This window comes from Vipera berus (assembly GCF_964194415.1).
Source record: "Vipera berus genome assembly, chromosome: 2".
NCBI classification, from domain to species: domain Eukaryota; kingdom Metazoa; phylum Chordata; class Lepidosauria; order Squamata; family Viperidae; genus Vipera; species Vipera berus.
The window spans coordinates 33,249,048-33,393,226 of record NC_138203.1 but is presented as its reverse complement, the minus strand read 5'-3'; the positions used below and the strand labels follow the sequence as shown (position 1 = coordinate 33,393,226).

Here is a 144,179-nt window from a genome sequence, read left to right as displayed (position 1 = left end):
CCCCCAAACCCATCAAACCAGGCCGGATTGCTCAAATAAGTAAGTTTTTAGATCCCGCCGGAAGGAGCGAAGGTCGGGGGCCATCCGGAGCTCAACCGGAAAGTGGTTCCACAGGTCTGGTGCGCCCACAGAGAACGCCCTCCCCCTGGGGGCCACCAGTCGACATTCTTTGATCGGAGGCACCCTGAGGAGGCCCTCTCTGTGGGAGCGCACTGGACGGAGGGAAGTTGACGCCGGCCACAGGTGTTGCCGTAGGTAATCCGGACCCATGCCATGTAGGGCTTTGTAAGTCATTACCATTGGGGATGGCTGTACAAAAATATTTAGATGCTGGACTTCTGGGAAGAAATGGCAGATTGGCTGAGTGGAGTCAATGACTGTAGTGGATAAGAATGAGCAAGGAGACATAAGATGGTGATCTCTGGAGGGTATATAGCTTTTTAAAGCTTTGGGAGACAGGGGAATAACCATCTTGCTGTTAGTACTTTTGAAAAGACACTATGTTTGCATACTTACTTTTTTCTTATAAGAAACCTTTAGATCAATGTGTTTCACAACACTGGTGAGTTTCCTTCAATCCTTAGCAAAACCAGTTTTAAGTACAAATTTAAGAACTTTAAAAATGGAATTAAGAACTTCAAAAAATTGGAATTAATTAGGTGATTAAAATTTTGATTTTAGAAAGTACACATAAACTAAGGGTCCAGATAAATTTGAAGATTTTGGAATTGATATAAAGAATCCTTCCTATGGAAAAATAATTTGATGTATTATTTTAAAAATTGGACACTAAAAGGGAACTACAGGGAATTAAAAATTAAACTTAAAGGAAAAGAATACTTAAATTTGATTTACAGTTACAGAATGGAGCAAAATATTTTAACACTGTATATATTGAAAGATATTTTTGAACAATGGACTGAAAGTTTAAATTTAACAATTATATGTCCCTTATAGATAGACTAAGTTTAAAAGATGTTATGGAAGAGGAACAGATTCTATCTGACAAGACTGAAACTGAATTGAAAGTAGATTTAATAATGGTAGGCTATACGAAAAACATGGAAAAAGATGTTGCATAGATGTGCAAAATGCACCAGCTGATGCCTTCATATTTAAAAGAAATATACAAACAACAAGCTAACTGACAGGTGCAGGAAACCAAGATCAACACGAGTAATTGTTCCAAAATATTTTCTTTATTGCTGTTTGCCTAATAGATAAAATCTTGCTAGACTGAAGGACAGTCTGCATAACTATATGATGAATGCTGTGAAGAATTAGGGGGATGTTGCATAGCAACAATTGAAGTCTCTTATCCCTCCTTCCCATAACTCAGTGCCAGATTCCACCACACCAACAGAGTAACCATGATAATTTTCCTATATTGGATTTAGAAAAGAAGCTTGTTAACATTTTGAAAAGTTTTGTGGAAAGTGACAAATAAAAAAATAAAAAAATCAAGTTCTAGGTCTAGGACATTATTTGAAGGGACTAAAGACTAAGATTGACAGAAATAAAAGGCAGGAATATAAAGTTAGTTTATTTGATCAAAGTTAAAATAGATATGCTGCTATTTCTGGTAAAACTTAATGGACTTTTGCTGACATCAGGACTGAAATAATGATGCTTTATGGATTATGGAGAGATGGAACATGGGAAGAAGAGATCGTTTGCTGTATTTTTAAGAGGAGGTGATAAAGTATTGAAATTGTTTATTCTTGTTGTAAATGTGGGAAGTCACTTCTTTAAATGGGCATGTGGGTGATCCCAAGTCTTCTTTCCTTGTTCTGAAAGAAATTTGGAGAAGATGGTCCATATGCTCGCTCCTTGTTCCACCATGATAGTTGGTTCTGCTGTCTGTGGAGCCATCTTCATTACTCTATTGCTGCCACAGAAGTCCCATAGTGGCATAGTCTTATATATATCTTTGTATATTTTTTCCTTCAAACTGGTAAGAATCCAATATTCAGTGATGCAGCCAGAAAATTGTAAAATGGGCTTTCAGGGCCTCACTTTTTCTGTCTCTGATGTAAATACTGGTTTGAAGGTCAGATCTAAATCAATAATAAAGATAATAAAATAGGCAGGTTAAATCAATAAGAAAGCTTAATTTAAAAAACAAGTTGTCATGGTTCTGATTAATGAGACAGATAAACAACAGGGCCAAGTATTGAGGGCATTATAAATAAAATTTCAAACATTTTTCTAATTTGCATTCAGATGCTTGGAATGTATTTATTAGCTTTTTAAACTCTTATAGCTCTTGCTTCTGACATTTTTACTTTCTTGAAGCAAATATTTTTCTTAGTTGCTGACAAAAGAAGTGTAATAACAGTGATGGAGGCCTGGGACAAAAGGTTCTGAGGGGACAGAAAAAAATCAAAGAAGTCAGCAAAAGCATTCCTGCCTCAAATACAAGGAGAAATTATTCTCAGTTGAAATTATAATATTCAAAGTGTTAATGCCTTTAGTTCCCCATAAGATATTATTTGATTTTGAAATTGAGCTCATAATCTGATTTATTTGTACCATGCTAGCATGAAAAGAACTACATGCCTTTCTCAAGATGGCTGAGAATAACTGGATATAAAGCTGTCTTGAAAAATTAAGCTTTCCTTAAAACTTGGTATGCATTAATAAGTGTCAGATTCTGTGAATAAGTGTCACTTATTTCTCAGAAAAATAATCATTAATCCCTGGGTTGCAGTAGGTAGTTGAGTAGAAAGACCCAATAAAGAATTATTTATATTCTTTTCCACTCAAGTCTGAACAGCTGCTTTTAATTTCTTATACTGTAACAAACTAATAAGCCATAATAAGTCCCCATGCAATGTTTTTCTAAATAGCCACAATCTAGAAATATTCCAAATATTTTTTTGAATATTCATTTGATAAGGTGTTAAAGAAAAAATAGGCATAGCAGAATCCTGCTAGTGGCCTTCTATCTTGCATAGGTCTGGATATCTAAAGACTGCCTACCTCCAATTGCTTATATCAAGGGTAGGCAACCTCGGCTCTTTTATGACTCATGGACTTCAACTCCCAGAATTCCTGAGTCAGCTCAGGAATTCTGGGAGTTGAAGTCCATGAGTCATAAAAGAGCCGAGGTTGCCTACCCCTGGTTTGTATGCAGCAGAGTGGATTTAGTTCAGGTCAGGTGTATTAAACATTGTCATCTTACAGGACTGCAGAAGTATATCCTCCCTCTGGAAGACCATCCTTTTAGGGTTACAGACAGGGTCATTTCTCCCAGGATTCTGGAAAGCTTTTAAGACCTGCCTTACTTCCAGGTTTGGAATTAATGTATTATTAATGATTAATATATTTGTGTGGCCCTTGTCATGCTTGTATTGTTATTGGTGCTTTCAGTGTCTATTGGAATGGGCAACCACAACAAATTTAAAATTAATTATCACATCTACATGGTAAGTATAAAAGTGATGATCTTCAACCCACTGGAGTTGTTACCTTTAATTCATGCCTCTCCTTATAGTTGAAATGTTGTACTGGCTGGGGGTGTGTATTAGGCTTTAACTCAGGGGTCTTCAAACTTGGCAAAGCTGGCTGAGGAGTTCTGGGAGTTGAAGTCCACAAGTCATAAAAGGGCCAAGTTTGAAGACCCCTGCTTTAGCTTATAGCAAAACTGAAGGCCATCATTCTAGGATACATGGCAGCCATATCTTCAGTGTATGATTGTCCTGGTCCCCTCAATTTATATCTTTCCTTCCTGTCCTCTCTTTATGATATTTATTATTTTTTCATATTGAAAAATACAACAATTATTGTTCTCATATTCTGGTAACAAAAGTTGCTGGTTAATGTCAAATCTAACATCCTAAATATGCATTTTCACACTTTCCAGCTTTATAATTGGATTTCAGTGAGCTGCCATTTTGTAGTGTTCTGCATCATCCTTACCCATTTGTCATCCTGAATCATATCTGCTAAATTTAGAAGCCAAATTCAAGTTCAATCAGGTAGATAAGTATCATTGAATTCATTGCTTTTGTTTAAAGCCTTTGACTTGTTTTCCTGTATTTTAAGACTGTTTCACTTGATATGTTGGCAATATGTTTTTATTTTTTATCCAGAAAATGAAAGGTTATCGTCAGACATTATCCTATATGATTTATAATATTTTGAAGAGATGGACTTCAACATCTTGCCATTATTCACTGACAAATTGTCATAGTGTTTAAGAAAGAATAGAATAGAATAGAATAGAATAGAATAGAATAGAATAGAATAGAATAGAATAGAATAGAATAGAATAGAATAGAATAGAATAGAATAGAATAGAATAGAATAGAATAGAATAGAATAGAATAGAATTCTTTATTGGCCAAGAGTGATTGGACACACAAGGAATTTGTTGCTTGTATGTACACTGTACTGTACTCTGGTACATAAGCACTCAGTGTACATACAACCAACAAGTGATAAATCATGATCATAATTATAAAATACAATAATCATAAATCATAAGATATAAACTCAGCGATGGTCATAGGATACAAATAAACAACATAAATCATAATAGGATACTAAATAAAGGCAATCAACATAAATCATGAAATATAAACAACAAAGTTATAGTCATAAGAAAGGAAAGAAAATAGGTAATAGGAAAGATGAAAAAATGAGAAGGATAATAGGTAATACAGCCCTACTAGGTGGTTTCACATCCTAGGACAGGGGTAGGCAACCTCGGTTCTTTTATGACTCATGGACTTCAACTCCCAGAATTCCTGAGTCAGCTGACTCAGGAATTCTGGGAGTTGAAGTCCATGAGTCATAAAAGAGCCAAGGTTGCCTACCCCTGTCCTAGGGCATAGACAGTGTTGTGGGAATTAGTTGTTTAGCAAAGTGATAGCATAGGAGGAAAAACTGTCTTTGTGTCTGGTTGTTTTGGCCTGCAATGCCCTGTAGCGCCGTCTTGAAGGAAGAAGTTGAAACAATGTCCAGGATGTGAGGGGTCTGCAGATATTTTCACAGTGCTCTTTCTGGCTCTTGCAGTATGCAGGTCTTCAATAGAAGGGAGGCTGGTTGCAATTGTTTTTTTTCTGCAATTCCTAACTATCCATTGAAGTCTGTGTCTGTCTAGTTTGGTTTCTGGCCAACCAGACAGTTATAGAGGTGTAAATGACAGACTCAATAATTTCTTTGTAGAACTATATCAACAGCTGTCTGGGCAGTGTGAGCTTTCTGAGTTGGTGCAGGAAAAACATTCTTTGTTGTGCTTTTTGATGATATTTTTGATGTTAGGTGTCCATTTTAAGTCATGAGACTTGAAGGTCTCTACTGTTGATACTGTGTTATCCAGTATTGTAAGAGGTGGTAGAATAGGAGGGCTTCTCCTAAAATCTACTATCATCTCTATAGTTCTGAGTGTGTTCAGTTCAAGATTATTCTGGCTGCACCTACAAGGCCAGTTGTTCAACTTCCCATCTGTATGTAAATTCATTGTCATCACAGACGAGATCAATCACTGTTGTATCATCTGCAATGAAGACAATATTTGCAGTGTATGCCTCCCAGCATACACAAAGGACAGCACAGCAGGAGGCTGATGGTGCAGATCAGCAGAGGGGCTGGACAGCTCCGGGCGATGACTGCTCACTCAGGATAAGCCTAATGACTTAAGCTGTTGATAGCCCCAGGCATGGTCAGCCTGGTGGGAAGCCAGGATCTACACCCATTGTCACCTGCACTGGCAGGAAGCCCAGGTTTGAACTGATTGGATGCCATCCACCTGGGCAGGTACAAATAGACGCCAGGCTTCCCTGTTTCCCCAGTTCGTTCTGTTCAGAATAAACTCATCTTTACCCCAGCTCTGTGTCCGTCTCTATGTGAAGCACGCGACTTTACAATATTCATATAATTCCCCCTCATTGATTTGAATCTTCAACCTTGGAAATTCATCTGCTGTGAGTCAAGTTCAGCCAATGTTTTTACTCTTCTTTCTGTCGGTGTCTGTCAATATTGATGGAATAGTCTAGAATAGATTTCAACTCAACAATTATAGAGGGGAACAAATGGATCTGGGTATTAAAGACTCTTACTACACTGCCTAATTCTTTTAACTGTTATCAGTTTCTAACTTAATATTACAGTTTGTTGTTTTAATTAAGATATTTTAATCTATCTTTTGTTGTAGTTAGCTCACATAAAAAGTAATAAATAGGCATCAAAAGCAAATATTTTACAAGATACTTGGAATATGTTTACCATATCTGTCATGTGTATCTGCAGAAGCACTGAATAAGTTGGTATGAGAGAAAACATTCTTGAAGTACCTGGTCCAGTGCCATACCGAGCCATATAAGTAAGTAACAGTACTTTTATTTTGATTTGGAACATCAAAATGGTACTATCAGAATAGATTTCTGAAATAAAAGTCCAAGGTCTTAAGTAAGTTGGCTCATTGCTCATCCATTATCATATAATGTAATGTTAAATTGCAATATAAAGGAATGGACTTGTAAGACTAAACAGTGTGTCCATTATTTTTGGCAAATAATTACATTAGTTTCAGGCTAGTTAGATATATTTTTTCTAGACCAGCCTTTCTCAATTTTTTTAACCCTAGAGCAGGGATGTCAAACTCACAATGTCACATGACATGTCGTGATGTATCACAAGCTTTTTTCCATTGCCGGCAATAGGGTAGGCGCAGTTTCGCCATGACGCTTCTGGCCCATGGGCCAACAGTTTGACATCCCTGCCCTAGAGGAATCCATGAAATGAGAATGATAGCATAGTACTGCATGTGAAGTTCAAAAAAAACAATGTTTTTCTTTTCAGTCACAGTCTCTTGCATAACTCCTAATGACCTCTCACAGATATGTAGGGTTCTCTAGAACCCCAGCTGAAAAAGAGTGTCCTACACTCTTCCAACCATCATACTCTAGTATAACTAGTTTCTATACCATCTTTTTGTTTAGCATTCCCCAACCTGGGTGATTTCCAGATATGTGGACTACAATTCCCAGAATTCTTTGCAATAGATATACCCAGTTTATACATCCAAGTATCTATGATAGGGGAAATTATTAAGGTAGCCTCATATATGTAAAGTACTTGCAAAATTTCTATTACAGATTTCACAAATTACAACCAGTTCTGTTTTAATGAATTCTTTTAATTCTCTTAAAAAGAAATCTGTATTTTTTTCTCCTTTTCATATTGTCTGAGTTCTATTGTCTTGTTTAAAAGTACTCAATAAGAGCTTTGCAATAAGTTGACATGGCATTATTTTAGTTAATCAGGTTTGCCATCTTATTGCAAGATACAATTTTACTTTCCTTGTCAAGTGAATTGTTTCCTATGATCAGTGACTTCCTCAAGGACTAAAAAGGATGTTAATCCTCTCTTTTCTACATACGTTAAGTTGGCATTCTTTTCAAGAAGTGTATGTATCACGCAGCTTTAAACGTATCAAAGTAATTCTTTGTCTATTCAGCAAGACAAGATTGTACAAGGTGAAATACTTTAGGCAAGGCATAAAAGTAAGATCTATCAATTTGATGAAAAAGCACATCAAAAATTTATCATTATAAGATAATGTCTATGGAAAGGTTATAGTTAGTGGTTGGACTGATACATTGCAATAAGCCATATTTATGGTTTATTTAGATTAGTTTGTAAACTGATATTGTTTGTAAATTTAAGGCATAAAATATATGTGACTCATGTAATTATAGCCTTGTATAGAGATCATAATTTTAAAGCTCTTGTGTATTTATTGTTTAATATCATATGGCTACACATTTGACAAGTAACTGGGCAGCTAACCATTAGTTAAAAATAGTTAAAAACAATTTTAAAAATGCTACAATATGCTCCAAGTGACTTTAAAAAAACAGGGATTCATAACACAAGCTTGTCCGTAGTCTGGAGAAAGAACCTTACAAACAGCCACCCAGGTTGAGGTCATTTGAATCTCTGGTGTTCCAAAAAGCATGTGCTCTCACAGAGAAAGTTCATGTCCTGAATCCCATTTCGGTAGGTGACATAATTTAATGGAAGCAGTCCAAAGCATGCCACCCTTTCAGAATTCATGGAATGGGCAGAAATTATCACTGAGATATATAAACCCAGCTATTGTGGTTTATTTAAAAAATATGGTTAGAGCAACCAGTGATTAAAACAAACCACTGGGTATAATATGAAAGCCTTGCCAATGTGGATTCATTTGCAAAATATGCTATCAGTCGCACTCTTAAGAAAGTGGGAGCATATTATAGCCTTAGAGGCATCTAAACTGTGGAACATGTACTACTTTTCCTTCTATACATTAAATTAGAGCATTATGAATGGGGATGATGTCATGTGGAACTTTTCCAAAATGCAAATGAATCAAGAATGCTAAAAAATGATCCAGAATGGAAATAGCCTGAGAGAAACTGGAGAAAAAATAAAGGGAGACATGAAAATAGAGGAGAAGGTGATAACTGGAAAAAAGAAAGATGTGAGAAAAAGAACTGAGCCTTGGGTCAAAAAGGCAGAACTCAAGATTAGCCAGAGCTCAAGATTAAAGATGTTCCTGTCCAGAAGCTGAAATGTGATGGAAAAATCATGATATGCTGCAGGTATTCAGAGACAATGTTCACTGATACAGAATATACCCTAATTTATGCTCAAATATGATTAGCAGAAGACCTCTTACAAGAATAGTTGCCAGCACATTATTAACTTCTAGGGCTCCCCTCATTTGATGAGCACGGATGCTTAACTCAAGCATTCACGTGTCATTGTATCTGGCAATGTATGAGCATACGAACTTGATAAAAGAACACCATATAAACTGTTCACACATTTCATCCAGGACTTGCTGTTATCTGATGAGCCTTAAAGCAGGCAGCACTAAGGCATGTAACCAGTTAATATTTAGACAATGTGATCTGAAGTTGTCAAACCTTAAAACTATTTGGTACAAGTACTCTTTGACTTATTGTTCTATACCAGCCTACTACCGGCCCTGCAGAAAAGGCAGGGACAACCCCTTTACAAAACGGCAAGAGGCTGGAACTAAGCCTGCCAAATTTATTAACATAAAACAGAGCAAAGAGAGCAAACACGAACCATGAAACAGGAGCTATTCAAACGGTTGCCTTCAGCAAACCAGCCCTCCCACACATTCCCCTTTTAAACAGTTCAGGGCATGGCTTCTCTCTGCCTCCTTCCGAGGTGCCCCATTGCCTTCCTTTGTTTACTCCTGATTGACTGCCTCCTGCGTTGGGCGTCCTTGAACAGGGCCAGCTGTGGGTCATCTTCATCCACGCTGTCAGGCTCACACAGCTGGGTCTGCGTCGTAACCAGATGGGAGGGGCCTGGCTGAGGGCTCTGCGGAGCTCCAAGGCTATCCTCAGCAAGCTCTCCAACACCCCCCTCCTCCTCCTCTGAATCGTCCGACCCAACTGCCGAACCCACAGGCTGACCCTGAATCACAACACTTATGACCACAATTGAGTCTGGAATTTTGGTTGTAAGTCATTGTGGTTGTTAAGTGAGACACCCATGTGACTGCCTCACTCAAAGACCACAATCCTAGATTGTAAGTCCCTTCATTCAGGGCCTTCATAATTTTGAACAGTTGCTGAACAAATGGTTCTAAGTCAAGGCCTACCAGTAGTGAAGTATTTTGATTAAACTATTCTACAACTTTTCCTTACCACTAACTGATTAGGACATTGACATAATTCATTCTACTTTATTGTAATGCTACATTAATAGAATTTTGCAAGTTGGAAAGTAGAAATCTCTGCCATCTCCTTTACAACCCAAGAAACTAGGAGGGTCCCTTCTGAGCCCCTTGCTTTGCCCACTATCCAGCAGCAGACTAAGCCTTCTCTGATCTAACCATTCCCAGGCAGCATCTCTTCACCCCATCTTGCAAGGTATATCCCACATACCATTGCACCTTTAAACTGAACCAACAATCCCTTAAATTTATGAGACAAAAAGGGGGTAAAAAGTAAAAGTAAGGCTTACATGTTTGGCTACCAAAATCCGGATGATCACCAAATGAGAGCAAAGAAAAACAGAAAATGCTCACACTGGATTTTTGCAGCCAAAGTAAAGGGGCAAACTTTATTTGTTTTGAAGGATGTAAGAAACACTAAAATGCTTTGCTGCAGGCATGTCAAACTGCCGGCCCATGGGCCGGATGCGTCACACTGAAACTGCCCCCACCCCATTGCCGGCAATGGGGAAAAAGTCGCGATATGTCACGTGATGTCACGTGACATCGTGAGTTTGACATGCCTGCTATACTGGATGGCATTATTCTATAGAAGCTCTGCACTGTTTTCCAGATTTGCAGGCAGCATCAAGTCTACCCAGTGCAGCACTGCAATTAAGATATAATAAAAGCATGAATTCAGGTGTTTGTGGTCTGGAGTCAAAAACTGATTTTTTTCCGGTCTTCTTACATGTGGTACCATTATCCAGCAACTAGCCTTGCTTGTTCTGGTTTCCTGAATCCCTGAAGAAAAGGTTGACAAGGTTTAAGACATCTAAACACTATTTCGAATAGAAAGAAAAACTACACTAGGATCCATTCCATCCAGTGTCTTTTCTCATGGAGGACTTTACTCATGTAAGTCCTCAACTTACAACCATTCATTTAGGGACTGTTTGAAGTTATAAGAGCACTGAAACAAGTGACCTTTGACTGTTTTTTCCATACTTACGACCATTGTAGCATCCCCACAGTCACAGGCTCAAAATTCGGACACTTGACAAATGGCATGTATTTATGACACTTGCACTGTCATGTGATCACCATTTGTAATTTTCCCAGCTGGCTTCCAACAAGCAAAGTCAATGGGGGAAGCTAGATTCACTTAATGACTGCATAATTTACTTAACAATTGCACGGATTTGTTTATTAACCATGGGGAAAAAAGTTGTAAAATGGAGCAAAACTCACTTAAATTGCCTTGCTTAGCAATGGAAATTTTGTGCTCAGGTTGAAGATTACCTGTAGTGAAAACCTGGTAAATTCTCTCCTTCCATAGAAACTTAGCTGGTCCTTGCATTTTGCAGATGTTTTGTAACTACAAATGATTACTAAATGAAGCTGCAGAGGAAGACATTCTCCATGTGGAGTCTAATGATTCCCCTGTCGAAATTAGTTGGCTCCCAAGGTGGATGGTGTTACTATAAATTAAAGACTTGGCCCTTGCAGACAGGAAGTATTGCCAGATTTATGTCTGCAGAGATAGATGATAGCAAGTTTTTAGTCCTTCTCTAATTCTCATTTGTTCGTTTATAATTCTAGTTAGTTTCCTGTCCATTAAATTTATACTTTTAATCCATTTTATCTCACAATAGACATTTATCAAATATGTTAAGGTTTATACAATGTTAGTATAACATAAACACTGTAAAACATATTTTAATACAATTTTGAGCTGAACACTACATTGCAAAATGCACTGAAGTGCGAACTCCAAAGTTTGATAACCTCCTGATGTACAGTACATACTAATTTGAGAGCTACAAATTTTATTTTATTTTTATTTTTTTATTTTAATTCCATTTATATCCCGCCCTTCTCCGAAGACTCAGGGCGGCTTACAAGGTTAGCAGTAGCCTTCATTCTATGTATATGCCTGCTTATTAGGGCTTTCATACACCCCCCAAGCGGCATTATTACAAAGTCAGCTTAATTGCCCCCAACAATCTGGGTCCTCATTTTACCTACCTCGGAAGGATGGAAGGCTGAGTCAACCTTGAGCCTGGTGGGATGTGAACCTGCACTAATTGCAGGCAGCTGGTGTTACTTTCAGAGTTTAGAAAAATGGAACTCTTCATATGCTTCTGACATTTGTACCTCCCTTTTCCCATATACGGTATGTAGATAAAGGTCCAGGATAGCTTTTCATTTTGATGCTCAATATAACTTGCTAAGTTTAGTTACATTCAAACATGCAAATGTTTATCCTCATTTTTTTAGTGGTTGTTAATGGGAATTTAAACCACTGTGTCAAGGGACTGAAGGTAATATTTAGTTAAACTAATGTTCGTTGGAAGATCATACAAGGAAGAGGAAGGGTTGCTTTAATCAAACCTTCCCCAAAGTTGTTGATGCCAAGATTTTGGATAAAAATTCCCATTGGTATGCATTGTACATAAAACCCAGGCAGAGCTTTGATCATACCATCGTGGCTGCCATCTTGACTTTTTTTTTTAACCATACCCCATGGACACTCAATAAGTTCACACTTATTGAGAATTATTGTTGTTGTTCGTTATCAGATCTGAAGGCTGTAGGATATGGAAAGTGCTTTAACCCAATCCATTTTTCCCCCTGCAACTCCTGGTTTACATACCTGGCTCCCAAGCTACTGTGATACAGAACATCAATCCTGAAAAATGGATAGGCAACAAAATAGCTAGAGAAGGATACCATTTCCCCAAATCTCTTTTGCTCAGGGAGATAGCACACTGAGTAAGCCTTTTGTTTCCTCTGTGCTGATCTTTTCTTCTTAAAGGTTGCTGCAGATTTTCAATTACGGAGAAAGCATTTTCTCTGCATTATGTGCAAGTTAGTGGTGTGCATCAGTAACAGCTGTTACTGGGAGCATTTTAAAAATTTCTTATTACTGACTATCCACAGAATTATAGGCAGAAAAAAAAGAACACTTCCTGATACAGCTTCTATGCTTTGTCTCTCTCTTAAGCAGAATAAAAGTTGAATGTATATCGACAAGAAAAACAGAAGGTAACCTTATTCACGATAAGCTAACGGTGACACCAACACATTTGTTCCACAGCAACAATAAATCAAATAGCGTAGCGCCCATTTGTGGGGACAGAACATAGTGATTTTTAGTTCCCATAAGGCAAATTCATGGAGCTTTTGGAGCTTTTGGGACAAGAAGTCATCAATTAGAATATGGATGAATGCCTTATTCAGTGGTATGTATGCGGAAGGAAAATGGAATTGTTCAACCTCTGGATCTTTTTTCCAAAATATTGTAATGGCATCATTTTTGAGAAAGCACAATTAGTGATGGGCAATCCTTTTTGGATGTAATGCAAAAGAGGGGTATTAGGCAGGTGAAACTTGGAAATAGTTGCATTTTTTTAAAAATAAAATGTTACCATCAAGGGGGCAGTTTTTTGATTAAAAAAAGAAAACTAGATTTTGTGTAGCAGGATAATTCTCTGAGAATCAGACATGATTGAATAGAAAGGGAGAAAACAAACACGATAAGAAGGAAATAAGCAAAGTGATTTGCTTACTGCCTGTTTACTGAATAATAGTCCAGATGCCTAGAACATATTGTTTAATTTGCTGATGTGGTCAAATAGTTGCGCAGTTATTCTAAAAAATCAGGTCTTAGAAAGTTATATGAGGAGCAGATGTGATGTTTGCTCAGTCACTCCTGGGTAACATATACTATTAACCAGCCATTAAGAAATGCTAGCATTGGCTCTGTCTTAGCTGTCAAAATAACCAACACATTGTTCCAAAGTGGGACAATTGATCCTTTTCTCACATTATTGTGGAGTCTGTTTTGAGGGAAAACTGGGTCTGGAACATTATAATATCAGAGTTTTAATTATGTCACTTTTCTTTGCTCTTCATGCCTTTATCTGGGATACCCTAACATTTTATACTTACAACTATGTTTAGTTCAATCATTACATAGAAGATATAATTGATTCTTTTGCCTGTAGGAGCAAGAATGTAATAATTTAGTGGGCCTCTCTTCTGTAATGACAGCCTGTCATTTTCTGTTATTTTCTAGAGATTATGAAAAGACAATAGGTGCAGGCTGGATACAGTTGCTTGGTAACCAGCTTTTAAAACTTTCTTAATTGTAATTGCCTCTGTACCAGAAAAGCATTGATCAGTTAAATTTCCCTTAATGTTAAGGTAACAAATTTTCACTTAATGTTTCCGAGAATTTCAATAAATCAAATAGAGAATGCCTTGTTCAAAATTATTTAATTTTCAGAGTGGTTTCAACTAACCTAACTAGTAGTTTTTTCAGGATCCAACAAACACCAGGTGAATGTGGCAAGGGATCCAGGCCATTATGGATTACGAGGTGACTCCATCGAGATGCAAGGACGACACAGACTTCCTAAACAAACTGAATACATTTTTTTGGAAGATTTGAGGCATCAAATAGCACTCCTGCTAGGAAAGCTGTTCCCCATCCTGACGAGCAAGTGCTAAGCTTTGATGTCACCTCTGTCCAGAAGACACTGCAGAAAGTTAACATTTGGAAAGCAGCAGGCCCAGATAACATCCCTGGATGTGTCCTTAAGGAATGCGCAGATGAGCTGACTTGTGTTCTCACAGATATTTTCAATCTCTCATTGCAGCAGGCAGTGGTCCCATTGTGCTTTAAGATGGCCATCATCTTGCCAGTGCCAAAAAAGTCCACAAGTACAGGCCTCAGTGATTACCGTCCGGTTGCACTGACATCCACATTATTGTATGCAGCCTCCCACCAGCATTTGACCCGCTTCAGTTTGCCTACTGACCAAATCGCTCTATGGAGGATGCTATTTCTTCTGTTCTCCATCTGAGCTTGAAGCACTTAGAGGAAAGAAATACTCATGTGTGTTTGTTGTTTGTCGACTTCAGTTCGGCGTTTAACGCAATAATTCCGCAGCTAGTAGACAAACTGGGCCTTTTAGGGTTAAATAGTCCTTTATGCAACTGGATTCTTGATTTTCTTACCAACAGACCCCAATATGTGCGTGTTGGAATAAATACCTCTAATACCATTTTCTTGAGCACAGGTTCTCCTCAGGGTTGCGTCCTAAGTACACTGCTGTTCACTCTATTGACCCATGACTGTTGTGCTAGGTTTGCCACCAACCATATTGTGAAGTTCACAGATGATACAACAGTAGTGGGCCTTATTCATGATAACAAGGTGGAAGCTTACTGCAAGGAGGTTGAGGGATTGGTGAACTGGTGTAAGGAAAACAGTCTAGTTTTAAATACCAGAAAAACCAAAGAGATGATTGTCGATTTCAGAAAAGGCAGGCACAGCCACACTTCTCTGTGCATTAATGATTCACCTGTGGAGATGGTTACCAGCAGGGCTTTTTTTGTCATAGAATGCTCAGAATGGAGTTCCGGCATCTTTTTTGGATGGAACCTTGTAGGGTAGGCAAGGAGGGTTGTATGACGTGTGTGAGTTCCGGCACCTTTTTCTTTTACAAAAAAAGCACTGGTTACCAACATCAAATTCCTGGGTGCGCAGCTAACAAGTAGGCTGGCTTGGTCGCTCAACAGTGAGAAACTGGTGAAGCGAGCACAGCAGCGGCTGTATTTTCTGTGTCGCATGAGAAAAGCACATCTTCCTTCCCCTGTCCTGACCACTTTCTACAGGGGAACGATCAAGAGCATCCTGTCATACAGCATCACAGTCTGGTTTGGAAGCATCACTGCTTCAGACAGGAAGGCAGTGCAGAGAGTGGTGAGTATGACCAAAAAGATCATTGGCAGTTCCCTCCCCTCCATCCAGGACATAGCACAGAAGCGTTACTTGAGCAGGGTCCGCAAGATTGTCTGGGACACTACACATCCTCTTCACGACCTGTTTTCCTTGTTACCTTCTGGGAGGAGGCTTCGTGGTATCTGTAGCAGAACATTCAGATTCAGCCATAGTTTCATTCCATACAGCATTAACCTTGTGAACTCTCAAGCTTCCTCCTTCCATTATATATTCAAGATGGACAGTATTTAATATTTGTTATGTATATGTAAGGGTGTAGGTCTATACGTATGTTGTATATAGTATGGTTAGGTGTGTGTCATGTATGAGAGCGGGCAACTAAATTTCATTTTTGATATGTGCTGTTGTGCCCACAGTAAAAAATGACAATAAAGGTTATCTTATTTAGTTGGAGGTGTAGAAAGAAAGAATATAGGTTGCAGTTATACTTAGTCGTTTTGAAGAAAATCAGTCCCCTAAGTTCCGTGAAAGTGAAGGCCACAACCGTGTGACCAAAGCTCAGCTTGTTTTTTACATTCATCACTCTATGCCAGGGATCTTCAAACTTGGCCCTTTTATGACTTGTGGTCTTCAATTCCCAGAATTCCTCAGCCAGGCACACTGGAATTCTGGAAGTCATAAAAAGGCCAAGTTTGAAGACCCCTGCTCTATGCAAATGGAGGCAGCAAAAATGTCTGATGTTTTTCCATCTGAATACTTGGTCATGGTGACTCAGATGTTTTATAAAAAATATCACCTGAGGTTAGAGAATTTGCATAGCCCTGTCCATTTTGCACTAGTGGATGCTGTGTTAGAATTGTTAGTTAAATGGCTATTAAAGTAATACTTAGCATTTGTTCACCTGTTTGGTCCATATTCAAAACTCTATTTTCAGAATCATTTTGGATCAATCATTCTAACTGTGTATGTCATTACCTAGTATCTTCAGCAGGAAGTAGTGGTATAAGAAAATCTAATGCTGAAATTATGACAGGATGGATGATGATGATGGATGGATGAATGGATGGATGAAGAGAGATGGAGAGATAATAGAGATAGAGAGATAGGTATGAAAAACACAGAGCTATATTTACTGCTAGATAATTTGGGACACAATGTATTTGCTATCCATTTAATCCTGATAAAAAATGACAGTATGATGAATGCCTTTTCAACACTGCTCAGATTTTTAACTTCCCCTGTTAATGTGTTTTTGTCTGCTGCATTTTTATAAAAGTCACTATATAATACAAGTTTTTTTAGAAATAAGTCCCCCTGGGTTTAGAGAGTTTCTAGGTATTCCAGCTAATGTAGTTATTAGTATGGTGTTATATCAAAAGCCCAAGTCATATTTGGAATACCATGAACTAAACTGTTCTTAAATGAGATTTCGTAATCAGTCATCCCTTATCATCTGAATAATTCAGGATCTATGTATTTATGTCCATATTCCTACCTTCACTGAACTATTTTTTTTTCTTACTAGAACAAATGATGGGATTTAAAATTGTATCATTGGTCTTCTAGATAACTGTGGACAAGATGAATCAATAGTGCAAGACAAGGGAGATTTATGATCAATTAAAGTTGCAAACATATTGAAACACATGCTGGATACAAACCATAACTTTTTCTCATTCTGCTAACCCGCTATTCCTTTCCTCTGGATAGGCTATATGGTGAAGGCTTGGATGCAGCATGAGAGAAAATATGCTACCACTGTGATACAGCCTTTTTTTATACTTGCATATACCATAAGGAAAGCTAGTTTGGTCTAGAGGTTAAGGAAGCAGGCCAGAACTAGGAGAATATGAGTTATAGTTCCACTTTAGACACAAAGTCTACCTGACTCTGGGCAAGTATGGCTGACAGGCCATACTCAGCGTGTGGTCCTCAATGGAACTGCATCTACATGGAAGGAAGTGTGTAGTGGGGTGCCCCAGGGCTCTGTTCTGGGCCCAGTGCTCTTCAATATCTTCATTAACGATTTGGATGAGGGGATAGATGGGGAACTCATCAAATTTGCAGACGACACCAAGCTGGCAGGAATAACAAAATGAAATTCAATGGTGAAAAAAGTAAGGTTCTACATTTAGGCAGGAAAAATCAAATGCACAGGTATAGGGTACCTTGCTCAATAGTAGTAACTGTGAGAGGGATCTCGGAGCCCTAGTAGACAATCACTTCAATGTGAGCCAGCAGTGTGCTGCAGCTGCCAAAAAAGCCAACACAGTGCTAGGCTGCATTAAGAGAGGGATAGAATCAAGATCAAGTGAAGTACTAATACCACTTTACAATGCCTTGGTAAGGCCACACCTGGAATACTGCATCCAGTTTTGGTCACCACAATGTAAAAAAGATGTCGAGACTCTAGAAAGAGTACAGAGAAGAGCAACAAAGATGATTGGGGGACTGGAGGCTAAAACATACAGGGAACGGTTGCTGGAATTGGATATGTGTAGTTTAACGAAGAGAAGGGTGACGGGTGACATGATAGCAGTGTTCCAATATCTCAGGGGCTGCCACAAAGAAGAGGGAGTCAAGCTGTTCTCCAGGGCACCTGAGGGCAGGACAAGAAGCAATGAATGGAAACTAGTCAAGGAGACAGGCAACCTAGAACTAAGGAGAAACTTCCTGACAGTTAGAACAACTAACCAGTGGAACAACCTGCCTCCAGAAGTGGTGAATGCTATAACACTGGAGGTTTTTAAGAGGAGACTGGCCAGCCATTTGCCTGAAATGGTATAGGGTTTCCTGCCTGAGCAGGGGATTGGACTAGATGACCTCCAAGGTCCCTTCTAACTTCTTCTTCTTCTTCTTCTTCTTCTTCTTCTTCTTCTTCTTCTTCTTCTTCTTCTTCTTCTTCTTCTTCTTCTTCTTCTTCTTCTTCTTCTTCATTATTGTTATTATTGTTATTATTGTTGTTGTTGTTGTTGTTGTTGTTATTATTATTATTATTATTATTATTATTATTATTATTATTATTATTATTATTATTATTATTATTATTATTATTATTATTATTATTCACTCTCTTAGCCCTAGGAAGCAGACAATGGCAAGCCACTTCTGAAATCTTGTAAATCTTTATTGCTAAGAACCTGCAGTTTCAATATAGGGATATGGTGGACAAAACTGAAGAGAAATGGCAGTTGTCAGAAGCAGTACCATAAGTTTATTGAAAACCTCTATTTTGCTATAATTTAATGTGTCAATGTTTGTACTGCAAGTACAGTGTATGTTTCCCTATATGTGTTGCCATATATCCATTGACCAACAATGTAACAAATGGTGTAACTGCAATAGTGACTTTCAGATGAAAAGGATTCCAGCATCCAGTCAATCCACCTCAGAGTTGCTCTGTCTTTTTCTAAGATTTCCATCTGCTGTGTCTACAAAAACAAAAACAAACAAAACCCCAAGGAGCTTTATGTCGCACACAGCAATTATTCACATTATTTTTGAATTTCATTTGTTGTGATCAGCTTTTGCAGTCTGCCAGAACATTTCTCTTAGCCTCCGTCCTTTGCAAAATTCTTTTTAGAGCTTCCAACTTTTGTTTGGAAAGTGCTGCAGAGATTCTGCAGAAAGTGGGTGGATTCTTTCAGAAACAAGCCCCAGTTGGAAACTGATTGCATTTGGGATAACAACATAGAAAGATCCTCCCTAGAGGCTGCTTGTGGGTGGAATTAACAACCATTAAACTGAGTTTAATTATATGTACTATTATTTCACTCTGTACTCTGACAGACACTGCAGCATATCAGCATATATCTTCGGTTATTTGAAAGTTTGACTCTTCACAGAAAAACACACAGATAATGTGGGTGGTATAGGGTGGTGGGAGGGTTATGCAAGATTTTCTTTTGTTTGAATTGGGCTTTCATGCTTTCATATGCCAGGCTTTGCAATTCCGTGACAAGAATATTTAAAGCAGGATTACTTACCAATTGTCCCTATCTCTAATTGGATTTATAACCAACAGAACTTCTATGTAGTCCTCAAAAGCTTCTATATCATATAAAATACTGCAGTAATCCAATCTGGAAGTAAATTGGGCATGGCAAGGGGCGTTACAGTATATGTATTCCTGTGTGCAATAGTCTTCATACCATTTCTTATAACTTATTCACAGCCATTAAATATTTAGTAATATTAATATTTATGTAGGCAAGCAGGAAGTTCAGAAATATGCATTAAAAATTTAATTGGGATAATGAAAAGAGAGGAAGGAAGAGAATCATTTTAATTTTCACTAGATAAAACGTCAAAACTAATGACACAAGACTGACAGAAGAAAAATGTGATGGAGCCCTATTCCTTTGCAGTTTGATTAAACTGAAATTTGCCTTGGGTTGCAGTTGGCTGCCACCCAAAGCTGCCATTATTTGAAATCTCCTGTCATTCAGAGCTCCTTCAGGCAATGAACTCCATGGGTCCTCAAGCTGTCCCATTTTCTGAAGTAACATGGACTGTTCTGAAGTAACATGCACATTGTTTCTACTGCACTTTATAATAATTAGAAACAAAGCAAGCAGGAAGACTCCTTGTAATGCTCTTGAGTGGACTCCAAATGGGGCAATAGGGAAGATGCTTGCTGAATTAATGCAAAACTATTGGATGCTTTTAGGCATTTATCATTTCTATCATTTTTAAAAAACAATTTCTGCATTGTTCATTGTGGTGGTAACTTTGGGAAAGATACACATTTACAGTATCAGGTCTTAAAAACTTAATGAAATATTTTTTTCAGACTGTAACACACAACAGATCTTCTCCCAATAGGTATAAATGCTAAAGTGTTAAAATTATTACACCCATTGAGATTTTGATGGCCATTTTGACACTATTCATCTACTAGCAGCGAATTGCTTGTATTAGCAATACCACATAAACTTATCAATGGCTTTGATCAGTGTTGCTTCTCTACTTATGTCCTCTGAAGATTATCTTGAAGCCAACCAGGATCAGCAAGTTGTAATAATTAAGATGTTGGACTAGAGTGAAGAGTCCTAAATTCTAGTCTATCCTAGCCAGAGAAGCTCACTGAGTGACCCTGGTCAATCATCTCTCTCAGGTCTACCTCATGAAGGTGTTGTTATGAACAAAAATAGGAGAAGGGCTACCTTAACTTCCTTTATGAAAGGTGGTTTATATATCTAATAAATAAATGGTAACACCTGGTATATTTTATTAAGCTTTACTACAACTTACTCTCTCCTCCCCATATGTTTATTCTTTCACAGTGAACAATAAAAAAAGTCTCACTGGCTCTAGAATAGAATGGATATTGCAGCAGGATCTAAGCAACAAACTTGGAGAACATGGATAATCCTGCATAGCAACTTTCTTGCAATTCAGGAAAGGAGGCTGCTACAATCAATTTAGAGTCTTGGATCAAATAGAAGAGTTTATGTAGAGACTCTTCTATTAACCACTCCTCCTCTTTTATGCCTTTTTACAAGCCTCCTCCTGTGTAAAACTGCTTTGCCCTTCCTTTTTCCACAGTCCCTTGGACTACTCATTGAACCTGTTGTGGATTTACATTCTCCTCATTCCTGATCTGAGAATCTTCCTGAAAATCTTCTGCTTCTAACAGAATCTGACAGACATACTGTAGGTATGGAAAACCACAATTCACTACAGCTGATACTTGCTTCTGGTCTTTGTCCCAGTGGAATGAATAGTATGGTTAGAAGCTTAGTTCTGAAAACTTTTAAATATTTGGTTCAGAAATTATTGATCTTGGTCTACAAACTATGACGGCTGCATTTACATTTACAACATTATCATGTTTATGTGAGAATCCAATCCATTTCCAAGAAAGGAAAGATTCTTGCCCAGTTAGGACGCCCTTTTGAATTTATATGTGTCAAGGTTCCGATCGACAGAGACAAATAAAGCAGAACTTTATTTGTGCATCTAGCATTTATGATGCTCAAGAATATGAAGAACAATTAGCATGATCATTGGGCCCAATGGCAATGGAGAAAGGGCTTGTTTCAATGACTCTGGCCACATCCACACAGCTGCCTTGTCATGCTGTTGTCCAGTCATAAAGCAAACATAAAGCAAATTATACTGCCATAAATTTTGCTGTTCCCACAGGGTGTTCTTATTGCTTATTTAAAAAGGAAAAGTGTTACTGCAGAAGCCAGGGTTCCTATAAACCAAAGATAACACCAAAAGAGAAAGAAGAAAAAAAGCAAGGGAGAGATATTTATAAAAAGAGGCACCTGCATTCTCTATGGTGCATACTACAGAAGAAGGCAAGTAAGTGTGGGCAAAACATTGCTTTTTTGTTTACATCCTCTGTGTATTGGTATTTCTAAACATAGGAAGCTACTTCATACTGAATCGGGTCACACATGTTAAAATACATTATAGTTTGCTTAGTTTGGGCTTCAGGCAGATCCACACTTCCTGCTTGCCCAATTGCCATTATGGGGCACGCACAGCTTATTGAGTGCAGGAATGGATGTCATCATTTCCTACCTATGTCAGCCCAACATGAATATGCCCCTTACCCAGTGCTTTTTTTGTAAAAGAAGAAGGTGCTGGAACTCACACACGTCATACAACCCACCTTGCCTACCCTACAAGGTTCCATCCAAAAAAGGTGCCGGAACTCCGTTCTGAGCGTTCTATGACAAAAAAAGCCCTGCCCTTACCCATGTTACCCATCACCTTCAAAACTGCTGTTTTCCTTTATAAGCCATCTTATGCTTTCCAAGCAGACAGCCCACATCACTTCTCTGGTAATAGCCCTGGTTCCTATTGGCTATACCACTGACTTGCCGTCTCCTCTCCAGGGCCTGGTTGCTGCCCTATGCAGTCATTTCATCCTGGACTGCTGGGCTCCTATGCCTCCCACTGGCTGGCAGATGCCATTTCTTAATTACCTTGTGGCTGATTGAACACACCCCATTAAATCAATGACTTTTCTGTGTTCTGGGTTTTCCCCTACCCCACTGAAGGTCATTGCTCCATTCAGCTCTTACAATTCCCAGGAGACAATTTCTGGCCAGAGTCTGGGTGAAACATGTTTCCTTTGCTTTCCCATCCCCAGGCCTCAATACTGCAGATCTTCCCTTCCCTTTCCTCCCCACTTCCCTCCCTCTTACAATTGCAGCATAGGTAGGTTAGACTTAAAATTCACTGTATGCTGTTTTGCTTCTGTGGAGCTGAATCTTCTGATCTTCCTTGCTAGAAAGTTTCCACGAATCTCCAAAACATAAGAATAACTTTTTTCTTTTTCTTTAATTATTATAGCATCAGTGGAAGGATGGTGTATAACAATGGCTGAAAAAGAAATAAACAACTGATATTAGTGTCAAAGGACAAAATCTAGGAAAGGAGTAGTGACATGGATTGCTTTTCATCAATCCACTTAATAAACAGCTGCCATATTTCTCTGTGTTTTTGAGCCTGATCTGGTAGCCATTACTCTTGCCTTGCGGTCTGGAGTGTTGGGAGTTTAAAGTACAACCTGCAGTATCTAGGCATCTGAAGTTTTTTAGACTATTAAGAGCATGTGACTGGTAGACAATATTGTTATTTCAAGAAACTCGCTCTGCTTCTCATTTCAGTACATTTTTCATTCCCAAAATGAAAAAAATGAAATGATCATTGAACAATTACTGAGTGGTTAATCTGAAATGTCTTGTCTAAATATATTTAAGCATTTTTGTATGACAGATGATGTAATCCATAAGAGGCTATTTGATCACAAAACTAATTAGCAAAATCAGTGATATAGACAAAAATACATTAGAATCATCAGTACAGGTAATCCTGAATTTATAACCAAAACTGAGGCCAGAATTTTGGTCGTAATCATTGCGATTGTAAATCAAGTCACCATGTGGCCAGACTCAATTTTACAATTGTTTTTACAATGGTTGTGAAGCAAATCAGGTGGCTGTAAATATGTATTCAGCTTATCCAGTGGTCATTTTCTGCTGAGAAATAGCAAAGAAGTCACAAAATGCAATCACATGACCGCAGGATGCTGCAACCGGTCGCAAAATTGACCTGGTTGCCAAGTGCCTGAATTCCAATAATGTGACTATGGGGCAGTCATAACTTTGAGGACAACTTACAACTTCAAGGTTGTAAGTAACATTTTTTGAGTCTGTCAAATGTCAAACAGTCCTTAAGCAACCTTTTTTTAAGTGGAGGATTACCTGCACTCATTCCAGATCAGGGCCTTTGAAATCCCAATGGCACAGATCAAGAGGGAGAATGTAGAAATGTACATTCCCTACAGAAACCCTAGAACAGGAGTGGCCAACCTTGGCAACTTTAACACTTATGGAATTCTGGAAGTTGAAGTCCAGAGATCTTAAGCTTGCCAAGGTTGGACATCCCAGCCCTACAATATCAGCACAGAGGACACTTTCGCACTGCACTATCAAGCTGCTTCTACCATGTGCTTATCTAAACTGGTTTAAGAAAATTCTGTCCAGATTGGGATGCCTTAGCAGGATCTTGCAGCAGTTCAATCAGATTGCTGGCTACCACACACCCAAAATCCCTATCACCACTGTGCGATTCGTCTGCTGATGTAGTGTCCCAATTTTCAGTGCTGTTTCCTTTCCTTTCTATGGTGTTTTAATGAAGAAATATCTTTTTTGAAACATGTAATACTGTTTACAAAGTTAAGGCATCAAAATGCACTCACGTGGGTACAGCCACCAGCATCAGAACAAACATCCATTCTTACATTTTCTTGATTTTGACTTTGTTTGTCTGCTGTGCTTAATATAGTGCTGTTTTGTAGTGTGGCAGCTGTAATATTTGCTTGTCATGCAGAGAAACACTAGTTCAAACCCTAATGCATTTTTTCTTTAATTACAGTTTTTCTTTCCTGGAGCTACCCATTTAATGCTAATTTTTAAAATCAGTTTCCCATTGCACCATTTAATTGTTTCTCTCCTCACTTGAGTTGGAATGGTTGTACTGCAGTTTCCAGATAGCCAAATGAGTAAGTACTGGCAAGGGTCTTATCACTGCATTTACCTGGGGCTGAGTTTAACAAAAAACAAGCTTCAGCATTTCTAATGACTTATTGGCATACTATTAAAAAATCCCAACAATAAGCAGTGCTTTTTATGTAAAAGAAAAAGGTGCCGGAACTCACACATGTCCTACAACCCGCCTTGCCTACCCTACAAGGTTCCATCCAAAAAAGGTGCCGGAACTCCGTTCTGAGCGTTCTATGAGAAAAAAAGCCCTGACAATAAGTAAGTAACTCAGAGAAAGAGAGCCATTTATTGGTATAGACTTTCATAGTTGGTATCTGTTAGGCAGTGTTGGGCTTCAGGGTTTAGTGACTATGATTATTCTAGACAACAGATTTCCCAACGTTTTGCCAGCAACTGTGGCTGGCATCTTCAGAGGTAAAGTGATCTGCTAGACCAGGGGTGTCAAACTGCTGGCCCATGGGCCAGCTGCATCATACAGATGCTGTGCCCACCCCAGCTCTGGCAATATGAAAAAAGTCACGATATGTTGCGACATGTCACATGACGTGCCACCCCCCGCCGTGGGTGTGTGGAACCAATTAAATGGTACCGCCCCAGACGCTTAATGGATCCCCAGAGGTTCCAGGCGGCTCTGGGGTCCCCACCTGCCTCCCTTGCTCACAGCTCGGCAGACGCCTTAGTGGAAGCCTGGGAAAGGGCAGCCACTGAGGCTCTTGACCGAGTTGTACCCCTGCGGCCCCTGACCCGGTGCAGATCCCGTCAAGCTCCATGGTTCTCCGCGGAGCTCCGGGAGATGAAGCGTCGGAGACGGGGCCTAGAGAGCGGTTGGAGATCCAGCCGATCCGAATCCGACCGATTGCGACTAAGAACCTATACTAGGTCTTATCTCGCTGCGATAAGGGAAGCGAGGTCTAACCACTTCGCCACCCTTATCGCGTCCGCAGATAATCGCCCGGCCGCCCTGTTTAGGGTGACTCGCTCCCTCCTGAATCAGGAGGTGAGGGAGGAACCCTTGCAGGGTCGTGCCGAGGAGTTTAACCAGCATCTGTCGGACAAAATCGCTCGGATTCGGACCGGTCTGGACTCTGACTGGGCAGAGTCTGTCGAGCAGGACGCGGGCGGTCTTGTCGATATCACCTGGGAGGAGTTTGATTCTGTGACTCCGGAGGAAGTGGACAGGATCATGGGGAGGCTGAGCACCACCACATGTTTATTGGACCCGTGCCCTTCCTGGCTGGTCTATGCAGCCCGGGAGAGGACACGCAGCTGGTTCCAGGCAGTTATATCGGCTTCTTTGAGCGAGGGTAGCTTCCCCGCCGTCTTGAAAGAGGCGGTGGTGAGGCCTCTCCTCAAGAAGCCTGCCTTGGACCCAGCTGTATTGAACAACTTTCGTCCTATCTCCAACCTTCGCTTTCTTGCGAAGGTTGTTGAGAGTGTGGTGGCACATCAGCTCCCTCTGGTCCTGGATGAAGCGGATTATCTAGACCCATACCAATCGGGTTTCAAGCCCGGGCACAGCACGGAGACGGCATTGGTCGCGCTGGTGAATGATCTCTGGAGGGCTCGGGACAGGGGGCATTCCTCTGTTCTGGTCCTATTAGACCTCTCAGCGGCTTTCGATACCATCGACCATGGTATCTTGCTGCGGCGTCTCAGGGGATTGGGAGTGGGAGGCACGGTCTTACAGTGGTTCTCCTCCTATCTCCAGGGACGTTTGCAGTCGGTGTTGGCAGGAGGGCAGAGGTCGACCGCGAGGTCTCTCGTTTGTGGATTTCCTCAGGGGTCGGTCCTCTCACCTCTCCTGTTCAACATCTATATGAAACCGCTGGGTGAGATCATTCGTGGTTTTGGAGTTGGGTATCATCAGTATGATGATACCACCCCAGTGATGCCACCCCAGTGATGCCCTCAACGTGATGTCCCGTTGCCTGGAGGTGGTTCGGGTCTGGATGGGGAGGAACAGACTTCAACTCAACCCCGACAAGACTGAGTGGCTTTGCATACCTTCATCCCGGGTTTATTCGGATATTCCATCTCTTTCTATGGGGGGTGAATTATTACCCCCTGTAGATAGGGCTCGCAACTTGGGAGTCCTCCTAGATTCACGGCTCACCCTGGAAGATCACATAGGAGCTGTGACTAGGGGGGCTTTCGCCCAGGTTCGCCTGGTGCGCCAGTTGCGGCCCTATCTAAGCCGGGATGATCTATGCACGGTCACTCATGCACTCGTGACCTCTCGACTAGACTACTGCAATGCTCTCTACATGGGGCTGCCCTTGAGGACCACCCGGAAGCTCCAACTGGTACAAAATGCAGCCGCGAGAGTTGTGTTGGGAGTCTCCCGATACTCCCACGTTACACCTTTGCTCCGTGAGCTGCATTGGTTACCAGTTGCCTTCCGGGTGAGATTCAAGGTACTAGTAATGGTGTTCAAAGCCCTACATGGCAGGGGTCCGGAGTACCTGAGGGAACACCTGCTGCCGGCATCGACTTCCCTCCGCCCTGTGCGTTCCCACAGAGAGGGCCTCCTCAGGGTGCCACCGGTCAGAGAATGTCGACTGGTGGCCCCCAGGGGGAGATCCTTCTCTGTGGGCGCCCCGGAGCTATGGAATCAGCTACCGGTTGAGCTCCGGACGGCGCCCAACCTTCGCTCCTTTCGCCGCGAGCTAAAAACATACTTTTTTGAACAAGCTGGCCTGGCCTGATGAGGGGATTGGGGGGGGGTTGTTATTGTTATTTTATTGGGTTTTAAAGATGTATTTTAGTATATGGGCATTTATTTAATCTTGTTTTAACTTTTGTAATCTGTATTTTTATTCTTGCCCTGTTCACCGCCCTGAGTCCTTCGGGAGAAGGGCGGTATAGAAATATTATTAAATTAAATTATTAAATTTGACACCCATGTGCTAGACAGACCACAGGCAACTGAACAGGGACTGAACTCTTGTGTTTATAACCAGGTGTCCTGACTTCTGATTGGTCTTTAGTTAAGCAGATTGGTCTTCAGAGCAGCTCTCACCAACTTGCATCAATCAGAAACTATCTAAACTAAAGCCCAACTAGAAATCAGGATACTTGTCTATAAAGATAGCTCTATAGGAGTGCCTGCATGGAGTGGATAAATGATACCACATTTAATGCCAAATCAGATGCCAACTTATTGTTTCTGCTCTAATTAAAGATCATCCCTTTTTGCTATTTTTAATTTATACTCATAGGACTGTAGGACTGCCCAGTCTTAAAATAGGATCCACTTAAATTACAAATGGCAGACTGAATGCTGAATGCCCACACAACTGGAGCTTCCTTGGTTTTTAGAGTTCAGCTTCTAATTTATGGCAGATTTTCTAGAGAGGGTAGGATAGGAAAATACCAAGATTGTCAGTGAATGCAATAGAAATGTTAACTGATTACAAAATTAAGGAATTCATTACCATATCTAAAATGCAGAGCTTTAATGAAAACTGACCTTCCTTTACAGGGAGGAAGTTTGCTTCCCTTTCTAAAATAACATGGCAGTTCTTCTCACATTGTTTTTATTTCTGAATTTTAGCCATTTTTCATTGTCAATGTAGTTAGTTATATTTCACATGATTTACTGGCAATATAAAATCTGTTTGCCTAGAAATTGCCACAATGTAAGATTCACTTCAGTGCTTTAGGATATAATCATGGTTTTGCCACAGCAAAAGGTGAATTATGTCAATTGTTGACAACTAGACAACCTGTGACCCATTGGGCCATCTTTGAGAGAAAAGAAGCACAGTCTGATGTGAGCAGAATTAATATAAAATTTTCCTGCATTGTATTGTTATTGCTTTGGTTCCCTGCCCTGACTGCTTTCTACGCAGCATAATTAGACTGACCATATATTTTTTACCCCAATGCTAGATGGTCCTGTTATTGTTTCAGAAGAATATATGTATCACATCACATTGCTTGCAATGGCTGCAACGAAGATACAAAAGCATATGCTTATTGAACTGATGTGGATTGCTCTAACTTTATACGAATGTTACTAAAACCTATAGTTGCAAATACATGCTTCAATGGATATCACATAATTAAAAGGACACTGCAACAGCCAGAATATTGCAAAGAAAACTGGTCTGAACAGTGTGGAAATTTCAACTCCACAGGAATAATGGTAATTTTTAAAGATATTCTTATCTTAGCAGATTTGAGATAGTTTGACTGCAAAATTGTTGTCATATATAATGCACTGGGAACCAAAGCAAATTCTGACTTCCTGCTGGCTTCCCCATTGGCTTTGCATCAAGTCTTTCTAATAGTCAGTCTATAAAATAAATGGTTTTTTTAAAGAGAATATTTTTAAAAATGTGATGCTAAATCACAAATATATTCAAAAAAGGTCCATGCAAAGAAGCTCAGCGTCTGGGCAATATTAAGAGAAACTAGAACCTAAATCAGGAGGGAAGGCTGTCTTAAAAATATCTGGCTGTTGCCTGTACCTCTTTTTAACTTCATTGAGCATATCAACAAACTGTACTTGGTCCATACTATTTCAAGAAGAGATAGAAGATTGAAATAGTGCACATGGAGATTTAAAACCATTTGTACTCATTTATTTACTATCTCAGAAATGGATGCTTGATAATGCCTTTTTCCAGAGACTGGCCCAAGGTCCTTCAATGGGCAGTCCTAGAACTCACAGTCTCCTGGTTTCTAGCTTGGGATCTTATCAACAGCACAGATATTGGTTTTCATTTGCACAGCTAAGAGTTTCAAAATTAATAGATTTTTAATCTATCTGCCAAACAAACTTTATATGGACAATTTCTGATTTACATTTGGGCATCAGTATGGTCAGTGTTATGTGGGATGTGGTGGCTCAGTGGGTTAGGATGCTGAGCTTGTTGATCAGAAGGTCTGCAGTTTGGCGGGTCGAATCCCGAGTGCCGCGTAACAGAGTGAGCGCCTGTTACTCGTCCCAGCTTCTGCCAACCTAGCAGTTCAAAAGCATGTAAAAATGAATATGAATAAGGGTACCTCTATGGATATGGTTTGGGATGCTAGCAAGGCCTATATGAGAGGGGTGTTGATATATATGAATAATAGACATAGACGTGCAGTGGAAACTAGAAGGAAAGAACTGGAGAATGAAATAAAGGAAAAAGAAAAGGCTTTGATTTTGAACCCAGAGGAGGTGAAGATCAAGGAGGCTATTAGACTGTTACGAGGACAATTTGATAAATTAATGGCTGATCAAGTGGCGACCAATCTGCGGTTTGCTAGGCATAATACTTTTTGCAATGCTAATAAGCCAGGCAGATGGTTGGCTTATAGACTGAGGAAAAAACAAAGGGCATCTAATATAGATAAGATTGAGCATAAAGGAAGGGTTGTGTATCAACAGAATCTTATTAAGGATGCCTTTGTGGATTTTTATTCGAAATTATATACTAAAGAGGACATTAATGCAAAAGATATTGATACGTATTTGGAGAAGGCTAGCATCCCGGTTCTTACGCAAGTACAAAAAGAGGGGATTAACCAACTGATTACAGAAGAAGAAATTTTTACAGCTATTAAGGAACTGAAGGTGGATAAAGCACCAGGCACTGATGGCTTGACTGCGGCCTATTATAAAAACTTACAATTAGAGATGATAAAACCGTTAAAGGAACTGTTCCAGACAATCCAGAGGGGGGGAAAGGTGCCCCCGTCTTGGAGAACAGCTTTTATCTCTTTGATTCCGAAGGAAGACCAGGATGCTACTTTAGTTAAAAATTACAGACCGATATCGCTTTTAAATACAGATTATAAGATATTTGCTAAGGTTTTGGCTAATAGACTGATGAGGGTTCTGCAACAGGTGATTCATGGGGACCAAACGGGGTTTATTAGTGGAAGACAAATGAAAACCAATGTGAGACATATAGTTGATGTGTTAGAGTTTTTGGAAAGGCACAACCAGATCTCTGCTGCGCTAATCTTTTTAGATGCTGAAAAGGCTTTTGATCAATTGAACTGGCAATTTTTGTTGAAAGTTTTAGACAAAATGGATTTTGGGGAAAAATTTTTACAACCGATTAGGGCATTATACCAAAAACAAACTGCCCGAATTATAGTTAACAATAGTTTGACAACAGTATGTAATATTGAGAAGGGCACAAGGCAAGGCTGTCCGCTATCGCCCTTGTTATTTATATTAACATTAGAGATACTATTGGTTAAGATTCGGAATTCGGAAAAAATTAAGGGGATACAAGTTGGAGATCAGGATTATAGATTGAGAGCATTTGCAGATGATCTGGTTGTTACAGTGACCCAGCCAGAGAACTCTGTTGTGGACCTGATGGAGATAATAACACAATATGGGAAGGTTTCTGGATTTAAAGTAAATATACAGAAAACTAAAATTTTGGTTAGAAATATGACAGTTTCGCAGAAGGCTCTCTTAGAAGGATTAACTGGATTTGAGATTGTTAAAAGGGTTAAATATTTGGGGGTGATTTTGTCGCCCTCTAATACAAAGCTATATAAAAATAATTATGAAAAGTTATGGGGGAAAATTCAAAAAGAACTGGAGAGTTGGGAAAAATTGCAATTGTCTTTGTTGGGACGGATTGCAGCAGTGAAAATGAATGTCCTGCCCAAATTTTTATTCTTATTTCAAATGATACCGATTCTTAAGAAAGACTCTAACTTGGAGGAATGGCAGCGTGGTATCAATAAATTTGTGTGGGCAGGGAAAAAGCCACGAGTTAAACTTAAGATTATGCAGGATACTCGTGAGAGAGGTGGCCTTAAAATGCCTAATTTTAAATTATATTATGAAGCTGCTGCACTAGTAGGAATAAGTGATTGGATTAATTTGACACAATCGAGGTTATTAAATCTTGAGGGCCATGATCTGTTGTTTGGCTGGCATGCATATTTGTTGTATGATAAGAAGGTAGATACTGTGTTTAGGATGCATATTTTAAGACAGGCATTGCTGAGAGTTTGGAAGAAGTATAGACATAAGTTAAGCAGCAAGATACCATTGTGGGCAATCCCAAAACACGCAATAGAAAATATACATGCTGGTTTCAAACATGATGAGACTACTTACAAGGAAATTTTAAGTTTGGAAAGGAATATTTGGTGCTTGAAATCATATAGTTTCTTGCGAGAAGAGAAGGTTGTTCAGACTTGGTTTCAATATATTCAGTTACAGGCCAGGTGGAAAGAAGACCAAAAAAATGGATTTGCAACGACTGATGAAAATTTGATAAAGCAAATTAGAAATCAAGGACCAGCACATATTAAACGGATATATCTTGCATTGATAGAGATCGATTCAGAAACAGAGCTTGTTAAGGATTGTATGATAAAATGGGCCCAAAACATTCAGGAAGTTATTACAATGGACACGTGGGAAAAGATCTGGGTGAGGAATGTAAAATTCACTCAAGCTCAAAGTTTAAGAGAGAACTTTTACAAAATGTTTTATAGATGGCATCTAGATCCTAAAAAGCTTGCAAGTATGTATCCGAATTATCAGCCTAAATGTTGGAGGTGTGGTGATGAAGAGGCAACATATTTTCACATATGGTGGACATGTAAAAAGGTCAAGGCTTTTTGGATAAAAGTCTGGTGGAATATGCAGAAGATTTTTAAACGGAGGATAAAGTTTTGTCCGCAATTTTTTTTGTTGGGAATAATTGTTGACGCTACAGTTGTGGACTCTAAGTTGATGCTGAATTTAGTTACGGCAGCAAGACTTTTGATAGGTCAATATTGGAAGAAAGAGGAACTGCCGACTATACAAGAGTGGATTTTAAAGGTTTCCGACTTGGCAGAGATGGCGAAGATTTCGGCCTATTTGAAAGATTACTCGCAAGAACATTATATTATGGAATGGAGAAAATGGATTGAGTTTATCCAGAATAAGTATAGGGTCAAGAAGTTTTATCTAGCATTTGAATAAGTCTTCTTTCGTTTTCTTTTTTCTTTTTTTATTTTGTCTTCTATATATATTTAATAACGCTAAGTTTTGTTTGATCCTATATAAGTTAGAGAGTGATGGATTTTAGAATTTATAGTTGTTAGTATATGGTTGTTTATGATTGCCTTTTTATATATATATACCTTGTATTTAGCTCTGGGAAGTCCGGGGGGGGGAGGGGGGTTAGGGGGAGGTGGGGGGGAGGAGGGAGGGGGGGAGGGGGGGGAAGGGGGGAGGTAGGGAGGGGAGGTAGGGAGGGGGAAGGGGGTTTTTTAAAGGAAAACTGTATTTTTAAAACTTTTCAATAAAAAAAAAAAAAAAAAAGCATGTAAAAATGCAAGTAGAAAAATAGGGACCGCTACGGTGGGAAGGTAACAGCATTCCGTGCGCCTTTGGTGTCTAGTCATGCCAGCCACATGACCACGGAGATGTCCTCAGACAAGCGCTGGCTCTTTGGCTTTGAAACGGAGATGAGCACCGGCCCCTAGAGTTGGAAACAACTAGCACACATGTTCAGGGGAACCTTTACCTTTACCTATGGTCAGTGTTAAAATCCCGAGAATAAATAAAAAACACATTCACAATATTTTAATCTAAACCAAGGTATAGAAGATAAGCTTATTATTGTGACCCATGATGCATTAAGGTTCTAAGCTAGGTCGTTCATTGTATGTAGCACATGAGCTCCAATAATTCAACAACCGAGAGACTATCATACCAGAGAGATTTCAGCATTAGCTGATTAGAATTTCTAGATAGCACATCATCATTTTCCACTATCTGCAAAAGCAGTTTTCCAGCCAAATCTTAACTGCCAAAAATGAGTGATTTCCAAAGCTTATCTGTTTATAGTTGATTGTCAGTTGTAGGTTAATGAGAACAGCTAATTCACCAGCTGCTCTACCTCTGTCCATCTACCTAATAATAGGACACACTCTAGCTTGAAGCATTTAAATAGGATCTTAGGGATTTTAGATTCTTGGATCCAGGTTTGTTTGATATGTTAAATGAAGGATGAGGAAATACAATCCACATTTTAATGTGTGCTTACCTCATTAATCCTTCCTAAATGTAAATAGGCAAATTGACCCTTGTATGTTGACATATGCACTTGCCTAGGTGTTGTAACACCTCTGTGTATCAAAAAAGTATGCACTAAAAATGTATGTTTTAAGGGAAAGTTTATACATTTTACACAAAAACAGGTACAAAAGGTATGCTATGAAAAATGTGCAAGAAAATTCACAATGAGGCAAAACTAGAATGATTTAAACTAAAAAAAATTAGAAGCAGAAGGAAAATTAAAGTGATAGATTTTATCATCTGTACATAAAATGCATTGTTTTAACAGTAAAACAGAGATGCTGATACCCTTTTCAAGCATTGCTGTTTTCTACTAAAGTGTCAATATCTTTTTGGCCATAGAATTAGAATAAAATGTGACAAAGGTTAATGGCGTCTATTAGAGACTGCAGAATTTATGACAAAAGATTCCTTTTTTCTGATAGGATTGATCATAACTGTTAAAGCTAATTCTGGAATACCCAGATAGCATCTATTTTTCAATCAAGGCCTTTCAGACAGCAACACTGGAATCAAATTATACTTACTGATGTCCTTAGAACTGCTCCTTGCAGTCCTATATGCCATCCAAAATATCTGTCTTACTTCTTGCATTTGTCATTGGTTAATAAACAACATGGCCTCCCCAGAAAGAACATATTACTCAATTATATACTTTTTAAAAGTACAAACAGAAATGAAAATAACAAAAGATGGGATGAAAGCAATTTTTCAGCATGTAAATTAGCTCAGAAAAATAAAAATGACAAACTATTACAAGAGAAAGTTCAAGGAAGTTCTCTTAAAATACTTCACTGAAAACTACAGGTATGATATTTTTATTGTTTCACTTGACAGATTGATGAATATTGAAGAGCGTTATTGCTTTGGAACACCCAAATAAAATTGGGGTACAACAACATATTCCTTTGGGTTGATATTAAATGTTCATTGGCAATATGAATACAAAAATTGTTAAAGAATGAATCATGGATATACTTTAGATAATGTTTTCCTTTTTTGGTGCCTTTGAGTCAGTGCTGAATCCTGGCAACTGCCTGAAGAAATCCCTGCAGTTTTCTTGGCAAGATTTCAGAAGTGGCTTGTCATTGCCTGCTTCCTAGGGCTGAGAGAGAGGGACTGGCCCAAGGCCGCCCAACTGGTTTTGTGCCTACGGGGCGACTTAAACTTAACAATATTCTAGTTTTTAGTGCCTTAACCATTACACCACCTTAACCACTACACCAAAGTGGCTCTCCATTCAGATAGTAATCCTCATCAAATATGCAATTCACGGAGATGGAAATATAAAAATGAAAAGGGTCAGCTAAAGAGGGACAAGAAATGATTACCATATAGGCCAATATCATTACTGAATAATGACTATGTTTACAATGATTCTAGCTAGAGTGAAAATAAATTTGCAAGAAGAAATTATTCATGAGGATCAATATGGATTTTTACCTAAAATACAGTTAAAGGACAATATTAGAAATGTGTTGGACAGTTTGGAATATTTTGAGCAACATAAGGGAAAACAAACCATATTGTTTTCTTAGATACAGAGAGATCTTTGATACTAGGCTTTCTTGTTCAAAGTTTTGGAAGATACAAACTTTGGAGAAAACTATAAAATGGGTATGATCAATTTATACCTCACAGAAAGCATAAATAATGGAAATTGAGACACAAAACTGAACAAAGCAGGGAGGCCCACTGTCTCCTCTCTTATTTATTTTAGTTCCTGAAATGTTGTATAGAGATATAATACAAGATAAGAGAATTATGGAAGGAAAGATTTAAAAAGAAATGTATAGGTTAAAAGCTTTTTCAGAAGACTTGGTGTTGGTTTTGCAAGATCTTTTAAAGGGAAAAACATTAATGGAAAACTAAAAGAATTTGGTATATTAGCAGGCTATTAACAAAAACATGAAAATAGTGGCTCAAACTAAATAAAAACAGCCATGTTGTAACCTTAGAGTTAAGAGGTGAATTTATAATTATAACTGCTGAAAAGAAGATTGAAAGCCACTTCATTGTATCTTTTTTCTTTCTTTTCTATTTTTCTTTTTCTTTTTTCTTTCTTGCATTTTTAGCTTGCTTTGATTTCTTTTTCTTGTTTCTTCTTTACTTATATAGGTAGTCCTCAAGTTACAACCACAACTGAGCCCAAAATGTATATAGCTAAATGAAACATTTGTCAAGTGAGCTTTGCCCCGTTTTATGACCTTATTTGCCTCAGTTGTTAAGTGAATCACTGCAGTTGATAAGTTAGCAGCCTGGTTGTTAAGTGAACATGGCTTCCCCATTGATTTTGCTTGTCAGAAGGTTGCAGAAGGGGATCATATGATCTTGGGACACAGCAATAGTCATAAAAATATAATAAATAAATAAATAAATAAATAAATAAATAAATAAATAAATAAATAAATAAATAAATAAATAAATAAATAAATACTGGCATGAACCAGTTGCCAAACTTCTGAATTTTGATCACATGATCATGGAAAGGTTCTAACTGTGAGAAACGGTCATAAGTCACTTTTTTCAGTGCCGCTATAATTTTGAACCATCTCTAAATGAACTGTTGTAAGTTGAGGACTACCTGCATTAATTTATATTAATTTTTATCTTCTTTCTTATAACTTTACAATTATACTAAAAAAAATGAAAAGAGGCAATTTTGCTTTTTCACTAGGATCATCTCTAGATTAGATTAAGCTTGCCTGAGTATAGAATAGACCATTAGGTGCAGAGGCTTTCCTAAGAACTGATTCAATGAACGCTCAATGTCCCAGCTACTTTAGAAATGTGTTTTATAAATCTGTGCAGGTGGATTTTCACTTTTTAGATATGCCTCTGTACATACAGATTGTGAAAGATGGCATTCAAGAGGCAACATGGTCAGGTGTATTATTTTCTTTTCAACTCACATGGTTGTGCAACAATTTATGATTTTTGTGTGAATTATATAACTATAATCACTGCATTATATTAAAGCTATTCATGATTCTTTGAATCTTCAGGGTAAGAAGATTATAAGATTATATCAACAAGTGTTATGCCATTCCAATTTCTCATGATAGGAAATAATTTATATTCAATAAATATATTGTTACAACATGCTAATCCCTGGTTAAATCATGATCTACTAAGGCTTCTATACCTGGACTGTAAAAGTCTGAATAACTATTGAATGGCACCAAAGATATGGAAAACTCAACTTATTGCCACTTAATAGTCTTCTGAGTTTTTGTAACCTGGGGACATGATAACCCTAGTGTAAATTATTTATGTTGGTTGTGTTGCACAGTACATTGAAGCATAAACCAACCACACTCAGATTTCATGCCACATATTGGCTGAGTTCGCATATAATGTTACTAAAGAGTAGCCATATAGTTTATAACTGAGCATGCTGTAGGAACCTAACTATTGATGGCATCAAGCTACATCCCTTCTGATTCTAGGCGTTCATTTTATTCCTGCACTTCTAATCATCTGTTCAGTGGAGAAATTGCTCCTTAAGTGCTTCTAAAAAGCTCGATCTCTTATCTGGGTTATTGAAACAGGCAGAATTCTTACAACAGAAGTATGTGATAGTCTATTCTTAAAAATGTTTAGCTATTTTTTAAGGTTCCCAAAAGATTGTGATGGATATATTTTAAATGCTCCCTAATTTTACTTTGTTTTCAGATGAAAGTCTTTTTAAACAGTAGTACAAAGACAAAGCCTTGATATTTAATATTTGAGAAATTAAACTTTGAATTCTTGTGTTAATTGGGCCAAAGAAAACAAATTTTGTTCTTATTACATAGTTCTCATTTTAAAATCTCTTTTTCAAAGTCACCAAAATTATGGAACTGTAGCATTTGATTAGTTTTATGGCACCATTAATAAATGCTTGACTTTGAATAAAGTGGTAATTTAGAAAATGATAAGTGGAGGCTGCCCAACCTATTATTTTGTTTGATTGCATTACAGTTGCTTTCATGCCATTGAGATCCAGCTGTGCATGATTACATTAATTCTCATAACAAATAACGCACTGGTGCATTGCCAACACAACATGGTTGAAGCTAATATAGTTGTCTTAGTATTAAGTTACCATAATATTAGTTAACTGTAATTGGAGACCAGTGAACTATTCCCATTAACATAGTATAGTACCTATGTTATATAGGTACTATATAACATATAGTTATCCTATATGTCCTGCCTGTTTCTCTATATTGGGTCATTTACGTTGAATATGTTTGCTGTTTTGAGTTATTTGTAAAAATAATAATAATGGGATACAAATAAATAAATAAAACTTCATATTTTATTTCAGGAATAATTTTGTCATGATCTATTTATGGCATCACCAGCCCAAGAGGAACCATGAAGAAAACTACCTAAAAAAAAGGTAGGGAAAGAACTTGGAATTCAAGGATAAGAAAGAGAGAAAAGAAGGAAGAAAGGAAGTAACTCAGCTTATTTTGATAGACATTGCATCCTACTGGGAAGAGCCATTGTATTTCCACAGTGCTACAATTTGTATTCTCCAATCTTTGTAGAAGATTTTGAACTTGGTTTGCAATTTCCTTTACATCCATCAACCTCTCAGTGCTAAAGGAAAAAAACCTCCCACAATCACTGTACTCTCCAGTTGATGCAAAGGAGAGTGCAAAAACTGGAGTTCAATTGATGTTTTCCCAACCTATCACTGATCCTTCCAATCTCCTTACTCCTACCACACACAGAAGAGAAAGAGGATACTTCCCTTCCCCCTCTGCTTTTTTGTTCATGTCAGGATCATTTGTCTGACTGTAGGCAAAAACCCTAGAGTCATTACCACTGGAAATGAGCTGCTGAAGCCAGAGCCCCAGGGCTGTACAGTGGAGAGAGGCGAGAACTCTGCAAAAGCCGTCTGTCCATCAGCTTCATGGCTTCAGTGATTTCAGATGGAGCAAAGCAGCAACAGAAATTAATCAACTTGCTGCTCAGTATAGACAAGAGGAGGAATTCGCCCAGGTCCAAAGATTGTGAAGTGGTGCAAATAGACCAGAGAAACCCCTCCCCCTCTTCAGCAGATGAGAACAAATCAGGGTTTATTGTTTTAAGATTTTGAATTGGCAGAATGTTTACTTGAGACCCTTCTTTTTATCAGTATATCCTACAAACATGTAATGTCATCTCCATTATTCTTTGGTTTTTGAAGTAACTGGCCTAATCAGCAGTTACTTCTCACCAGCTCCCTAAATACAGATGAACATCTCAAAATTATATTTTGCCATAACATGAATGCTCAGCAGATATCTGCCAACAGGCTGTTGCATCAGTAATCCTCCTGCCTTTCCAATCATAAAACAAGAACATCCTTGAAGTGAAGCCCTGTGTGTGAAGTGCCAGTGTGCTCATGGGGGGGGGGGGAAGGAGTGTGTGTGGGGTGTGTGTGTGTGCCTTTGAGCTAGTCTTGATTCCTGGCAAGTGCCTGAATAAGTCCCTGCAGTTTTCTTGGCAAGATTTTGGAAATGGTTTGCCATTGCCTGCTTCCTAGGACACAGAGAGAGGGAGGGACTGGCCCAAGGTTACCCAGCTGACTTTGTGTCTATGCCAGGACTACAACTCACAATCTCTTGTGTCTGACCTGATGTTTTAGTCAGTACACCAAACTGGCTGTTAATTTATGTTTGTGTGTGTCCCTTTGGGTCAGTGTGGACTCTTGGTGCCTATCTGCAGAGGACCTTGCAGTTTTCTTGATAATGTGCACAAATCATATTCAAATAAAGTATAGCTACTTCATTGCATAGCTAAAGTTGGGAATTTTAGCTACATGCCACATAGAATTCCTCACCATCTGATGCTTTGAGCTTCATAAACTTCATAAAATTGCCTTTAGCCAGATCTGGTGCTTGTGAATCATTTTTGACAACAAGTCTGTCAGATGAAATGATCTGCAGTTTAGCTCTGTTGAAATGAAAATTAAATAGGCAGCTCCCAAAGGTTTTCAGTTTGCAAAACATACATTACTGTCTTCCAAAAAATCCTAAAGTCAGTCATCATTGGAATCCTGGACTGCTTCCACGTAAAGATTACATTCTGCTATCAGATTTGTGAGAGAAATGAATTAGTATCATAATCCTGATTTCCTTGGAAAAAAATTATGCTTTTTTCATAGTAATAACAGAATAACAGTATAACAGAATTGGAAGGGATCTTGGAGTTCTTCTATTTCAACAGGAAAATCAGGCAGGAAACCCTATACCATTTCAGATAAATGGTTGTCCAATCTCTTCTTAAAAACTTCCAGTGTTGGAGCACCCACAACTTCTGGAGGCAAGTTGTTCCACTGATTAAGCATTCTAACTTCTAAGTAGAAATTCTGTCCTGATTATATATACTGAGCAGTCACTGATTTCAGAATTTACTTGCAAATAGTGATGCAATCTAGACTCATTTACTAGGGCTTAACTGAATTTTTATCTCTTGACCTTCAAATCTCCAATCTTAAGACAAGTCTACCTGAAGAAACATCTTTCTCCTTGTATTCTTGGCCTGTTGCTCCAGGCCATAATGCTTGGGATCTTCAGTGAGGCGGCTATTTTTTGTACAACAATCTACTTTTTTTCACAGGACCAGTTGTCCCTGTGAAAAATACCCTCAACAGATCTCCAGTCCAATACTGTATACTTTCCATTGTTTATTAATTCATATTTCTAAGAAAGCTACTAAATTTTGTTGATAGTTGTCATAAGATATTTGCCATATTTTACTTGTTATTTTGTCTTATTAGTTCCTTTTAAAATTCAATTTACCAATATTTCATTCACTTTTTTTAAAAAAAGAAATGGACAATTTCATTTTAAGGTTATTTTAAAATTATTTTCTAGAACATTCATTCACTCAATGAATTTTTCTTTTTTTAAAAAGTAACACAAAATAAAATAACTTTATTCAGCCTGAAGCATTCAATATTTTTTGTTTATACACTATTGTTGTGAACATGCAGACTGAATATTAATACCTCAAATGTCAAAAATTTACTCCACTACTTACTGGCTTTAGGCAAAACTACTTATTTCTCCACAAGAAAACCAGCTTTACTGTTGTTTTCTTTCCCTATACATTAATCTATTTGAAATTATTGACTAAAAGTTAATTTCTTGATGGAATAAGCTTTCTGTCTAATCACAAAATTGTCCTATAATGAAATGTCAAATAAGAACACCAACTCTCCATGCTAGCACACAGGGTGCAACCGCAAGCTTGTCCAATCTTTCTGCCTTACTTAGTTTGCAGTGATTTGACAGCATATGGTGCTTTACCAAACTCCAAAACCAGAACTAAACCCTTCAGTATAAGGATAAAATATGTAATGATAATCAGATATTGTGATAACAAATGACACCATGTAGAATGTGACTTGCATTTCCTCAGAGTTCTTCCTACAGAAAACCTGGGAGTCTGGTGTCCAGAAATAAACCTACTGTTCATTGTGAGGCCAGGATGCTCACATGGCACATTCAAAGAACTGACTCCACATTCCTCCACTGGCTTCTTTCCTTAAAGTGATTTTCACCCTTTCAAAAATGTCTGTCTGGAAACAGTCCAAAAGTCCAGGTTTCTTGAAATAAGAAATATACTACTGAGGTACCCTTAGGGGCTTTCTTATTCTCATTTAACAGAGCTAAACTCCAGATCATTTCATCTGACAGACTTGTTGCCAAAAATGATTCACGAGTGCCAAATCTGGCTAAAGGCTCTTTTATGAAGTTTATGAAGCTCAAAGCATCAGATGGTGAGGAATTCTACGCAGCATGTTACATAGCTCAGTGTTGTTTCCCAATTTTAGCTACTCAGTGAAGTAGCTACAGTATACTTTATTTGAATGTGATGAATACCATGCCCATGAAAATGGAGGAAGGTCATATTCCTGACCTGCATAATACTTAGCATTCTGTTTCCAGTTTATAATAACCCATCAAACAAACTGATCCATTATCAGCAATTATCCATATTCCCTTCCCATTGAAAAAAGTGAGGAAAAAGTGGAAAATGAGTCAGAACTCCATGTGCAAACCCAAATTTCACCCACAGTGCCTCATTTCAAGGATCCCTCAAGAGAGTGAGGTCTTCTGACATGAACGGAAGGACAGGAGTAGCACTGGTGCAGCAGCCCACTGTTGAGTACCTAATGAGCACACAGGTTCCACCTGGAGAAAGCCCTATCCAAGGTCTGGTTCAGTATTGGAGGTGATCAGAATTTTCATTCCAAGTAGAAAATCAATCTGGTAAAATATAATTTTGAGGCTTTTATTTGTATTTAGGGAGATAGGATTCTCTCACACTCTTGTTAATTAGGCCAGCTACTTCCAAAACCAAAGAGAAAATATTAGAGGTTTGTAAGATTTAGTGAGAAAAGGGAGTATCTCAAGTAAACATTCAGCTGATTCTGAATCTTAAAAAATAAATCCTACTTTACTGTCATTTTCTGAGGAGGGGAGGGCTTCTGTTTAGGTATTTGCACTATTCCAGAATGGTCTTCCATCCCACTGATTTATCAACTATATTATTTTTGGAGAAAGTTTAATAGACTAGACAAATTGACCAGTCTTCCTTGTTAGCCTTCTCTCTTTTCAGTCTGGACTAAAAAATGGAACTCCACGGATCAAGAATTTAGGTGCAGCGAATGATAGTATTTATTGGAAGGAGGATTTAAGATACAGCTCCACATTTTCAGCAATTTACTTTCAGATGAGACACTTTTATGTAGGCAATTTATGGCACCAGAAATCTTCTCTATTACATCTTGCTTTTTTGATGTGAAAGGATGGAAGCTGGCTTCTTTTGTGAGGGAGGACATGCCTCTTTATTAATGTGAGAAACAACTCTCACATTCTTATTATTAAAACTATGAGACTAGTAGACTCATGTCAGTTTCTGACTCTCAAATATCTGAAATCCATAAATGGCTGCAGAAAAGCTTTAACACACTCATTTGGAGCAGAACCAGCAACATATGGTAGACAGGTCCATTAGTCTTGCAAAAAAACTTACTGCAATATATATAAAGAAGCCACACAATGGCATTTTCTGAAGTGCAGGTCAGGAATAACAAGGATGGATGATGGATGGATGGATGCTTCCATGGAAACCAAGTGTCCAATTTATCCTGTAGTCCATGTCAAAATGGTTGTGGAAGGCAGTATCTAAGAACTAGAGAGGAAGTGATTTGCCCATAGCAGCTTTGATCAGCTAAGAGGAACTCAGGAAATCCTAACCTGACCATAGAATTGTTACCAGTATGAATGAGGCATTTTAGATTCTTGGTGTGCCAAGACTAGTGCTGGGGAAAAGACATAATGCTGTTTTCAAACTGGAAAAACTAAGGCTTAATTTAGGCTGCCTTCACAGTGGAGTAGAAGTGAGAAAAAGTTGCATTATGAGGACATGCCCTTTGGAAACAATCTCCGAACTACAGTTATTGAGTCATGTGAAAGAACCTCAAGAGTTTATTTTGAAGCTCAATTTACTGTTGGAAATGGTGGAAGGTGCCACAACTGGTATTAACTTTTTTGGTTATGCTACTTTCCATGCTGATTGCCCATATTTTCCCAGGTTCAGTGGGGACAGTTTCCTCATGAACTGAAGCATGGTGAATTTAGAAGGTGACTCTACAATTAAAAAACAATTAAATGCCTTCTTAGGGGTAGGAGTGGGACAAAAAATAAAAAAATCAAGATGGCAGCTGCAACTGTATGACTGGCAGCTGCAACTGCTTCTTTTTACAACTTATATAACCTGATCTTGTTTCTCTTCAGTTCCTGTTATACATGTCTGAAAATTGAGAAGATTGTCAGTTCACAATGAGGTTTTAATCTGTGGTGAACAATGGCTGGAAAATGTAAGATGAACTCCCAAGTTGAGCAAACCCATGGCAGTATTTCTCAGAAGGGCCTTCTGTACTAATGAACTTTAATAGAATTATTTAGCAATGCTCTGAGCAATGCGGTTATAATTTTTCATAATGTCACTAATACAATTTTAGAGTATGCCTCTGGGTTTCCATTTAAATTTTATGTTTTTATTATTTCTTTATAAAACATACGTATCATACTTTTTAAAGAATTCTAAAGAATGGAAAAATGAATTACATTTTTAGAAATAACTAAAAGTAGTTGTAAATGAAAAATGAAGCACTCATTAATTCCACAATTGCTAATAAGTCATCAAGAATAGACTTCAAAGTAATTCATAAAAGTTACTGGTAACATTATCAGTGCATAAAACACAGGGTTACCTAGTTGGGTAACAAAACAACTGCAGGCAAACAACCAAGCTCAGAGAGCACCGAGGATTCCACTGTTCAACTCTGACATACAGATATTTTCTTTTCTATTGGAATAGTATTATTCCTAAAATAATACTGTAAATTAATAAAAACCTTTCTGGATTGTAATGAAGGGTTGTAATGTAGTTTATAGATAGTGCTGTCATGGTGGTAATTCCACTAAGTTACTCAGGGCTTTTTTCCTCATAGAACGCTCAGAACGGAGTTCCGGCACCGTTTTTGGATGGAACCTTGTAGGGTAGGCAAGGCAGGTTGTAGGACATGTATGAGTTCCGGCACCTTTTTCTTTTACAAAAAAAGCACTGAAGTTACTCATTTTGGCTGAAAGTGTGTAATTGGAAAAAGTTTGGTCTAGTCTAGAAAGCAGGAGTCTGTGAGTTTAAGTCATGCCTTAGCCATGAAAGCCAGCTGTATGACTTTGGCCCAGTCATTCTCTTTCAGCCCAACTCACCTCGCAGGGTTGTTGTAGTAGGGAAGGTAGGAGGAGGAAGCTGTGTTGGATATGTTTGCCACCTTAAGTAATTTGTAAAAAATAATAAAGGCAGGATACAAAGAAACAAATTATTCAAATAATTGTAATTTGTAATTAAATAGTATGGTTCATTGTGTATTTTCCCAAAATAAGGTAGTGTCATATAAGAAATCAATTTAATTTTTGTTATTGTGTGTCAGATTTTCTCAGAAAAAGATCAGAAAATAAAGTATGCTTATCAAATGTGGGAAATAGCACTTCATGAAAAGTTAACATATCTTCAAAATATTTTAGAAAAAAAATAGTTTTGGCATTCTATTCTTAATTATTAGTTTAATGAAAAGGACAATGGGTGATATGACAACAGTGTTCCAATATCTAAGGGGATGCCATGAAGTCAACCTATTCTCCAAAGCACCTGAAGGCAGGAGAAGAAGCAATGGGTGGAAACTAATAAAGGAGAGAAGCAACCTAGAACTAAGGAAAAATTTCCTGACAGTTAACAATTAAACATTGGAACAACTTGCCTCCAGAAGTTGTGGGGGCTCCAACACTGGAAGTTTTAAAGAAGATATTAAACAACCATTTGTCTGAAATGGTAGGGCTTCCTGCCTGAGCAGGGGGTTGGACTAGAAGAACTCCAAGGTCTCTTACAACTCTGTTATTCTGTTATATTAACAAACAAAGTAAATCACCTTTGCCTCTAGAGATAAGCATTTAAACAGAAATATTGGTTATGGATGAATGCATTTCCTTTATTAAAATTAAAATGTACCTTTACATATTAACCAAGGTTTTTTTGCTCAGGTTTAGTTTTCATTAATTATTTCCATAGCCCCTTGGAACAAGAGTATGATAATGGCACCGTGCAAAATATATAGCTGTCTAGCTGCTAAAAGAATCAAAAGGACCGAGAATAAGCATTAAGGCCCAAGGGACCAACATTTGCTTTGGGTGATGGTGACAACAGATCTATAAGACTTTGCTTTAACACATAATTTCTTTCAAGGTGTCTGCCTGGGAGACTGAAAAAAATAAAGATGGCAGCCACAATCATGTAATTGGAGCCTCCTCCCTTTTTACTTGTGGTACAAGTATGATGCAGTAAAAAGGGGCAGGGCTTTGACTGCACAATCCTGTTGCCATTTTAATTGTTTTTATTCCCCTTATGGACACCCCTAGCCACCTTTCACATTTTCAAGTTTGAAACAATTTTTAGCCATCAACATCTTCATGAGATCTGCAACAAGGTTTTGCAGGGGATCTTCACGGACTTCATGGGAATAACGCAAGTGTTATTTATCTTCTGAAATTGCATATTGTTTTGGAGAGGTGCTCAGTTCCTTAATCTCCTTCTTACGAAAGCAGTACTGAAGCTCCGAATTGTCAATCCTTTCTGTTTAGGAAAGATGTAATTCCCTTTGTTTTCTACCCTGCTCAGAAACTGGACTTGTGTTGCTAAGGATACAAAGAGCAGAACATTCAGTTGCTGCTGTGCTTGGAAGATTACCTTGGTGATTATACTAGGAAAACAAGAATAATTTATTTTGTTGCACAGTTTTTGAAAACATGCTGTCAGGTAATTCACTGCAAAGGAAGACAAACTACTGGTATGTTAGTGCTGCGTGTTCAGTGAATTGCATAAGGCTAAAATAAGGAACTAACTTATAGGAGAGAAAAACACAATTGAATTGAAGAGCACAGTAATTATTTCTAATGTTCTTAAATGAGTAGCTATTAACCTTCACAGAATCAATGAACTAAAATATATTTGTGGGAAGAAGAATTAGAATGCTGGACATACTCTTTTTTGGTCTTGTATAATTAATTGTACCCATAATCAAATTTGAGTAGTTTTTTATTAAATAGCCAAGACAAAACATTTTTTCTTGTATTCTTATTTAAGTGTCACCCAAATGTTTGAAGTTAAATAACTTATCTCTTTGGTGTTGTGATTCATATATCCACACAAATGTTAGTAGGTTGTGCCCACACAGACTTACCTACGAGTGTTGCACTGGCCAGATTTGACAGCAACTTGATCCTCCAGCCTACTAGTCAGTAATGCCAAAGCTGAAGGCATAGGGACTACTAATTCAGCAATTAATCTAATAACATACTCAGGTATAATAATAATTATAAAGTTGGAAGGGACCTTGGAGGTCATCTAGTCCAACCCGCTGCTCAGGCAGGAAACCGTATACCATTTCAGACAAATGGCTGTCCTGTCTCTACTTAAAAACTTCCAGTGTTGGAGCCCCCACAACTTCTGGAGACAGGTTGTTCTAGTGATTAATTGTTCTAACTGTCAGGAAATTTCTCCTTAGTTCTAGATTGCTTCTCTCTTTGATTAGATTCCATCCATTGCTTCTTCTCCTGCCTTCAGGGGCTTTGGAGAATAGCTTGACTCCCTCTTCTTTGTGGCAACCCTTGAGATATTGGAACACTGCTATCATGTCACCCCTGTCCTGCTCTTCATTAAACTAGACATACCCAATTCCAGCAACCATTCCTTATATGTTTTAGCCTCCAGTCCCCTATTGTCCAAACAGTACAGATAGTTCTCGACTTAGGACTACAATTGGGACCAGAATTTTGATGGCTAAGCAATATGATTGTTAAGCAAGTTTTCATGTGACTGGATTCAATTTTACAGCAATTTTTACTGTGTCCATTAAGCAATTCACATGCTCATTAAGTCACATGATCATTAAGTCAATCTAGCTTCCCCAATTGACATTGCCTATAGGAAGCCAGCTGAGAAGGTCAAAATCACAATCACATAACTGTAAGACAATACAACTGCCACAAATGCAAGCTGATTGTCAAGAGCCTGAATTGCAGCCATGTGACCATAGGAGTGGTGTCACCATTGTAACTTTGAGGATGGGTCATAAGCCATTTTCTAAGGCTGTTGTGACTTTGAATGTCATTAATCAAACTTTCATAGTCACTTAATCATTGACTACATAGAGGATCAAAACAGTCCCTCTCTGAGGAGGTTAGGTGGTTTAAAAATGTGAAAAAATAAATAAAACAAATAAAACCAATTGCAATTTATCAACTAACAACCATTTTTATTCATATCTTAATTTTCAGCTGTTGGACATAGCATTTTTAAGAGTAAACCATTTTTCATTCCACTCAGTGGAATGTTTAATTTTAAACTGCAGTCACTTGGATTTAACCAGCAAGGAAATATGCTTTTGTGAAACGGACACCCTGCAGATGTGTACAAATTACAAGTTCCAGAATTCCAGATGTGCCCTATCTCTGAGAAGGTAAGAGGTTAGGGAAGGCAGTATCAACCATTCTTGCTGGAACAAGGTACTTATGTTGTTGGGTTTTTTTATTTGCATTAGTCTAAATGTCAACCCAGGGACGCAGTGGCTCAGTGGGTTAGGATGCTGAGCTTGTCGATCAGAAGGTCAGTAGTTTGGCAGGTTGAATCCCGAGTGCCGCGTAACAGAGTGAGCGCCTATTACTCATCCCAGCTTCTGCCAACCTAGCAGTTCGAAAGCACGTAAAAAGGCAAGTAGAGAAATAGGGACCACTACGGTGGGAAGGTAACAGTGTTCCGTGCGCCTTTGGCGTCTAGTCATGCCAGCCACATGACCACGGAGACGTCCTCGGACAAGCGCTAGCTCTTTGGCTTTGAAATGGAGATTGTCGGGCCCGGCACGCCCGACATTCAGAGAGGCCGCGGAGCGACCCACCGGCCCCCGAGACCAGCCGCTGGTGCCTGCCGCCTCCCGGAGAGCCGGGAAAGCGCGCAGCTGCCGTGGCAACCCAGCAGCCGCCCGCCCGACGCCTGGGGAAGCCGCGGAATCCCTTACCGGCCCCCGGGACTAGCCGCCGATGCCCGTCGCCTCCTGAAGAGCCGGGAAAGCGCGCAGTCGCCGTAGCAACCCAGCAGCCGCCCGCCCGACGCCCGGGGAGGCCGCGGACTCCCTTACCGGCCCCCGGGACTAGCCGCCGATACCCGTCGCCTCCTGAAGAGCCGGGAAAGCGCGCAGCCGCCGTAGCAACCCAGCAGCCGCCCGCCCGACGCCCGGGGAGGCCGCGGACTCCCTTACCGGCCCCCGGGACTAGCCGCCGATACCCGTCACCTCCTGAAGAGCCGGGAAAGCGCGCGGCCGCCGTAACAGTCCAGCGGCCGCCCGCCCGACGCCTGGGGAAGCCGCGGAGGAGCGCAACCGCCGACGAGTCCTGCAACCACCCGCCCATCAGCTGGAGGGGCCACGGAGTGACTCGCAGGCCCTCGGGAACAGCCGCCGGCGCCCACAGCAAGCCGGGGAAGAGAGCAGCCGCCGACGCGGCCCAGCAGCCTCCGGGGCCGTCCGGAAGGCCGGGGTGCGGCCGTACGGTGGCGCAGCCGGCGGATGCCCAGCACCCGAGCAGCAGCCTGAGGAGGGGTGCCAGGGTGGACCTGGGGGCAGCAGGACCTACCGGCGGAACGGGCAGGGACTCAGCACAAGCACTGGTGTTGCATTCCCCTGGGAACCCGTTCCCGGTCTCCTCGCCTGCCAGGGGACTGCATGACAGGCACCAGCAGCGGATAGTCCGAGCGGCACAACTCACGGCGGTCTGGGGACCTGAGGGGGGAGGCGAGGGTGTGTCGGGCTCTGGGGAAAGGGAGGGTGGCTTGAGCTGGGGGGTGGCTTGCCGGCTGCAATGGTGGTGGGATGGGGACAGGGAGGATACGTACCTGGGACCGGGTGCCAAAGGGCGGGAGTCACGGGGGGCGGTAGCTAAGTAGGGTGAGGGCGTAGTTAGGCAATTAAGGGTGTGGTGGTGGGTGTCGGCTTTGCCGGCTATTTAGCAGCGTTGATTGTGCTGGGGAATCAACGCTGACTTCGTCTGTCTTCGAGTGACTGTTTGTGAGGATAATAAACGTGACTCAGGAGAACCAGCTCTCGTACCGGACTCATTCTTTTTGGTGATTCATCGGACGGGGCTGAAAGAGATGAGCACCGGTCCCTAGAGTTGGAAACGACTAGCACACATGTGCGGGGGAACCTTTACCTTTACCTTTACCCAAATGTCAACCCAGTCCTTTCTTGGATATAAGCTACAAATCAAGCTTTTCCTTGAATGGAAGCATGGAAGACTACAAAGCATAGTAACTGAGTCAGTCTTTTACTGAGTAAACATTTAGTCATTTCCCCATTAATGATATAGTATATTCACATGTCATCTAGCCTTTGCCAAAGCAGTATAAAGTATGACCTCATTACTATTGTATAATATAGGCCAATAATCGTTGGATGACTCTAGAACAGTGATGGCGAACCTTTTTGAGACCAAGTGCCCAAACTGCAACCTAAAACCCACTTATGCATCGCTGGGTGCCAGGGGCGTGGCCACCGAGTGGGCGATGCTCCAGCGACCCGATACGGGCGTCGGAGGCCTGTAAAATCACCTGGGGGGAAAGCAAAATCGCTCTGCAGCCCTAGATCTGGACAGCAGAAGCATTTTGCAGGCCTCCGATGCCCGGATCGGGCCTCTGGAGCATCGTAAAATGATTGGCCAGGTGGGGGGGGCGCAAAATCACTCTGGAGGTTTACCTGGACTCGTGCTGCAGCTGCCTCCACCATCCAGCCCAGATATGCCCAGCTCTTGCAGCTGCTCCCTGACTCTCAGTGCAGAGAGAAAGAGAGCAAGAGTGCAGGAGCATGTGGAGAGTGGACGGGGCAGCCTGGCCCCGCCTCCCTCCTGGTAATGGTGCGCGTGCCCACAGGGATGGCTCCGCATGCCTCCTGTGGCACGTGTGCCATAGGTTCGCCACCCGTGCTCTAGAAGATGCTATAAATCATTAGTGGAGATCCTGCTGTATTAGGAATCTCGCTGAGCGATTGATGCTTCATAAGTGACGGTTAATAATAAGCTTTATTAGCATATGGGTTGCTTTATGCAAGTCAAGATATCTTTACTGGAATGGCTCCAATACAGTGGAAAGAAAGCTGGGGAAACTGCACTGCTATTTTCTACTTTTCTGAGCAAAGAACATCTTTACCATTCAATTTTAAGTACATCTCCGAACTTTCATATCTTATTATTGTCTCTTGGAAAGCATGCCAGAGCTGAATGTTAAAAGCTTCCATTAGTAACTGATATTCTCACTGAAAAGTATTTTAGATCCATAATAGACAAAGAGGTGAGGGAGAACAGTTCTACTATATAAAAATTTAGCTTCACTTTTACAAGAGACCATATTAAAGGGAGTAAATGGGATGTATTTTTTTCTAGGATTTTTTTCCTTCACTGCTGTGTGATGACTTTTAGCATCCTACCAGAAGAGCACATATTATTGCATACTATATTTTAGAAAATGCTAGGAATCCATTTGAAAATGAATGTATTATGTTTATGCCTTGCTTTTTATTTAAAGACTGAAGCCATCTTCCCCTCTTAATAAACACACCAGCAACCTGTGAGAATTCATATCTCTCATTCATTCTCTATAGCTGAAGCTATAGAGCAGGGGTGTCAAACTCAATTTCATTGAGGGCCGCATCAGCATTGCAGTTGCCCTCAGGGGGCCGGGTGGGTATGGCCTGGGTGGGAGTGGCCTACTGGGTGGGCGTGGCTAGAGTGCGTATGGCCTGCTGGGTAGGCGTGGCCAGCTCTACATCGTTTGCATCAAGGGTGCCTATGGGGGCCCAGGCAGGAGTGGGACAGATCTGAGGGTCTCTGACAGAAGGAGGGTTTCTGGACCAGGGCCAAGGCAGTGGGGGCCGTTCCCTCACTGTTTCCAGGATGGCTTCGCGGGCCACATGAAACCACTTCGCGGGCCGGATCTGGCCCCCGGGCCTTTTGCTTGACATGTCTGCTATAGATTATCAAGTTATCTCTGTGACAGTTCAACGTCCCCTGATATTTTCTGGGGACATGTTTCTCCTCTTCAGTTCATTAGATACACCGTATTTTTAAATTGACAAATAAGCTGGAATAGTGGCTTTTAATCTGTTTTGAGGAACTGACTCCTCTTAAGTGCCCTGTTCAAACATTTGTCTGAAAATGGGGGTGAAAATGAAGTAACAAACGCTGGCTGCACCCTGTTCTTAACATGTGCTGTAATGGAAGAACTGTATCAGAAAGAGTACTTTTAGATGTTGAGATTTATCCTTTTGATTATATTCACTTCTAAGCACTATTTGGTTCTGATTGTGAAGATTCTCAGTCGTCCAGGTCATAGTTGTCTCAAAGCTGCCTCTTCAAAAGACAACTGAATTTTTTTTTTGTTTTTCCTTGAAGACATTTCGCTTCTCATCCAAAAAGTTTCATCAGTTCTGACAGGTTTGGGAGGGTGCTGGAGAAATGGAAGGATCATATTTCTTTGCAGTCACCTGGTCATTAGCACTCTCTCTGAGAGCTGTTGAGGCCACTTGGGGATTTATCTGTGCCCTCAGGCTCACCTGAATCAGAGTGCAAATGGGTGTGGAATCTGTTCTGAGTCACTGGCAAATGAGCTTTGGGAGTCAAGGTGAACCTCCTCACCTGTTATTGTATCACAAGTGAATACTGCACTATGAAAGAACTGAATTGCAAACTCATCTCTATTTCATAATTATCACTTCTGGGCATATAATATTTCTCATATGAAGTTGACAGGCAGTTTTTTTTATGTCTCTGCTGCTTTAATAACAGCAGAATTAGTCTCTTTGCTTTCTCACACATTCCAGATGCAACTCTCCTCAGTGCGATATAGTGGACCTCAACAGAGTGATTATTTACTCCTTATGGGCATCAACATGGACAGTCAAATTCGGAGTATCCAGATCCGTTGATGGCTAAACTTCAAAAGATTCAGTTGTTGCCTGTAAAATGTAGGACAATCTGTCCTGGAAAGATTTCCAAGTTGGCTTAGTTCTCTAGTTGTTCATTAAAGTACAAGAAAAATATTTTTTTCACAGATGAAGGCAGATATACATGTGTCAGGATAATGCTGCAGGATCCAATCTGAATCGGTCAGCGGGACCAGAGTTTTAGTCTTTCAAGCTTTCGGACTCAAGCTAGAGCCAATCAACAGGGACCCCCCGCCTCTCTCCAGAATGTCTGTCCTGGGCTGTTCTGTGTGTAGTATTTATGTGGTGCCTGTTGTATGTGGCTTTTAGTTGCTAATTGGGGTGTTGATGGCCAACTAGTAAATTGGAACTGATGACTTAATAGCCAGCCATCAATCCCCCCAACCCCCGAATTAACAACTAAAAGCCACACACACCCAGGAACCACATAACCATTACTGGGAAAAAACATTGCCAGGAAAACTGTAGGGACCAGTCAAGGAATTCACCAGGAATCAAGACTGGCTATAGGGCACAATTTTTAAAATAATCTTTGTTATGGAAGTTCCTTTTAAAGGGTTGATTTTGGGGGCAAACTTTCCATCTGAAGTACTCATATACAGATATTAGAGACTGATAATGCAAAACATATGTGTGTGAATTGTTGGGTAAATATACACTGACTGTTGTCAAAAAATGAAAACATAGAAAACCTGATCTGAAGCTAAGTTCTTTATTCAGTGCATTCAATTGGACACATATAGAACTATACTTGCAATCAAAGTCAATAAATAAACGGTTTAATTGCAGTCCCAAGGAAATCTTAGTCTATGCGATGATAAAATAAGGATGTTAAAGGGGTGGAATATGTAGAATGCAGGACAACTGTATGTTAGAATATGTTGTTGAAAAAAATGGTTTGTTTAACAGAGTATTATTAATACACAGTGGAAGTTGTACTGGGACTTTTAGGCAAACAGTAATGCACTAACACGAGTTTTATAACTTATTTTTACTCAGACAACAAAAAGAAACACAGTAAGAAATAGTCCAAATATCAATCCAGTATCATGCACATAAAAGTCAGTCCATAAAAACATAGTATCAAAATACAAAAGCTGCTTACCAATATCAAAAACAATATACACTGTAGCAAGCAGTTGATTCTTGAGAGAATAAATATCAAGTTAGCAAACAAGAGAACAAGAGGTATCCAAACACTAACATCAAACACATATACAAGAGCAACTACATGTAACATCTAACTCTCTTTTATGTGGAATAATTACAGCCACACCCTTAGGCCGTTTAACTCCTTAAAGGTGCTTTTACTCCATTATATAATATTGTCACCCAAATCAAGTTTAATCTCTAACAATCTCCCCTTTTGGGTGGCATATTATACATATATTTTTACAATCTCAAATTACACATATCACAAACAGATTTATGCTTTATAGCACCCTGAGCTTTAGTAAACTGGTCAGCAATATTATCTTCAGTTGCACAATATTCCAGTTTAATCAAATTATCTTTAACACATTGTCTGACATTTAGATACCGTAGATCTGTATGTTTTGATCTAGTTTTCACTGCAGCATTAGTTGCTAATTTTATAGCTGCTTGATTGTCTTCATACACTTTTATTGGTTCATTACAATTTAAACCCATATCAAACAATAATTGTTTCCATACCAATAGCTCAGTACATAATAAAGATAGACAAAAAAATTCGGATTCAGTTGTTGATAAGCTTATATGCTTCTGTCTGTTAGACCTCCATCCTACTAAAGCGTTTCCCAATAATACAACCAATCCTGAAGTGGATTTCCTGGTTACAGTATCAGATGCAAAACTAGCATCTGCAAATGCTTTTAGTTCCAATTCCTTTGTTGGCTCTAGATATAGAGAATAATGTATGGTGTGTTTCAAATATCTTAAAACTCTTTTCGCACCTTGCCAACATCTGGTTGTAGGATTCTCACAATATCTAGCTAAATGATTAACTGTAAATGCTATGTCAGGTCTTGACCAGTTACATAAATACATCAAGCTGCCTATTAATGATTGATATATCTTTTTATCAAAGACATTGCTGTTATCTGCTGAACTCTCAAAACCTTGAACCATAGGTGTTTTTACTGGTTTACAGTTTTCCATATTATAACGTTTCAGCAAACCATTAATTTTCTTAGCTTGAGACAGTTTAAATCCTTTACTAGTCCTGACAATATCCAGCCCTAGATAATGACTAATAGCTCCTAGATCTTTTACTCTAAATTTTCTTTTTAACCCTGAAATTATTCTTTCAGTTTCTGTTTCATCTTTTGCTATAATAGCAATATCATCAGTGAATAATAATAACAATGATAATTCACTATTTTGCTGTTTTATAAATAAACAAGGATCTGCAATACTAGCTTTAAATCCCAAACTATTTAACTCTTTTACTAAACATCTATTCCACTCATAACCTGACTGTTTTAAACCATACAAACTCTTATTCAGTTTCCAACAGTACCCTACCTTACTTTCTATTCCTGATGGAACTTTCATATATATATCATGGTTTAATGTTGCATGCAAATAAGCAGTTTCAATATCTACATGTTTTATACTATAATTCTTATTTGCTGCCCAAACTAAAGCAGCCCTAAGAGTGGAAGCTCTTAACGTTGGGGAAAATACTTCATCATAATCACTATTATTCTGTGCAAATCCTTGAGCAACTAATCTTGCTTTATGTATTACCTCTCCTGTAACACTTTCTTTCAGTTTAAAAACCCATTTACATCCAATTAACTTTTCTGTTTTAGGTATTTTAACCTCTTGATAAACATTAAGATCTTGCAAAGACTTTATTTCTTTATCCATAGCTACTTTCCAATTCTTTCTTTCATTCTCAGGATACATTTTTATTTCTTCAACATTAGAAGGTTCAATGTCTATTTGACAAATTAAACCTGCCTCGAAACGATCAGGCTGTCGTCTTTCCCTGTTAGACCTTCTGAGAATTATTGGACTTATAGGTACATTTACATTATTATCTTCTTCCTCTCCTGTCTCCACTATCAGTGGTTCTTGTTTGATCTCTCTAGCAGTTTCCTCCTCTTCTTTATCACTTTCATTTGAGGAGTTAGTTAAATCTTGTTGAGGAATATATACAATATCTTCTACCTTTCCCAGCCTGACTGTTCTTGAAAAACAGCGCTAGAACTACAATAAATGTTTTTAGTACCTTTCTCCCAGAACCGATAAGACTTATGGTTTAACTCATAGCCAACAAAAAATAATTGTTTAGCTCTATGTTCTCCTTTATTTCTTATTGAACTTGGAATATGTACCCAAGCAGGTGTCCCAAATGTGTGAATATAACTAAGATTTGGTTTTCTCTTATACCATAAGGTATAAGGAATTTTACCTGTAGCTGAACTAACCACATTGTTTAAAATATGATTAGCACATTTTGCTGCTTCTCCCCATAAGCTATCAGGTAAACCAGAATCTTCAATCATAGATCTAATCATAGCTTGCAATGTTTGGCCCCTCCGTTCAACAAATGCATTATGCTGAGGTCTATAAGGAGCTGTACGTCTATGCTCTATTCCCTCTGAAACTAACAGCTCATTGAACTGTTTATTAACAAACTCAGTTCCATTGTCTGTTATTATGGTTTTTACATTTAACTGAGTTTTCCTTTGTACAAACTTGAGCCAATTAGATATTGTTTGTATAGTTTCAGTTTTTGACGTAATGAGATAACAGAACCCATATCTGCTATAATGGTCTAGAATATTTAATATGTAGCAAGCACCCCCTAAACTGGGTTTCATAGGACCTATCAAATCCATAAATACCAGTTCTAATGGAGTTGTGGTTTTAAATCCATCTAACCTATTAGCTGGTGCTGCCCTGCTCTTTTCTCTACCACATACGTTACACTGCAGATATTTCTTACAAGCCTTTAACTTAAACCCATTAGACAAAGCTACAGTTCTTTTTAGTGTATTAAAATTCACATGACCCAATCTTCTATGTAATAAATGAATACATTCATCATGTGGTTTTTGATTTGTACAAGTAGTAGCCATTATTATAGGATCATTGCTAATTACAAACAAACCGTCTTTCATATTAGCTATTAAGTTCACTTCATTCTTTTGAATAAGACATTCCTCCCCTTGGAAAGTAACTTTAAAACCTGCTTCCAATAATGCCTTAACTGATAATAGATTATAATCACATCTGGGAACATATAGCATTTCCAAATTTTGTTTTAAAAATGAACAATAAACCTTACCCTCTCCAGAGACCTTGACTCTCCAGCCATTAGCCATAGAAATATATTTTTTACTAGACCTTATATTCTCAAAATCCCTTTTTATTTTTGAAATACAGTGTGTAGCTCCACTATCTACCACCCACCAATTGTGGTTATTAGTAGTTCTATTAGCTACAGCTACATTAATCAGCTTTTTATTCTTTCTATGGCTTTCCTTTCTCTGACAATTACTATTCTGACAAAACTTAGCAATATGTCCCTTTAACCCACAATTAAAGCATTTCCTTAAAATATAAGCAGATTCAGTCTTCTTTATTTCTTGTTGCAATGGCTCTCTCAACTGTTTTCTCTCCATACGACATCTTGATTCTTCCAACAACCTTCCAGTTATTGAAGAAACAGTTAGGTCTTCTTTGGACAAAACCTCCAAGGACGATACAAAGGCATCGTAGCTCTCATCCAATGATGATAAAATGATGTAAACCTGGTGAAGCTCTGAGAAAATAAGTTCTTTTTCTTGCAGTTCCAACAAAGTTGCTTTTATAAAGTTAAGGTGAGCTAACATATCGCCATTCTTTTCCAGTCTAGCTCTAAATAGCTTTCTGGTAAGATTTATATGAGCACCAACACTGTCCCGAACAAAAATCTTTTTCAACTTAGCCCAACATTTAGCAGCAGATTCTTCTCCACGCACATGGACTAGCTGTTGGTCTCCTAATGTTAGCCCAATGATAGATAAAGCCTTATCATTGTCTTTATTGAAGTCTACAATCTTCTTGTTATCTTCTTCATTAGTTGGATCCCAGGCAGTTACATCAGGAGGATTATGGACTATTTTCCAAAGACCTTGATTTTGTAATAGCAAAATACATTGTGTAGACCAGGATACGTAGTTTGACCCATTAAGCCGGGTAATGCAGAATGGATTGAATAGTCCTTGTGCCATTGTCTGAATTGGAAAACTCAGTTAGGAAATATAAATACAATACTGTGCCTTTCCTCAGCACTACACTGGATCTGGGCCCATAACCATTGTTAGAATATGTTGTTGAAAAAAATGGTTTGTTTAACAGAGTATTATTAATACACAGTGGAAGTTGTACTGGGACTTTTAGGCAAACAGTAATGCACTAACACGAGTTTTATAACTTATTTTTACTCAGACAACAAAAAGAAACACAGTAAGAAATAGTCCAAATATCAATCCAGTATCATGCACATAAAAGTCAGTCCATAAAAACATAGTATCAAAATACAAAAGCTGCTTACCAATATCAAAAACAATATACACTGTAGCAAGCAGTTGATTCTTGAGAGAATAAATATCAAGTTAGCAAACAAGAGAACAAGAGGTATCCAAACACTAACATCAAACACATATACAAGAGCAACTACATGTAACATCTAACTCTCTTTTATGTGGAATAATTACAGCCACACCCTTAGGCCGTTTAACTCCTTAAAGGTGCTTTTACTCCATTATATAATATTGTCACCCAAATCAAGTTTAATCTCTAACACTGTAGGTTTTGTTTAACTTTGATATACAGGTAATCCTCAACTTACAACAGTTCACTTAGTGATCATTCAAAGTTACAACAACACTGAAAAAAGGGAGTAATGACTTTTCACACTTCTAATTATTACAACATCCCCACGGTTATGTGACCAGAATTCGGATGCTTGGCAACTGACTCATATTTATGACAATTTCAGTGCCCCAGGGTCATGTCATCACCTTTCGCAACCTTCTGACAAGCAAAGTCAATGGGGAAGCTAGATTCACTTAACAACTGTGTTGTTAATTTAAGAATTGCAGTGATTCACTTAACAACTGTGGTGGGAAAGCTCGTAAAATAGAGCAAAATTTACTTAACAAATGTCTCACTTAGCAACAAAAAAATTGGGCTCATCTGTGGTCGTAAATCAAGGATTACCTGTATTCAAAAACTATCTGAACAAGGCTTCTATCACTTAGATGAGTTTCAGGGTCTAGGATTCTGAAGGGCTATTCTAGAATTCCCACTGTTTCTAATAGTACACTGGGAGTGATAGATGGTAGAATATTGATAGCAGTGAACAAACCATATATCTATATAGATTATTTCTTACATACAGAGGGAAATACCGCAGAATGGAGGATAATATTACAAATGAATGTGTCTGATAAGGTACGCTGCAAGTGACTTTCATCTAAAGCTTTCTAAATGTCAGGGTTGGGTTAAAAATTAAAATTCTATAAAATATTTGTGAATGTAAGTTGTTCTTCCCTAATGGTAACTCCTCCAAATGACAGCTCCCAGAATTCCCAGCTGGCATGGATGTTCCCTTTCAACCAATCCTAGGTGTTGTAATGCACAGGTCTGAAGATTGGAAAAGTTATGTCTCATCTTAAGAACACTGTATATATTGCAAGTGATTGAATGCAAAGGGGTATTAGAACTGAGTTTCAGAAATGCCCTAGCCCCAGATCAGAAGTCTTAGGGAGAAGATCAGGCAAGAAAGAGTATTTAAGGACAGTTGTATGAAATATGTATCAACTAGTAGCAAAACTAATGCTGGCACACTCTGGAGACTCATATTTAGCAATAGCAATAACATTTAGGCTTATATAGGTAGTCCTCAACTTACAACAGTTCATTTAGTGATTGTTCAAAGTTACAAATAGCACTGAAAAAAGTGACTTATGACCATTTTTCACACTTACGACCATTGCATCATCCCCATGGTCACATGTTCAAAATTCAGACATTTGGCAACTGACTTATATTTATGACGGTTGCAGTGTCCAGCGGTCATGTGATCACCTTTTGTAACCTGACACCAGAAGCCAGATTCACTTAAGAACCATGTTACCAACTTAACAACTGCAGTGATTCACTTAACAACTGTAGCAAGAAAGGTCGTAAAATGGGACAAAACTCACTGAACAAATGTCCCACTTAGCAGCAGAAATTTTGACTCAATTATAGTTGTAAGTTGAAGACTACCTATATACTGTCCCAGAGCACTTTATAGCACTTTCTGGATGGTTTACAATGAATAACCTGGATCTTCATTTTACCAGCCTTGGAAGAATGGAAGGCTGAATCAACATTGAGCCCCCTCAGGATCAAACTCCAGACTGTAGGCAGAGTTTGCCTGAAATACTGCATTCTAAGCACTGCGCCAGCACTTTTTGCTTTACTATCTTAGCAGCGGGTGTGACTTCAGCTCAAATTAGGCACTTTGAATTATGGACAACCTCATTGTGCTTTCCTGTTGGTTTTCTTGATTTCATTTCTCCCCTTTTTAATATACAATGTACATAAAAACATCTCCTCTTGCAAAGACGTTGAGGTCTATTTTAAATCGTCATACAGCATTACGTGTGTGTGTGTGTGTGTGTGTGTGTGTGATTTGTAATTCAAATAATCCTGAGTCTTCAAGCCTTGCAAAACAACACTTTAAAAAAATGCCTTATTACTTTTTCTCACCCCTTGTTTAAGATACAAGAGCAGCAATATCCTGAACTGACAGATCCTTTGTTTGGCCTGAGAGTGACTCTTTTTTGATATCAAATATGGTAGACATTGTAGGAGGAGAACCATATTAAAGCAATTCACAAAAGCTTTAATAACATTTGTTAATCAGAAAAGATGCCACCAGACTACTTCAAATAAATCACTGTCATTTTGTCCTTCAGAAGAAAAAAGCTGCTTTTTTTTGGTTCCCAGTTTGTTGAATCATTATCAAATCATAGCAGACATATTGCTTTAGTTTTGCTTTTGAATTACACCCTTAAAATTATCTCCATTCATTAAGGTACTTTGCCACACTAATTCTGCTTTTTCAGTTTGAAGCCAGACATGCTAACTTAATCATCTGCACAACAAGAACTTTTCTGCCTAATGCACAGGAGCATATCTCTCCCTGGCCGGGATCCAGGTCTTGATGGCTGGTTTCTTAGGTTTATATATCTGCCTTTTTCTAATAAGACTTTGTAAGAAGAGATACCATTGGGTCAGTAAAACAGAATAGATCTCTTTTGAGAAAACAGAAAAGCTACCCTGATAGGATGATTCATGTCCTGTGTGCCTCTTTTAGAAAGAAGGACAATCTATTTGGTAAATGACATTCTTGCCATGATGAATCAAATGGGGTCTTGAACTAGCAATCTTAAAATGCTGGTGTGGTATGGCCATGTTATTGCTCAGCTGTTTGAAGAAGGGAACTGCAGAGCGGTGTTCCTCAGCCTCGGCAACTTTAAGGCAGGGCTTTTCAACCTTTTCACCCATTGTACCACTTTTAGGATATGGCAACATCCAAGTACCACCAGTCGCCTAGCAAGGTGTCAAAAACTTGAAGACCAAAAAAAAAAAAAGGAAAAAAAGTGATGAAGTACAGGTAGTTCTCGACTTACAACAGTTCGCTTGGTGACTGTTTGAAGTTACAATGGCACTGAAAAAAGTGCCCCCCCAAGCCCCAGGTGAGCAAGACACCTGCCTGCCCGCCCGGCAGCACTTTTCCTGCTGTCCGAGGTTTTCATTGCTGTGAGCATTTCTGTTGAGGATTGACAGTGGGGATGGGGTGAAGGGGTGTTTGGTTTTTATTCCCCCCCCATCTGCTGGGTGGTTGTGGCAGGTTTTGGTTACTTCACATGACCCTGGGACAATGTGACCATCATAAATATGAATCAGTTGCCAAGCATCTGAATGTAAATCACAAGACCTGGGAGATGCTGCAACATTCCAGCTGATTGGCGCTTCTTCTAGGCTCAGCAGAAGCACCGGGATCAGCACTGAGCTCCAGCTGGAGACTGGCGCTGATCCTGGTGCTTCCGCTGAGCCCTGACAGCCCTGCAGCTCCAGCCATCTCTCACTCAGGCTTGTGTGGTGCTGCCATCGGTTCAGCTCATTCCCCTCCCCCGCTACCACTTTTCTAGGATGGTCACGTACCACCTGCCAGGTGCTAATGTACCACAGGTGGTACCCGTACCACTGGTTGAAAAGCCCTGCTTTAAGATATGTGGACTTCAACTCCTAGAATTCCTTAAGCAGCCCTGCTTTATGTGAAGAATACTCAGCCCCACCCTGCTGCCCTGGTAGAAGCGTCCTCTTCAGATTTGCTTGTTCATTTGACCTGTTAAGAAATTTGACTTACTGACTACAGGCGTTCTGTATTTGTAAGGAAATTGAATTTGTTGGAATCTGAAGTGTGTATATGTAAAGGCCTGGGAACATTTGCAACACAATAACTCATCCTGACTAGATAAACACATTCTGCTTAATTGAGTAAAGTAAAATTGACTGAGTTCACACAAAGCAAAAGAGATAAACATCTCAGTTCTACTATGTAATGTATTATAGCAAAATCTATCCTGAACCAATGACTGAATTAGAGTGCATGCTGCTGAAAAATTAAACTTAAAAATTAGATCAAGCACCTTCTAATCTCAATAATCAAAAAGAAAAAAAAGAAAAAAGAAAAAAAGAAACCCAAATGCTACCACATAAAAACAAATAACAGTTAAAAGCCCCAAACCCAATGTCACATGTTTATTTATTTGTGGTTTATTTATTCATTTTGTATAGCTGCTTATTTCAAACCAGTGACGCTGGGCAATCAACAAACATAAAAACAAAAGTGAAAACACAATGCAAAACAAAATTAAATACGAACAGCAAATCAGATATTATAATCCATCAGTATCACCATAGGTAAGAAATAGGGCTTTTTACACACTTGGGATCCTAGGCCTGTGCGCATAGCCTGGTCTTCAAGGTCTTCCGAAAGACCACAGGGCTGGGACCAGGGCTTTTTTTGTCATAGAACGCTCAGAACGGAGTTCCGGCACCTTTTTTGGATGGAACCTTGTAGGGTATGCAGGGAGGGTTGTATGACATGTGTGAGTTCCGGCACCTTTTTCTTTTACAAAAAAAGCACTGGCTGGGACCATCCTAATCTCAGGATGTTCCATAAGGAAGACACTAGGGGAGAAAAGGCACAGCCCCTGCCTCCCACCAGCCAACAATTCAGTCACAGCCAACATGGCAGTACCAAAACTAGGTTATATTATTAAAAAATCTACAGTAAATATTACATATCTAACATGCAACTGCAGCAGACAGGGTAGAGTCAGTATCTACAACAAGACAACCGCTGATGAATAGGTGTATTGATTGTGCTTAAATTGTAGAAGAAAGATGGAATAGGAATAAGGGGAGAAAAACCTGTATCATACTCCATTATCTTGTCATTTAATAAGAACTGAAGAATAAAGAAATTTGGAAGAGATGCTCCACATTCCACTGGTTGACTTTTCCAGGCCTGATTGTCTTTATTTAGCTGCTAATTCCGAAGGAAATATTATTTGTGCCTGTTGCACTAAGCCTTTAGGAGTATGTAGCAGCTTTCATGCTGCCTGAAAGGTGCTTCTCTTGTGTCAAAGCATCTGGGGAACCACCTTTGGATGCCCTGCACTGTCCTACTGGAAATATTTCTCCCCCAAATTTCAGACAGTTAACAACCGCAGCGATTCACTTAACAACTGTGGCAAGAAATGTCATAAAATGGGGTGAAATTCATTTAACAACTGTTTTGCTTAGCAAAATAAATTTTGGGCACAATTGTTGGTTGTAAGTCGAGGATTGCCTGTAGTTTCTTGGAGAAGACAGAGTCAAGAGACAGTCTGGAGACTGAAGTTCAGAGCATCTTGGGTCAATTAAGTGACATGTGATTTGATATGGAAAGTAACAGTGAGCTAATTGATATTTCTTCCTATGTGTCAGAATCAAGATCTGAGCTTTTGCCCTCTGGTGGGCTTTGTGACATGAATGAAATGTTTTGTGTCCAATAGAATAATTTTTGGATGGAAGATTTTCAACTGTATTTCCTTATGTTTTGTTAATTTCAAAGATAAAAAGGAAAAAAGTGAGAGTGGAAGTGACACAATGTAGTATCAACAACGAACATTCAAAGATATTCATTTAAAGTTATCAGCCTCAGTTTTAGATTAATGATATGCATTTATGATCTACTTATAAATTTGCTCTTTATCGTTGAAATTGATAGTTTGATCAATATTATTACTCCTGATTAAGATTCAATGTTGTCTTCAAAACTAAGATTTCCAATTTATATATATACAGTATATATATATATATATATATATATATATATATATATATATATATATATATATATATATATATATATATATATATATATATATATATATATATATATATATATATATATATATATATATATATATATATATATATATATATATATATATATATATATGGTGGCTCAGTGGGTTAGGACGCTGAGCTTGTTGATCAAATGGTCGGCAGTTTGCCGGGTCAAATCCTGAATGCCACGAAACAGAGTGAGCGCCTCTTACTCGTCCCAGCTTCTGCCAACCTAGCAGTTCGAAAGCAAATAAAAATTCAAGTAGAAAAATAGGGACCACTATGGTGGGAAGGTAACAGCGTTCCATGTGCCTTTGGCGTCTAGTCATGCCGGCCACATGACCACAGAGATGTCCTCGGACAAGCACTTCAGCTTTGAAACGGAGATGAGCACCGGCCCCTAGAGTAGGAAACGACTAGCACACATGTGCGGGGGAATCTTTACCATATACTGTATATATCTTTGTCCTGCTCTTTACATACTTTGTTTGGAGGAGGAAATGTACTGGATAGTTTATTTCAAATTTGTTTGAAACTTGAAAGCAAGCTACAAAATGCTATAGGAACTGTTATCTGCCTTTCACTCACTCACTCACTTATTAACTAATTAATTAATTAAACATATCCAAGCTTTACAGTGGATTGTGCCCTAGAGAAGTAATTGATGAGCAATAGATATACTTTAAGACATTAGTTGATCTTAGCATAATGGCTCACTTTCTGGTCTGGGCATTCTCCAAAGAGCCAATGGAGACTTGTGTCTCAAAGTTGGACTCTCCAGTTATTTATGCTGATTGCATGTTTGGGTGGAACTGTGCCCTTGCATATGAATTTACATATCTGTATTCTTATATATACTACAGAAATGCCATAGTTTAAACCACGAAAGTATAAAGAAGTTATTGAAGACAGAAAATCCTTGCTTGTCAACTGTCCCGTTGCCTTGCGAGTCAACCTTGACATTGCTCTTGGGCAGACATAAAGCTTCATCAATATGCTTTTGAAGTTAAATCAATTTTGCAAGAATGTAGCTGTAGATTTCCTATTCCTTTAGCTCCCTGGTTGTTTTTGTTTCCACATTCGGTACAAAAAACAGATATTTTGCAGTCATTTGGGAAAGCATACTTACAGGTGAAGATTTGGAATTTTAAGCATTGGAGTTCATTATATCTGATGAGCATTAGGCAAAGTTCATATATATTAGATTTACATTAGGAAGGTGCTGAGGAAAAAAAATGACCCAATGTATTTTCCCTCTTTTATCTGCAAGAGGAAAGAGATGGGAGGGAAGAAGAATTCTGGATTTACAAATTAAAGTTGGAGGTTATGAAGATTTTTTCTTAGATTGGCACTGGGTGCTAGTTTCAACTCACTGAGCAACTCTATTGCCCTGATTTGCTTCATATTTGGGTTTTGCCCCAAATCAAAGCATTGCCCCCCAAATGTACTAATGTCTTTTCCAAAGTGCTGCCATTCCAATATGTTGTGCTCAGATCAAATAATCCCTGAATTAGGGAATTATGGGAATTGAAGGCCAATATATACGGTAGACACCAGACTGGAGCAAGCTGCCAGAAAAATGTTGTTGTTAGTTGCGAAGTCGTGTCCGACCCATCGCGACCCCATGGACAACGTTCCTCCAGGCCTTCCTGTCCATTTCACTTCACATTCTAGGATGTCTGGCTCGAGGTCAGTGACCACCTCATCGTGGTTATCAGGGATGTTAAGCTCATTCTTGTATAGTTCTTCTGTGTAATTTTGCCACCTCTTCTTAATTTCTTCTGCCTCTGTTAGGTCCCTGCCATTTTGGTCCTTTATCATGCCCATTTTTGCATGAAACGTTCCCTTCATCTCTCCAATTTTCTTGAAGAGATCTCTGGTCCTCCCTATTCTATTGTTTTCTGCTATTTCTTTGCACTGTTCCTTTAAGAAGGCATTCTTATCTCTTCTAGCTATTCTCTGGAATTCTGCATTCAATTGGGTGTATCTTTCTTTTCTCCCTTGCCTTTCGCTTCCCTCCTTTCCTCAGCTATTTGCAAAGCTTCCTCAGACAGCCATTTTGCTTTCTTGCATTTCTTTTTCTTTGGGATGGTTTTAGTTGCTACCTCTTGTACAATGTTGCAAACCTCCATCCATAGTTCTTCAGGCACTCTGTCTATCAGATCTAATTCCTTAAATCTATTTGTCACCTCTACTGTATATTCGTCAGGGATATGATTTAGCTCATACCTGAGTGGCCTAGTGCTTTTCCCTATTTTCTTCAGTTTAAGTCTAAATTTTGCAACGAGAAGCTCATGGTCTGAGCCACAGTCAGCTCCTGGTCTTGTTTTTACTGACTGTATAGAGCTTCTCCATCTTTGGCTGCAGAGCACATAGTCAATCTGATTTCTGTATTGACCGTCTGGTGATGTCCATGTGTAAAGCCGTCTCTTGGGTTGTATTCTCTTGACAAAATTCTATCAGCTTGTGCCCTGCTTCATTTTGTACTCCAAGGACAAACTTGCCTGTTATTCCCGTTATCTTTTGGCTTCCTACTTTAGCATTCCAATCCCCCATGATGATAAGGACATCGTTTTTTGGTGTTAGTTCTATAAGGTGCTGTAGGGCTTCATAGAACCGGTCAATTTCATCCTCTTCAGCACTGGTGGTTGGGGCATAGACTTGGACTACTGTGATATTGAATGGTTTGCCTTGGATTCGAACTGAGATCATTCTGTCATTTTGAGGATTGTATCTCAGTATTGCTTTTCCTACTCTTTTATTGACTATGAAGGCTACTCCATTTCTTCTGAGGGATTTTTGCCCGCAGTAGTATACCTGATGGTCATCTGAATTAAATTCACCCATTCCTGTCCATTTTAGTTCGCTGATTCCTAAGATGTCGATGTTCAGTCTTGTAATCTCTTGTTTGACCACAGCCAGCTTGCCTTGATTCATGGATCTTACATTCCAGGTTCCTATGGAGAAAAAATCTTTACAGCATTGCTATTTTAACTCTGACATGTTTGTGATTTAAGGATATTTGGTTCTGCAGGGAATCTTATACATGGGGAACTTGATCTCATTGAAGTTAAGCATGCTTTAACTGTCATTGTTTTCGGTGGAAGTGTTAAGCACATCAAAGAGATGGTAATATAGTAAATTTTCATCTCACAGGGTTTTAGTATTAGCATATTTAGTACACATATATTTAAGCCAAATCCACCCAGAATCTAAGCTCTTTGAAAATGTTTAGCTCATGTCACTGAAAGGATTAATATATATTATGCTGGAATATATGAATGATTTCAAAAACTGAAAATGTTGCTATGTTGGTTAATGAGTGAGTAGTACAGAATATGATATAAGGAAACCAACTTAGTATTATAAAGTGAATTATAACATGGAGTTCCTAATTTAGTGGTTCCCATAAATCACAGGAAAAGATAATATGTAGTAACTATCTCTTTGAATTCTTTGGATGGAATGTAAGGGACCTAAAATGGCCAGGCACAAACGGTTCCTCTATGCTTATTTTGCTATTTGAAATGCATTCATGATACCTTTTGTTCATTTTCCCCCCAAATATCTGAACAGCTTTAAAAAGATCAAATATGCAATGAGAAAATACTATGATTTTTCTTTCTCTTTTGTAATTGAGCTAATACTTGATTTAATAGCAATGTCATCTCTAGTTTTACAGGGACTTATTAAGTTTAAAAGGTAGTTTTCTCATTGTGGGAGTGCACTGTTTCTTCACTACTCTATAGTTCTCTATCAGTAATGCCAACTGTTTTTTTATGCCTGAACTACTCCAAAAACCCATATTTTTCAAAATGTCAAGAGGGGAAATTAACCTTGGGATGCCCTTTCCTCATTTTAAGTATTCAACTACAGATTTTTCTTTGATATACACACACACACACTTTATATTCATTTGTTTTGTACCTTAAATTATCTTAAAATATCATAAAATGTGTTAAATAAGAAAGTGGGTTGAAGCACTTGTGTCAAATTATTAATATTTTAGGTGCCTCTATTGTTAAGCCAGATATTATCAAACTGTGTTCAGTTGGGTTTATTTAGATGTCTGGTTTAATGAAGAGAAGGATGAGGGGGTAACATGATAGCGGTGTTCCAATATCTCAAGGGTTGCCACAGAGCTGTTGAGTAATATCTATCTTTTTTTTACTCCATTCTATTTCTATTACCAGAATCATTCCCTGAGGACATCCACAATCAGAGTGTGGTCATATCCATCTTCCAGTGACAGAATTTAAATTAACTTCCCTAAGTATAATAATATATTGATTAAAAATGTGTAGACTACAAAGAAACAAAGCACATGCTCATAATGAAAAACAGTTAAATTTAGTACCAGAATTTTTTTTAAAAAAAGAAACCCAGGGTTAGTGATATTAAACAAAATGTTGTTGACTGACAACGTTCATATATAAGCTAAAAGTCTGCATAAAATGCTAAACAGATAATTCTGAAAATATCTAGTTTTAAGTATTTGTAGTTCAGGCAGCCATTATTTTTTATACTAAATGAATACTGTAATCCTGTTCAGGATTTTTTTATGATACATGAAGCAAAAGATGCTGTTTCCGAACTATAATTTGGGTGCGGGTTTTAGTCTTCATATTCATAGTCATCAATATTCTCTTTTCGGAGCAGTGTAAAACTATGTCTCTTTTAACTTCCTGTATTATAGTAATTTATAAAATGCATGTCATGTCATTTCAGGAAAGACAGCATGATTTTATATTAAAAAGTGAGATTAGAAAAAGGATGCTAATTTAAAAAGTATCTGGCTAGAGAACTGTACAAGAGACACATCCTCAAAGGATATTTGTCAGAACAACAAAATAATTTAAGAAATAAGGAAATTTGGTAGTTTAATAAATAATGAACTCAGATCCTGCAGTACACAGCAAATTATATTGGAAAGGGTCCAGTGAACATTTTAAAATGTGGTTTCAAAGTTATATTTGATTGACAGTAGCACAGGGCTTCAAAAAGGAAAGAAAATGGGAGGGGAAAATTTGTTTAAAGCAAGGTATATACTGTATACTTACCATGGTATTTCATTTCAGGGTAAGCAACTTTGTACAGAACACAGAAAAAGAATAAAAAATGCTAAATCAAAGGAATTAAAGATCTGGGATTAAAAAAATAAATAAAAGGAAACAGCTATCTAGTTTATTGTTACCTAACTAACAATGTATTCGTCCCTGCAAATCATTCTTGATTCCACTCTATTACCATTTTATATATTTCCTTTTGTTCTTTAAACTTCTCACCTCTGAAGATCTCATAAATTCAATGCAACCATAACTTCAACCCATTCACTTTCATATATTTGCTTTACAGTTTAAACTCATTCACCTAGACCAGGGGTAGGCAACCTTGGCTCTTTTATGACTCATGGACTTCAACTCCCAGAATTCCTGAGCCAGCCATGCTGAGGGGAAAGGGAGAGTTTCTAAGTTGAGCCATGCTGGCTCAGGAATTCTGGGAGTTGAAGTCCACGAGTCATAAAAGAGCCAAGGTTGCCTACACCTTATCTAGACTCACTCAGAACCCATTCATTTGTTATCTTTCCTTTTGTTGCTTTATCCACATACTTTAAGTAATCATTTCCAAAGCATTCATTTTACTTTAATGTTTGACATATCCAAATCTCAACTCCAGAAACAAAATATTAATTGCCACCTCTTATTTCCTTTCAATCATAAGGATCTTCTCCACTATGCTAAATTTATTAACCCCTAAAAAACTTTTATTCATTCTTACTATCTTTTCTTTTGTACAGGTGAATAATCATGGCCTGTTCCCAATTGTCAGGCAATCATCACACAAATATTAAACAAGTAGTACAGACATTCCACATGAAAATCACATCCATATTTTAACATATTTTTACAGCCCTACCATTTTTCAAAATTATCACAGCATTTACAACTGCCTTAGTTTTTGTGAAGACCTATGTGTGCCAACCAGAAACCCACAACTACACAGTAACAAGTCTTGGTTCACAGCTAAACTCAAGCAGCTAAGTCGTGCCAAAAAGGAAGCCTTCAGGAAAGGAGATAGAATGCTGTACAATCAGGCCAGAAATGTATTAACAAGGGAGATCACAGCAGCAAAAAAAGCTACTCTGAAAAGCTGAGGAATCAGCTCTCAACAAATGAACCAGCAAATGTGTGGAAAACTCTTAAAATATCACTGGTTACAGCAAACCCCCTTTCCATGCTGAAGGGAATCAACAACTGGCAGATGACCTGAATGTGTTTTACTGAGAAGAAACCACCATCAACTATTGCCACCATCTCCATCACAGATACACCAACAACAGCCAAGCCTCCTACAACCGACCCCATCCCTTTGGGCCCCCCAAAGACCTATTTCAGAAACAAAAGCCTGGAAAAGCACCAGGCCCAGATAAGGTCATTCCTTCTTCCTTGAAACCTTGTGCTGACCAAGTGGCCCCCATCTTCACCTGCATCTTTAATAAATCACTAGAGATGTGTTATGTTCCTTCTTGCTTCAAATGCTCTACTATCATCCCAGGGCCAAAGAAACCCTCCATCAAGGAGCTGAATGACTACAGACCAGTTGCTCTGACATCTGTAATTAGAATAACCTTTGAAAGGTTAGTGCTGGCCCATCACGGTCCCACTGTTAAACCCCTTGTAATTTACTTACTGTGTAAATAGATCAGCAGATTATGCTATTAATATGGCTCTGCACTACTTCTTACAACATCTTAAATCTCCAAGGACCTATGCAAAGGGTCCTTTTTGTAGACTTCAGCTCGGCATTTAATACCATCATTCCAGATATTCTTCTCACTAAATTGATTCAGCTAGCTGTGCCTGACCACACTTGTAAGTGGATCATAAGCTTTCTTTTCTTTTCTTTTCTTTTATAAATATTTTATTAAGTTTCTAGTTTTACAATCATAAGTATTTAATAAACAACATGTTGTCTGGGACCATTAGTAATTCAGTGGTACATATTAACTTTTTCAATCTAGGCCCAATATTACACCAGCCAATGCTTCCTCTCATTTTCCGGTAGTACACATTTTCCCACATTAGGCAAATACAATTCTTATTGTTGTTAATAAATATACAATTGAATATCAACATCTTTGTTACATTTTCATAATAATATCAATAATGTTGGTTTAAAATATATTTTCTAACCAAAATATATCTTAATTGCATTTGCACTTAATATTCATTTAATTAATATCCTGTTTCCCCTGCTTTTTAAAAATTTTAATTTCCCATCAGTGTTCAAAATGTCTCTATCGCTTATAATTTCTCATAATAAGTTATATTTGGGTAACCCAAAGCTTCCCTTATACAAACCCTCTTAGCATTTTCATATTTCCCTTCTCATACCAAAATGTTATAAATCCTATCTTTCTAGTTATAATAATACTTCTAACAATTATCTATTCTCAGCCATGTTCAAACATCTGATTAATAGTATAATATCCCATCTAATGGGTCAAAACCTCTATGTTCTTCAGTCTTATTCTAGCTTTCTTCTTTTGCCAACTAACTTTCCAAGTCAATGCATTTAAATCAAGTAATTCTTCCTCTATTTTGTGTATATTATTTGGAATAAAAAAGACAATTTGATTAAAGTATTTTTGGAAGGATACTCAGCCCATTGATATTCATTAAACAGACTCCATCCTTCTCCAATTTCCCACAATTCTCCTAACAGATCTATTTTCCATTCAATCAGCTCTTCTTTCTTATCCTCAAATGTGTTCTGAGATCTTGACAGGTAAGATATCTTTTCCATTTCCGATATTATTGCTATGTCTTCTAATTCTTTGTTTGTCTGAGTCTGTCTGTTAGTTCCTTTCTTTAGGTCTTCCATCTTTGGATCTGCTTCCTCTGATTTTCCTTCTATTTTCTAGATTGCTAGTTCCTTCTTTGTAGTCATTTTCTGAGTTTGTAGATTTAGATTAAAGAATTGTTCTTTTATCTCCTTTGTGTTATTTTTAATCTCATCATGAGCTAAGGCAATTGTCTCTTGTATTGATTTTAACATAGAAAGAATTTCTTTCTGAAATTCATCATTTTCTTGTTGGTATGTCAAGCTGAGGGCTTTGGGGACAGGTGTTAGGTGTAGATATCCCAGTCTCCCAAAAGACCTTTTTTGATTCCTATATTAAAAAATCACAGAATTCTCCCTTCCTGTCTCTAGTGATAATATTTCTGCCAGTGTAAAATCTGCTTTCCTCTGCCTGCAAAAGACCTTCTTTGAAAAAGTTCAACACTTCTGCCTTCCCCCCATTTGCAAAGTCACATTCCTGCATTCAGTTTAACACTTTTCTGTGGCCTTTTCTCCAAATCTGCAATTGTAAGGCCACATTCCTACATTCCATCCCTGCCTCTGGTGATAAACCTCTGCCTGCTCCATTTATCCTGTCTTTAGAGATAAGCCTTTGCCCCTTGCTTCATTTATAACAAAGACTTGTCTTTTATAATTGTCTATGTTTCAAGTTATGTTTCAAGTTATGTTTCAAGTTATGTTTTTCAAGTCATGTCTTTCAAGTTAAGATATGCCTTCTTGACTGATGACAACCCTTGTATTCTCTGTTAGCATTTGTAATATGATAAGCTATGCATTATTGTTTCCTGTAATGACCTTTGCCCTCTTCATTATCAGTTCTCTGTTAGCATAAACTATGAGTTATGTTTTCCTTTGACCTCACATATGTTCATTAGCAGATGTATGCAATGAGTTATGTTTTCCTTTATGTTAACTCCTCATGTGTACTTCCCCCCTCCCAAATGAAACAGCCTAATAAAAGGAGGGTTTGTGGAGCTGTTCAGGGGGCACAACATCCACCCCGGGCACTCCTGTGCTCCTCACCTTGAGCAAACTTGTATTGGTGTCTCAGTTTGTCCTAGGACTCTGCTCTAAACTATCGCAGTTCCCAAGTGTGACCGTTGAAAGTCCGGCATACTGGGTCGGTAGCAAAGGGCCAGATCCTTCCATATTCAAGGTGCTCACCCTTGCGAGGGTCCCTCTAAATTCTCACCCCTGTTACGGGGCTCTAAGAGTTGAGGCCAGAACCCTGACCGGTCGCTCATCGCAACAGTTAGGGATGGTTTTTTTACCATTTGAAGCTAAGTATGGAACATCTTTTTTTTATATGTAGTCTTTATAGTCCAACCTATTTAGGGATTTAGAAAGTTTCAGTCAATTATCAAAATAATCATTTTGAAATCCAGCCAGCCTATCAGTCCATCCTTAAGTCTCCCCTCAGCACATATAAGTAAAGTTCGTATTTTTCAAAATTTTCTGTCCAATACAAAACACCTCCTTTCTGTCCAGAGAGAGAAGAGCATTTAAAATTGTTCTTCAATCAAAGGTATATAGTTCAAAATATTCCATCATTTCAATCAATAATGCATGTTTCTTCTATAGGGAAATAGCTCCACAACACAGCTCTAAAAGTAAGTTAGTATTTATATTCATAGTCCATGCAGGCCAGTATCAAAATAGTTTATTGTCTCTGCCACACAGATAAGCAGCCCAAAAGGTCCCCCCCCTCTTTTCCCAGCTGCAGTCTTCAAAAGTGAAAGTTTCTGAAAACAACAAGAGTCTTACATGAGCCTGGGCTTCCAACCAAGTTTCCTTTGGGCATAATAAATTGTAGTTCACCACTAGATGTCGTTGATACTGTCTTCCAGCTTTTTACATCCAAACTTATATTACAAGCTTTTTAAGTCTCTTTAAAAAAATATCTCAAAAGCAGTTTTAGTCCCCAAATTTCAAAGTTATATATGTGTATTGCTTCCAAATTAATCTTGTAATTTTCTCTATTTCCCTCAAGCAATTAATTCACCACTTTTCTTTTCTTCCCCTTCCCTCTTTCATTGGGGAGGATTCTTTGCTTTGGATGGTTTTTCCCAAGGAAAAAGTCTTAAAGTCATAAAGAGAGGATAGGGTCTCACCCAGTTCCATCCATGTTGCTTGAAAGTTGCTGGTTAATGCTTATTTTCTTTGATTGTCAGCAGCTTCTGACTGGCCACACAAATGTAGCTAATCTTTCCCCTGCCAGTTTGAAGGGCTTCCTCAGATCAAACAGAAGGGCTGCCATGCTCCCATGATCAACAACGGTCCCCTCCTTCTCTGTTGCCTCTTCAGGGCGACCTTTGACCCTTTTTAGCATCCCCAGTAGGGTGAAATGGAACGTGTAAAATGGAGCCCCATCTTCCTGAGCCCATTACGCTGTGACATCAAACCAGATGATCATAAGCTTTCTAATAGACAGGAAGCAGCAGGTGAAGCTAGGCAAAATCTCATCATATACCTGTACAATTAGCACAGGGGGCCCCCAGGGCTGTGTCCTCTCTCCACTTCTCTCTCTCTCTCTCTCTCTCTCTCTCTCTCTATATATATATATATATATATATATATATATATATATATATATATATATATATATATATATATATATATATATATATATATATATATATACCAATGAGTGCATCTCAAAGGATCCCTCTGTTAAAGTACTGAGGTTTGCAGATGATACAATAGTGATTGGATTCATTCGAGACACCGATGAATCTGCATACAGATGGGAAGTTGAACAACTAGCCTTGTTCAGCTGAAACAATCTTGAACTGAACACATCAAATCTACACAGTAGTAGATTTTAGGAGAAGCCCTCCTATTCTATCATATCTTACAATACTAGACAACACAGTATCAACAGTAGAGACCTTCAAGTTTCTGGGTTCTATAATATCTCAAGACTTAAAATGGACACCTAAGATTAAAAATATCTTCAAAAAAGCACAACAAAGAATGTTCTTCCTGCGCCAACTCAGAAAGCTCAGACTGCACAAAAAGCTGCTGATATAGTTCTGCAAAGGAATTATTGAGTCTGACATTTGCATCTCTATAACTGTCTGGTTTGGATTTGCAACCATACAAGACAGCCACAGACTTCAAGGGATAGTTAGGACTCCAGAAAAAACAACTGGCACCAGCCTGCCTTCCATTGAGGACCTGTATACTGCACGAGCAAGTAAGAGGGCTGTGAAAATATTTACAGACCCCTCACATCATGGACATAAACTGTTTCAACTTTTTCCCTCAAGACGATGCTATAGGGCATTGAACACTAAAACAATCAGACACATAGACAGTTTCCCCCATCCCCCATGCCACCACTCTGCTAAACAACTAATTCCCACAACTATCAAACTGGTAGGGCTGTATTACTATTATCCTTCTCATCTTTCCTATTACCTATTTCTTTATCTTTTTATGACTATAACTTTACTGCTTGTATCTTACAATTTATATTAATTATTTTACTTAGTATCCTAGTCTGATTTATGTTGATTGCTTATTTAGTATCCTATAACTCTGAGTGTTGTATCTTATGATTTATGATGAATGTATTTTATGATGATTATGATCATGATTTATCATGTTGCTTGTATGTACACTGAGAGCTGTACACCGGAGACAAATTCCTTGTGTGTCCAATCACACTTGGCCAATAAAGAATTCTAATTCTAATTCTTTCCATAGCACTTTTTCTGTGACAGTATCATGATAGCATTGGACAATAAAACTGATAGCACTCAATGTATTGTTGTCATTTCTAAACAAATATTTAAGATATCCTTTCCAATATTCCTTCATGTCTGTTTCATCGAAAAAAATCATTTTTAATTTTGTTCTCACCATTGAAATTCATTGCTTAGGCCTCATGACCCACTTCCGAAAAACAATGTTTTTATTTTCATCAACATGGTTCATTTTTTATGCTTCTTTTAACATTAACTTCTTTAATCTTAAAACTTGTGACCCTCTTTGATTACATTCTTTGTGACCATATTTTTTCTATATACATTGCACTCCTTTTCCAGGAGTTTTCACATCTTATTTCTGCTTCTGTTGGGAGATAGAACTAACTAATAATACATTTTTGTGCCTTCACTTCCTGCAGTCATTCCATTTTCATCCTTGTCTATTTTTCCCAAGATCCTGAAACTTAAAACAAAATTTGTCCCATGTCATAGACTCTTCTCTCTTAGCTCTAATCCATATATCCTTCAATGGGTTTTTTCCAATATTTCATCATAAACAGCATTATCAATAATAGTTTTTTGTTTCAATTCTGATGTATACATCTATAGTCCTACTTAAGCAGATGCTTTTTAAACTGAATTTTCTTTATTTAATCCATGCTCTTTACCATTTAGTCTTACTATAGATATTGACTTCCATTGACTATCATAGTTTTGGTCAATCAAGGTGTTGATCAAACTGAAAAAAAAATAATCAAATTTTTAACCTTTGTGTCAGATTATCTCTAGTTAGCCGATCAAATCTGATAGCCTTCATGTTACGCTATCTTATCAGTTCTGTAAGTCTTTCCATAATGCAATGTGGTATTGCTAAAGCAAACAAGGAAAAAGGTTTAAGAAAGCAGATCAATGAAACATAATATGCAAATGAAGCTGCTAGATTTAGAAATATATTATGCGGTAACTCTACAGATGGAGAAGAGAAGTGCGCATTTATTGGTCCAACAAGTTAAAAAGGGCTGTTAGTCTAGAAGGTATATACCCAGTTTCTTTTAAAAAATGCAGGGAGGCAATAGAACCCCCCCCCCAGGAGGGAGGGGCTGTACTCCAGAGGAATAAGAGGTAATTCAGGCAGTTATTATGTGTGAGAGAAAGATGGTGAAGACAGCCTCTCCCTAATAGTTCACAGAGTATATTGTGGATACAGATAGTAGAGTCCTCAGTCTTTTAAGTCTTTATCTATAGGGGTAAACAATAAAGAACTCAGCTTGGAAGAATTGCCATGTATCTTTCTTGGTTTGATAGCTGATTCTACAGCCAATTTGAAAGGCAGAATCAACCTGAGTTACTGCCTTTTAACTGGTGAAGCATTTGCTGTTTTTTAGTACTTTGATGCCATGCTGTCCTTTTACTCTTAGTTATTGAGCGTGGCGTGATTTTGTCAGAAAGAAAATATCTGAGAGTTTGATGTATTTTTCATCTAAAGAAAGTTATAATTCATTCCTTTTCCATTCTCTTTACTTTTTTCTTTCTGCACTTTTATCTTTCTTTTTTTCCCTGACTTCCCCTTTTTTAATTGTTTATCTTCTTGCTTCTTTATCTTCTATTGTTTTTGTAATTGGCTAGAAAGGCCCAACAGAGGCTTCACTTTCTTAGGGTCTTGCGGAAGAACAGGGTAGAACAACAGCTAATGACCCTCTTTTACCGGTCTACTATAGAGAGTGTCCTCTCGTATGGTATTGTGGTTTGGTATGCTGGTCTGACAGCCGCGGACAGGAAAGTATTACAGAGGGTAGTGAGCACAGCACAAGACATTGTGGGCTGTTCCCTGACACCACTGGATGACATCGCCAGGGCTCGTTGCCTTGGAAGAGTGAGGAAGATTCTCAGGGATGACTCACACCCTGGACGGTATCTCTTTACTCTCCTACCATCTAGCCGTACCAACAGGCTGAAAAATAGCTTTTATCCATGGGCTGTTAGGCTTTTATTTTAAATGGGACATAATCTTATGCAGAATTGACTTGGGAGGCCGGTGTGTGGCGTAGTTGGTTCACATGGTGTGGTAGGATGGAGGGTTTGTTGTCACTGTGTGTTGGGGGGAGAGAGCACGGGGGGGGGAGGCTCAGCTAATCTCAATGTACACATGTTGTACTTTGACAATAAAAGTTTATTTTTTTAATTCAATAGTTATATAGAAAAGAAATAAAATTGAATGGCATTCTCAGAAGATTATAAATATTTCAATTTAATTTACCTTCCTACAAACAGAATATTGTTTTACATAAGAGAATGCAAATTCCATAAAAATAATAAAGATGAAAAACAGCTTTGTTCTCAGGGTGATTCTTTGGCCCGAGTGTCAAGAAAGTGACAGGCATACAATATCCTGTCACTATTTTTGTTGTGATTGCAGTGTCATAGTCAGGTAACATGTCATAGAGTTTAAGATGAATGACTGAGAAGGGTTTGAAACTCATGTTCTTAAAGAGAAGAACTGTCATCCGGTTCAGGTTGTGTAGAATAGTGTGCATACACAAGGCATTATTTGAAATGCAAATACCCAATTCAAAGTATTGTATTAGTATTGTCTTCTTACAGTCAAAGTGAATATGCTGGTAAGGGGCACTTAAATTTTGCTTTAAAAAACACAACCAAATCCCCAATAACTCTCAAGGAATCCAAATCCAGTGCATATTAAGAAAACAGCATGGGGTTTGGTAACTTGTTCACTCTGCAACTGCCCTAGCCTTCAGTTTTTGGCTTTCTTTTCATTGATAGTATTTGTTTTGTTAGGGATATTTCCATTTATATCAACAGAAACTTTCCTCCTTGGGCAGGGAACAACCTAGTCTAGTGTGGAGGACCATTTAGACTTCCAAAGACAAAGCCAATTTTCACACCTTCCAATTTAACAGAATAATAAAATTGGAAGGGAGTTTTTAGAGGTCATCTAGTCCAACCCCCTGCTCAAGCAGGAAACCCTATACCATTTCAGACACATGGCTGTCCAGTCTCTTCTTAAAAACTTCCAGCGTTGGAGCATTCACAGCTTCTGGAGGCAGGTTGTTCCACTGGTTAGTTGTTGTAACTGTCAGGAAGTTTCTCCTTAGTTCTAGGTTGCTTCTCTCCTTGACTAGTTTCCATTCGTTGCTTCTTGTCCTGCTTTCAGGCGCTTTGGAGAATAGCTTGACTCCCTCTTCTTTGTGGAAACCCCTGAGATATTGGAACACTGCTATCATGTTACCCCTCGTCCTTCTCTTCATTAGACTAGACCAGGGGTAGGCAACCTTGGCTCTTTTATGACTCATGGACTTCAACTCCCAGAATTCCTGAGCCAGCTGCTCAGGAATTCTGGGAATTGCAGTCCATGAGTCATAAAAGAGCCAAGGTTGCCTACCCCTGGACTAGACATACCCAGTTCCAGCAACCATTCTTCATATGTTTTAGCCTCCAGTCCGCTAATCATCTTTGTTGCTCTTCTCTGTACTCTTTCCAGAGTCCCAACATCTTTTTTGGTGATATTCCAAAAGTGTCATTGTGTCATCCAACCATAATCGTGGGAGCATAACAATAATGAGGACCAACTTTGTATTACTTCAGTGATTACTGGTCAGAGCAATTAAGATGCTATGTCACTCAAATGGAAAAGGTGTTTTTTGTTTTTGTTTTTTAAAAAACTTTTCCTTCCATGAAGAATTCTAATCTGGATCTTCCTAAAGTATCCAATAAATGATATGAAAGCCTGTAAAAGTCAATTGTATGATTAATCCTATGTTCAATTTGCCCTCCCTATATTGTCCGATTTTCATTCTAGAGTATGCAAACTATATTAGATTTATAATATGAATGAATCCCCTATTTTGTGTAATTCAATTAAATTCCTTCCAACTGCAATCGGTAAATCAAAGGTTTTTCTCATTCAGCATTTAGTTTCTGACAGTTTAAGTTTACAGATCTTAACATTTTCTATACATGTTTTTTGTACTATATCCTCTTTAGTGCTAAGAGAAACTAACAGGTGACACATTGTAAATCACTGCTTATCATAACAGATTACACAGCTATTGACTGTGGGCTAGGTTGCATACTGCTGATCATTCTGTAGCTATGTACCAGTAATACTACACAGTATCCACACACATGCTATACAGTAGGGATGTCCACCAGTACTAACATTCTTCCCACCACATCAGGAGATCTATCGTTTCTTATGAAAAAGGGAGGGGGGAAATGTGGGGAGAGATGCTCATATTCTGGTGAGCAAGCATGCCCTACAACTCGATAGACCAGAAAGCTCTTGGCCTGAGATAGCATACTGGCTGAGACTGTTGCTATACTCAACCAATTAATTGTTTTACTATAGCAACCTGATTAATTATATGAATCTTGCTGTGAGCTGCCCAGAGTTACTCTATGTAAGATGGGCAGCCTCCCATAATTTAAATAAATACATTGTTCTATTACTGGGGAAAAGAGACTATTCCATACAAAGATAAAACTACAGGGGATTGCATTAAATAATATTCAGAATAGGATCTTTTTATTTCTAAGCTAGTTTTATCATTGTGGGACTTATTTCTGTACAGATTGTAGACCTTTTTAGGCATGTACAGTATTTCTATGAACCCAGTTTGCCTGCCCCTTTATAGTGTCTTGCATAAATGCTCCATTTTAAATAGCTGGACAGCTAGGCAATCTGAAGCCAGGTTTATGAGTTCATCTTGGTATACTACACAGTGTGATCTCAGTAGGTCTTTCAGGACTGTCATCGTAATGTATCAAGTCAGCCACTTCACAGAATTAGGCTTAAGCAGGATTCATCCATCATGCTGAACCAAAACATACCAGTCCAGGCTCAGTAACTGGGCAGGTTCACTGTAGGAATAGTGGTCTTGAATGATGGTCTTCTGAGGCTGGTTGCTGAAAGTCCCCAATGGGAACGTGGCTTAAGAATAGAGCCACTGGCAATGTAAAGATGTAAGGACAATTCTATGACTGCACAAGCTTTGTTCCATGAAATGTTATTCTGTATTACTAATTGGTCTCCCAGGCTCACCAATTTCTCTTCATTAGCCTAAGACAGGTACACCTCTGTCACACTGCAGTAGGTAGCACCACTGAGGTGGGGAAGCTGATGTAATCCAGCTGTTTTGAAGTCCAACTTCCACAGTCCCTTGCTAAGGATAATGATGAGCACTGATGGCAGCCTGTTGAAGGACGTTACTTTGGCACAGAGCAACCCTAATCCACAGCCCTGACCAGCAGCGTGGGCACTTTCAAAATCCCTGCTTCACTACCATTTGATAACACACTTAACTCTGCACGTTTGGCAGCCCGCCCACTCACCCACCGTCAAGGAATATTTCTCTTTATATATACTTATTGTCCCGCTTCACCAAGCCCGGGCTTGCTTTCAGCGCGGTTGTATGGAAAGAACGATCTACGGCGTCCACTTGAATTATCTATTCCCACCCTTCCCTCAGCGCCGTTTCACCGCTTCCCATCTTCTTCTTCTTCCTCCTCCTCCTCTTCCTCCTCCGCTTTCCCGCTGTTTTTTTTCTCTCTCTCTCTCTCCAAGCAGCCAAGAGAGAGCGGGCTCACCCGGCCATCGCAGTCTCCCACGCCTGCGATGCCAGATCTCGCCTCCCGCCCCGCCGAGAGAGACTCTGCCTTCCTTGGCAAAGCGCTTCATCACTGCAGCGCAGGGGATCCGCGCAGCTACTTTCCCGCCCCTCCTCAGCCTCGGTCACGCCGCCAGGCTCCTCCTCAAGGAGGAGAAGACGGAAGGGGGTGGGGTGGGGAGGGGAGTCCAATCTGCTGCTACCTCGAGCAAGCCGCAGCGCTCTTACGCAGGGCTCCGAGTGGTTGGCGAAGAGGCAGAAACAGCAGCGGGGGCTGCGCTTCCAGCGGGTAAGTGGGGTTTCCACTCGGAACGCCGCCTCTGCCGCGAGAGACTTTGGAGAGTTAGTTCTCCTCTCCCCCGTCAGATTTGGAGACGGGGCTCTCTTCGCGCTTTTCCCGAAGGTCCTTTAAGCGGGGAGGGCTTCTGCTTGACCGGCGGCAGTCAGGCTCGTGCGATTTTCTTAAGGCGCAGAAGTTTGGGCGAGTTCCGCGGGACTTTGGGGAGAGCGAGGCGGCGTGGCGTTTGCGGTCCTCCTGCAGTCTTGTCCGAGGCGTCTCCGTTTCCTTGGCGAGCGCAGCGCTTGGGGGGGGGGATTTCTGTCCGGCACCTCTCAGGAGAAACCACAGCTTAGAGGGGTCGTCGAAGTCTTGATGGACAATGCCTTCTTTTCGGAAAATTAACCCCCCTCTCCAAACTTGGGGCGGGGGAGAGAACTTTTTAGGGAGGGCAAGCGGGTGGCAAGGGCGGGGGGGGGGAAGAGAAAGGCGAGGTAAAAAAAAACTGGATGAGAGTGGCGGCGGCGAAGAAGAAAGCGCAAAACGTGCCGGGTGGCTGCAGAAAATCCAGCCGGGTTTGCGTTGGATGGGGAAAGCCTCGAAGCTTTGCAAAGGGCTTGAACGCGCGCGCGCGCGCGCGCGCGCTCACACACTTTCTCACACACGCGACCTTAGATCGCTTCTCTCTCTCTCTCTCTCTCTCGGTAGGATGAATCTGCAAGATTTTTTTTCCCCCTCTCTCGAAAGCTTGCAAAGTTGTTGGCTTGCATTTCTTCTTCTATCAAACTGTGGACGCGGTTAATTTATGAGTTTAGTCGCCGATTGACGACTGAATTGACGCACCATTGAGAGGCAACTTAGTCGTGTGCGCTTGATTGCCTCCGGCGCCTTTCCCCAACCTTCCCTCCTTTTCCACAACTTGGCGTGTGGAGCTGCAGCTGCAATAAAGGCAGAGCTCGAGAAGGTTGCGTGGATTTGGGGTTGGGTGGGTGAGTGAGTGAATGGGTGGGTGGAAAAAGGGCTATCCAAGGCAGACCGGGCATTCTTGGGGAGAGCTCCGGGGAGCAGGCGGGTGGCATTTTGGAACTCGCAGGCACGTGCGGCGCCGCGTAGCCGCTACAGGGAATCCTGCCCCTTCCTCCGTGCGCCCGGGGAGCGTGAAATTAATCCCTGCAAGCTGACGGGGAGTGGGGATGGGTGGGCTCACTCGGGGTTGCCGCTTTGACGTGTAACCGAAAAGCGGGCGGGGAAGGGAGGATCGACGAGCAGGACGGGAGTTCCCACGCAGCTATACAGCTGAGATACTTGACTTTAAGTTTCGGTGATCAGTAGGACCCAGTGTCGTTCTTTTCCGCATAGCATTTTGTGGCGATGCTACATCGGAATTTCAAGCGTAAGAATCCCCCTCTTCTACGGAGATTCCACTTTCTTCTGCTCCCCCACCCAAGAAATTAATGGTGTTTCTAGAAAGGACAGAACATTAAGAGGAATCTCCATCAAGCCTGTGGTGCCTACCTTTTCTCGCCTGAACAGCACTGCAGTGCAGGGAGCTGACACGATCCAGTATGATGTCCTTATTTAGAGAGAGGCTGCCACAACATCACAATCCCATATGTTGGGTGTTTTTCACTGGAAATGAATCAACATGCTTTTCTTTTAAAAATAAGCTGATATTTTAACCTAACATGCACTATTTAATATTTAACATACACTACAACAAGTATGTTTCCTTCCCTAGAATCATTGAAGAAAAATGAATATTTGGTGATATATTCTAACATCTGTCTGCCTAAAAAACAGATCGGCATTTGTGTGTTTAATGAACAACAGTATTTAACTTGGAAAGGAATTGCTAAACATTAAAATATTATGAATGACTGTATGAATGTTACAATAAAAAGGAAACTAAACAGCAAATATATTGCAAGTTTATTTCATTGGTAAATGTCATGACTGCATACAAATGAAATTATGTGGCGAAGGGAAGCAAAAAGTTAAATGCTAGAGTGTTAAGTTTTTCTATCTTTATTCATTTAGGCTATACCTGAATTTGACCAGAAAACCGCATTTTTATATCTATCTATATCTATCTATATCTATCTATATCTATATCTATATCTATATCTATATCTATATCTATATCTATATCTATATCTATATCTATATCTATATCTATCTATCTATCTATCTATCTATCTATCTATCTATCTATCTATCTATCTAATATCAGCCTCCCTAATTCTTTATTAGCAATTTGAATAATTTACACACACACACACACACACACACACACACACACACACACACATATATCTCCTAGATTTTCATTGAACACTTTGGGGTTTTTTTTCTATTTCAAAATCTCTTTTTTATATGAATATGTGATTTCTCCATTAATTTGGACACATGAATAAAAACATCCAGAAAGACTTTTGCTGCAGTTTGGTGTATATTACATAACAGTATCAGTGATTGGTATATTGTTAAATGTATCTTATTTCTCCATATAAGTGCAGGGGTTATAATGGGATATTTTTAAAAAAACAGGTGAAGCTAATGTTCAAAAGACAGAATGGGAGGCTATTTTTGTAAGCAAAGTCTAGTGCGTATGAAAAGGTAGTCAAGCTAGCAGCACCAAGGAACATGATAAATTGACATAATGAAGGACAAAATAATGCTGCTGTGTAATTTTAAGGCTGGGTGAAAAATCAAAATTATATTAAAACTGCTGCAGTGTTACCTTTTTATCCTATACAAATCTTAATCAAAAACAACCTGACTGATTTTATTAAAACTGACTTCCAAGTAAATCCTGCAAGATTTTTATAACCTTGTATCTAGGTTGATCCTAACCTTGTGAATCTTAATGGAAAATCCCATTCAATATAATTAAGTTTGCTGTCATTGATTATATATAGCAGGAGATTTATATAAACCACTTTATCAAAATCTGAATGTTGGTGCTTATTTAATCAAACACATTTATTAGATTAAATGAATTTGCAAATAGGAAGGTGAGATTTCAGCTATGCAGCCTTTGTTATGTCACTGATAGCATTTAATATCCTAGAATAGATCAGGAATTGGTAACTACCGGTAGTTTAATTGAGCTTTACTAAGTAATAATGTGTAGCTTTAAAAGGCTAAGTAAAAATGTTAACACTATAAATGAAGTGCATTAGATATGTTAAATTCTTATGCTCAAGGGTATTAAGAACAATGAGATCTGTATGCCAGCTTGTAGTACTTCTTTTTAAGATAAAAATACATTTTTAAAAAATCTGTTTTAGGATGCAAGATTAAATATGGGAGCAAACTTTAATAATGTACTTTATAAAATGTATGGCTATCAGTAAAAAAATCATTTATTTTTTTGCAATTGCTGCATGTAACTTTTAATTTTATGCATTGCAACCCAGCAGTTATAAGCATTAGGCAATCAAATGTGTATATTGTGAAGGATATCAATTAGGCAACCTTACAGTATGCTTTTTGATGAACCATTAATAAAAAAAATTTACTAGGTATTTTCTTGATCAGTAAATCAGATAAGTAAATTAGTAAGACATTATTAAAAATCTCTTTTTTAAACTCCAGTATGACTATTCATTTTAACAAAAAAAGCATTTTCCAGAATATCTAAACTGTTGTGATATTTTTTAGAAAGAAAAATTGTAAATTATTTGTATGATATTCTATACTCAAGAGAAAGCTGATATTTGAAAGATACAAAAACTACTAGCTTGGATAACTTAAGGATGAAGTGGCTGTATTTCTGTATTGTCTGTGCTAGGTATTTTAAACTGGGAAGAATGTAAATCTAATATATATCTTAACTGCGCAAACAGTAAAGCTGATATTTAGGTCAGAATCAAGAATTCCGGTGCGAAATTTCACTGACCCATTCTAAGGTTGCACCAAAAAAAAGGACCAAAAGAAAGCAACACCAGATTGGTCTGTGAAGTTATTTTTTATTTCTGAAGTAGAAAAGCATATGAATAGAAGGCCTGTCTCGTGTCCTTGCAACCTCTACAGAAATATTTAGAATCTGGTTCTCTGAGTATTCAGAATGAATGAACCTTTATTGTCAAAGTACAACCATGTATACATTGAGATTAGCTGAGCCTCCCTTCGTGCTCCCACCCCCCAACTCACAGTGACAACAAACCTCCATCTTATTACACCATGTGAACTAATTGCACCACACACCGGCCTCGCAAGTCAATTCTGCATAAAGTTTATAAAAATTATTTCCCGTTCAAAAGCCTAACAGCCCACCGATAAAAGCTGTTTTTCAGCCTGTTGGTGTGGCTGGCTATACTCCTATATCTCCTACCCGATGGTAGGAGAGTAAAGAGATACCGTCCAGGGTGTGAGTCATCCCTGAGAATTTTCCTCACTCTTCCAAGGCAATGAGTAGATAAATAAAACAAATCCAAATGAAAATCAGCTGAGGTAACACCTACCAAATAGTAATTAAAGGGCCCTTTATCTTACATCTCTAAAGGTGGATCTTCCAAATAAAATTAATTTGTCTTCATGCTGAAACAACATGCACTAGTGGAATAGTCGCCAGTTTTCTAATCTTTGGGAGGATTATAAAAGGAGGGGGACATTAGGGTTTGGAGATTGATATAATATTGTCCTTCAGAGAAAAGTTTTTCCATTGCAGTATAAAATAGAAAACAATGAAGTATCTGAAGAAGTTGAATCTAATACATTTATTGTTAAAATGTACATTAATTTGAGAGTGTTGTCAATTGAAGAAACTCAGGTTTCAAATAATAATAATAATAAAAATCCTTGATTTATCAGACTTTGAATGCTGTGGATAAAATTTGCTCATGCACTGTATGTTACTATGTATACATTTTAATACGGACATTTTTCTTGTTTCATTAATCCACTCAATAGATCTTTTATGGTATTATTACTAACATTGAATTTGAATTTTAGGAATGAGAAAATACTTGTGCTCCCTTTTATTACCACCACTCCAAACACAGATTTAAGTGATATATTAACATTCATAATAGATGGCACAAACTAATAGAATTGCAATGTCTTCTGATCCTACAGAAAAGAAAAATAATCTTGCAGTTCCTAGTTTGATAGAATTTCCTGGGTATAATTGAACAGGCTAAACTAGAAAGGAGTAGTGAGGAGAAATCTATCATTTTGCATGCTGGTTGTGAAAATAATTTCAAGAAGGAAGAAAAATTACTCTTCAGAGAAAACCAGCAAAAATCACTATTGATTAAATAAAAATAAAATGTTTAGGAAATCAAGGCAAAATGTGTAAAATATGATTGCCTGAAGGTATAAAAACATCAGTTGATAATTAAAGTTACTACCTTACCAAAATAATTTGTCCCCTGCTTCAAGTACTAATTAACCTTAGCCCCATATCCTTGCAGCTTTGGGTAATTCATTGATTGGGTTTATATATCACACTAAACCATAGTTTGCTTAACCAGATTTATAGACTAAATTAGATGGCTGAATTTGAGAATGGTTGAAGTAATAAATAGTGATTTATAAACCATAGCATCTGAGTTCATACAACTTACTAAGGCAAAATCAATTAAGTCATAATGACATTAGAGTTTTGTGTGAACCAAAATATCAATTCAGAGTAGCTAGTCGTTTCCAACTCTAGGGGCCGGTGCTCATCTCCGTTTCAAAGCCGAAGAGCCAGCACTTGTCCGAGGATGACTCCGTGGTCATGAGGCCGGCATGACTAGACACCAAAGGCGCACAGAACGCTGTTACCTTACCACCGTAGTGGTCCCTATTTTCCTACTTGCATTTTTACATGCTTTTGAACTGCTAGGTTGGCAGAAGACGAGTAACAGGCGCTCACTCTGTTACGCGGCACTTGGGATTTGACCCGCCAAACTGCCGACCTTCTGATCGACAAGTTCAGCGTCCTAACCCACTGAGCCACCGCGTCCCTATATGTTCTACTATGTGAGCCAAAATGACTGCTGTGCAAAAAGGTCTATTACACCAGGTTTGTGCAAGACATGTTTGCCCACACATACACATATTGTATGAGTGTAATTCATTAGAAGCTTGCTAATAAAATTCTGATGAGAAGTTCCTCAGAATTTCTTCTTTAAGAGACTGGAGGAAGTCCAGCAGAGACCTGGCTCAGCATCTGGCAGCTTTGTTGGGAATCCAGGTTGACCTTTCTACAGTCAGATTAAATTTGGTCAAGAAGGTCTTTGTGGAAGGGTAAGAGCCAAGAAACCACTTTTGAAGGAGGGTTACAGCATGAAAAGGCTAAGATATGGACTGAGGATCAGTGGAAAAGATTATTATGAAGTGATGAATCCTAATTTAAAATTTTTGGGTCAAATTGTTGACAATATGTTAGAAGAAGGAATGGAGATAGATGGACGAATAAGCGCTTGTGGTCTTCAGTGAAGCATGGGGAAACGGGCTGCATTTCTGTCAGTGGTGTTGGTAATATTGTCCATATTGATGGGATGCTGAAAAGTAATTTTAATTCATCTTGCCATTCCTTCTGGAAGGCACCTGACTGAGATTGGGTTTATTTTTCAGCATGATAACAATCCCAAGCACACTGCTACTAAGTGAAATCATATTTAATGAGGAAAATGGCTGATAAAGCACTGGCCTCCACAGAGTCCAGACCTGGATATTATAGAGTCAGTATGTGATCACCTGGACAGAGAAAGAAAGAGGACAATTTAAATCTAAAGAACTCTAGGAAGTGTTGAAAGAAGCCTGGTAGAAGATTACTAGAAGATTACCTCAGAAAACCTCTTCCCAAAAGAATTCAAGATGTGCTTAGAGTGAAGGGAGGTCACACTAAATATTGACTTTTGCCTGAAAATTTTGTTATGAAAATTGTGTTTGTTTAAATTTTGTGTACATATTTCCTGTATTTTCTGTTTCAATCTTAATACAGAGATTGAATAATAATTATGGATGGTAATTCAAACTTTACTAAAGCAACAAAGACGGTGGTGGCCTATGACTTGTACAGTAGGGTACTATATGGCATTTTTGTTATTTTTCCAACAAATTGTGCTAAAAGCAATTCCTTTTTTTTATAAATAGCAATAAATAAATAAATGGCTTGGGTCCGGGTTATTTGAGGGAACACCTGCTGCCAGCATCAAGTTCCCTTCGTCCAGTGCGCTCACATAGGGAGGGTCTTCTCAGGGTGCCGCCGGTAAAAGATTGCCGGCGGATAACACCCAGGGAGAGGGCCTTCTCTGTGGGTGCGCCTGCCCTCTGGAACCAGCTGCCCGTGGAGCTTAGGACTGCCCCCGACCTTCGATCATTCCGCCGGGACCTGAAAACCTGGCTCTTTGAGCTCTCCGGCCCAGGCTGAGAATTTTTAACTGGGTTTTTTATTTTTAGGGATAATTTAATCTTTTTAAATTGTTTTTTAACTTTTGTACTTTGTATTGGTTTGATTTTAAAATACCCTGTAAACCGCCCTGAGTCCTTCGGGAAAGGGCGGTATATAAATTTAATAAAAAAAATACGAATGTGGCCAAAAATATTGGCATATCTCCACTTTTTCTCAAAGAATCCCAATTTGCCATGAAATAAGTTAAAACTGTCACACGTCTAAGAGCAGACACTTTGCTTTTGATATATGATTTAATGTGTTCTTATAAATAGCAAAACAAATGAAATTGGTATGGAGATAACTTGGTACTCTTAGAATAAAATATGCTATTGGATTTCAATGATCTCTCAAGCAGACTATTTAATTAGTATCACAAATGTATTCAATTTCATTGGCACTCAAACTATTTGAATGGAGAAAAGTACTCGGGGTTTTTGGGTCCTTGTATGCAGCAGAGTCAAAGGGAAAAGCAAAGAATTATAAGAGGATGAAAACAATGTTCCTGTGAGCACAGTTGTCATTATGAAAAAGTTTTAAGACCCCTGGACATGGCTGCAAAAGGAAAACTGACTCCAGGTTGAGCGGAAGGATAGTTTGAATGGTGGACAAGAAAACTAAGGGAAAAAGTCAAAACAGATCCCAATTGATTTTGAAGATCAAGGTACAACACTATCAAGTTGCACTATCCATTTCTGTCTGACTGAAAGTGGTATTTTCGGTAGAAGACCCAGGAAGACCCCTTCTCACGCACAAAAAAGTCAGACTCGAGTTTGCTAAAAATGCATGTTTGCAAGCCAGAGTCCTTTCTGAGGGAATGTTCTTTGGGTAGATTAAACAACATCTAGAGCTTTTTGGTAAATCACAGCAGCTTTATGATCAGAGAAGGAAAAATGTTGTTGTTGTTGTTTTAAAAAAACACTTTTTTTGCCTCTAAGTTTGGGCCCCTTGAATGTGTGAAGAGCATAATGAAATCAGATTGTCAAGGCTTTTAGAGTGAAGCCTAATGCCCTGTCTCAGTTGCAGGTCATAAGTCCTCCATCAGGATAATAATCCAGAACATACATCTAAGAGAAGCCAAGAATGGTTGAAAGCAAACATTAGACTGTTCTGGTCTGCTATGAGTTCAGATCTGAATCCAACAGAATATCTATTGAAAGAGCTGAAACTCACAATTGGAAGAAGAAACCCATCAAACCTTACACAGTTGGAGCAGTTTGTTCAAGAAGACTGGGACAAATTCCATTTGAGAAGTCTAGAAGTTGCATTCAGAGCTACAGAAAGTGCCTGATTAAATTATGGCCTTAGAAGAATGGGCTACAAAATACTAGGTTAGGGGACCGATAATTATTTCCATGTCATTTTTATTTGTTTTATTATGTACAAGAATACCCTAAGATACACTAAAAGCAACATATTTGCTGTATGGATTATAGAATAAAGAATGGTGGATGCCATTTTCTTGTGTCAGTTTCAATTTATTTCAGAGCAAATTGGGATTCTTTGGGCAAAAAAATGGAGGGGTACAAATATTTTAACTGCACTTATATAATAATTCAAATACATAAGAATTAGTCTCAGAATAAAATGAATAATAGAAATATAAATCTATAGAACTTTCTGTACAGCAACATGCTTTATTTACATTCTTTTTTACTGCTGATGTTTTGAACAGTTGATTTAAAAATATTCTTGTATTACCTGTTTTAAGTGACTGGACATTTTTAATGTGTCCCTTCTAAATTTATTATAATAAATAAAAAGCCAACATCGTTCAGTAAGTAATAATTTATAATTAAAAGAGAATAGGAGTGAATAGGAATACACTGGCGATAGGAACAAACAGATCTCCATTTTATAAATAAAGGTAAAGTTTCCCCCGCACATGCATGCTAGTCGTTTCTGACTCTAGGGGCCGGTGCTCATCTCCGTTTCAAAGCCGAAGAGCCAGCGCTTGTCTGAGGACGTCCCCGTGGTCATGTGGCCGGCATGACTAGACGCCAAAGGCGCATGGAACGCTGTTACCTTCCCACCGTAATGGTCCCTATTTTTCTACTTGCATTTTTACGTGCTTTCGAACTGCTAGGTTGGCAGAAGCTGGGACGAGTAACAGGCGCTCACTCTGTTACGTGGCACTCGGGATTCGACCTGCCAAACTGCCGACCTTCTGATCGACAGGCTCAGTGTCCTAACCCACTGAGCCACCACGTCCCTATTTTATAAATACTGTATGGGATTTTTTGTCATTAATCTTTATATACTGTTAAGAGACTTGAATCATTAATACAGGATAGACTTTGGCAACTTGAGATGTATGGACTTCAACTCCCAGTATTCTCCCACCAGCCATGGGGAATCTGCAAGGAGTCTTCTTTTCTGTGTATGTTGTGATGCTGTATGCATGTCCCAAAGGGGCTGCGACAATTCGACATGGCCATCTTGCCACCACCAATTTTCCATGGCCAACTTACCACAACCAACTTGTTGTGAACATCACATTTAACTCACTGCAGGACAACTTACCATGGCCAACTGACTGTAGGCCAACTCACTGCAGGACAAGAGTTACACTAAAATCAAAAAAATAGTGCAATAGAATCATTAAAGAAAGGATGCCAAAGGAGGGACAAAAACTGAATGAAAACAAAATATTTTAAAAATTATTTTAAATAAATGAAATTGAATTGTTCCACAGCAAGTCGTCCTGTGATGTTGAGTTGTGCTGCGGTGAGTTGCCCATGGCAGGTTGTCCCATTGCAGTCCCAAAGAGGTGCAGCATTCTCACTTTCATTTTTCAGAAACTGTGAATGTATTATACCACATAAAATGTATATGCCATGAATAAGTAAACAGAAACTCTTTAAGAATAAGTCTCAATAAAATTTAGGAAGAATTGTTTTTATCGTGCCTATTTTGCCAACTTAGATGTTCCATCTAAGATTGTATGTTGATTTTTTGCAAGAGAATTATAATAATGACTCCATAATATGTAAACCTATCTGGAAAGTAGATGCTTTTGATCAGTGTTTATTATCATAGCAATCAGTTTATCAAATTTGACCTGTTTCTGTGGGAACTTTATTCATTTCAGATTTTAATAGTTGTGTCCTTAGGATTTTGAATTAATTTGTTTGTTTGTTTCTAAACAAATTAATTATATGGAATAAATATTTTTATTACTCTTAATACTTTGTGATAATCAATAATTAGATTAAATAAAATAAGAAAAAGCTGTAACTTTGGTTTAGTACCTCTGTAATAAAAGATCTCTGTGTCTGCTTCACTGATTTTGATTACATTTTGTGTGGTGAATATAATTGATTGATTATAGCAATATCATTAAATACAAATCCCATTTCCAGTAACAGACTCTTAAGAAATTTGCATTCCAATCTATCAAATGCTTTGAAGACGTCTAAAGGTAGAAAAACGAGTAGAATTATGGTACACTTAAGATAATGTATTGTCTGAAGTACTCTCTAAACAGATAGTGATAAAATCATGTTAAGGACATTTTTACTCCCGTTTACCAGATGCAAAAATGGATGTCCATGAGGCAAAACATTTATAAGAATTCTTCATGGTGAGATTTTAAATTACAGTCATTTTTAATTCTCTAATGTTATATGGTAAATATAGAATGACTGATTGGAAGGTATCTTCTAAGGCTATTTTCCTTTGTTATAGGCAATATCTTGAGTAAAACAGCCTTCTTCAGCCTGACGAGCATTGGACAACCCCATTTCACTCAGTCTACCTTAGGAGAATGGTTGCTTTAGTTCAGAATATCAAGCTGGTGTCAGGGTAAAAAGTCTGGGGCTAAAAATAATGCTGCTTTGGTTTGTATTCCTGAGGTTGAAATCAATGTTCTTGTGTCTCATCTTGTAGTTAATACCTAAACACTGACTCTTGAAACAAGGATCCACAAACAAATGAGCTAATATTTTCATAAATTCATAATGCTATTATGAATCAAGTACACCTACTTAGGTTAAAAGAATGCAGTAGCAACAACAATGAATGATGAATTGTTCCGAGAGCTTCCTGAATTGTAGAGGCTTTGGTTTCTGTGAGCTTGTATAAATTAGGTGTTGATAACAATACAGTGCACCTTATCTGTGACATACAGGGAACAATATTGATGAGGAAATGCTTCTATGATTTACAGATAATCATGATATCTACAGTTGTACCAAAGAAGGCTTTTTTAAAATGGTGAATGTGAATTATATCCACACATCCTTTTTTTTTTCATCAAAGGGGCTGCTTAGAAGCAGAAGTGATTTAATTCAAGAACAGTACCTGTAACTAGTTATGAAAATGCCAAATTGTCAAAGGGTAGAAATTAAAACTTGTAAGAAATTGCTAATTTTTCTTGACAGGGAGACATATTCTTAAAAGAATGCACTGAGAAATGAGGCACTTTGCTTACAACAAAATCACCTAATAAAGTTGCAGCTATTCAGCAATATGTACTTCTTGTTCATGGGAACCCACATAGTTAGTGTCAAAAGGATTTAGTGGCTTATAAAATCCAAAAGATAAGTATAAATTTGAAGTTTGTAAATATATTTTTGAGACTTTTTTTTTACAAATGATGCCCATTGAATTGAATATCTTGGTTATCTACTATTGGTTCTGACCCCAACTTCAGGTTCTTTTCACTTGAATGTTTCTTTAAAAATTATTTCAGTGTGTGTGTGTGTGTGTGTGTGTGTGTGTGTGTGTGCGCGCACGCACACGCTCATTTTTAATTTTTTTTATACCCCATTGCTGAGAGAGTGAATTCATCTGATACTGTATTTAGAATATCAATTCTCAAATGGATATTATATTTTAATTACCCATTTTGTCAGTGTAGAGAATTGCTCCCAAGCATATGATAAACAGTCCTATGCAAGGCAAAAAGAGTAGGAGTAGGAATTCTTGGATGATAGTTTTAGTGAGCAAAGATTAAAATTAAAAACTGTTCCATCACACATAAAAAAAATGGCAACTGCATGCGTCCGCGCATGCGCAAGAAAAAACCGTTTTGCGCATGCGCAAAATGTTTTTTTGCGCATGCACGTGCATGGACGCACGCACGCGGCTCCCACTTTTTTTTATGTGTGATGGAACCGGTTCCCAGTGGCTCTTTTCCTTTTTCAGGTTGCCGACCCCTGCCCTACCCAAACAGTCTTAGGTCCAGGTCATTATATAAACTTTTTATTTTATTTTTATTTCTACAGTGTCCCATTCATTAGTATCTCTTTGATTTTGACTACATCTCATATTATCAGATAACTGAAACTTAATTTTTCCTGAAAACATAATCTGTTCTGTTCCTCTTTCTATCTTCCATCTCTGTTGCCTTATAAAAGTCACCTTGAAAAAACAACCTTAACTTTAAATTGAATTCTGTTGCAGAAGACCTTTGATTAAATTTTAAACTATCCATATATTTAACGGACTACACGTATATGTAGATTCTAACTCTCATTTTAATTGTAGCAGTATTTTGAAGGCTTTGTTAAGCAGACTAAGTGTATTGTACGGATGATTCAATATGTAGGCATATCAGAAAGAAAACTGCCAACAATCGTTAATTTTGATAAAATCAGAGTAAATCACATTAAATCATCAGTTGGTAAACAAGTATGTAAGTTATTGTAATGAGAAATTAGAAAATGTCTCATTCTGCAGTATATTGTGAAGGGTAAATCAGGCAAAGTTCAAAGACAAAGAAGCTGGTACTAAATTGATTTGCTACAATAACAATCAAAGGAATCAACTCTTCTTTCCACCCAGAAGTAAAAACCACACAACCTCTTATGGTACAAGGAAGAGATATAAATGGAATAAAAATAAATACCATTGTACCCTAATTATTTTGCTATATGTTTACCAGTCTCTTACATAACCTTTTTGTTTAGTAGTGAAGCCATTCTTTAGCCATTTTCTTTAGCTAAAGAAAAGGAGTTTGTCTTTTTCAAGTGCAACATTCACTTCTATATACAGAACTACTGATGCATTCCCTGATGTGCTTACTCTGTTCACATTATCATTCATTCTAAGGAACACATTTCCATGTCATTCAATTCCTTTGTATCTGTTATGTACTGGGTTCGTTGCTTAATGGCGAAGACGAGGCGAGTGAGTTCAGCAAGATTATTGTTTATTGCTTGCAGGATCTGAACTGAGAAACAGGGCTGCAAATGCAGCAATTTATACCCTGGCCTCTAGGTGGCGGCCAATAGGTTTAAAGCAACCTATTGCCGCCCTAGAGGCAACCAATAGCGGCGCTGGAGACGGGTTGTCTGAGGAGCCGAGGCCGTTAGCCAGCTTCCCTGCTCAAGCAACCTCCCAGCAATTACCCACGTGGTGTTCCCTTAACAAAACAAGCCCAATACATTACAGTATCCACTGAAATAATCACTAGAAATATGGGCAGACATATTTCCAGATCAGAGGAAGGAAACTATTTGGAAATCACTTTTTAAAATTTTAAGGAATTGTGGCATTATTCCAAAGGTCTTTAATAAAAGAATTGTTATCCCTTTTTCAATAAACTGAAAAGAGAGGTGTTGAGATGGATAACAAACGTATTTCCACATGCAATCAACCTATTCTACTTATAAACACTCCTTACCATTATCTAAGAGAAAAAAAGCCCCTTTCAAATTACCATGGGAATTTACAAGGGATGTTACTTGTAACGTCATATCAGGAGGGATGGTGGAGAATCAGAAGAGATTCTCATGCAATATTCTATTTTCACATGGGAAATTATTGTTAAGTATTATTGCCACCAGTGTGTACACCAAAAATCTATAGGTAAGTCTAAGTACTAAACATCCAAGTTTATTATAGATAGGATAAGATATGTCCTCCCATCCCTTAACTATCACCTTGCCTGTCTTGAATCATACCTCATTCTTTTCATCAAAGGAACAATTTTTGAGTAAAACAAGCCACCTCTCTGCTTTCTTCATTAATCACTCCCAAAGTTGCTCAAAAGCAAAATCAGTTCAAAGCAAATTTAAAAGTATTTTCCGTAGCCATGTTTCTGGAGCATGTTTCTACAAATTCGGATTTTCTAGAAGTTGCATTAATGTACTTGAAATAAAGTAGAATAAAAGTAATTCGGTTTTTCAAAAGTGAAAGAGCTTCACAGTTATGCGCCATATTTACCAAAGAGTTTTGTAACCGGTTATGCTGCCAGATTAAAGAAAATTGTATGAATATATGACTGCATATATATATTTATATATATATTTATATTTATTAAATTTTTATACCGCCCTTCTCCCGAAGGACTCAGGGCGGTGTACAGGGCAATAAATATTAAAAGACAAAGTACAAAAGTTAAAAAACAAATATTATGCCCGATATATACAATAATTAAAAACCATGTTAAAACCCCAACCCCCCAACCCATCAAACCAGGTTATATGATTATATAAATAGAAAACATTAAATATAACTGGAAAGTCTGTAAGGAATTTGAGACCCAGTTGTAGTGGCTAAAGCAGGGGTCCCCAACCCCCGGTCCATGGACCGGTACCGGGCCACGGCATGCCAGCAACCAGGTCACACAAACAAGCAAAGCACCATCCGCAGGATGCAGGCAGCACACAAAACCAAACCCTCTCAGGTCCACAGAAAAACCTCTCCCCACGTAACCAGTCCCTGGTGCCCAGAAGGTTGGGGACCTCTCGACTAAAGCATCAGCTAGAAATGAGACTATGAATTCTAGCTTCCCCTTAGGCACTAAGTCATTTGGATAATCTCAAGGGGCTGCCCTTGAGGACCACTCGGAGGCTTCAGCTGGTGCAAAATGCAGCCGCGCGAGTTGTGTTGGGGGTCTCCTGATACTCCCATGTTACACCTCTGCTCCGTGAGCTGCATTGGCTTCCAGTTGCCCTCCGGGTGAGATTCAAGGTGCTGGTGATGACCTATAAAGCCCTACATGGCATGGGTCTGGATTACCTACGGCAACACCTGCTGCCGGCGTCAACCTCCCTCTGTCCAGTGCGCTCCCACAGAGAGGGCCTCTTCAGGGTGCCCCCGGTCAGAGAATGTCGACTGGTGACCCCCAGGGGGAGGGCGTTCTCTGTGGGCACGCCAGACCTGTGGAACCGCTTACCAGTTGAGCTCCGGATGGCCCCCGACCTTCGCTCCTTCCGACGTGATCTAAAAACTTATTTATTTGAACAAGCCGGCCTGGTCTGATGGGTTTGGGGTCTGGGGTTTTAACATGGATTTTAACCAATGTATTACATCGGGCATAATTATTTAATGTTTTTTTAACTTTTGTATTTCATTTTTTGATATTTATTGCCCTGTACACCGCCCTGAGTCCTTCGGGAGAAGGGCGGTATAAAAATCTAATAATAATAAAATAAATAATCTTGAGCTATTCACTTCTCAGCCCTAGGAAACAGTCAATAGCAAATTACTTCTGAAATCTTGCCAAGAAAACTGCAGATTCTTGCCCAGATTCACTGACTCGAAGACACACACACATACACACATGCACACATGCACAGAGGTGTCAGATTCAGAGACCAGTCATCGCAGGGTGTCCAAAATGTCTGTCTGCCTACGCAGAGTTTATTGTCTTTTATACAGTTTTAACAAGCAGGAAATAACGCACAGCAAAAGCACTGTTTATTGGTGTACTCCCTAGTCAATCTTGGACAACATCCGAACATCCCAGCCAGGGCAGAGTCTCTCATATCTAGCTGGTTCCTGGCAGTCCTTGGCATTGCTAATTGGAATGAGCTCATAGACATGTGGATAACAGGATACTAAGGCAGGCAGTTTTCTGCACACGGTCCCTTCATATCCTTGACCTCCATCTCTACACAGAGGAAAAACTGAATTATAGATTTGATTATCCTTTCCATGTATGCTATTATGGTAGATAGCTGAATTACAGTATTTGTTTTCTTGGGTATTTAACCTTTAAGTTTGATACTCTTAGGCATCTACTCTGGAGCACAGAATATAAATTCTTGAATATTTAATCTAATATTGATAAGATTACTGATGCTTTTTAGAGCTCGGAGAATAGTTGGTGATCAATAAGGATCAGAGGATATTATTATCCTCCAGCCCTAATTAATCCCTTCTCAAAAGTCATTTAGTTGCAAAGTAATCAGAATCCTTAAAAGAGTATATCTACTGCACCTTGCAGGATACATTTCTGGGAAGCTGGGGTTGGGGGAGGGGGTCACTGCCCACTTCCCAGCCCCTAGTTTCTCACCCAGGATATTATAAGATGTTTGGGTCTATTGGGTTGGTTGGTTTATAAGTGGTTTGGTTCTATTAGGTCAATATATTCATAATTAATTAATTAAGAATTAATGAATGAGGCATGAAAGCTGTTTAGAAAAACTAAAAGAAGAAAGTAAAGGAAGATTACTTTCTTGCTTTAGTTTTTCTAAACAGTTTTCATGCCTCAATCAATTATATCACATTCATACGAAAATTAATAGAACATTAAAAGTAATTTACAGATAAGATTGAAAAGAGGAGGAAAAGGCTACAGCATTAGAAACAGAATGACTATGATGTGTACCTTATGCTTCTGGTAGAAAAACAGCCCTGGTTCAAATGTTGGTCACCTAAGTATCTAAGAAGCCTTTACTTATGTTAGCATTGTTTCAGTGTCTCTCTGCTAAAAACGGGTGCTCCAAATCAAATGTTCACAGGTGCCACTGTTTTGTATCTTAGCCTCTTCTCATATTAAGGGCCTGTATGATATGGAGGATGATTAAAACAAATTATGGAGATTTTTGTAATTGCATTCTAAACACTTGATGGCACCAGATAGAATTGAATAATCCTAATGAATAAAAAGAAATGGACTCCGACACAGCGAAGGAATAACCCTCCCCCAATAATAATTACACATTTTGCAAAGATACCATTCTCTTCTTTCTTTTACTGTCTTTGTGTTTTCTCGTTAACTTTCAGTTCTGAATGTAGGAAATCACGCTGCCTTTACAGAGGTGATAAAATATAACCCTTGAGGCTGCTGGGGCTGGCTTTTATAGTATCATTTTCATGAGATGTTTTGGAACAATGTCAGGCAGATTTTAAATCAAAGATGCTCCATTCATGAGGGTGCTGCAGTGAATATGAGCACTTTAATCATTGGAAAATGGCACTGTGTAGTGACAATTCCACCCCTTTTCCTTTTAGTAGAATTGCTAAATCATTTTGATAACAGCATTTAGGACTAAAGTGAGAGTCCTTGGAGAGAAGTTTGGCTTTTCGTCTAATTGGATTGCCTTCATTCTATTGGTCTTCAAGTGCCATTAATCTCTTCTAGACAAAATAACTAAGCCTGTAATGATTATTAAGGATAATGCAACCTGAAATCTCTGTGTGACTTGATTTTATGGTGCAAAAAATCAAATACATACTAGATTTCATTTTGGTATATTTGACATTTAATTTTAGGCTGATAGGCATATATTTTTAATGTAAGATGAATGGGAAAGTGCTCTGTTCCTGATGTGCTCTGCAGTAAACCTAAAGTCTGAACAGATGTTAAATTTATGGGTTCTGTGTGCAAGATGGCAGAGAATTACATATAGCTTTGCATTTGCATGATTGGATGATTAGTGTTCAACAAAGGAACTATGCTGGAGGAAAGCAAGTTACAGGGTTGGAACAGAAACAACCTCCCTTAGAAACTCCCTCTAAACTATGCTGAAATTTGATTTTCTGAACTGATCTTTTTCTTGTAGTGCAGAAAGTTATTCAGTGATTTTGAGAGAAAAATATGTATGATACTTGATCTTTTTATCTATGTCATCTGTTGTCTGTTTTGTGTGCACAGGAGCATTTCTATATAGCACCAGCCATCTGTAAATTAGTATGTTTTAACCTGTGGAAAATGGGTAGATAGATACTTATGTTTCTTAAACAATAATCATTTTAAATCTTTTGTGTGATTTTCGTAAGCATAAACAACTTTTAATTTACTTTGTTCTTCTTTTTAGGTTTTGTTTTGAAACTAAATGTGGTTTGGAGTTTCCGGCAGCTGTTCTCCAGCACAAGTATCTTTTTTGGACAGAACTATAGTGAATACATCTTGATAAATAGACAATGGATAGAGCTTATGAGATGGATGATAGGGTTTTATTAGCAAAAGGAGCTCAGGACATTGCCAAGGAGGCCAAAAAACAGGCAGTAAGGAAAGCAACCAGAGCAGTTGATAGAGCTCAAGATGGCTACACTGAAAGATCTTGCAACAGATTCCAGGCTGAAGAAGAAAATGATTATTATAGCCAAGATGGAAATTATGAAGGAGAAGGAAATGAAGATGAAGGATCAAGTGAAGCAACTGAAGGACATGATGAAGATGATGAGATTTATGAGGGAGAGTATCAAGGAATCCCAAGTACAGCACAGAACAAAGATAGAACTGTAGCTTTAGGACAGCAAATCACAGATGTTTACAAGGATCGATGTGAATTAGAGACAGAGAGAAAAGCTGATGAAGAAGAGCTAGCACAGCAATATGAATTAATCATTCAAGAATGTGGACATGGACGTTTTCAGTGGGCCCTCTTTTTTGTCCTTGGAATGGCACTAATGGCTGACGGAGTAGAGGTCTTCGTGGTTGGATTTGTGTTGCCCAGTGCTGAGACAGATTTGTGCATCCCCAACTCTGGATCGGGATGGCTTGGTGAGTGTTACTTCTAGTCTGTCACACTGAATCATAATAAATTAGACAAAGGTTATATAGATACATATTTGAATATATATAAGATGCTGCCATGGTTTCTATTTTGATAAGACAAAAAAAGTTGTATTTTTCTTTTCATCTGCATTAAGACAAGCAAAAAAAGCAAATTGTTCCTGACTGTCCATTTGGTTAAAATTGAAATATATAAAGGTCTTGAATAAATATACTGGTAGGCTATGAAGGACAAAAACAAGTATGTAAGTTATTGTAATGAGAAATTAGAAAATGTCTCATTCTGCAGTATATTGTGAAGGGTAAATCAGGCAAAGTTCAAAGACAAAGAAGCTGGTACTAAATTGATCTGCTACAACAACAATCAAAGGAATCAACTCTTCTTTCCACCCAGAAGTTAAAACCACACAACCTCTTATGGTACAAGGAAGAGATTTAACAGGTATCCTTTTATTCTGTCATATATAGGATTAGCCTGTTAACAAACTGAAATAGTTGGATTTCTTCATTAGCATCTTTTCTAATTCTTGCAATAGTAAATAAACATGGGGGGTATCTGCAGTCAGGCATTTTGTTTGGAAAAATACCCACCTGTACCTTCTTCAGGACTCAGTGATAAACTGGAGTACAAGCATCATCATACAGGCGCAACCTCCCTTATTTGCCCTATGAAAAAATGCATGCCTTGTGTCTGCTATCTTGTGAACAGGCAAGCTTCTTGTGAAAATATCCTTATCTGAATGTGGCCACTGCCCCTAAACTCTACTTATTTTTCCTATTGTTCTTTCTGGATATTATAACAATCTATCCAGAATTTATCAGCATTTTCTACATGTGACAAAGCAAAGAAATATTGGAGTATGATTCACATGTTAATACAGAAGGTTCTTAGAGTGAATATAAAGGTAAAATCAGAGACTTTCCTTTTAGGTTTAAAGTATAAATAATTTGAAAAAAATGGAACTTTGATGTTATATATGCTCATGGCAGCAAGAATACTCTGCACAAAAATGGGAAGACACTTTGATTCCCACAATGGACAAATGGCTGAAGAAGTTGACCGAGTTAGCAGAAATGGCTAAATTGAGTGCTTTGATCAAAGAAAAGAACACAATTTTGTTTCTATTTGGAAATCACTTTTGGACTTTGTGCTCGAAGCGGATAAAAATGATACTTTGATCTTGGGTTTTGCCGATTAGCTAGATTCGTTTTTATAGAAATGGCTAGTGTATACAATTATATAAAAATAAAAAGTTGAGGTTTTATGTTACTACTTTATTCTACTGCACCAAAAGGAGTAGGAAGTCAATTCTTTTCTCCCCCAACCCCATCCTATACTTTTCTTCTCTTCACCTTCCCCTTCCTTATTTTCCTGTTATTTTCACTTTTTCTTGTACTTCTGTATTTTATATTTTGATAAACTAATAAAAGAGAAAAAGAATTTATCAGCATTTTCTAAATGGTGGATTTCCAGAAGAGTGTTTCTTCTGCTCTTCAAAAATCTGACTGCTCCAGCTGTTCTGACAGTGCCTGTGTTTGATCAGATGTTGAGACTCTGGAAAGAGTACAGAGAAGAGCAACAAAATGATTAGGGGTCTGGAAGCTAAAACATATAAAGAACGGTTGCTGGAATTGGGTATGTCTAGTTTAATGAAAAGAAGAACTGTGGTAACATGGTAGCAGTGTTCCAATATCTCAGGGGCTGCCACAAAGAAGAGGGAGTCAAGCTATTCTCCAAAGCACCTGAAGGCAGGACAAGAAGCAACAGATGGAAACTAACCAAGAAGGAAAGCAACCTAGAACTAAGGAGAAATTTCCTGACAGAACAATTAATCAGTAGAACAACTTGCCTCCAGAAATTGTGAATGCTCCAATACTGGAAGTTTTTAAGAAGAGATTGGACAGCCATTTGTCTGAAATGGTATAGTTTTTCCTGCCTGAGCAGGGGATTGGACTACAAGACCTCCAAGGTCTGTTTTTCATGTTCAGCAGTCTCAGATGATTCCTGGGTGGAATCTTCTGAGCCTGACATTCCACAGATTCATCTGGAGCAGCTTTTTTAGGGTTAGAGTTTGAGGCCTGTTACTTCATAGTAGTTAAGGAATACCAGTTTGTTATGCAGCCAGCATATACAGTATAGCATGGGGCTGGGATCATCATTTGAGGGATCATCTCTCCTCTGTTACATCTATCCATCCTATCAGGCCTAGGAGAAATGGCATGTTACAAGCCTCATCAATTAAGAAGGTAATCTTAACAGGTCCCAAGAGTGCCTGTCCTTTGGAACATCACCCTCTCCTTCCAGGTTAGATTTATCCCAGCCCTGCTTGCTTTTCAAAAATCTCTAATGACATGGTTGCATCAATGAACCTGGGGGTGTAGTTATGGTTTGAAAACTGTTAGATAGTTATAATGATTAATTTGCACTTGCCTGCTTTTATGTTTTTAGGTTTTAATTTTGATTTTAATTTGCTTTACAAGGTTATTGTGCTTTTGTTCTCCTGTGTTTTGGTTATAGATTATTATGTGAGTTACCCAGTTACAAAAAATGAGATGGGTGATTTTGCAAATTGAATGAATAAATAAATAAACAGCCAACCTGTGTTTTTAATCATTTAAAAGAACCCAATAGGATTGCCTCTTCTTTGTCCAACTTCTCAGGTTAAGAACAGAGTTTCTGACTTTTGCATTTTTGCTGTATTTGATTTTGTGTTCAGATGTTCATTTTGTAAAAAGTAATCATTACTTTTTGCATGTTGGCTAGCTGATAGCAAATCAGCATAGACTATTAACACACATACTCTTTTGGTGCTCGGGTGAAAAAAAGTGCAGATTGTCCTTGACCTATGAGCATTTGTTCAGCAGCTGTTGTTCAAATATATGATAGTGCTGTCTTCTCTCATGTACTATGAAATATCAAATTGCCTTTGCTGTTGTCACTAAGGTGAGCATCTATCTTCACAATTTTTACCTATAGATGTTGCCTGGTGTTCTTTACTATGGGGCTGGGATGATCTTCATATCTTGGATGAACCTGTTGGGAGTAAATGTTCTTGATGTAGTGTTCTTTATTGATACCTTTGGGGATCATAATGAGGCAGCATAGTAGAACTTGAAGGGATTAGAAGGAATAGCAACAATTTAAAAAAAATCCATATTTTACCAAAGCTCAATGTTCAAATGATCTCTATAAGACTTTATGATAAAATTAAGAAAAAGATTAAGACCCTGCCTAATGGATCCTGTGGAAGTGACCAAAGCACGTCTAGTTTAAGCTGATCAGTCCTGAGAAAGTAGACGGGGTTCTTGTTACTCTGAGCTCTGCCACCTGTAGTGTGGACCCACACCTCTCTTGTCTGGTCACGGCCGGTTGGGAGATGGCATGCAGTTGTAGTCCAAGCAGTGGTTAATGCCTCTTTGTGAGAGGGGGTGATCCCACCTAACTTAAAAGAGGGGGTGGTATTCCCCCTCTTTAGGAAGCCACAGTTGGACCTAGTAGTTTTGGGTAACTTCTGCCCCGTCTCCAACTTTCCCGTAATCTAAAGTTTTGTTAATAGTTCATTCAACTCTGTTTAGCTAGCTTTTAGATTCCCCCTCCCATTGGCGTCATCATTTACTGTATCTGCTTACAGGTAGTCCTTGCTAAATGTTTAAAGATTGTTCAAAATTATGATGGCATCGATTAGGTGTTAGTTATGGCCGTCCTTGATGTTATAGCCATTGCAACACCCTTATGGTCACATGATCAAGAGTTGGAACCTGAACAGTCTGTCCACATTTATAACCAGATTCATTTAAATGCCCCCCCCCCCAAAAAATAATCTCCTCTCCATCTCTTGTCTTTTAGTCTGTCTTGTACTCTGTTGCCCTGGAAAACCTTTGTACAACCAACAGCTACCTCATGAAGGGCCAAGCTGGGCATGCCTCATCAGCAGAGGGAGGAAGAAGATGATGGAATATGCTTTCTGCAGATTTCATTATATTTTACAAGAATAGAGACCTTTTTAATTTGAAATTTTCATATTTTGTTAATACGTGTAGTCCCCGACAACCACAACTGAGCCCAAAGTTTCTGTTGCTAAGCAAGATAGTGGTTAAGTGAATTTTGCCCCATTTTACAACCTTTCTTGTTTCAGTTCTTAAGTGAATCACTGCAGTTGTTAAGTTAGTAACACGATTTTTAATTGAATCTGCCTTCCCCATTGACTTTGCTTGTCAGAAAGTCACAAAGAGTGATCTCATGACCCCGGAACACTGCAAAGGTCATAAATATGAGTTAGTTGACAAGTACCCTAATTTAGTTCACATGACCACGGGGATGGTGCAACGGTCATAAGTGTGAAAAATGGTCACATGTCACTTTTTCCAGTGCCATTGTAACTTCAAATGGTCACTGAATGAACTGTAAGTCAAGGACTAACTGTACTTGATGGATAGGTTATATGCCCAGATTAATCCGTTTTCCTTCCTTTTGGTTTGCTTGTTACTGTTTATTTTTGATGTTCTTCCATTGCTTATTTTTGTTGTTTTTGTATTTTTTGGAGTTATTTAAAAATGTGTATTTTTTTTAAAAAAAGCTTGCAATAAAATAAAATTTAAAAATGCAAGAAACTGTGCTGGTTATCCCGGTAAGCTTAGAGGTGTGTATGCATTCTGTTGCTTAATTTTGTGAACAGTTGATGCCGTCCTTAGTATATCTTAGTGCAATGACATCTTTGAAATTGCTGGTTTATCATGTTTGCTGCAGTATTTCTGTGACTTTGCATTTTTTAAAAAAGTTGTGGTGCTGAGGAAGAGTTTATGGACAATATGATTACTCTTTTCTTCTGAGTATTGATGATGTAAATAAAATTTATATTTAGGATGTAAAATGGGAGCCAGGCGGAATTGCAGAATAGAGCTTCTGCTCTTGCCTTTCCCGTCCTGCTCTTTCTCCCTTCCTCATTGTGCCAGGGAAACTGTAGTTATTTTTTATTTTTGGCAGTCAGTCAGGAAAAAGGTTAAATTTGCAAGTGAACCTTTATGTACTGGGATGGAGAGAAATTCACCATTTCCTGACTCCTGTAAGGTTCAGCGTACTATAGACAATATAGAAGAGGTTTATTTTAAAACTGGATTAAAATTTATTTAATACTTTCTGCTAGAATGTTGTCCTGCCCTGAATGAAGGAAATTGATTTAAAGATTTGTGTTCTGTGTCAGAGTTCAATAACACAGAGCCAGTTTATAATTCCTCTCAGTGGGAATTATACTTCCAGGACAAACTGTTGTTCCAATTTTGGGGAACGCCAGGACTAAGGCTGCCAGATTTCAGCTGCAAAAATTGGGACGACCACAGGTATCAAAAAACAAGAGTTTTCTATTTTCATTATGTTTTTGCTGCTGTCAAAAGGGCCAGATTTTTGAAGGCCAGGAGGCTTGTTCTGAATTCAACCATTTCCCATGTCCAAAAGAGACCTCCAAATTATATTTGGCACCAAAAGTTAACAATATAGTGTCTCACTTTGTGCACACCTCTTATGCTACTACTAGACACACCCTTCCAAACTAAAAAGCCAAAATAGAAGAATGTGGGATATTCCTGTTACAACAATAACAATAATAATAGAGTTGGAGGGTACCTTGGAGGTCTTCTAGTCCAACCCACTGCTGAGGTAGGAAACCTATAACATTTCAGACAAATGGTTGTCCAATATCTTCTTAAAAACTTCCAGTGTTGGATCATTCACAACCTCTGGAGGCAGGTTGTTCACTTCTGAGGCAGGTTATTCTGCCTCCAGACATAAACAACCTGTTCATTTCTGTTTGTAGCCACTTTCTGTTATTCTTTTTCCTATGCAGCATATTTTTGGTTATTACTTTATATTTGCCATATACTGTATTGTATATTCCCCTTACAAAATAAATATGTCATCTAAAGTTTGATTGAAACTCCTATCCCATTGAGTTAACATGTGCAAGCGGACCAGGGCAATATCTCTTGACTGCAAAATCATTTGATCCTCTGATGGTCATGTGTTGTCCACAACTATTGTGGAATTAGGAACTCTTGTTACATAGAACATATATGAGAAACTGTTCATGTATAGGTTTCACCTGGCAGACTATTCATATTTGCTGAAGGGATGGTATCACATGTGATTTTTCAAAATAAAGTCTGGAGAAAGAGTTTTTGTCCGATTCTTATTCTTATGAAAGTCCATGGAGGAATATAAGGTATGGGCTATAATTTGAAATAAGTGCCCAGAAAATTTAAAAAAAAAACTTAAGCAAAATTTTATTTACAGTAACTATTTTTTACAGCACCATTTGTGTTGGGCTGTTTTATATAAAAACCTCTAAATACAGTGAGATGCTAGTCCCCAGCTCAGCTTTTCAGAGGCATTCCATCCTTCAAAAGGCCAGAAAAGCAGTTGTGAATATGTGAATTTATATATTTTCACAACAGATAGTGAATTGCTTGTGGCTGGTTTCAACCTGGTTTTGGAACAAAGTTATTAAGAACTTGTGCTGATGAAGCAACTGCAGCATTTCCCTATCCATGTTTTTAGGAAACATTGAACTTGAGGATATGTAATTCTTTTAGACTATACTGGACCCTGTAACCCATTAAGTCATCCTTTGAAAGAAAGGTAGTATAGTCTGAGTGAACAGAATTAAGTTTAATTTTAGACTGATCATAGTTTTCTTTGCACATATATAGTCTAAGAAGACTATATATGTGATAAAATGTAATTTTATATACATAAATAATATATATAATATGCAATTTTAATGCAAATAAACATTAATAAATCTATATTTATTCACCTAAATAGCTAAACAGAATGACCATGGGCTGGCAAAAAAGAAATGAGAGTGGGAGTGATTTCTGACTTCCTGCTAGCTTCCCCATTGACTTTGGGAGTGTTGGGAATCACAATCATGTGACCGTGGGCATTCTGCACAGAGACAATTTTGTGAATAAAACTGGTCTCATTATCATGTAATTTCAGTTCTACAGGAGTATTGGGTCCGAGATTTTTTTAATGCATTCTGTAGTTTGGCAGATTGTAGGTATCTTGATTTAAAAATTGATGTGGTATGATGCACCATTTGGGCTAACTTGAAGTACAAACAGAAAGATAAACACAACGAAAGTTTTAGTAGTATATAGATTTATAGTGGAATACATTATATTGGGATTTTCTTATTCCATTATTGCTGTGCTGTTCTTGTATTTGCTTGCTTTGTGCTTTATTTTATTATGGCTAGTTGCATCTGACTGAATAAATGTACAAATATAAATATTTAAATAGTAGACATTTTTGCAATTAAACATATATTAAATGTGAGAAATAAAGGGATAGGGGACTGTTCCCATAAATGTATATGCAAATTATTCATTTGCAATAGTTACAAATAAATGATACCATTGCTTAATATTAAGAACAAGAATGTATCGTGATAGTCCTGTTTAATCCTACACATTATTTTTTTATGTGTGTGTTTCAGGTAGCATAGTATACCTTGGGATGATGGTAGGAGCGTTCTTCTGGGGAGGCTTGGCAGACAAGGTGGGAAGGAGGCAGTCTCTTCTGATATGTATGTCTGTCAATGGATTCTTTGCTTTCCTTTCATCATTTGTCCAGGGCTATGGCTTCTTTCTCTTCTGTCGACTACTCTCTGGATTTGGGTAAGGTCTTCGGCTTTCTTCTATTTCTTTAAATGACGTTTGTATGCTGATCTGCTTTAAGGTGAAGTGATACTAGTGGTTATTCCCAGGTCCCTTTCAAAAGATCAAATTTGAAAGTAGGGTGCTTCAGATATTTCTACGTTCTCTTAGTCTGCACTTTTGGCTATGGTCAGCCGTATTATTCAGGTACGGCAACGTTATTTAGCTAAGGAAGAATAAAGGAGATAACTCCAACAGCGATGGCTGAAAATCCTGAGATAGATTAACCAGTTTTATTTGGTTGAAAGGTTGCTATTTATTCCTGGAGAACCTGGAGTAAGTCTCTCAGAAGTGGTCATCAGTGAGGGCCTGGAGAGAAAATGAAGGGGGAAGAGGAGCACCATGGGACAAAAATCTACCCAAAGCAGATGGCTTTGAAAAACTGAAGAAGAGTATGAGAAATCAACTGCCAGTTATTAGTAGTCTGAGCAAGAGTGTCAGTCAGTGTAATTACTCTTGACATATCTCTAAATAGGAAGTAGGAATTAAGTTTAGACACAAATGTAAATACTCTACCCATGCAATTCATTGATACATTATAGTACAAGATAGCTTTTTAACAGTAGCAAGAAACAACTTTTTACCAGTACCAAGGTAACAACTTATTATATCAAACTTTTATGATATCAAAGGATTGTATCAAAAATTTATCAATTTAGATGTATTTAGTTCATTCCTATCAATTGACTTAAATGATAAAGCTCAGTTGCTAATATTCATGTAAGACCATATCCCCCACTTCTTCAAACAGCCTTGCCCTTTTAAATATTCTAAAATTTATATAACTTTACAATATAGGACACTGGGTTATCCTCCCAGAGATATGCAAGGCTTCCATTTTTGTTGGTTTCAGAAGTTTTGTAAGGTGCAATTTTTCTTGATACTTGTTCATACATCCACACCATTTGAAGGTGTTCATCCCAAAATGTATAGCTAAATGTTTTTGGGGAAATCCTTTCATACTCCTACATCATTCGAAGGGTGTTCATCCCAAAGTGCATAGTTAAATGTCTATGGAGATTCTCAGTCATCTAGGTCTTGGTTGTCCCAAAGATGCCTTTTCAAGAGGCAACTGGACTTCCTTGTTTTTCTTTGAAAATGTTTTGTTTCTTATCCAAGAAGCTTCCATGACCTGGATGACTGAGAATTTCCATAGACATTTAACTATGCACTTTGGGATGAACACCCTTCGAATGATGTAGGAGTATGAAAGGATTTCCCCAAAAATTGCAGACTACAGGAACCATTTGTGGTTCAGTTTGAGATGCAGACAATATAGATTCATCCCAAACAGCCTGTGCCTGTGTTCAACAGTGAAGGGACACAGGGCAGAAAACATCCTGCAGAAAGCACAGCTCCACAACACAGTCATTTCAGCAGTTCCAAGAAGGCTCCACCCCCATTTGCACTACTCAGGTGACCCTGAGGACACAGACAAATCTCCAAGTGGCCTCAACAACTCTCTAAAAGAATGCAAATGACCAGCTATCCTCAAGAAATATAAATCTTTCCATTCCCCACCATCCAGTCAAAGCTGAAGAAGCTTCTTGGATGAGAAGTGAAATGTCTTCAAAGAAAAACAAGAAAGACCAGTTGCCTTTGAAAAAGCACCTTTGGGACCACCATGACCTGGATGATTGAGAACCTACATAGACAACCATCTTTGTGCCATCTTTGGATTGTGCAAGTGTAAACTCTGATCCAGAGAGACTGAGCCCTTAAAAAATCCCAATTCTTTATGTGATATTGTAGAATACTGTGTCAAAGATTTATCCATTTGAATATACATATTTAATTTATTCCAACTAGCTGGCCTTAATGATAATGCTGATTTACTAGGATTTTAAGTTACATTCTAAAAAAAGGTACAGAATTCTATAGATTCACTTCTAAGGAAATGTTCTATGAAATAAATCTTGAAACTTGGGAGTTTATAAAGATATCATGTTTTTTTATCACATGTAATTTATTTTTTTTATTTTTATTTTAATTCCATTTATATCCCGCCCTTCTCCAAAGACTCAGGGCGGCTTACAAGCTTAGCAGTAGCCTTCATTCTATGTATATGCCTGCTTATTAGGGCTTTCACACACACCCCCAAGCAGCATTATTACAAAGTCAGCTTAATTGCCCCCAACAATCTGGGAAAGTTTATATGGGAATGGAAAGTTTATATGGGCATGCTTACATATTATCTGTTTTACTGTATTCCTTTGAATGACTTCAAGGTATGCAAAATATTATGAATTTGAAACAATCTGACCTATCTTTGAATTGCTGTTTCAAGCCTGGGCAAGGGATGTTTTTAAGATGGCCCAATCTAAAACAGTTTGTTTTGATTTTGGATCAATCCCGATATATTCTTTTAGGTTAGAACATTTTATACCCCAGTAATTTTCACTGTTATGCATGTTTGCTATACTTCAGTTCTTCAAGATATTATACCTATATCTTGGTACATATCATTAAATGCTTATGTCAAGTCTGTGCTTTATTGTCTATTGTCCATGTGTTTGATTGCTTGAGGTGCACGACCTGAATCATTGCCAGCTCTCAATAATAATTGTTCATTTAGTTATAATTTAATTTTAAATGGTTGATTTTTGTTATGTTACTGTATTTTTTGTTATAAATTGATTCGGAATTTTAAATGAAATTAAAAGTAGCATAAAATTAATAAATAATAAAATATAAATATTTTTAGTATATTTTGTAATTGACTCAATAAATTCATTAGTGTATTTGTTAAATTTTAAGCTCTTTCAGGAGCGTAATGTAATATGCATAGCATTCTTTCCTCCAATTATTTCTCCATGGCATCTCAGTAGCATTGCAGGAGATCTCTTTTCCAGCTGCAGTGGGACCTAATATTAGTTTAAGCTGAAGAGAGCCAAATTTACAGTTATGAAATGTCCTCCATAAGGAGACCTCAGAGACAAAAATTGTGCCATTAAATATTTGTCTCTTTGTCCTTTGCACCATTTCCTAGATGGATATTGCCTTTCTGAATTAAATAGTTGCCTTTGAATCTCCAGTTTGTTGCAAATAGGAAATGATGGGAGAAGATTTCAGCAAAAAAGACACTGGAAAATCCCATTTCCAAAGCATGATGCTGCTTACATTTCTCTGAATCTGAACAGTGACTCATGTGTGATAATCTTTTATGTGAAAATTGTTAAAGTTTCTAAACATTAAATAGCAAGACTTTTCAGTATTTAACAGTTACATAAAGTATTTCAGTATGTGGTGATGTTGCCTCAGATGTCTCCTTAAGCACCAACATCAGCATTAAGAGCTTATGATAATCAAAGCTAAATTTCAAACATATTGAACAGCTTATGTAAAATGGGAGCTTATCATTGTTTAGGGTTGATAATGATATTTGAAATACCATATGTACCATATAACAATTCCCAAATATCCACTATCTAAGCCAGGGGTGTCAAACTGCCGGCCCGTGGGCCGGACGCGTCGCAACAAAACCGCGCCCACCCCATTGCTGGCAATGGGGAAAAAGCTCCGATACGCAATGTCGTGAGTTTGACATGTCTGATCTAAGCCATCAAAAATATCATTAAAATGTGTATTACTCATAAAAATGAATATTTGTAGCTCATGGTTGAACTGTGAGGTCCTCTCTGAGCTTCATTGTTTTCTTGAACTACCAAGAATAACCAAGCTGAGAAAACACTGAGGACCTCCATATGTATGGCTCGCTTTGATTATTCAATACAGTTGATTTTAAAAAATCTTTACTACTGCATTATTTATTTCACCCTATATTTAAGGTCTGTTTACAAAGACTGAAATAGCAGTTATTAGCTAATATTGTTTGAAATACAAAAGACTGTACCTCATATACTACAAATAAAAGACATTTTAAGAGAATTTTAAACCAATTTTGGGTGACCTTTTCACATTCCTCCATTGCATCATTAGTATCCCTGATCAACATGGACATGTTTCTTCCACGTCCTCAGCTCTGTCCACGTGCATTTATATACTTTCTTCTTCCTGTTACTTCAGGGAAATCAAGGAATGTTTCTATCTCTCCCTTTGATATCTGACCCTTTGGCTCTGTGTCAGGTGCCATCCAAGGATGTGTGCAGGCTTTCAAAATAGTCAAGATAATAGCCCAAAAGGCCCACTTGAAGCATTGTTTGCTTTCTTTGTGCAATATTTTTTGACCACACCCTACTGATGCTCTGCATCCTTCCATATCAGTAATGCCTGGAAAACATGCAGTCCCATCACCCTTGAAAATTGGCCCATAGCAGTTTGTTATGCCTTTTGGTGATGAGCAAATCCATCAGAGTCTTTGCTTTGTTGGAGAAAAAAAAGCACTAAATAAATAAAAGCAGGCTGGGAGAATTTACATTCTTTTCCATCTCAGATTACAATAAAGCCAAGGAAAAGCTTGGGGAGCCAGCTTGCTTGTATTTCTTCAGAGCTGTGCCTGGATAATGTTCAGCAATACAGTGACTTATAGCACACAGGCTTTCCTTAATCAACATTTCTTTGATGTAAATAAGTAATTGATTTATTTGTCAAGATTCCCAGAACTCTATTGCTTTCAGCATTCTTTTCCTCAAAATAATGCAGAGCTTCTACAGACTTTTTGTTCCTGTTATTCCTCTTTTTTTTAGGATTGGAGGAGCTGTTCCAGTTGTATTTTCATATTTTGCTGAAGTACTTGCTCGAGAGAAACGTGGTGAACATTTAAGTTGGCTTTGTATGTTTTGGATGATTGGAGGTATCTACGCATCTGCCATGGCCTGGGCAATCATTCCTCATTATGGTGAGAAATGCAGGATTATTTTCTATAACTTCTATTGCCATTGTACATAAGCACTAAATGAGTTTAAATTGCAATTGTTCTTCCATTGACATTTTCATGATTTTCGCGATGGAATTTATTTATTTATTTATTTAGATTTATATACCGCCCTTTCCCGAAGGACTCAGGGCGGTTTACAGGGTATTTAAAAGAAAATCAATACAAAAGTTAAAACAAAAGTTAAAATTTGTTTAATCAGCAAATATATGTACATAGAGTTCTTGACAATATGCATGTGTATGTTTTTAATTTCAGTTTAATATAATTCTGTTAACAGAAGCCATTGTCTGCAGTTACAGATCTATGTGAAGTAAATACATAAGCATGGGACTTTATTTGGCCCTTATCCCAAGATGTCCAAACAAAGACATTGTTCTTTGGGTGGCAATTTCATGTGGGAAAATCTGCATGATCTAAAATCCCAGTAGTATATGCAGGAATGCACAACCCTAGAATAATAGAGGGGGGAAAGTTTTGTTTTATAATTATAATAGCACTTTTTAAAATTCCATATACAAATTTCACCATTATGTTTTGGGAGCTGACAGACCTGTTCTCCCTTGTGCTGCAGAAAACTACTGAAATTTATTAATAGAATGATACACAATGAAGGCAAAATCATGAGGTCATGGCTAGAGCAGAGGTTATTGGGGCACGCAGGTGTCACAGTTAGACCCAAATATGAAAAGGCTCTTAAGCCAGCTGGGTGCCTTAGGCCACTTACTCTCACTCAGTCCAACTCACCTCACAGGGTTGTTGTTGTTGTGGGGAAAAAATAAGAGCGGGACAGATATGTCTGCTGTCTTGAGTTGTGCATAAAAATAATAAAGGCACGATATAAATTAAATAAGTAAACCTTTATTAAAATTTGGGAAAACATGAAACTAAGCTTACTCAGCTCAGAATTTGACATTTCTTCTTCTTTTGCTGGGAACAACTGCAAGCTTGACAGATTCCCCGAATTGATTGGCATAAACACAAATGTTGATTTGGCACGCTGCTATTCAAATTTTATTTAATATCAGTTCAACAGCTTATTCACAAACATGCCCAATATTGTTCATGCATGTTAAAAATAAGCCAATACACAAAACAGTTGCCCCTAATTATTTCATTATTAGTTTAAACAGCATTTCCTCTTCTCTTTGTCTTTCCAACTCTGCCTACCAAAGAATTGTTTTGTCAACAACTTGTCGCTAAGATGAAAAACAAGTGCAGTCTCGGAGTTATAAGTTTTTTCCCCCAAGCAAAGCAAAATCTGATGTTGGTTAGTCATCAGTTGCACTAAGACTTATCCAACCATTTCCACCTTTTGTATCTGCGAAAATAGGACAAATACTTATTTTTTTCTCCAGAGGATTTTAGAGGATATGCTTACAATTCTCCCATAACATATATGTTCCTAACTGAAAATATACATGATTGCATCAAATCCAAATCTAGTTTTTAAAAAGGAAGTTATTACAGTATTTTTTTTAAAAAATATTTGTTTTGCTGATAATCTATAGATAGTCCTACACTTATATCAACTATTGGGACTGGAGCTTCCATAGGTAAGCAGTGCGATCATTAAATGAATCATCTTGTGCACACGCCCAATTTTACAACTTTTGCAGAGGTTATTATGGATTAAGTAACAATCATGTAATTGTTTAGTGAATCAGGCTTCTCCTACCATAGTTCTCCAAAAACAACACCGAGTCTTATATTAATTTTTGCTCCAAAAGACACATAGGGCTTATTTTCAGGTGATGTCTTATTTTTTTACATCTATTGGTACAACAGACATGTCAAGCACAAGGCCTGCACCCAGGGCTGCAAACCCCATGAAGTGCAGATGAGTCCAAGCGCTGATAGGTTGGCCCTCCAAGCAGCAGGCACAGGTAGAGGCATGGGGGTGAGGAATGTGATCTGACCCTCTGGATGCATTGGGCAGCCGCTTGCCCACTCCGTCCCCTCATCTGTCTTTGCTTGCCCACGGCCACGATGGGGTGGTGCTGCCACCGTGAGGTAAGGCAAGTGGTGGGGTGGAGGTGGCCTGGCTGCAGAGCTCTGAGATACATGAGTGTGGGGTGCATAGGGCAGCTCTGGGGCTGGACTTGGGCAGGAATGGGGAGGGGAGTCCAAGATGCCTGTTGGGGATGGGGGTTCCCCGCCCTTCCTGTTTGCCAGGGCTGTCAGGTAGGGTGGTGGGCAGGTGGCTTATCTCATGTGTGTGGTGGATCTGGAGGAAAAGGTTGGATGGCGGGGGCCGAGCGCTCAGGGACCGTAGCATGGTGCCACCCCTGCCTCACCTCCTGTCTCATCTTGTGGAGGCAGCAGCGGATCTGCCGGACATGTTGTGTAGCCACCTGCCCCATCGTGACCAAATTGTAGGATGGAGTGGGTGGGTGGCCACCCAGCGCATCCGGTGGGTCGGATCGCATGGCTCCCCCACACCTCTACCTCCGCCTACTGCTTGGAGAGCCTGTCTGGCAGTCACAGTGCTTGGACTCCCCTGCACTGCATGGGCTTCACACCCCAGAGCACACCAATAATATTATTTATATATATATACGGAAATGAGCACCGGCCCATAGAGTTGGAAATGACTAGCACGCATGTGTGGGGGAACCTTTACCTTTATAATTATATATTATTATTGTTATTTTATAATTCAATACGTCCCTCATGTGTTGCAATGGATGTCTGGCTGACGATCTTAACTGGGGCTTATTTTGGGGGTAAGGTTTATATTACGAGCATCTTGAAAAATCATGCTAGCGCTTATTTTCTGGTTGGGTCTTGTTGGAAGCTGGCTGGGAAATTTACAAATGGTGATCATGTGACCATGGGGATGCTGCAAAGGTTGTAAATGTGAGGACCAGTCACTTTTTTCAGTATTGTTATAATTTAAATGGTTGCTAAATAAATGGTCGTAAATTGAGAATTACCTGTAACTATTTAAATATGATTTACAGTGCTGGATACCAAGCTATTTCAGAATACTTCTGTTGGCCAATATTGTAAGATAAATATATCAAACGGGAGAGAGAAAGAAAGAATCTAAAAACAAGATTATATTGCAGCGTATTCACCAAATGACAGCTGTCATAGGCCACTCCACGTGGCCGCACTGACAGCTGTCAAAAGAATCGCGCACGCGCAGTCACATTCCACGGACTGTCAAAATCTCCCCACGCGGCCGTTTGACAGCTGTCAAACGGCCGCGCATGCGCTCCAGCCCGTAAGCTGTCAAAACAACAGAAGCTGCGAACTGTCAAAACGGCGGCAGCCAAAATGACGCATGTGTTCTGAACCAGCCTGCTACCGGCCTTGCAATAAGGCAAACCCCTGTTCAAACAGTAGAGACTGGAGAGCGTCTAAGGCTGGAAAGCGTCTGCCAAGATTTATTACTCAAATAACAGAACAAGAAACAAAAACACTGGAACTTGAATCCTCAAACGGAAGGGTTGCTTTCAGCAACCAGCCCTTCCCCAAACACTCCTTTTATTTAGAGTTCAGGGCGTGGCCTCCCTGTGCCTCCTCCCGAGGAGTCCCACAGCCTTTCTCTGTTTGGTCCTGCTCGACTGCCTCCTGCGTCGGGCGTCCTTGAACAGGGCCAGCTGTGGGTCATCATCCTCCGCACTATCGGGCTCACGCAGCTGAGAAGAGGGCCCCGGCTGGGGGCTCTGCGAAGCCTCCAAGCCATCATCAGCCGGTTCGTCTTCCACACACTCCTCCTCCCCCTCATCTGAGTCATCCGAGACATCTGAGCCGGCTGCCGGACCCACAGGCTGGCCCTGAGTCACAACAGCATGCGCCTAGACCGCACATTCTGACAGGCGCTAGCTGTCAAAGTACCGACTGCTCGGGCAGCCAGCTGACAGGATTTCCCCAGCCAACGCGCACGCGCTGTCACTGGGGAAATGTCAAAAGCTGCCAGCTGACTATTGGCACAGGGTCCCTCGGCGGGAAAACACCCACCCCTGATTCATCAAGTTGTTTTTCTGTCGCCTATATAAGGCCGTTGTAATCCCCCCCGATTTTGTCCGGGCTATGTTAAATAAACTGTTGAACTGAAGACGTCGTCTCCCTCGTCCTTGCCTACGCTAAACCAATTTAAATATGATTTACAGTGCTGGATACCAAGCTATTTCAGAATACTTCTGTTGGCCAATATTGTAAGATAAATATATCAAACGGGAGAGAGAAAGAAAGAATCTAAAAACAAGATTATATTCAGCATAGAAATAATTTTCATTCTGGCCGAGATAGATGACACATTTACATCACAACCTAGGTTCCTAATGTATTGTTTTCCTGTACTTTTCCTGTACTTTTATGTTTTTATTATTCAGAATTACTTGTTTATGATTTTAGACATTTTAACTTTTACATTATCAAATATCTGAGTTCAAAAGTTTATTTTATTTGAAAAGCCAGTTCTAATGGTCTGTGCAGCTAAGCCTACTATATTTTTGGAAGATACATTATTGGTAGCAGAAAGCCAATTGCAGTGGTCATGGCTGACTTCATTATGGAAGACAGTGAATTGTTTTAGGCAGAATACATCTCTTTGCAGGCAGTATAATAAGCTGTTTACTAAGCCAAGTACATTTTGCTTTTGAATCTTTTTAACTCTCTTTTGAATTCTATTACTACAATGTGGTAGAAGATGCAGCTTCATTTAAATAAATAGGGGTTGTTTTCAGCTTGAAAGCACACAAGGTATCTTTTAAAAGTGGATAATAATGATGGGAAACAGGATTATTGTAAAAATATTTGCATGTTAAAAATTGCTAAAAAATGTTGAAATCCAGTCATTTCCATTTACCAAAGAAGGAACGTTGCTGGTGGACCATATTTCCCCTTCTTTTTACATCCTCCTGATGCCCATTAGATTTGCGTTAGGGGTCGATGAAAGCTTCACTCTTCCCCTAAATATTCTATCTTGAATACAATGAAGACAAGATTGGTACTAAGAGTTTTGCATCTAAATGTTATAAGAGTACCATCTAGTGGCTAGTTCAGCTAACTTTTACACCTAATTGAAACCAGTATTCCTTTTCCTAGTGCAGGGGTCGGCAACCTAAAAAAGGAAAAGAGCAACCGGGAACCGGTTCCATCACAAATTAAAAAAACTGGGAGCCGCGTGCGTGTGTCCATGCACGCGCATGCGCAAAAAACGTTTTGCGCATGCGCACGCGGTTGCCATTTTTTAAAAAAGTGAGATGGAACCGGTTCCCGGTTGCCCGACGGCGACGGCCCATCTGCAAAGCTGCCGCTTTCGGCAGCTTTGCAGACGGGCCGCGGCAGCTTCCTCAAAGAGCGGCACCGCTGCCCGTTCGCCCGGAGGTACGCGCGCACCTCTCCAAAGGTTTGGGGAGGTGCGCGCGCACCTCCGGTCGTTCGGAGAGGTGCGCGCGCACCTCTCGGAACGGGCCGCGGCGTTGCTCTTTGAGGAAGCTGCCGTGGCCCATCTGCAAAGCTGCCGCTTTCGGCAGCTTTGCAGACGGGCCGCGGCAGCTTCCTCAAAGAGCGACACCGCGGCCCGTTCGTGCGGAGGTACGCACGCACCTCTCCAAAGGTTTGGGGAGGTGCGCGCGCACCTCCGCCCATTCGGGGAGGTGCGCGCACACCTCTCCAAACGGGCGGTGCCACTCTCCATTTGGAGAGGTGCGCGCGCACCGGGCGGCTGGGAGCCGCAGAAGACGGCTCAAAGAGCCGCATGCGGCTCCAGAGCCGCGGGTTGCCGACCCGTGTCCTAGTGTATATCCCCATACCCATAGTAAGAATTTATTTTTGATTTAATTTCTATAGCTGCCCATCTCAATGAGTGACTGTAGGCAGTGTATATCATAAATACAATGATATCACTAACACTACATACCTTGACTTTTCTCTGGAGTTCAAAATGGCTTATATGATGGTTTTTAATGTTACTTCTACAATGACAATCCTGCACAGATTGAGACAGTGTAATCTATTGAACTCCATGGTTGAATGGGAGTTTGAGCCAGAAACTTCTCAGTCCAACCAGGTATCATTATATCTATTAAAAAAAGTCTGGTTTAAAAAACAACAGCAAAGAATTCAAGAACAGTAGCTTTAAATGAAATCTGGGGGATAAATAATTGTGTTCTTTGATAGGTCATTCTGATGGCTGACCTACTGTAAGCTCCCTTAATTATTTGTGGCCATGGAAGAAGTTTGAAAGCTAATAATGCTTTGGACCTGGAGCTTTTCATACCTTTGGAATTCCTCACCTGAGAACCAGCTGTGGAGATTTGCAGAATGAGAAACCAACACTGGCATGGATTCTCAAGTCATGTTCCTCCTTCTGAGGTTCAGGGTTCTGGATTTGGAATGAGAAGGGAATCTGAGAAACATTATCTCAGGGACCATAACATTTTTCCCAAGGAGAAAGCCAGCTAATAAATTCCTTTAATATCCAATCAATACATCCCTTTGTATTCCCTGACTTTCTGTTATACAGGTAGTCCTTGACTTACAACCATTCATTTAGTGACCATTCAAAGTTACAGCAGCACTGAAAAAAGTGGCATGACTTTTTTTCACACTTAACAAACATTGCAGCATTTCCATATGATCGGAGTTTGATTGCTTGGCAACTGATGTATGTTTATGGTGGTTGCAATGTCTCAGGTCTTAATCCAAACTCAAATGAGTGGCTTTTTCATTGTTTTTTTTTATGTGGTTGGTGATTTTTCAGGAAAAAATACTGAGGGAAAGGGGCATAAAAAAACCATTAAAATGGCAGTTGTGACTGCATGATCAAAGTCTGCCCTCTTTATATGCATCATGAAATAATAAAAAGGGAACGAACGTGTGTGGTCATGCCTTCCATCTTGACATCTTTTACCGTCTCCCAAAACCTCTCTTTGAGGCTTTCACAAAGACCTTCTTTACTTTAAAAGTGTTGAATTCAGCCTAACTGCATGATATATTCTGATATAGCTCTCAAAAATATACATTTATGGAAAATATTCTAGAAGCCATCTTTCTGCTGCAAAACAGAAAATAAAAAACACTTCCCTTGCCCTCCCAACACACAAAAACTATTTTAGAGTTGGTTTATTCTGAAAAGAGGTTAGAAATTAAAAATGCACATTTTATTGTTTTTGGTAAAAGCAAGGCAGCCTTTCTTGGCTATAATGGGTTCTGTTTGAATAGGATGCTTCTGTGTTTTATCATTGATCTCTCTTATGCTAATATCATCCTGTAGTCTGTCATTGCAACTTGAATGATTTATTTGGTCTTTCTTGTAATCAGTAGAGTGAGAAGGTGATATTTAATGTGAAGCTGCTGCAGAGATTGAAAAAAAGCTGAAGGTTTTATTTTATGCCACAGCCCCAGAAAACTGTTCCCAACATGCACTTGGGCCTATTGTTTTAACAACCCGCCTCACCCCTTGGAACTTGCTGCTGCTTTCAAGATTAATGACTTTTGAATGCAGCATTTGCAGAGAGCAAGGGTGAAGTTTAACTTTGCAGAACTGCATTGCTGTCTGAATGAATCAGAAAAAGAACACTATATATCTTCCTGTAAGGTTACAAAGAAGGAATGGCAGATGGAAACCAAGACCACACCTCCATTTGGCAGCAGTGCAGATAAATCTATTCCAAATGACTTTTTAAATTTAGTTCTGGAAAGGAATATCTGAAATCTCATTCTTCATTTGCAACAAATCTTGGCCTCTTCAAAAAACAAAATGACATATAATAGTATAATCACTTGTATAAAGCTATAGACAATTGTATGTTTCTACATTAAAATAAATAAAATTATATTTATTTTAAAAATAGATTAGTTTGTTACTCTGTTGAACTATTAAAAAGTAAAGGATCCAAATGTTCAAGAAGGCAAAATTTTATTCCTTGCTGGTTAGTTGGGTTTTGGTAATTATATTTTAGATCTTTTTTGTAGAAAGGTAATAGTATAGGTACAGTATTAATATATATTATAAGAGAAGATGTAATTTCTTATTTTGTGTAGTTAAATGTGTTGGATCCTAGATGTAGATATGCAAAGGGTAAAATAAACCTAATGTATTAGCTGGTTCTGAATCTTATTGAAGATATTTAATACATGTAATGCAAAGGAAAAAGCTATTGCAGATCTGTACAAAATAAATACTTGGTCTATATACAAATAATAAAAAGGCAGTTCCTTTTTACAATGATCTCTTCATAATTAATATGATCACTGAAAATTGAGTGATAATTTTATAATCTTTTTAGTGCAGACTTAACTTAGAAATTTATAGCTAAATTAGATAACTGCCAGAGATAAGAAATAACTTTCTTTTCTAAGTAACTAAAGAGCAGGTACACATTAATATATCCTGCATAGTTTAGATTTTTTAAAAAGAACCATGGGGGAAAGAATAAAATGTTTTTAGTCTCAACTGACAGAAGTAATTAATAGATTTCCCAAAACGTATTGATCACAATAAACTCTGGGTCATATGAATGCTATTGCTTTTACTTAAGTGATAATAAATTACTACAAGGAAGGAAGGAAGGAAGGAAGAAGGAAGGAAGGAAGGAAGGAAGGAAGGAAGGAAGGAAGGAAGGAAGGAAGGAAGGAAGGAGAGGTAATGCTAAGAAATTATCAGAACAAAATCTTGTTAAAGTAATAGATACTACCTTTGGACATGGTGGCAGTAACGGCCTGTAGTACAGCCACAGGAGTGGAATTTTGTGGCTTTCTTCTTGAAGTACTGGCAAAGAGATAGCTAATGCCAGAAGTAATGGGGGATTACCAAGGAGAAATAGTCATTTCATTGAATTCTCAGCAGCTGTCACCAATTATAGCCAATACACTAAGTTGTATCAATAAGACTTTTCATACTCACAGCTCTGGATAAAGTAGTGACATTTTAATCACAGAATGTGACATTGGTTTTACTGTGGCATTTGACTTTTGAAAGAAGAAACAAGAATTTTCAAAGTGCATATTCTCTGGAATAGGCAGAACTTTTGTCCTGCTCTCAGAAATTATCTGGGTTTATAAGCCATGATGCCATTCTTTCAAAATATGTTGCATTTATAATACAGTGTCTTTTTCTCTTTTTTCAGGATGGAGTTTCAGCATGGGATCCGCCTATCAGTTCCACAGTTGGCGAGTGTTTGTTATAATGTGTGCCCTACCTTGTGTTTCTGCTGTGGTGGCACTAACTTTCATGCCAGAAAGTCCAAGGTTCTTGCTTGAGGTAAAATATTTACATTTCTTCAAAATGTTGAGCTTACCTGGGTCTTAATATCAACCTCAGATCCATTATTTAAATAACAAAAAAAAATCAGGCCAAGCATTTTCAGTAGGGACTTGACTTCTTTGAAGTTCTCTCTCTGGAAAATGTTATTTGTCTCTTTCTCTTTGACAGATTTAATAAAAGAAATTTATGGCTGCTTTTGTTATCATGAAATTTTATTCTAATCTTATTTGGTGAACTGTCCTGAAAAAAAAATGAATGTATTGCTGAAGATCTAAACATATTATGAAGCAATGTTCACTATAAATATTACTTTATAATATTACAATAACTGAGGTGATTTAAGACTATTACTGTAGATGCCAAATATATTCCACAATATGCCACTGAGTGAGATAGAAAAATATGCCAAAATATTTCTTTAAATGCAGATGTATTTTGAGTGTGGAAAGAGTAAATACAGATTGCTTTATCAACAACTTGCATTTTCATAATTGTTCCTGAAATTTTTAAATGTTTTCATGTCCTTAGACTGGAAAACATGATGAAGCTTGGATGATTCTCAAACAAATTCATGATACAAATATGCGAGCTCGTGGCCAACCTGAAAAAGTTTTCACAGTGCGTATTTTTTATACAAGTATACCTCACTAGTGGAAAATTAGTTGTAATTTAGGTTGGAAACTTTATCAATAGAAACCATATATTCTTCTTGAAGAAAATAATACCTTGAAGAGTATCTACAATGATTATTCACATAGATCTTGAAGATATATTTTTGTTTAAGGACATTTCTTGATCCAGTTGTTACTGGGGTCCAGATAGCCTTGATAAAATTATCTGGCCATAATTCTTAATTCTTGCAGCCCTGGGGCTGCAGCGTATTCTTTTCCCATTTTATCTATGCTCACACACAAATACGCATGTACCCTGCACCTTTTTATCCCAGCCTCCCTGAATTCGTACCACACTGCAACACCTCCCTTCCTCAACTCACACATAACCTGCACTGGGCCTCCCCCACCACTCTGCAGCAGCCCTGCACTCCTTATCTGGATCTCCCTCTGCTTTTGGCATAACAACTCATGCATCGCAACCTGGACTGCCAGGATTGCTGTCACTAAGTCATGTGGTCATGTGAATTGCACTTTATGACCTCATCGCTTAGTAGTGGAAATTCTGGTCCCAGTTGTGATCATAAGTTAACGACTTTCAGGCACAAGTAGCCAGATCCACATATGAAAGGTTCGAGTTGATTATTTTATTTTGTTCTACCTAATGTACAGGAAACTTCCAGACTGCTTGCCTTCCCTTGGGAACAACAGATAAGATTCCATGAAACTTAAAGGGGGTCAGCTTTATGTCTCTTCTGGCTGTGGAAAGACTCAAGGCTAGTTCCCCACCTGACCTCTTCTCCCTGCCTGGCTGGAATTTTCCCAATAATGAATGCCTAAAAATGTTCTTTTTTAGTGTATTGTTATATTTAATAGGGACTGTGTAGTTGCTTATTTTTCATATTGGCTATAACTCATTTTTGAAGGATATTATACAGAAATCATAACAAAATTAAAAACTGATATTCTCATATGAATTTATTTCCTTCATTCATTAAAAATATGTATTTAAAGAGCTGCAACCAACCATTTTTATAGTTTTTAAAAGCTCTACAGATAAGCCGATTGCTCTAATAATACCGCAAAATATCCGTTTCTGAAGAACCTGCACTTTCATATTCTCCTGTTCAGTTGACCTTCCATGCAAATCGTACTTCTCTTTCTTTCTCAAGAGATGGGAACTAGCCAAGGTTAGATGTTTTAATTTATAAACATACAACTTGAAGCTGTTTATCCCCTTTTAAATAAGGCTGTTAACTTTCTTCAACTGTCAAATGTTTTTGTTTCTCAAGTAGAGAATAAAACTCTCTTCTTGTGTTCTCCATAGGTTAATAGGATCAAAACACCAAAACAGATAGATGAGCTTATAGAAATAGCAAGTGACACAGGCACCTGGTATAAGAGATGCTATGTCAGAGTGCGCACAGAACTGGATAGTGTAAGTAACACAGTCTCTATAATATTATTTATATTTAAATGCAAACCGGCCTAGAGAATGTAGAGAAATTAAACATTTACCATTATTATCATGCTTAAATGAGTCAGCGTTAAAGTTAGTAAAATAGATTAAAACAACTTCTTATGCTTTTATTTTTCCCCCAAATTAAATATTCTGTGATTCCACATTTCTGTAGAGATTTTCCAGATAGTGGCACCTTATTTATTGTATTGCTTTATCCTTCCCCTTCTCCCAAAAGTTGGTGATATGTTCTCAGTTAATTTTTGTGAAATAGATTAGGCTGAGAGATAATGGCTTGTCAGAATCATTCAATAATCCATAAAGAAAAAGGTTGAAGTGGGTTCACCCATGTCCGTTTCATTACTGTCATACAGTAATGGGGCATGCTAACTAAATTTGGCAAGAATGGCTTCCATATATACTATATACATCATGCAACAAGGCAAATACAAACGCAGGCTATGGTTTCTAAAGTTTATAAATGCTATCAATCATCTGGTGTACAAAAAAAGGGGGGGGAGTGAGAGCTTAAACACTTATCTTTACTCTTTAGTAATTCTTTTCCCTTTTCCTTTTTGTTTCTTTCCTTTTAATATTTATAAATAATAATGCTGTGGAAATTTTGGGACTAAATTCGAGGAGATATACTTTTTTGATAAAGATAACTCAATATATTGGTGGAGCCTTGGTGGAGCAGTGGGCTAATGCCTCCTTAAGTAACACCAGCTGCCTGCAATTAGTGCAGGTTCTCATCCCACCAGGCTCAAGGTTGACTCAGCCTTCCATCCTTCCGAAGTAGGTAAAATGAGGACCCAGATTGTTGGGGGCAATTAAGCTGACTTTGTAATAATGCCGCTTGGGTGTGTGTGTGTGCGAAAGCCCTAATAAGCAGGCATATACATAGAATGAAGGCTACTGCTAAGCTTGTAAGCCGCCCTGAGTCTTCAGAGAAGGGCGGGATGTAAATGGAATTAAAATAAAAAATAAAAAATATTTGGTCTGGTCATTTTTTTATTAATGCTAAAGCATTAATACAGAATAAAGCCACCAAAATGGAGTATACTGAACTTTCCAGGGAAAAGTTGGTTTCTTTTGTCCAAGGCATTCTTAAATTTGCCAAAGTTTACATAATATATATAGCCCTTGTACATTACATTGGTGGACCATAATTGGTGTGGTACAGTTGCATTCCTGGGGCTTGACTTCTAAAGCTTAATTCAGAAAACTAAACTAAAAGTAAAATAATGTCTGCATTGATAATTAAAAGCATCATCTAGAGCCCTCTATCAAAATAACAATAACGCGGATGCTTTGAGTAGGTAAAGATGATAAAGGTCCCTAGTGAAAAAACGACACCCATATGTGATGGCCTGCTTCTACTTTTATGCAGGCTGGGAAATCTGTAATCTCCAGTACTCAAGTTTCAGGTGAAAGATGTTAGACCCCTATGCCTATTGATGGCATAGTAGCATTTTCTTGAGGATCCTGAAGCAATGCGACCTGTTTAACTTTCTGTGATGCTTATTCTAAAGTTTGCTTGCATTTTTCCATTTAGGTTTAAATGAAATTTTAGAAACAAATCCAGTTTTTCTTATTTCCTCACAGATTTGGTTAACGTTTAAGAGGTGTTTTACATATCCAGTCAAGGACAATACAATTAAGCTTGCAGTAGTATGGTTTACTCTTTCTTTTGGGTAAGGTTGATAAGAAATATATAAATTTTGTAATTGTAATTTGTAATTTTGTAATTGTATTACATTAACTTTGTTGCAAATTCATATTCATCCACGCGTGGTGCAATAGACTGGATGGATGTACTGCATTCACTCTGTGAAGAAAGATTCAAACAAGTTAAACATGCTGAATTGCCATATGCCAGTTAGTAGGATTTTTCTTTATTATTTTCTAACCTAGAGACCTCTCCCATTATATATTTCCTGTGAAGTAGCCATGCTAGTTTCATTCAATTTCCACAATACTAGTGTATTATATTATCAAATTATTGTCATCTTGGATTACTCCAAATCTTTTTTGAAATTGAAGAAAATAAGTCTTTGAAAAGCATAAAATTACATTTAAACACGGCATACAATAGAAATACTCTTCTTTTTTTTAAGAGGTACAATTTAATATATGCAGTAATACTGCTAGTGATTGGGCTATTTCCAAAGGATCTGTATCTTTGCATTCCTTTACTGTTACCTTTCCAGTCAGTGACATGGATACGTAAAACAATAAACTTTTTATTCTTTTATAAATTTTTTAAACTGCTATTTTTTCATTCTTTAATTTTTTTTATATTGATACAAACATTTTTATTTAAAAAAACCCCTCTGCACTGACTTAATATTTAAACATAAACCAACACGTACTCTTTTTTCCAGTCTCCAGTCCAGTCAACACCATTTTATAAATGTTCTCTATTTTTTAGGTCTACTTTTTAACCACTTGCATTAACTGAATAATAGCTCTTGCACATGGTTGTTCTGTAAAATATATTTGAAAAATGGTTGTTAAAAACAAGTTAACAACTCATTAAAATGTGATTGCTTAGATTAATGGCTTTTTCCCTATCCACATGATTTTAAAATTGAAAATAATTATAGCAAATATATTGTACACTCACAATTTCAATACAAAATGCAACTCTATAAATATTTCTAGAAAAATCAGGTAAATTGGTAGGACTGGAAAAGTTCAGAAAAGGACAACCAAAATGATCAGAACAGCTAAAACAATCTCCTGTCAGAAAGAAATAATACAGAGATTGTTTTGTTTTTTTAAAAAAGCAGAGAAAGGGGAAACATGATAGAGACCTATAAAAGTATGCTTCCTGTGAGCAAATGGAAAACACCTTCTTCTTTCAGAATCTATGCCATTTGTTTTCTTAGAACATAGTGAGGACATAAAGTGACTTTGAAAGGAGATGAGACATCCATGGAAGATTAAGGGAATGTCTACTAGTGTTGAGGCTTTGGTCATTTACAGGATCAGAAATACCGTAATACTATTTACCAGATCCTCAAGAGTATTTGTGGGAAATTGACTAAATTAGAATAGGTTTTTGGTTGAACAATCCTGGTACAGTTTTATGTGTGACTTTCAGTCAGAAGACAATGATTAAATACTACAAATCTACAAATATGCTACTCTTACAGAAACAACAAAGCAATGAAAGTCCTTTCAATCAATGCACTTCGAAAACCTGTTTTAAAATGCTTTGCATGTGCCAATTACTAAAATTACAAAATAATAATTGCAAGCTATTTATAGTAATACAAGCTGGGGACAAAAACAAAAAAGAAATTGGACACATTGTCCCTTTTCCTCTAAATGTATGATCTCCAATTTCTACTTATTTTAAGGATTCAGCATTGCTAATTTTTCTTTCTTTTTTCTTAAACCATATTAAAAATTTCAAGTATGAGACCCTTAGCATAATCTACATGCATAAGTTCTGTTTTAGAGCTTGTTGGCATTGTCTTTCTCTTCTTATTCCCACCTCTCACCCCTCATGCTGCATTCTATATCTAGTCATGACTTCACCTTCATTTTTCTATAAGTTTATGCAATTAGCTTATTTTCACTAATCATAGTTAAGATTAGCACATATGACACAATAAATAATGTTCATTTTAGATGTACATAGCAACACCATATCATACTATAATTTTTGCAGCGAGGGGGAATTTAGAAATCCGGGAAAGCTATGCATGTTCTTGTTATATCTGTATGCAGTTGGAACATTGTAAAATACTTTTTTTATCAGTATATATTGAACTCAACGCTGCATTATAATTCATTGTTGTGTCTTGTATTTCTCTTGAATGCTGAAATTACATAAATTGCTTTTATAGGTACTATGGATTGTCTGTCTGGTTTCCAGATGTCATTAAAAATCTACAAGCAGATGAATATGCCAGAAGAGGGAGGAATTTTAGCAATAAGAGGATCGTGGACTTTGATTTCAACTTTACTCTGGAAAATCAGATCCATTTTAATGGGACATTCATCAATGACAGGTTGAGAAAAATAAATCTATTTCTAAAATGATTTGCTGAGTGTGCATTCTGCCTTTCCTTTAATGAGTTCAACTTACAAAGACCTCTTTCCTTAGTACTAAAAGACCTTGACCGAATTATCATATTTTATATTTGACCACAACCAATTTGAGAGAGGTTCAAATGAAAAGACATTATGATTTGCATGTTGCCCAACAGCCCAGTTCAGGATCACCTGGTATCTCATACCAGTGTTCCATTTTATGTTTCATTTTCTTTTTTCTTTTGGAGAGATGGGTTTTAATATAGGTTAATGTTCTGCTTTTTTTATTTAGCTCACCCTTTTCATAATCATAGCTAGCTCTAACTCTCTGATCAGTAAATACTACCAAGAATTGTTTCAAATCATATTTTGGAGTAAACTTAGCTGATGATAACCATAGTCTAAAGAAAAGAAGAAACAGGGGTGACATGATAGCAGTATTCCAGTATTTGAGGGGCTGCCACAAAGAAGAGGGCGTCAAACTATTCTCCAAAGCACCAGAGGGCAGGGAAACTGACTAAAGAGAGAAGTAACCTGGAATTAAGGAGAAACTTCCTAACAATTAACAGTGGACAATTAACCAGTGGAACAGCTTGCCTTCAGAAATCATGGGCACTCCATCACTGGTGGTTTTTAAGAGACTAGACAGTCACTTGTCTGAAATGGTGTAGGTCAGGGGTGTCAAACTCAATTTCACTGAGGGCCGCATCAGCATTGCGGTTGCCCTCAAGGGGCCGGGTGGGTATGGCCAGGGTGGGCGTGGCCTACTGGGTGGGCGTGGCCAGAGTGTGTATGGCCTACTGGGTGGGCGTGGCCAGCTCTACATCGTTCGCATCAAGGGTGCCTATGGGGGCCTGGGCAGGAGTGGGACAGATCTGAGGGTCTCTGGCAGAAGGAGGGTCTCTGGGCCAAGGCAGTGGGGGCCGTTCCCTCACTGTTTCCAGGATGGCTTTGCGGGCCACATGAAGCCACTTCGCGGGCCGGATCCGGCCCCCAGGCCTTGTGTTTGACATGCCTGGTGTAGGTTCTTCTCCTGCTTGAGCAGGGGGCTAGACCAGAAGACCTCCAAGGTCACTTCCAGCTCTATTCTGTTCTGTTCTGCTCTGCTCTAGTCTGATTCAGTTAAGAATGTGAGCTCTTCTATTTCCTGTCCTCCAAACCACTCACAGTTTGAGCATGGGGAATTTGAACATATTACTACAAAAGACTGAACCTTCAGAAGGTGATCTTTATTTAGCCATACTATTATTCAATCTTTTGAAAAAATGCTTCCAGTTAGACCTCTTGCTATCCACCATGCTTTAAATCAGTACAGCAAATTCTTTCTTTTACTCAGGTTCACAATGATGACATTCAAAGCAGTTACTTTTCAAGACTCCATTTTTAAGAACTGTTACTTTGAGGATGTTACTACACTGAATACATATTTTAGAAACTGCATTTTTATAGACACTGTTTTCTTCAATTCAGGTACGTTGGGAAAAAAAACCACATTCTTGGTTCCCCAAATCCTTTAACTGTGTGGTAGTTATTTCAACAGAGAAGAAAAGTTAAGCTGAACACTTTTTAAACTTGTGTTCTTACCAACTATAGGGATGTCAAGAGCTGAATTTCTGGCTGAGCTTATTATCTGATGTTGTCGGAAGTAACTAACATTTTTTTTACCAATTTAAAGAAGAAAGAATGGGAATATTTGGCTCCATGAATAATTACTTCATCTTTTGGCAGGGTGATTGGGAAGTAGCTGAGATTCTATGCTGGAATATGAGAAAGTTCAGCTGGGCCAACTATCATTTAAACTTTTTTAGGCAGCCACTGAGAGGGACCCTTCAGGATTCCAAAGACAAAATGAAGTCAACGTCCACATGAAATCTTGGAGGTGCGGGAGGGGGGGTAGATGATTGGGGAGAACATACTGTGCTTAACATCACCTTGAGAAAGAACTAAGAGTGTTTTCTGATCCAGGTTTATTCATTTTTCTAGGTGTTTTTGATTGAGACTAATCCCACTGCCAAGAACTACATCTGTGTTTCGGGGAGAGAAGCGTTATGGGTGTTTTTTCACATTTTAAACTAAAATATTTTAATAGCTCAGATGTATGCATATGCTGTCATTTTGCCCTTCACCTAGCATTTCTGATTAGCAATTGTACTAGAGTTACAAGGAGAATATAGGTAGTCCTCAGTTTACATGCATTCATTCAGCAATTATTTAGTTACAGCATTGCTGGAAAAAAAATGGACATACAATTGGTACCTGAAGTTCCAGCTATAGCAGTATCCGCCAGTCAATGTTTGGAATCTGGGAGCTTTGATCACATGATTACCATTTGCGATCTTTCCTGCTGGCTTCCCAGAAGTGAATTCAATGGGGAAACCAACAAGAAAAGTCGCAAGTCACTCCGGTAAGTCACACCTGCCAGCAGCATCCTCTGCCCAAGCATTACCTCCGCTAGCCATCCCAGTCCTTTGCTGCCTTCCCCAACTTATGTACAGCCTGCCCTGGGCCTCCCAAACCACCTCAGCCTGCCTCAACTTGTCTGCACCAGTCACATATAATGTTTTTTAGGGTTTTTCCCCCCTCTTTTTGTATTTTTAAACAATAAATAGCAGATATTTTGGCAAATTCTTTCTTGCATTATTAAAACAATTTAATGTACTTACAGTAATTTAATGATTTTTCTAATCAATGATACATTTATCACTAACTCTACAATTTGTCACTCCTTTGTCCACTTCTGCTATTATGTTTCTGTACCAATTATTCTTTTTTCCCCCTTGTTGGTTTGGTCCTTGTTTTTCTTTTTAAAGCAATTAATAAACTTTTTTTAAAGCTACATTTGGCTTAACAGAAGTATGTTATCTTATTTATAAAACTCTAGTTAATTTATTTTTTTCGTCTTTTCACCTGACAACAAAAACATATTAAAAAATAAACACACATAAAAAGTAATTTTAGTAGAACATATTTATGTCCTGCTGAGGAATAGGCATAACTAGGTTAGCAAACTCAATAATACAAAACTAAAAGAACATCATTAAAACATTAACATACTACAATATTAATATACTGGAATGTTATATTGAATACAATATTAATGCTGGCCTTTTTAGGCAATACGTAAAAAAACCTGTGTTTGAAATATATTACACCTTTCACAAATTTCTTCTATTTCCACAGATCTTGAGCCATATAAATACCCTGGCAGTGAATTTAGAAATTGTACGTTCTTTCACAATAAGACCGGATGTCAAATTTCGTTTGATGATGATTACAGTGCCTACTGGATTTATTTTGTCAATTTCCTGGGGACTTTAGCAGTATTACCAGGAAATATTGTCTCAGCTCTTCTGATGGATCGGATTGGACGTTTAACAATGTTGGGTAGGAGCTTCACTTTGAAATTGTTTTTTTTTATTTTTTTTTAAACATTCTTATTTTCTCCTTTTCACTTTAAGATTTACAAATAATCAAGCAGGGGATGAGGGATGTATATATAGAGATAGTGAGTTGTTTCCCCCCCCTGCCCCCTCCCGGCTAGTTTTCAGTGCACTCTCAGATACATAGAAGAAGTAGATGGGGCAATGATTCTGTATTTTAAGGAAGAATGAATTTGTGAGAGGCTTAATGCAGCATTTCAGTCCTTAAACCTCCCTAATCCTATTTTCTCCCAAAATGATAGCCTCTTAGCCACACTGCCTATAAAAGGAGAAATAAAAAAAAAGAAAATACCCCAAAGTTTGGCTCCCATTTAACAAAGTGTTTCAGGTTTTTCTGTGACAGAAAGCAAAATAAATAAATAAATCATTTTTCTTATCAAACTCACAGACTCCTGCTATAAACTCTCCCTTTCCCCCCAACTCAAGAGATCATAACAGCTGAAATTTTATGCTTTATCATTTTATCATGTGGTAATCATGTGCAAAAGGAAGGTTTTTTTTGTGGCAGTGCTGACCCTTGGAGGGGAACATTTCTGAATCAAGGTTTTCAAACATGATAAGAAAGCATAAAGTTGCTCATAGTTCAGAAATGTTAACATAGAGAAATAGTAGCCAGAAGCAAGTTTTAGAGAAGTCTTGAGACTAAGGAACTTGCCACCATGAATTTCCAAATCCAATTGAGTTCTTGTAAGGACTTTCAGCCTTCTTAATTCCCTTTTAAGCTGTTCTTTCTTCCTGAATAGTGGAGAGCCTTCAGGACATGATGCTTAGACTATTATTCTGTCACCTCTGTCAGTGCCCACATCCAGTGCTGCTAAAAGTCTTTGATCATCACAGGTTCTTAGCTACTTTATGACTTTGCTTAAGTTACTACTCATGTTGACAACATTATAGTAATTGTTTTGTAAAGCCTTTTTCAGAAGCAATAGTAATTATTGACATTTGGTTTCCATGCAGGTGGTTCTATGATACTTTCGGGAATTAGCTGCTTTCTCCTATGGTTTGGTACAAGTGGATCCATGATGATAGGCATGCTGTGTCTATACAATGGCCTTACTATCTCAGCATGGAATTCTCTTGATGTCATTACTGTGGAGTTGTATCCTACAGATAGAAGGTATAGTTCTATATTCTTGTCATGCTTTGCCTTCTTTTCAAAAGTTAAATAAGTCAACTGGACATTTCTAAGATATGTACTTAAAAGGTGAAAGAAAATAGGAAAAAGACTCTTTTTATAATTGTGAACAATAAAGCAAAGAGACTTCTACTGATCTGTATTAGGACTATATTATTTATCTTCTGTCTGACTTCAAAATTGAACTGGATGGCTATGTTCTGAGTGTTTCTACTAATCTTGAGTTGTATTAGAAACAATATATTCAGCTATGCTGACAGTCTGCACTAACCTCATCAATTTGTTTTGCTTTTGGACTATCAGTATTTTTTAATTTTAATTTATAAATCCAAAATGGTTATATGTCACTATACTTTTATTATATTTCATTCCACTACCAAAATTAAAGCATAAGCTGTAGCACAAGTTCTTTGAAGGCATTTTTTAAAAAAAAAAAATTAACATAATAGTAACCAGAGCAAAACCACTTAAAAGTATATTCAAAAAGTTCCTTCAGTTATTTTTTTTAATCAAAGAAGCATTTTCTGGAAAGTCTAGCATGATCTTCTATTTCAAAGGAGAGAGAGAGAGAGAGAAGAGAGAGAGAGAGAGAGAGAGAGAGAGAGAGAGAGAGAGAGAGAGAGAGAGAGAGAGAGAGAGAGAGAGAGAGAGAGAGAGAGAGAGTATAAAATATCTTGAGAGGTATTTATGTATCCAAGACAATAATAACTTCTACTTTTCAAAGCACCATTAGTTGTCTTACCATAATGTATCTTCAGAGGAAAAAAAGGCATACAAATCAATGTTAGTGAATTTGTGTAAATTATTGCTAATAGAAAATAAAGGCATCAATTAAGAATATGCAAGATAACAAGAAAAACACATGAGAAACTTTTTTATATATGATTAGAGACATTACAAGAAATTTTGTGGTAAGGTAGGAGTATCACGTGATGAAGAAGTAAAGTACAATCAGCCAGGCACTTCCAGATGACACTGGAAGAGATCGTAAATCTCTGGTGTGTTAAACTTAGCAAACAGAGATTTTCTTCTGTTGAGGTTAAACTTAGAAAATAGAAAATGGTGGATGTTCCAGCAAAATCTGATTTGGAGAACATAAAGTAACCTTAATTCAGTTTCAGTATTTTTAATTTATGCAAGATAGAATATAAATAGCTATAAAAATAAACTAGAGATTGTGTGAAACATTTTAGAAAACATTTTCTAAAAGTTCATAGAAGAAAAGATCCAAATGGCATTCAGAACAAGCTATTATAATAGAATGTAGAACTGCCAAGAATGAAAGCTTTGTCAACTTAACAATTGAATGCAGACTTTGCAAAGTAAAAATGTGAAATGAAAAATTCCTCAAACAAGAATGATAAGAAGAAAGTCAGTTGGTGTTTTTTTTTAGGAAAAATAACCTCAAATGTACAGCTAACATAGGATTACTTAAGAGAAATAATGGATGACATCTGTTAGACAAATCAGGTTGAGAGTTAAGGATGTAAAAACTAATGAAAATCTTAACAAATGGAATACTGGAATAATCAGGAACCAACTCCATTAGAAAGTAAGATATAAGGGACACTAAATAATAGTCATTCAAACTGAAATACATTAAGTCCAGATGAAATGCCTATTTCGCATGTTGAAATCTGTAGAAAGAAGTTAAAGTGCTAACAGTTCTGTTACAAATATGAAAAAAACTCTATTATCTTGAGGATGAAAAAAATACCTATCCAAAATAAAGGAAATGTAACCACATGTGTAGATTATTGAACCATTGAATGAATTCTTTATGTATCTATTTTTTCCAGCAATTATAAAAAAATTGATCCATAAATGCAGAGAAGCAGAAGGATTTGAGATTAAATTAGCTAACAAAGATGAATAATAGAGCAAGAATATTACAGGATTTTATTTTGCTTCCCTGACAAAGGCTGTAAATGTAGAATAGGGAATATATTAAAGCTAATGGGTATGCCAGAATACCTGATTATTCTCCTGAGGAATAATGAATAAAACACTATCGGAAAACAATGAAATGATAGATAATTTTATTTTCTTGCATTTTACCTTATTTCCATAAAATAAATGTGCTAGGAAAACAAAGAGGAAATTAATCCAATGGTAAAAAGGCAAGGAAAACCTTGAGTAAAAATCAGAAAAGATAAGGATATTTCATGACAAAAAAGATCACAATAGTTAAAGTAATGATCTTTCTAGTAATAACATAATTAACATCTTACAATTGTTAATTGATATGATAGTTGTAATCTTTCTCATATGTAATTTGCATCTACATAACCAAACTATTTTCTCTACCTTCTCCTCCCCACCTTTTCTTCTCATTTTTCCCTCCAACTCACCATAATTTAAATCCTACACTGCTCTACTCACTCTAGGTCAGAGGCCCCCACCCTTTTAGGCACCAGGGACCAGTTCTGTGGAGAGGTTTTTCCGCGGACTGGAGGGGACGTGGTTTTGTGTTCTGCCTGCATCTCGTGGATGGGGCTTTGTTTGTTTGTGCAGACCGGCTGCTGGCATGCCGCGGCCTGGTACTGGTCCAAGGACCGGGGGTTGGGGACCCCTGCTCCAGGTATCTGATGAACTGAGCAGCAGTTCAAAAAAATTTATGCTCTTTCATATGAGTTGTTAATTGGAAAAGATACTGGGAGACTCCTGATTTTTTTGCCAATACAGACTAATATGGTTTTCTTCCTACAATGTTATTAAACCTGCTTTATTTGTTAAGGGCTATTGAGTGTGGCCTTTGACAACTGCTTGCCATCTTGATCTGTCCCCAACAGTAACACAGTTCTTCAAAGGACACTCCAATAATCATTTTAATCTCATTTATCTATCTTATCTATAGCCTTTCCATTTTTCAACGTCAGCCTTGCCAAGAGTAATATTTTTTCTAGTTCATCTTATGCTCAGTAACATACACAAATTCTAGGATGTTTTGCGTGCTGATCATTGTCTCAGGAGTTCCATCAGTCTCTATGTGATCTACTATTGACTAGATCCTTGGTAAGGGACGCGGTGGCTCAGTGGGTTAGGACGCTGAGCTTGTCGATCAGAAGGTCGGCAGTTTGGCAGGTCGAATCCCGAGTGCCGCGTAACAGAGTGAGCGCCTGTTACTCGTCCCAGCTTCTGCCCACCTAGCAGTTCGAAAGCACGTAAAAATGCAAGTAGAAAAATAGGGACCACTCCGGTGGGAAGGTAACAGCGTTCCGTGCACCTTTGGCATCTAGTCATGCCGGCCACATGACCACGGAGACGTCCTCAGACAAGCGCTGGCTCTTCGGCTTTGAAACGGAGATGAGCACCGGCCCCTAGAGTCGGAAACGACTAGCATGATTGTGCGGGGGAACCTTTACCTTTTACCTTTTTAGATCCTTGGTAATGTCTCTAAAATCATAATTTGGAAGGTATGTAATTCTTTTTCTTTTTAGTGTCTAGTTTTCATAGCTATATAGTATCTCTTTAAAGATAATTACTTTAGTAATTAGTTCTACTCTTTTTTGTCATTGTAATATCCCTAACTTTTGTGATTTTGCCCAAGGTTTTGTAAATGAAGTGATTCTCATGATTTTCACCTTCATCCTAGTCCAACATTCAAGGACTACCTGTAGTGTTTTTAAAAATCCATATGGTTCTTGCTTCTTGGGATTGCCAGCTATATGGAGACTGATACTTAGTTTTAATATAGGGGTATTTTTTTATGATATTGTTACTTTTTTTTCTGTATGCCACATTCCGGCCTCCTCAAAAGGAAGAACAATATACAAATAAATAAAGCAAATACATGTTTGCCCACCACTTCCAATTTAGTGTAAGAGAATGGGAAATTATGGGAACCTGTGGATCCATAATATTTTCCAGCATGCCCTGTCCTCATCCAGTGTTGAAGGACTATAGAAGAAATGTACCAGTTTAGACATCCAACTAAAAATTATGTGGCTCTGGGTGCTTCTTCAAGATTATTGAATTGCAGCCTAAACAATTTCATTTTAAGGAACGCTTTCCTTTGTTAGCTATTTATGAACTATTGTACCCCTTATTTGATTTTGTCAGAAAACATGTGATTTCATACAATTTGGCAGACATTGGGACAGCAGGTTTTACTGCCACCCTGTGGAATGAACATCACAATATTCAGTTAAATCCCCCTGTCCCGTCTCCCCCACAACTAGGATATTGCTGTTCTCACAGTTGTCTTTATTTTAGGGTGGGGTGGTGGGGTGAGGTGTTCATTAAATCAAAGCCTCAAAAATTGCATCCTTGCATGAGACACACACTAGAAAACCATCCCACAGACATTCCTGACATTGTTATTTCTCGTGAGTTGCATATGAAATCTTGTCAGACTAGCTAATTATGTATTGAAAACTTGCTCTCCTTCGTTACATTTCATGTCTTCTCCCATTTTCTTGGAAGACTTATAAAACTGTAGCTTTGAAATTGTCTGGTTTCCTTATTTTCCATCTTCATGGCTACAGACTAGAAATACTATTCACACCACACCTCAGTGTAATTTTTGCTCTCCTTTTCGTAATGAATTATGGTAATTACATTTTTCCTGCCTGGATAGGCAGACTGTGTAATTTAATCCTGGTTAGCTGCCCACTGCTACCTCTAATCTTTCTTAGATGTCTTTCTGTGTAGGATATCTTATTATATTTTGCTTCAGATATGATCTCAGGAAAGATTTGTACGTAATATAATCTTTATTATTTCAATCTCTGTTCAGAATTGCACTCTGTAAGAGCCTTTTTCATATAAACCCAGCAGGTACAGCCTTTCTTCATGCTATAAAATACAAGTAAAAATATAGAATTGGTATCTTTTCACTAATGACACTTTTCAAAAAAGTTACAGGTAGTGTTGTGATTCAGGGTCAGCCTGTGGGTTCGGCAGTTGGGTCGGATGACTCAGATGAGGGGGAGGAGGGGGGTGTTGAAGAACTTGCTGATGATGGCTTTGAGGCTCCGCAGAGCCCCCAGCCAGGCCCCTCCCACCTGGTGGAGACCCAGCTGTGTGAGCCTGACAGCGTGGATGAAGATGACCCACAGCTGGCCCTGTTCAAGGATGCCCGACGCAGGAGGCAGTCAAGTAGGAGTAAACAGAGGAAGGCAATGGGGCTTCTCGGAAGGAGGGAGAGAGAAGCCACGCCCTGAACTCTTTATAAAGGACTTGTGTGGGGAGGGCTGGTTTGCTGAAAGCAACCACTCAGATAGTGTTTCAAAGCTCCGGTATCTTGGTTCGTGTCTTGTTTGTTTTTGTAATAAATTTGGCAGACATATTCCAGCCTCTTGCCGTCTGTAAAGGTGTTGCCTTTTCTGCAAGGCCGGTAGCAGGCTGGTACAGAACAGGTAGTCATCAACTTACAACAGTTCATTTAGTGACCGTTCAAAGTTATGACCATTTCTCACAATTACGACCATTGTAGCATCCCCATGGTCACGTGATCAAAATTCGGATGCTTGGCAACTGGCTCATATTTATGATAGTTGCAGTGTTCTAATATCATGTAAACAGCTTTTGTAACTTTCTGACAAGCAAAGTCAATGGGGAAGCCAGATCCACTCAGCCATGATACTAACTTAAAAATTGCAATGATTCACTTAACAACTATGGCTAGAAAGGTTGTAAAATGGGCAAAACCCATTTAACAAATGTCTTAACATAAATTTTGGGCTCAACTGTGGTCGTAAGTCAAGGACAACCTGTATTTATGTAGATCAACCTGAAATAAAGATTGATTCTCACAGTGATACATGGCTATGTGACAACATCATGGTTTCTATCAAAAACCTATGATCCAGTGACTGATTTTGAAATTGTTACAAGCCATGATATTGTTTGACTTTGGGTTTTGTGGGAATCAAATCACATGCCTTATAATTAAATAAACCCATGGCTTTTTTTTCAAGTTTCTCAGTCAGCCTCCAAGACACAAGTTGTTACCAACTATAAAAATCTGTCTTTTAAGTGTACACAAATATGCTCTCAATTAAAGCTCAATTCCTGGTGATTGCGTCCATGTAGTTTTATTGCTATCCTTAAGGAGGTTGGTTAACAATAATAGAGTTGGAAGGGACCTTTGAGATCTTCAACCCCCGTTATATTTCTTCCACAATGTTTCCCAGCTCCCCTATTTCACCTTGCAATTTGCAGGTGGTTCCCTATCCAAGAATTAAAGTATTTATTTAGAGTAGATGCAACCTAGAATTGAGGCTGTTCAACTTAGAAGTCTCCAAATATTTTACTTGAGTTTTTGAACTATATTCAAATGGATTTGTACTATGCTCAATGGCATGAAATTGATCACTGGAACTATTAAAAAGAACTACAAAGCTTCTTATGCTAGTAATCTTAAATCTTAATCTATTCCTATTAGCTTTATTAGGAGTTCTTCATGGGATATTATCATGGAATACCAGGGCCTTACATTAGATTGAGAATTTAAATCCCCAAAGATACCATTGTCAAGAAAATTGTGTAAAGTTACACAGTCAACCAATTATTTGATTTCATAATTATAAAAAGATAAAGTGTTATTTTTGCAAAATGCAAATATTTGACTACCTAAAATTTATAAGCCAAAAAATGACAAAAAGGACATCATTTAAATTGTATGCATGGTTATGCCATATTATCACAAGGAGAAATATTTTTCCCACAGATATGCAAATAACCAAACTACCGGTAGTTCTACTAAATACGTCATCTGTATTTGTCAACATGTATTTAAGGGTGTCAAACCAGCTGCATTCTCTCCCCCCTACTCCATGCAATTACTTCAAGCTCTTCAAGCACAGGCCTTCTAGCTTTTAAATTTGCCTTACTGTCTTGTATTTGCATTGGCAATTAAGCGCACAGACTTTTTTGTGGACCTCTATAAAACAATGCTGCTGTTTTGTTAAGAGCACATATTTGTTTCTGTTTCCCAAGGGTCTATACATTACTCCATTATCTCAAACTAGTTTTTCAGAGTATGAAATAATATAGAAACCTCTGAACAAACAGAACTGATTTGGATGCAGTCTCATAAGCATCTTCACAAAGTACCTTATTAGTTGGGTCTCCCAAAGGCAGTTTCTGTTTCTCATAAGATTATTTATCTGATCATGTGTAAAACCCATGGCTCTGAAGCAGCTGAAATTTATAGATCTTTGCAAGCAATTTGTTCAAAACTGGTAAAAGTAATTTGTCTCAGTCTTGGTAGCCTACTGGGCAGAGAGGATAAACAAGCTGGAGAAACCAGAAAAAGGAATTGTGTTTGATGTGGAATTGGGGAAATTAAAAAAAATAGTTAAAGAATAACCTGGCTCAAAACATGCAACTTTTCACAGCAACCTTAAGTTTTCTATTGATTTTGAGAGAAGGTAATCAAATGTTAGAAAGTCTTACCTTTGAGACATGTGCTGTACTTTATTGAGGCTCCAATCTTGGTCGGTCACCAGGACCAGCGGTTTTGTCTTCCGAGTGTTCGGACTCGTACTGGGAACTTCTCTCTAGCTGTGTGTGTTCTCTATTGAGTGTTTAACTTTGGAAGCAAAATTTTTTGTTCTAGTAGCCTTGAGGATTGCAGATTGCTAACTAGTCAGGCCTCATTCATACTTTACTTTGAAGAGCCATTGCATATCTTAATATGAAACAATGTTATTTAATTTTTTAAAAAATGTATAAAGGTAAAGGTAGGTAAAGGTTCCCCCGCACATGCGTGCTAGTCGTTTCCGACTCTAGGGGCCGGTGCTCATCTCCGTTTCAAAGCCGAAGAGCCAGCGCTTGTCCGAGGACATCTCCGTGGTCATGTGGCCGGCATGACTAGACGCCAAAGGCGCACGGAACGCTGTTACCTTCCCACCGGAGTGGTCCCTATTTTTCTACTTGCATTTTTACGTGCTTTCGAACTGCTAGGTTGGCAGAAGCTGGGACGAGTAACAGGCGCTCACTCTGTTACGCGGCACTCGGGATTCGACCCGCCAAACTGCCGACCTTCCGATCGACAAGCTCAGTGTCCTAACCCACTGAGCCACCGCGTCCCTTAAAAAATGTATATCCTCCCTTTATTATTTTTATAAATAATTCAAGGTGATGAACATATCCAGTCCACCTACTTTCACCACAATGACGTCTCTCTGTGTGAGTTAGGCTGAGAGAGGCCCAAAGTCATCCATCTGGCTTTTACTTGTTGCTTCCATTTCTACTCTCTGAGTAAAATGGGAGACAGAATAATTACATGAGCTTCATTAGTCAAGTGCAGTTTCATGCATCACTGAGTAGCACTTCTTCTAATACCAGAACTGTTAGACACCAGAATGGCAAAATGTTTCTAATAGTGGCACTGCACTGGTAGAATTCCTTCTTCATAGAAGCCTGCTAGGCATCAACATAGCTTTCTTATTTGATACCAGCAAAACATGCTATTCTTCCTAATCTTATTTCTTCTCTTTTAATATTTTGTTCTACAATTCATCATTCTTGGTCTTTTTGTAAACATCTGATGAATGGTATACTGCCTTTGTTTTGATTTAAAAAAACAGATCTTTTATTCCAGAAGTAAACGCATTTGTAGTAACATGTGAATTGATATGTTTACATTCATACATAGAATATGCTGTTTCAGAATTGTTTAAGGACAAGTGACTATGGCTGTCATCTTGGGTTGTGATGTAATATTCTGGAAAGTCATGCCCAGTAATTCACTAGTGTTTTATCTTCTGTCTATCTTTTAAAGAAAAAAAATGTATTTTTATACAGATAAAAAACTTTTTTTAAAATCAAGGTCAAGTTCAGACAACATAATATCGCCAATCGTTATAGTATATGTGTCTGTACTTTCTGCATATTAATTCTAATTTCTTTTCCTCTCTTCCAGGGCAACCGGCTTTGGCTTTTTAAATGCACTCTGCAAAGCAGCAGCTGTTCTTGGAAACTTAATATTTGGTTCTTTTGTTGTCATTGCGCAATCAATACCTATTCTGTTGGCTTCTACAGTTTTAGTGTGTGGAGGTTTGGTAGGACTTCGACTCCCTGACACCAGAAAACAAGTACTGATGTAATTTGAAATGGGTGGTGGATAAAAAAAAGCCATTTATTTGTTTCTAAGTGTCATTTCTTGCCTGGAAGGGAGGAGGCTTCAGATTGTTGGTTCAAGAAAAGTAATTGCATAGAGAAGTTCTACCCTCAAAATGAAACCACAGCAACAAAAAATTAAGAGACACACAAGAAAAGGGAACGAAGAGTGAACTCAGTGGAGCCATTTGCCCCAGCATTGTGCATCTCATCAGTCCAACCCTCTTAAGTTCACACCTGTGGAATTCCAATGAGTGGAGTCTACATGTGTCGTTCCCTCACACAGACCTTTGCAGATAAAAACTGTGGAGGAACCTGTGTGCATGTAGATGCCCAAATTACATTTTTGAGAGAGGAGAAAGATGAAAATTATGGACTGGAACTGGTGGGAACATAAGCTATTAGGGAAAGAACAAATGGCCATTGTTACCTTCCCCCTCAGTTTGTTTAATGGGTGCATAGAGATATTTCTGAAGGCAGTTGCTATTAAAACAAAAACGTGTATAACCCCTGTAGCAAGGAGGGCCGGCCGGCAGTGCATCACTGTGGGGTGGCTTGGCAGCCCCCAATCTGACCTCCAGAGCCACCCCACAGCAATTGGGGCTGCCTGAGCACTGCGCAGCCACCACAGATGGGAGAAAGGGTCAGCGGGACCTGGGCTCTTGTTCTTTCAGGGGTAGGGCTACATCCCTTTTATTTCATGCTGAAAAAACACTTGATGAAGCTGGCATAGTGGCTTCTATGAATATCCCACCTCTAATGTATATGCTTTGGAAGTCACAAAAATTAATACTATATTTTAAAAAGTAGATTAATATAAATAAATATTCAGCCTTTCTTAGGAATAAATGTTAATCTAACAAAACTGTCTCCAGAACTCCTGTTTGTAGCCTAATTTGCATATAAATATGGACTAGCTAGGGAAAGTTGATCTAACACATATCATGAGACAAATTAGATTAAACTACATGATGATGCTTGAGCATAATTTCCTATATTCATACAGGAAAAGACAAAAACCATGGCATTGTTTCTTTTGTAAACCACTATATAAAACACACACACACACACACACACACACACACACACAAAGATTTAGGCATGGGAAACCCTAGCCTGTTGTAACTGAATCTGTTTAAGATGAAAATAATAATTATACCAGTGTGAGCCAGCAGTGTGCTGCAGCTGCCAAAAAGGCCAATGCAGTCCTAGGTTGCATCAACAGAGGGATAATATCACGATCATGTGAAGTGATATTGCCGCTTTATACTTCATTGGTAACACCACACATGGAATAATGCTTCCAGTTTTGATCACAAAAAAGATGTTGAGACTCTACAAAGAGTGTAGAGAAGAGCAACAAAAAGTGATGAGGGGACTGGAGGCATACAGTGCAGGAACTGGGTATTTATTTATTTATTTTATTAGACTTATATACCGCCCTTCTCCCGTAGGACTCAGGGCGGTTCACAAGGTTTTTAAAAACAATGCAACAAATTACAAAAATTAAAAACAATTAAAATGATTACACTAACCTTGAAATAAAAACCCAATTACAATTAAAATACAATTAAAACCCCAGTTAATACTCTCAGTCCAGGCCAGAAAGTTCGAAGAGCCAGGTCTTCAGGTCCCGGTGGAATGAGCAAAGGTCAGGGGCAGTCCTAAGCTCTACAGGCAGCTGGTTCCAAAGGGCCGGCGCACCCACAGAGAAGGCCCTCCCCCTGGGTATTGTCCGCCGGCAATCTTTTACCGGCGGTATCCTGAGAAGACCCTGTGGGAGCGCACAGGACGAAGGGAGCTTGATGCCGGCAGCAGGTGTTCCCTCAGGTATGTCTAGTCTAACAAAGAGAAGGACTAGGGGTAACATGATAGCAGTCTTCCAATATTTGAGGGGCTGTCACAGGAAAGAGGGGGTTGACCTATTCTCCAAAGCACCTGAAGGCAGGACAATAAGTAATGAATGGAAGCTTATCAAAGAGAGATCCACCCTACAATTAAGGAGAAATTTCCAGACAGTGAGAACACTTGCCCCCCAGAAGTTGTGCATCCTCTATCATTGGAGGTTTTAAAGAAGAGATTGGACAGTCATTTGTTCAGAATGGTATAAGGTCTCTTGTTTGAGCAGAGGGTTGATTAGAAGACCTCCAAGGTACCTTCCAATTCTATTATTATGTGTTTTGTAACTAAACTAACAAGATGATGTGAGTACAAATGAAATGTTTTTAAGTCATGTCATCCTTTTCAGAATGTTTTTAAAATTAAAATTATAGTATGGGAAAGCAATGCCCCTCTATTGTTCTGATAATAATATATATATTTTTATAAGTAAGTGTGGTTAACAAAAACAATTGATATACAAATTGAAGGATTTTTAAAGATAATTTTAATCGTCTAGTTATAGACATACATAATGTTTTAGCCTAATAGAACAGGATCGCCGCTAAGCAGACAATGCAGGCCAGCATATCATAGAATCAGAGCTGGAAGGGTTGATTTAGACCTTGAGGTCCAGCCTCCTGCTCAGTGCAAAAATTCAAATTAAAGCAAGTGAAAAAGATAGC

At 38.3% G+C, this 144,179-nt stretch overlaps 1 protein-coding gene across 1 annotated transcript; it reads left to right on the top strand.

The window, feature by feature from the left end:
• The first annotated feature begins 80,920 nt into the window (after window positions 1–80,920).
• Window positions 80,921–142,616, top strand: SV2C (synaptic vesicle glycoprotein 2C). Its single transcript, XM_081319741.1, has 13 exons — window positions 80,921–81,017; window positions 99,387–100,075; window positions 107,581–107,761; window positions 112,447–112,598; window positions 121,721–121,854; window positions 122,386–122,475; window positions 123,796–123,906; window positions 125,533–125,621; window positions 127,785–127,949; window positions 129,308–129,441; window positions 131,152–131,355; window positions 132,369–132,528; window positions 141,419–142,616. Exons 2-13 carry the CDS (start codon window positions 99,493–99,495, stop codon window positions 141,600–141,602), a joined length of 2,187 nt encoding a protein of 728 aa, XP_081175867.1. The 5' UTR covers window positions 80,921–81,017; window positions 99,387–99,492; the 3' UTR covers window positions 141,603–142,616.
• Window positions 142,617–144,179: the final 1,563 nt, after the last annotated feature.

What these genes read in the sequence shown, in the direction of transcription:
- SV2C (XM_081319741.1), top strand. Translation starts at nt 99,493, where the DNA reads ATGGATAGAGCTTATGAGATGGATGATAGGGTTTTATTAGCAAAAGGA. An exon ending in TGGTTTACTCTTTCTTTTGG is followed by an intron (nt 125,622 to 127,784) that starts GTAAGGTTGATA and finishes TTGCTTTTATAG; the next exon opens with GTACTATGGATTGTCTGTCT. An exon ending in CACTGTTTTCTTCAATTCAG is followed by an intron (nt 129,442 to 131,151) that starts GTACGTTGGGAA and finishes CTATTTCCACAG; the next exon opens with ATCTTGAGCCATATAAATAC.